The sequence below is a fragment of the Rana temporaria genome, chromosome 5 (genome assembly GCF_905171775.1).
Source record: "Rana temporaria chromosome 5, aRanTem1.1, whole genome shotgun sequence".
Taxonomy (NCBI): Eukaryota; Metazoa; Chordata; class Amphibia; order Anura; family Ranidae; genus Rana; species Rana temporaria.
Window position 1 is genome coordinate 395,727,385 of NC_053493.1, and position 144,179 is coordinate 395,871,563.

Below are 144,179 nucleotides of genomic sequence, written 5' to 3' on the forward strand. Positions count from 1 at the left end.
TATAGACCTAGCATCGGATATATCGTATAGACCTAGCATCGAATATATCGTGTAGACCTAGCATCAGATATATCGTATAGACCTAGCATCAGATATATCGTATAGACCTAGCATCAGATATATCATATAGACCTAGCATCGGATATATCGTATAGACCTACCATCAGATATATCATATAGACCTAGCATCAGATATATCGTATAGACCTACCATCAGATATATCGTATAGACCTACCATCAGATATATCATATAGACCTAGCATCGGATATATCGTATAGACCTAGCATCGGATATATCGTGTAGACCTAGCATCGGATATATCGTATAGACCTAGCATCGGATATATCGTATAGACCTAGCATCGGATATATCGTATAGACCTAGCATCGGATATATCGTATAGACCTAGCATCGGATATATCGTATAGACCTAGCATCGGATATATCGTATAGACCTAGCATCAGATATATCGTATAGACCTAGCATCGAATATATCGTGTAGACCTAGCATCAGATATATCGTATAGACCTAGCATCAGATATATCGTATAGACCTAGCATCGCATATATCGTATAGACATAGCATTGGATATATTGTATAGACCTAGCATCGGATATATCGTATAGACCTAGCATTGGATATATTGTATAGACCTAGCATCAGATATATCGTATAGACCTAGCATCAGATATCTCATATAGACCTAGCATCGGATATATCGTATAGACCTAGCATCGGATATATCATATAGACCTAGCATCAGATATATCGTATAGACCTAGCATCAGATATCTCGTATAGACCTAGCATCGGATATATCGTATAGACCTAGTATCGGATATATCGTATAGACCTAGCATCGGATATATCGTATAGACCTAGTATCGGATATATCGTATAGACCTAGCATCGGATATATCATATAGACCTAGCATCGGATATATCGTATAGACCTAGATGGCATGGCACAGTGGCAACAATTGATGGGCACAGTGGCTGCGTTTGATGGCATGGTACAGTGGCGACAATTGATGGGCACAGTGGCTGCATTTGATGGCATGGTACAGTGGCGACAATTGATGGCATGGCACAGTGGCGACAATTGATGGGCACAGTGGCTGCATTTAATGGCATGGTACAGTGGCGACAATTGATGGCATGGCACAGTGGCGACAATTGATGGCATGGTACAGTGGCGACAATTGATGGCATGGCACAGTGGCGACAATTGGTGGTATGGCACAGTGGCGACAATTGATGGCACAGTGGCGACAATTGATGGCATGGCACAGTGGCGACAATTGATGGCACAGTGGTGACAATTGATGGCACAGTGGCTGCGTTTGATGGCATGGCACGGTGGCGACAATTGATGGGCACAGTGGTGACAATTGATGGCATAGTGGCTACGTTTGATGGCACAGTGGCTGCATTTGATGGCATGGCACAGTGGCGACAATGGATGGCACAGTGGCAACAATTGATAGCTAGATATGGAGGAGAACTCTGATGGACACTCCTAGATGTAGAGGAGAACTCTGCTGGATACTCCTAGATGTAGAGGAGAACTCTGCTGGACCCTCCTAGATGTAGAGGAGAACTCTGCTGGACACTCCTAGATGTAGAGGAGAACTCTGCTGGACACTCCTAGATGTAGAGGAGGACGCTGCTGGACACGCCTAGATGTAGATGAGAACGCTGCTGGACACTCCTAGATGTAGAGGAGGACTCTGCTGGACACTCCTAGATGTAGATGAGAACTCTGCTGGACACTCCTAGATGTAGAGGAGGACTCTGCTGGACACTCCTAGATGTAGATGAGAACTCTGCTGGACACTCCTAGATGTAGAGGAGGACTCTGCTGGACACTCCTAGATGTAGATGAGAACTCTGCTGGACACTCCTAGATGTAGAGGAGGACTCTGCTGGACACTCCTAGATGTAGAGGAGGACTCTGCTGGACACTCCTAGATGTAGATGAGAACGCTGCTGGACACTCCTAGATGTAGAGGAGGACTCTGCTGGACACTCCTAGATGTAGATGAGAACTCTGCTGGACACTCCTAGATGTAGAGGAGGACTCTGCTGGACACTCCTAGATGTAGATGAGAACTCTGCTGGACACTCCTAGATGTAGATGAGAACTCTGCTGGACACTCCTAGATGTAGAGGAGGACTCTGCTGGACACTCCTAGATGTAGATGAGAACTCTGCTGGACACTCCTAGATGTAGAGGAGGACTCTGCTGGACACTCCTAGATGTAGATGAGAACTCTGCTGGACACTCCTAGATGTAGAGGAGGACTCTGCTGGACACTCCTAGATGTAGAGGAGGACTCTGCTGGACACTCCTAGATGTAGAGGAGGACTCTGCTGGACACTCCTAGATGTAGAGGAGAACTCTGCTGGACACTCCTAGATGTAGAGGAGGACTCTGCTGGACACTCCTAGATGTAGAGGAGGACTCTGCTGGACACTCCTAGATGTAGAGGAGGACTCTGCTGGACACTCCTAGATGTAGAGGAGAACTCTGCTGGACACTCCTAGATGTAGAGGAGAACTGTGATGGACACTCCTAGATGTAGAGGAGAACTCTGCTGGACACTCCTAGAGATAAATTGGGAGATGTTTATGGTAATCTGCTGAAAATTTTGAGATTTCAGCAGAATTTCCCAGAGGATTGATTTAGACTGATGCTGCATTGCTCTCTTGCATGCTGCTGAAAAGAGGCTGGACTGGGGCCGCTTCTGTTGGGCCCGGTCTCTCCTGCTGGCCCTATCAGGCCTGGACATGGTGCAGAAGTACTACCCGTACTCCCCTATGGTAGCCCCAATTCAGTAAGTTATCAGCACACTTTTTGCAGAATCAGCAGGTATTATATTCTGTACTTGTAGAAAAAGTTCTTAGCATTAAAAAAGGAAACGAATGCAGTCGTCACATCTAAGGCCCGGTAATCTGCAACATATGACACATTTGTACTTGTGTTTAGAAATACTTACATGGCCGCTTTTTAAATATTATTCGTAACACTAATAGACCAATCATATTCCTACTTTCGTCATTTTCCATGATCTGATTGGTTACCGTGAGAGACATCACTTTCCTCCAATAAAGGAAGGCTCACACGCCGCTTTCCGCCCATCGCTTCTAAACATTAGTCACAACCCGTGTTCTCCCATCCTATAATTACATATAACATGTTGTGACATTACACTGAGCCGCGCTCGCTGCCTATTGTACGGCAATCAGCGGCAGTACATCACCCTGACATATAATTATAGAGTCGGCTGTGGGAAGAGATTCTCATTTCCTCGCCTCTCCGAGTCACTTCGGGGGCTGCAGCTTCGCAGACGGCCAGACTCAGCAGCGGAGAGGCCTCCATAATAATTACGTTGTGACCGGGCGCGGAGCGCGGCTTTTCATTTTACAAGCTCAGCCCAGTGCACATGCAAATGGCAGAAAGGCTTTGCGGTTTATGTTGCATAAAAATAAAAGGTCAGAGAGTTTATCTTAAAGGAGGACTCCACCCGGAAATAAAACTACTACAGACTACCTACCCAGTGCTGATCCTGACCTCCCTGGGGCCCTAAGCAAAATGACATGTCACATTAAAGTTGAGAAGCGGGGGGGCGCTGCCGACAGTGACATGTCACATTAACCACTTAACGCCCGCCGCACGCCTATTTACGTCCACAGAATGGCACGTACAGGCAGATGGGCGTATATATACGTCCCTGCCTTCTAGCGGGTCGGGCCCCCCCCCCCCCCGCTGCGTGCGGCGGGCGGCTTACCTCGGGGAGCGATCCGGGACGACGGCGCGGCTATTCGTTTATAGCCGCTCCGTCGCGATCGCTCCCCGAGGTAAGCCGCCCGCCGCACGCAGCGGGGGGGGGGGGGGCCCGACCCGCTAGAAAGCTGAAGAACGGGGAGAGCCGTATGTAAACACGGCTTCCCCGTGCTTCCCCGTGGCGGCGCATCGATCGAGTGATCCCTTTTATAGGGAGACTCGATCGATGATGTCAGTCCTACAGCCACACCCCCCTACAGTTGTAAACACATACTAGGTGCACCCTAACTCCTACAGCGCCCCCTGTGGTTAACTCCCAAACTGCAACTGTCATTTTCACAATAAATAATGCATTTTAAATGCATTTTTTGCTGTGAAAATGACAATGGTCCCAAAAATGTGTCAAAAGTGTCCGAAGTGTCCGCCATAAGGTCGCAGTACCGAAAAAAAAATCGCTGATCGCCGCCATTACTAGTAAAAAATATTAATAGAAATGCCATAAAAATACCCCCTATTTTGTAAACGCTATAACTTTTGCGCAAAGCAATCAATAAACACTTATTGTGATTTTTTTTACCAAAAATAGGTAGAAGAATACGTATCGGCCTAAACTGAAGAAAAAAACGTTTTTTTATATATTTTTGGGGGATATTTATTATAGCAAAAAGTAAAAAATATAATTTTTTTTCAAAATTGTCGCTGCATTTTTGTTTATAGCGCAAAAACTAAAAAACGCAGAGGTGATCAAATACCACCAAAAGAAAGCTCTATTTGGGGGGAAAAAAGGACGCCAATTTTGTTTGGGAGCCACGTCGCACGACCGCGCAATTGTCAGTTAAAGCGACGCAGTGCTGAATCGCAAAAAATGCTCTGGTCTTTGACCAGCAATATGGTCCGGGGGTTAAGTGGTTAAAGATTAAAGTTGAGAAGCGGGAGGAGGGGGTGTTCTGCTGTCGGAAATCACACATTAAAGTGAGACGCAGGGGGTGCTGACTTTACCACTTCTCCCATGCAGCCAGCGAGTTGTTGAGAAGCGGGGTGAGGGAGGCCGAAAATGACTTATCACCAGGTGGGGCCTCTAGTAATTTGGGGGGGCCTTCACAGCTTTTCGGGGCCCTAAGCGGCTTGCATAGCGAGCCTATAGGGCGGATCGGCCCTGTACCTACCTATGGTGGAGCCAGTGGCGCCTTGCGTTATTTTTTTCTGGGGGGCGTGGGTGGCAAACAATAAACCAGCCGACACCACCTCCCTCTCACGGACTGCAAAGACCAACCCCCTACCTACCCGTTCACTTGGTTGGCCGGGTGACAGGGGTCTAGGGTGACCACGTGTCCCAGATTGCCCAAGACAGTCCCGGCAATTTACAGGTCTGTCCAAGGCACCTTCATTCCAGCACAATACAGTGTCCCGGAATGGAACTGGCACAGCCGCCCCCCCCCCCCCCCCCGGCCAATCTGATGCCCCCAAAAAAGGCCGCCACATCACCGCTTTACTCACTGACAGTACTTGTCCTGGCCAGGAATGCCTGGAGGAGCACAGTCCCCGCCCCCTGTTTGTGATTGGAGAAATCATAAATCCCGCCTCTTATGTTCATTCCCTGTGCTGTGATTCGTTACAGCCCAAGCTGATTTTTGGGAAGGGGGGTGTCCCTGAATTGTAGTTTAGAAATGTGGTCACCCTACGGGGGTCACGGGTGGCACCCTAACCAGGTCAGTCAGTAGTCGGGGCCCCGCACTTACCCCATCTCAGGGGGCGGGCGGCGTCGGCTTCTCCATGGGCTGTTCTCTCCGGCTGCTTCCTCGCTTCCCCTACGTCTCCTCCCTCCTTCTCCTGGCAGCCAATCAGATCAGATCTCCTTTTGGATAATCAGGTGACAGGTCTCACCACCCGCTTTCTGATTGGCCAGGAGGAGAATCAGTGTTACAATAGCGAATATTCATTCGCTATTGTCACACAACTATGTGGACCTTGGGTACAGTGCTCTGCGAACCGAGCCCACCCTTTTTTGAAGCCTATTAGTGCCAGAGGCTATAATCATGTGCTTAAAAAAAAAATGTAATCCATGCATAGGGCACCCTGCATGTAGATCAGGGGGCAGGGCGCATGGATGGGGGGCAGCGCCGTGCATTCCTAATGGACGGACCGCAACTGGGTTGAGCCAAAAGTTCCATTCGCATGGCTGTGGTGTGATTAAACACAGCATATAACGATCAGCGGGTGCCGGCCAATAGATCACCACTGCCCCCCACCGATCGTCCAAAAAAACACACAGGACAGGGCTCTTCTTATGTAAACAAGGCAGGAGCCCTGTCCTGTCAGCAAGGGAAGTCTTGGATTTATTTTTCCGCTCAAAGCAGGGAATGAAATGCAATCACTTCCCCTAGTAAAAGCACAACATACAATACACATAAACAATGCGCAAACCGATCAATATACACTTCTTGGAGCAGAGTACATATCGGCCTAAATGGATGAAGAAATTCGATTTTTTACATTTATTCATTGGATATGTTTAATAGCAGAAAGTGGCTATTAAAAAATAGATATACAGTATATACTCGAGTATAAGCCGAGGCACCTAATTTTACCACAAAAAAATGGGAAAACGTATTGACTCGAGTATAAGCCTAGGATGTCCATCTGCATGCCTCACTGTGCCCCACTGTGTCCATGCCTCACTATGCCCATGCCTCACTGTGTCCATGCCTCACTGTGCCCATGCCTCACTGTGTCCATGCCTCACTGTGCCCATGCCTCACTGTGCCCATGCCTCACTGTGTCCATGCCTTACTGTGCCCATGCCTCACTGTGTCCATGCCTCACTGTGTCCATGCCTCACTGTGTCCATACCTCACTGTGTCCATACCTCACTGTGTCCATACCTCACTGTGTCCATGCCTCACTATGCCCATGCCTCACTGTGTCCATACCTCACTGTGTCCATGCCTCACTATGCCCATGCCTCACTGTGTCCATACCTCACTGTGTCCATGCCTCACTGTGCCCATGCCTCACTGTGTCCATGCCTCACTATGCCCATGCCTCACTGTGCCCATGCCTCACTGTGCCCATGCCTCACTGTGCCCATGCCTCACCGTGTCCATAACTAGACTATAGAAGGGGTGCCCGGCTTTGAAAAATCGGTGCTCCCCGGCCGTAGGTCCCCCTAGACAACAAACTTTGCACACTTTTAAAGGAAGAGTGGGGCTACATGTGTGCCAAGTTCAGGGGACCTACGACCGGCCGGTACCGGGTCCCCAAAATTCGGGAGATCAGGCGCAAAAAGGTGACTTGAGTATAAGACGAGGGGGGCATTTTCAGCACAAAAAAATGTGCTGAAAAACTCGAGTATATACAGTATATATATTTTTTTAATTGTCTTTTTTTGTTTATAGCGCAAAAAATAAAAACCGCAGAGGTGATCAAATACCACCAAAAGAAATCTCTATTTGTGGGGGGGACATACTTTTGTATTGGGTACAGTGTCGCACAGCCACGCAATTTTCAGTTAAAGTAATGCAGTGCACATGGAAGCACATTCAATCAGCACCCCCATCATTGTGACCGCACAGTCGGTCATCTAGCTGTGATCGGAAGTAGACATGTGCAGTTTGTTTGTTTTTTAACAAATTTGTTAATTTCGGAAACATCCAAATTAACGAAAACCCGTTTACCTAATTTTTTTCAAATATTCGTAGATTTGAATACTCGAAAATTCGGAAATTCGAAAAAAAATCCAAAAACAAGAAAATCTTAAAAAATAACTACTAAATTAGAGATATTGAAATTTCCTTTTAAATTTGACTGTTAGTGAACGTAACGAATCCCAATTTATCTGAAGTTGCGAATTATCCGAAATAACGAATGCCGTATCTAAACGGATGGAACGGAACACATTATTAATAATATATAACAATAATAAAACATTTTATTATTATTATTTGTTATTAATTTGTTCCGTTCCAGTTGTTTAAATGCGTCATTCGTTATTTCGGATAATTCGTAACTTCGGATAAATTTGTATTCGTTACGTTCACAAAAATTTTTAATCTGAAAATATATAGCTGGATTCAGGTAGGGCGGCTCACTTTTGAGGCGGCGTAGCGCATATACGCTACGCCGCCGTAAGTAAGTGAGGCAAGTGCTGTATTCACAAAGCACTTGCCTCCTAAGTTACTGTGGCGTATCGTCAATGGGCCGGCGTAAGCGTGCCTAATTCAAATGAGGATGAGGGGGGCGTGTTTTATGTAAATTACTCGTGACCCGACGTGATTAATGTTTTTTACGAACGGCGCATGCGCCGTCCGTGGACATATCCCAGTGTGCATTGCTCCAAAGTACGCCGCAAGGACGTATTGGTTTCGACGTGAACGTAAATGACGTCCAGCCCCATTCACGGACGACTTACGCAAACAACGTAAAAAAATTTACATTTCGACGCGGGAACGACGGCCATACTTAACATTGACTAGGCCAGCTATTTGTTCGACTAACTTTACGCCGGAAAACGCCTTACGTAAACGGCGTATCTTTACTGCGACGGGCAAGCGTACGTTCGTGAATCGGCGTATCTCGCTGATTTACGCATTCTAGGCGTAAATCAGCGTTCACACCCCTAGCGGCCGGCGGAACTAGACAGCTAAGATACGACGCCACAGGCCGTCGTATCTTAGCTACAGTAGGTTTAAGCGTATCTCAGTTTGAGAATACACTTAAACATACGACGGCTTAGATTCCGAGTTACGACGGCGTATTTACTGATACGCCGGCGTAACTCTTTGTGAATCCAGCTAATAATCTGAAAATAAGAAAGGAAAATACGAAAATATGAAATAATAACTAACTATTAAATTAGAGGTATTGGAATTTCCTATCAAATTTGGCTGTTAGTGAACGTAACAAATTATCCGTAATAACGAATGCCGCATCTAAACGAATGGAACGGAACAAAATAATAATAAATAATAATAATACGTTTTTATTATTATTATTATTGTTATTTATTATTATTAATTTGTTACGTTCCATTCGTTGTTTTTGGATAATTCGAAACTTCGGATAAATTCGTATTCCTTACTAACAGCCAAATTTGAAAGGAAATTCCAATACCTTTAATTTAATAGTTAGTAGTGTTGCTCACGAATATTCGTATTGCGAATATTCGGCTCGAATATGGCATATTCGAGTATTCACGAATATATCGAATTTCGCGGCCAATATTCGCTATTCCGAATATTCGCATTTTTTCAATTTTATTTTTAAAACGGATCACATCCTAGAGATCTCCATCGACGTCTAAAAGCATTGCTGGTATGATTAGAGACACTGGGCCGAGTAGCTGAAGCGATCATTTTATATTGCCGAATATTCGCAATGCGAATATTCGGCAATAGGAATATTGCGCGATTATTTTCTCCGCCCTTCTTTTGCATCAGAGTTCTCCTACCACAGTTGTTAAAATTTTGCTATCATTTTCGCATCCGCATTAGCGCAATTTCGCAATATTGTTTTTTGGATAAAATGTCACGAATATTCGATTTCAGAATATTAGCGAATACTTTCTCCGCCCTTCTTTTGCATCGGAGCCAATCAGAGTTCTCCTACCACAGTTGTCGAAATTCCGCAATCAATTTCGCATTCGCATTTGCGAAATTTCGATAATATATCACGAATATTCGATTTCAGCATGAGCCAATCAGAGTTCTCCTACCGCACTTGTCGAAATTTCGCAATTATTTTCGCATTCGCAATAGCAAAAATTTCATTCGGATAAAATATCACGAATATTCGATTTTAGCGAATATTTCTCGAATATTCGGCTATATATTCGTGATATATCGCGAAATCGAATATGGCGTATTCCACTCAACACTAATAGTTAGTTATTATTTAGAATTTTCGGATTTCGTTCTTTCGAATTTTCGCATTTTCTTTCTTATTTTCGGATTTTCAGATCTACAAATTTTTGAATTTTCCGGACTTTCGAATTTACCAACTTTCGAATTGATGGGTTTTTCGATTTTACAAATTTTACAATTTACGAATTTACAAATTTTACAATTCAAAGGGTTTTTCGAATTTACGAATTCTCAGATTTACGAATTGCAAATGACCTGAAAAAAAAAAAATGAATAAAACGAAAACAAACACATTTTTCGGCAGTGCACGTGTCTAATTTGAAGCCACAGTGATCACATGATCTCTTAAAGGGCCGGCGGCAGGAATCCGTTTAGCCTATTTTACATGCCCCCTGGTTGTGTCAGTGGTAGGGGCGTCCCAGCTGTCAGGTTGTGGTCTTCAGTGGAAGGAGATATTACAACACGCTCCAGACACTTGAGAAGGACTCTGCAGGTCAGGAAACACCCGGCTTCCTCGCTCCGGCGCTGGACTCACCGACGCTCTGCGAACCTCCAATGTTTACATGATTAGAAAGTTCCTCCCGGCTGCTGGATTTCTCAACACCGGCTTCCTGGACTCGGCCTGCTTAGCTCTTATTATTTCTCAGATTACTCGCATTTTTATATGATGCGGGAGACGAGAAGCAGATGTTGCCGTTACGCAGTGCGAAGTCCGAGCGAACGCGCCATTCGTCTTCCCGAAAAGCCTTATCTGGTGATCGGACTATATTTATACGTCTTGTGCCCAGAAAAAAAAAAAGAAAAGGAATCTTTTTGGCAGAGCTTTGTTGTTCGAGAACGTCAACAACAACGCACAATGCGGTCCGCACCTGGATCCATTAATTAATCACGTCCTCGTTCCCACAATATACGCGCCATATATGGAGTCTGTACACCAGAGAACCAAGCGTTCAAAAACTAGAACCCAACTCCAGATACACAGATAATATTCATGGAAGAGAGGCAGTCTTTATGTCCATCCACTCTTGAGATTTGCACAGCTCTGCCACACAGCAGCATAGCCCTGCCTGGGCACTAATTGCCACTGACAGATGGCACTGATGATGAGGTACTGACAGGTGTTACTGCTGGGCACTGATTGGCACTGTGGTGGGATCTGATGGCACTGTGTTGGGCACTGATTGGCACTGTGGTGGGATCTGATTGGCACTGTGGTGCGATCTGATTGGCACTGTGGTGGGGTGCTGATTGGCACTGTGGTGGGGCACTGATTGTCACTGTGGTGGGATCTGATGGCACTGTGTTGGGATCTGATTGGCACTGTGGTGCGATCTGATTGGCACTGTGGTGGGGCGCTGATTGGCACTGTGGTGGGGCACTGATTGTCACTGTGGTGGGATCTGATGGCACTGTGTTGGGCGCTGATTGGCACTGTGGTGGGGCGCTGATTGGCACTGTGGTGGGGCGCTGATTGGCACTGTAGTGGGGCAATGATTGACACTGTGGTGGGCACTGATTGGCACTGTGGTGGGATCTGATGGCACTGTGTTTGGCACTGTGGTGGGATCTGATGGCACTGTGTTGGGCACTGTGGTGGGATCTGATTGGCACTGTGGTGGGCACTAATTGGCACTGTGGTGGGGCACTGATTGGCACTGTGGTGGGGCGCTGATTGGCACTGTAGTGGGGCACTGTGGTGGGCACTGATTGACACTGTGGTGGGCACTGATTGGCACTGTGGTGGGGCACTGATTGGCACTGTGGCGGGGCACTAATTGGCACTGTGGTGGGCTCTGATTGGCACTGTGGTGGGGCACTGATTGGCACTGTGGTGGGGCGCTGATTGGCACTGTAGTGGGGCACTGTGGTGGGCACTGATTGACACTGTGGTGGGCACTGATTGGCACTGTGGTGGGGCACTGATTGGCACTGTGGTGGGCACTGATTGGCACTGTTGCGGGGCACTGTGGTGGGCACTGATTGGCACTGTGGTGGGCTCTGATTGGCACTGTGGCGGGGTACTGATTGGCACTGTGGCGGGGCACTAATTGGCACTGTGGTGGGCTCTGATTGGCACTGTGGTGGGGCACTGATTGGCACTGTGGTGGGGCTCTGATTAGCACTGTGGTGGTCACTGAGATTTTTTTGACAGGTGATGGGCACATCTGATGGGGGCTGTGCTGATAAGCAACGTGCTGATTATCAGCGCAGACACCCCCAGTGACAGGGTGAGCCGCCGATCTCAACAAGTCTGTTGTTTTTCAAAAGCTCAAGCTCTCTTCCAGGTGTATGAGTTACAGGGATGAGACAAACCACCCAACACTGACAGGGATGCCTACAATGATCAGCTTTTATTTATGTAAAACCCTCATTTGCTGTAACTGATAATAAAGTGCGAGCTTGAGCTTGGCTTCAGTTTGGTAGTGTATCTAAATCTGCTAATACTTTTAACACTTATTTCCCCCTCCAGACAGACAATGATGCTGTTTGCTGTGCCTCCTGTGGCGATAACTCCAGAGTCGTGTCTCACTAATACTGGAGGTGTGTTACTGACTAGATCACCAGGTGAAAACAGAGGGGGGAAAAAGACAAAAAAAAAAGAAGAAGAAAATGAATGCGGCCACCACATCTAATATTCCTGAAAAACATCCCTTCTGTTGCTCTCAGCCTCTTCCAAACCTCCAAATTCATTTTTGTTTTCTGTGCTGCAGTGATCTAAATTAGAGGGTGGCTACGTTCCTTCTCCATGGTCCCACTCTATGCAGGACTGTAGTCACCCTCTCTTGCTCGCTTGCGTGATGGACTAGTAGGCGGCGATCTGCGATTTTTGTCAGGACTGCGACATTATGGCGGACACATCGGACACTTTTGACAGAACAGAGAAGAGGTGTCTGGATCATAAGACTGACAGAACAGAATTTGGAAAAGGGGTGCCTGGATCATAAGGCTGGCTGAACAGAGAAGGGATGCCTGGATCCATGGGCGTCCGCTCCATAGGGCAAGGGGGGGCAATTGACCCGCCCCCCTGGAAAATCGAGAAGGTGATGAGTATTGTGGCCACGGGCTGTCTGAGCGGTCCCGGGCCGAATGTCACACAGGCACAGCGAACAGAGGGAATTTGCCTCCCCCTCCAGGGAACCTGCTGTGCCTGTTCAGCGCTGATGGCTGATCTGAGGTACTGAATGGGATGGGGGAGGGGGGTCTGTCTGTGCTGAAGGGGGGTTTGTGCTGAATGGGGGTCCATCTGTGCTGAAATTGGGGTCTGTATTGAAGGGGGGTATGTGCTGAAGGGGGGTTCATCTGTGCTGAAGGGGGGGGGGTCTGTGCTTAAAGGGGGTCCATCTGTGCTGAAGGGGGGTCTGTGATGAATGGAGGGATCTGTGCGGATTGGGGGGGTCTGTGCTGAAGGGGGGGTCCATCTGTGCTGAAAGGAGGGGTGTGTGCAGAATGGGGGTCTGTGCTGAAGGGGGGTCCATCTGTGCTGAATGGAGGGGTCTGTGCTGAAGGGGGGGTCTGTGCTGAAGGGGGGTCTGTACATTCTCTAGGCTATATTTATATGGGCATGGAGTGAAGCTGAATTATCTCAAGAGCTATTTCACACTGCCAACTGGCCGTATTATCGGTAAAGCGGCGCTAAAAATCTGCGCTTTACTATCGTTTTAGCTGCGCTATTCGGTCGCTAGCGTGGTGCTTTTAACCCCCGCTAGCGTTTGAATAAAGGGTTAAATTCGACTGTGTATCGCTGCTGCCGAAGCGCCCCTCCCTGAAAAAATTTCAGCGGACGCCCATACCTGGATCATAAGACTGGCAGAACAGAGAAGGGGTGCCTGGATCATAAGACTGGCAGAACAGAGAAGAGGTGACTGGATCATAAGACTGGCAGAACAGAGAAGGAGTGCCTGGATCATAAGACTGGCAGAACAGAGAAGGGGTGCCTGGATCATAAGACTGGCAGAACAGAGAAGAGGTGCCTGGATCATAAGACTGGCAGAACAGAGAAGAGGTGACTGGATCATAAGACTGGCAGAACAGAGAAGGAGTGCCTGGATCATAAGACTGGCAGAACAGAGAAGGGGTGCCTGGATCATAAGACTGGCAGAACAGAGAAGAGGTGCCTGGATCATAAGACTGGCAGAACAGAGAAGAGGTGACTGGATCATAAGACTGGCAGAACAGAGAAGAGGTGCCTGGATCATAAGACTGGCAGAACAGAGAAGAGGTGCCTGGATCATAAGACTGGCAGAACAGAGAAGAGGTGACTGGATCATAAGACTGGCAGAACAGAGAAGAGGTGCCTGGATCATAAGACTGGCAGAACAGAATCAGGCATCCTCTGGCATTGGAAGCAGTGCCCATGAACCTGTATTTAGCTGTGGGTCCGGAGTCCTCCTTTATCTGACATCAGATGAATGTTTATAAATCTCCTCCATGGCGGAGTTGAGCGGCGGGCGCTCGGCTCTCACACACTATTGCCGGATCATGAGTCAGCCTGGAATGAGTCGCTATTCTGAGTCACGCTGTAACCGGGTCACTTATAACAAACGTTATTATATCAGAAGAATGAGGAGGAGAGAAGAGCCGGGGATGTCACCTCCCCCGACACACCGCTCAGTCCTTCCAGTAAGAACTACATACAGGGCCTGGAAAAAGTATTCATACCCCTGGAAATTGTCCACATTTTGTCATCTTACATCCAAAAACTTACATGTATTTTATTGGGATTTTATGTGATAGACCAACACAAAGTGGCACATAATTGTGAAGTGGAAGGAAAATGATAAATGGTTTTCCAAATATTTTACAAATAAATATGTGAAAAGTGTGTGTGTGGGGGGGGGGGGTTGGTATTCAGCCCCCTTTAACTAAAATCTAGTGGAACCAATTGCCTTCAGAAGTTACCTAATTAATAAATAGAGTCCACCTGTGTGTAATTTAATCTCAGTATTAATACAGATGTTCTGTGAAGCCCTCAGAGGTTTGTTAGAGAACCTTAGTGAAAAAACAGCATCATGAAAGCCAAGGAACACACCAGACAGGTCAGGGATAAAGTTGTGGAGAAGTATAAAGCAGGGTTAGGTTATAAAAAAAATTCCCAAGCTTTGAACATCTCACGGAGCTCTGTTCAGTCATCCAAAAATGGAAAGAGTATGGCACAACTGCAAACCTATCAAGACATGGCCGTCCACCTAAACTGACCAGGCCGGGCAAGGAGAGCATTCATCAGAGAAGAAGCCAAGAGTCCCATGGTAACTCTGGAGGAGCTGCAGAGATCCACAGCTCAGGAGGGAGAAACTATTAGTGGTCTCTCCACAAATCTGGGGCTGGATTCAGGTAGCCCTGCGTAATATTGTGCGTATCTCCGATACGTTACGCCGCCGTAAATTAGGGCGCAAGTTCCGTATTCAGAAAGAACTTGCGCCCTAAGTTACGGCGGCGTAGCGTATGAGGTTCGGCGTAAGCCCGCCTAATTCAAATTTGGATGCTGTGGGCGTGTTTTATTTAAATTTAGTGTGACCCCGCGTATTTGACGTTTTCCCAGTGCGCATGCTCAAAATTCCGCCGCAAATCGTCAATGCTTTAGACGTGAACGTAACTTACGTACTGCCCTATTCGCGAACGACTTACGCAAACGACGTCAAAATTTCAAAATTCAACGCGGGAACGACGTCCATACTTAACATTGCATACGCCTCATAAGAGCAAGAGCAACCTAATAAAAACAATTAAAAAAAAAAAAAAAAAGAGCAAGAGCAACCTTACGCCGAAAAAGCCTAACGTAAACGACGTAACAAAATAGCGCCGGCCGGACGTACGTTTGTGAATCAGCGTATCTACCTAATTAGCATATTCCTTGCGTAAATCGACGGAAGCGACACCTAGCGGCCAGCGTAAATATGCAGCCTAAGATACGACGGTGTAAGACATTTCTGCCAGTCGGATCTTAGGGAAATCTATGCGTAACTGATTCTATGAATCAGGCGCATAGATACGACGTCGCAACTCAGATACGACGGCGTATCTGGAGATACGCCGTCGTATCTCCTACCTGAATCCAGCCCCTGGTCTTTATGGAAGAGTGACAAGAAGAAAGACATTGTTGAAAGAAAGTCATGTTTGCAGTTTGTGAGGAGCCTTGTGGGGGAGGGGACACAGCAAACATGTGGAAGAAGGTGCTCTGGTCAGGTGAGACCAAAATAGAACTTTTTGGCCTAAAAGCAAAACACGTTGGGCCAGATTCACAGACAGCGGCGTATCTCTGTGCGGGCGTAGCGCATCTCATATGCGCTACGCCGACGTAACATAGAGAGGCAAGACCAGTATTCACAAAGCACTTGCTCCCTAAGTTACGGCGGCGTAGCGTAAATGGGCCGGCGTAAGCCCACCTAATTCAAATTTGGAAGGTAGTGGGCGTGTTGTATTATAATTAACCGTGACCCCATGTAAATGAATGACCGAACGAACGGCGCATGCGTGCGCATGCTTAGAATCACGTCGCATATACTCCCTAAGATACGACGGCTCAATGCCTACGACGTGAACGTAACCTACGCCCAGCACCATTCACGTACGACTTACGTAAACGGCGTAAAATACGACGCTGTTGCCGCGCCCATACCTTAACATGACTTACCCCTGCTTTATGAGGGATAACTATACGCCGGACGGACGCCTTACGTAAACGGCGTCGCTTACTGCGACGGGCGCAAGTACGTTCGTGAATCGGCGTGTCTAGGACATTTACATACTCGACGCGTAAATCAACGGAAGCGCCCCTAGTTGTAAAGGTAAAAAAAAAAAACACTCTAAATATCTTCCTTTACCTTAGTGCAGTCCTCCTTCACTTACCTCATCCTTCCATTTTGCTTTTAAACGTCCTTATTTCTTCTGAGAAATCCTCACTTCCTGTTCTTCTGTCTGTAACTACACACGGTAATGCGAGGCTTTCTCCCTGGTGTGGAGCGTCGTGCTCGCCCCCTCCCTTGGACTACAGGAGAGTCAGGACGCTCTCTACGTTGCAGATAGAGAAAGGAGCTGTGTGTTAGTGGGCGTCCTGACTCTCCTGTAGTCCAAGGGAGGGGGCACTCCACACCAGGGAGAAAGCCTCGCATTACTGTGTGGAGTTACAGACAGAAGAACAGGAAGTGAGGATTTCTCAGAAGAAATAAGGACATTTAAAAGCAAAATGGAAGGATGAGGTAAGTGAAGGAGGACTACACTGAGGTAAAGGAAGATATTTAGGAAAAGAAAATTGTACCTTTAGGCCCCTTTCACACAGGGCAGTGGAGGTGCGGTGACGGTATAGCGGCGCGATTCTTAGCGCCGATATACCATCGTATTTGCCGCAATATTCGGTCGCTAGTGGTGCGGTTTTAACCCCCGCTAGCGGCTGAAAAAGGGTTAATACCGCCGGCAATGCGTCTCTGCCAGGACCGCGGTTTCTCATTGATTTCAATGGTAAGGAGCGGTAAACACCCCGCTCCTATACCGCTCCAAAAATGCGGCTAGCAGGACGTTTGGAGCGGTCCTGCTAGCGCACCGCTTCAGTGTGAAAACCTTCGGGCTTTCACATTGAAGCCTGCAGGGCACGATTTTCTCAGGTGGTATAGCAGCGCTATTTTCAGCGCTAAACCACCTAAAAAGCGCATCAGTGTGAAAGGGGTCTTACAACCCCTTTGAGGGTGGTGATCAGGAGTCAGTAATAACGTGGCTCAGTAGCCTATTTTCACTGCCCCCCCCCCCCCAACTGAAAGTATAAATGAGGTCAATGCCGCGCTCAGCCGCGCGCTCTGGCTATTAGCTGGGGGTGAATGACCAGCGATCAATTGAGCGGAGTGCCGAGAAAAGAAAAGCCCAGCTCCAGGAACATGCAGGTCACTGTGCCCTCCTCTGTGGACATGACCCGGCCTTTCATCTCTATTTATACAGCAGCGTTACCTTGAGGTGCCCGGCGGGCTCTTTATTTTCCATATTTAGACAACCTTGGCGGTTGCGCACGCAGGGAGACGTCGGAGATAAGAGCAGATGCTGAACATATTCCATTATGTATGTGATCTCTGCAGGAGGCAATATGATAATTAGACATACCCCCCCTTCCCTTCCCAACCCCCCTTTCTCCCCCCCTTCCCACTCCCACTTGCCCCCCCTTTCCCACTCCCCCTTGCCCCCCCTTTCCCACCCCCCTTCCTCCCACCCCTTCCACCTCCACGTTATTAATAATGACCATGTATAGACTTTACTATTATTTTATATATCTTAAGGGAGCAGCTTGATATAAATAATCTTATCAATTTGTATTAATATATATATAAAAAAAGATTTTTATCCTGGAGGGGTGAGCAGGGGACTGCTGGGAGGGGGAGCAGGGGAAGCTAAGCTTTTGAGTCGCTGCTGGGAGAGGAAGCAGGGAGAGCTGAGCAACACAGTTACTGCTGGGAGAGAAAGCAGGGAGAGCTGAGCAACACAGTTACTGCTGGGAGAGGAAGCAGGGAGAGCTGAGCGACACAGTTACTGCTGGGAGAGGAAGCAGGGAGAGCTGAGCAACACAGTTACTGCTGGGAGAGGAAGCAGGGAGAGCTGAGCAACACAGTTACTTCTGGGAGAGGAAGCAAGGGGAGCTGAGCAACACAGTTACTGCTGGGAGAGGAAGCAAGGGGAGCTGAGCAACACAGTTACTGCTGGGAGAGGAAGCAAGGGGAGCTGAGCAACACAGTTACTGCTGGGAGAGGAAACAGGGAGAGCTGAGCAACACAGTTACTGCTGGGAGAGGAAGCAAGGGGAACTGAGCAACACAGTTACTGCTGGGAGGGGGAGCAGAAAAGCTAAGCTTCAGAGTCACTGCTGGGAGAGGAAGCAGGGGGAGCTGAGCAACATAGTTATTGCTGGGAGGGGGAGCAGGGAAAGCTAAGCTTTCGAGTCATTGCTGGGAGAGGAAGCAGGGAGAGCTGAGCAACACAGTTACTGCTGGAAGAGGAAACAGGGAGAGCTGAGCAACACAGTTACTGCTGGGAGAGGAAGCAGGGAGAGCTGAGCAACACAGTTACTGCTGAGAGAGGAAGCAGGGAGAGCTGAGCAACACAGTTACTGCTGGGAGAGGAAGCAGGGAGAGCTGAGCAACACAGTTACTGCTGGGAGAGGAAGCAGGGAGAGCTGAGCAACACAGTTACTGCTGGGAGAGGAAGCAAGGGGAGCTGAGCAACACAGTTACTGCTGGGAGAGGAAGCAAGGGGAGCTGAGCAACACAGTTACTGCTGGGAGAGGAAACAGGGAGAGCTGAGCAACACAGTTACTGCTGGGAGAGGAAGCAAGGGGAACTGAGCAACACAGTTACTGCTGGGAGGGGGAGCAGAAAAGCTAAGCTTCAGAGTCACTGCTGGGAGAGGAAGCAGGGGGAGCTGAGCAACATAGTTATTGCTGGGAGGGGGAGCAGGGAAAGCTAAGCTTTCGAGTCATTGCTGGGAGAGGAAGCAGGGAGAGCTGAGCAACACAGTTACTGCTGGAAGAGGAAACAGGGAGAGCTGAGCAACACAGTTACTGCTGGGAGAGGAAGCAGGGAGAGCTGAGCAACACAGTTACTGCTGGGAGAGGAAGCAGGGAGAGCTGAGCAACACAGTTACTGCTGAGAGAGGAAGCAGGGAGAGCTGAGCAACACAGTTACTGCTGGGAGAGGAAACAGGGAGAGCTGAGCAACACAGTTACTGCTGGGAGAGGAAGCAGGGAGAGCTGAGCAACACAGTTACTGCTGGGAGAGGAAGCAAGGGGAACTGAGCAACAGTTACTGCTGCGAGGGGGAGCAGGAAAAGCTAAGCTTCCGAGTCACTGCTGGGAGAGTAAGCAGGGGGAGCTGAGCAACACAGTTACTGCTGGGAGGGTGAGCAGGGAAAGCTAAGCTTCCGAGTCATTGCTGGGGGAGAAAACAGGGGGAGCTAAGCAACATGGTTACTACTGGGAAGGGGAGCAGGGAAAGCTAAGCTTCCAGGGCACTGCTGGGAGAGGAAGCAGGAGGAGCTGAGCAACACAGTTACTGCTTTGAGGGGGAGCAGGGAAACTAAGCTTCTGAGTCATTGCTGGGGGAGGAAACAGGGGGAGCTGAGCAACACAGTTACTGCTGGGAGGGTGAGCAGGGAAAGCTAAGCTTCTGAGTCGCTGCTGGGGGAGGAAACAGGGGGAGCTGAGCAACATAGTTACTGCTGGGAAGGGGAGCAGGGAAAGCTAAGCTTCCAGGTCACTGCTGGGAGAGGAAACAGGGGGAGCTGAGCTGCTTAGTTACTGCTGGGAGAAAGAAAAGCTGAGCTGCCAAGTCCCGGCTGAGAGGGGGAGCAGGGCGAGCTGAGCAACCTTCTTATTCAGCCCGCAGGCTAAAAAAAAAAAAAAGATCTAACAGTGTATGGCAATATTAAAGTGTTACTAAACCCAGGAGCCTGCATTCACTGTATCTGGTCTCCCACAGTACACAGAACATGGAAAAGCAATTATTTTAGTGAATATAAAACTGCTAAATACTTTTTCTCATCAGCAGTCTTGCGACTTCTATCAGTGTCTGGTTAAAGCTTGTAGGAGGAGTTTTCATTCTCCTCTGACTCTCCTATGAGGCTGTATGACCCCTGACCCTTTGGCTGATTGGCCCTGTGCTGATAACATGCACTCTCCAAAAAAAAAATCGTTTAGCAATACATACCAAACTGAGCATGTGCAGAGTGCCTCATATGGCTCTGTTCTATCAGCAGATGTATTGGGGACAGTGGAAGAAGGGGAGGATCAGAGAAGACAGGGTCAAACAGACTTTTTACACAATGCAGAGGATTAACCTCTTAGGTTCCACAGTGAGTATAACAAGCATGCTTTACGCCATATACAGACTGATTTTACTGTGGTGGGTTTAATAACGCTTTAACTTCTGGGAGGATTGCTGAGCTGCTGAGTCCCTTTTTTTGAGGGGGAGCCATGGGAGCTGAGCAGCTCAGTTACTGTATAGGGGAGGGAGCTGCTGAGTCAGTGTTGGAAGGGCGGAGCCTTGTGCCTGAGTCACTGCAGGTAGAGAGAAGTGGGGAGGAGTCTGAACTGCAAAGAGAACATCTTGAATGACTTCAGTGCTTCTGCTGTGAATGTTGAGGATGAATCGCTCCACAGTGCATACAGCGACAGAGGTCAGTAGAGCAGGATTTCATGGGCAATTACGTCTCTTGTTCAGTCTCATTCATACTACCTGCATTGTGGTGTTGGGTCGTCATTTAATTAGGAATGGCATCCCCGTGCATCCAGAATGCACGTGTAGCGGGTGCTGCAGCCAAAGACTTACATTAACAAAGAAAAGCTGACAGGGAAAAGTTCAGAGTGTCTGCAGCTATGAGGAGTTTCTTTCCCCTCCTCCCTTTTTCTCTTCACTGACTGCATTTTAACACAGGCATCTGCTCACTCTAACCCCTCCCCATGTGTCCCTATTGGCAGGAGGAGGAGAGACAATTGTTAGGAGCAATTACAGGAGCCAATGAGAGGGACTGTACTGAGCTGCAGGAAGTAGATGCAAAGGACTCTGGAATATGAAGTTCCAGCACAGAGTGGGCCCATAGCCTTGTATAGTGACAGGAACTACCAAGACCAGCATTCTCTGTGGGCAGGAAAGGAGAGACTCCATTTTGACTTCTTGAGGAGATTCCCAGTCAGCACAAGGCGGAGGAAGAGCTCAGACCTGAAGGAGAGATGCTGTCTCTCAGATGATCTCCCTGCGCCATTCAGGCCTCCACCGCCAGTCGGGACATCCAGCCAGAGAGAGGGGGATCCCAAGTGCACATCCAGGCGTATCTGCATTGGTGGTGAATCGTTCCAGTGTGGGGTGACCAGTCGGGCCTTGATCGCAGGATTGGGTGAGGGGCCTTTTTTGCACATTTGCAGGAAACAGTGACACTGCACCACAGAAGAAATTAAATGAACACTGTATACAGACATCATTGCTGGTAGTCATCTTGCTGACACCTGTAGTGCCACAGGGATAAAGGATAAGGCCATCCATTTCTGGGGACACTGTATACAGACATCATTGCTGGTAGTCGTCTTGCTGACACCTGTAGTGCCACAGGGATAAAGGGTAAAGCCATCCATTTCTGGGGACACTGTATACAGACATCATTGCTGGTAGTCATCTTGCTGACACTTGTAGTGCCACAGGGATAATGGAGAAGGCCATCCATTTCTTGGGACACTGTATACAGACATCATTGCTAGTAGTCGTCTTGCTGACACCAGTAGTGCCACAGGGATAAAGGGTAAAGCCATCCATTTCTGGGGACACTGTATACAGACATCAATTTCCTCTCACCTTGCCGAGGAAGATCCTACCTGTTTCACTTGATAATCTGGGCCAGTTGTGTTGTTTGGCCCTGCTATTCAGGAGTTTAAGCACACCAATGAAAGTGGCTAGCTGAAGGGGCAGATCCACAAAGGAAGTACGCCGGCGTATCTACTGATACGCCGGCGTACTTTAAAATTTCCCGCGTCGTATCTTTGGTTTGAATCCTCAAACCAAGATACGACGGCATCTGGGTTAGATCCGACAGGCGTACGGCTATGTACGCCTTCGGATCTTAGATGCAATACTTTGGCGTCCGCTGGGTGGCATTCACGTCGTTTTCCGTGTCGGGTATGCAAATTAGCTATTTCTGCCGATCCACAAACGTACGCGAGGCCGTTGCATTCTCTTACGTCGGCTTTTTCCGGCGTATAGTTAAAGCTGGTATTTCGTCGCGTATAGTTAGACTTGCCATGTTAAGTATGGCTGTCGTTCCCGCGTTTATTTTGAATTTTTTTTTTTTTTTCGTAAGTCGTCCGTGAATCGGGATGGACGTAATTCACGTCTATGTTAAAAAAAATGACGTCCTTGCGGCGTCATTTAGCGCAATGCACGGCGGGAAATTTAGGGACGGTGCATGCGCAGTTCATTCGGCGCGGGGACGCGCTTCATTTAAATGAAACACGCCCCCTAATCGCCGATTTGAATTACGCGCCGTTACGCCGCCAGAGATAGACTATGCCACCGTGACTTACGGCGCAAATTCTTTCAGGATTCGAACTGAGGACAAGTAAGTCACGGCGGCGTAGCGTATCTCAGATACGCTGCGCCGGGGCAGATCTTTGTGGATCTGCGCCAAAGTTTTATTTTTTCTTTTAAAAGGACTGAAGCTACTAGTGCAATACGGACCCACACACACATATTTAGGGCTCTGTATATGCAGTGGGATGGGGGACAGTTTATTTAGAAAGTTAAGCCATTACATGTTGATTTGAATAAAGTTTTTGTTGTTGGGCCTGTGGTGTCGGGGGACATTAGAGAGAGGTTTGACATAAGAGAAGGTAATTCCTCCCCTGTTTCCTGGACTCAGACAGCCAATCTGAGTAAAGGTAACCAACAGTGGCGCCGCTAGTGGGTGTCTTCTGGGGCTATACCCCTGAATCTGGGGCCATACCCCCGAGCCTCTTACCGGGTGCAGTGGTGCCGTACGCCGGTGGCAGTCCCGGTTCCTGCTCACCACTGACTGACATTCCAGCAGTGGTTGGTTGCTAGGACCGCCCAGTGTCTAGCAACCAACCACGTGACTCCACCCCCCCAGCATTTATCAGAACTTTCCTGGCTTGCAGTCCTGTCCTGGACTGGCTGCTGCCACACCTCCCAGCTCACTGTCTCCTCAGTGATTGGTTGCTATCGACCAGCCAACCACAGTTTGTCTAACTCTGCTCCCTCCCAGTGTGGAACTTTCTCATTTTGACCCCGCCTCCCCCTTCACACTAAGGAAGGTAAGACATTTTAGGAGGCTTATATTTAATGCTAGAGGAGGAGCGGCTCTGGGGACCCTGATGTAAAGGGGGGCTCTCTGGGGACCCTGATGTAAAGGGGGGCTCTCTGGGGACCCTGATGTAAAGGGGCGCTCCCTGGGGACCCTGATGTAAAGGGGCGCTCCCTGGGGACCCTGATGTAAAGGGGGGCTCCCTAGGGACCCTGATGTAAAGGGGGGCTCCCTAGGGACCCTGATGTAAAGGGGGGCTCCCTAGAGACCCTGATGTAAAGGGGGCTCCCTGGGGACCCTAACATAAGGGGGTTCTCTGGGGACCCTGATGTAAAGGGGGGCTCTCTGGGGACCCTGATGTAAAGGGGGGCTCCCTAGGAACCCTGATGTAAAGGGGGGCTCCGTAGGGACCGCGATGTAAAGGGGGGCTCTCTGGGGACCCTGATGTAAAGGAGGGCTCCCTAGAGACTTAACTTGATTGCGGCGGCGTACAATTGTGTGCAATATAACTTTGGCCGCTAGGGGCGCTTCCGTTGTTGTCGGCGTAGAATATGCTAATTTCCTAGATACGCCGATTCACAAACATACGTGCGCCCGGCGTTCGTTTTTTACGTCGTTTGCGTTAAGGCTTTTTCGGCGTAAGGCTGCTCCTGCTATTAGGAGGCGCAGCCAATGTTAAGTATGGACGTCGTTCCCACGTCGTTTGCGTAAGTTGTCCGTGAATGGCGCTGGACGCCATTTACGTTCACGTCGAAACCATTGACGTCCTTGCGACGTCATTTACCGCAACGCACGTCGGGAAATTTTAGGGACGGCGCATGCGCAGGAACGCGCCTAATTTAAATGATCCATGCCCCCTACCGGATCATTTGAATTACGCACGCTTACGCCGGCCCCTTTTACGATACCCTGCCGCAAATTACAGAGCAAGTGCTTCGTGAATACAGCGATTGCTCCTGTAATTTACGGCGGCGTAGCGTAAAGACGATACGCTGCGCCACCGTATCAGTGCGCGCCCCTACCTGAATCTACCCCACTGTCTCCATTGTAGGGGCCCCAGAGCATTACTTTGCCCAGGGGCCCATAATGCTATTAAGACGGCCCTGTGCTCACCTGGGCTTTTTTTGTTTTGGATAGAGAGAGGAAGTATTAGGATTTCTGCATACGTCCCAGTTGGGAAGATTTCCCTTCACATCCTGTAAGGAAGGAAGTAATAGGAAACATTTTCAATGTAAAGTGGAACGGGGGAAGGGTTAGAACCTGTGACAATATTTTTGTTGCTGTCCATGCTTTCCTGTCTCGGTGATTACCACAACCCTCATTGTTTGCACAGGTGTCACAAGACAGGAAGTGATGGAAATATTTAAGATAGGGGTCACAGACAGAAATGTCATCTCTTTGCAGCTTATGTTGATTAAGCTTCACTGCAATTCTGTCTGCTACACTTGTGGGTAGGCCTAGGCCCTGTATATATTTTATTAAAATCTTTTAACGGTAATACACTAGGCTGGTGCACCTTTGTTTTCTTCGTTTTGCCACTAGGATATCCCCATCCATGAAGGGCAGCAAGGCCTGTGGCTAGGGTGACCACGTGTCCCGGATTGCCCGGGACAGTCCCGCATTTTGCAGGTCTGTCCCGGGAATCTTTATTGCAGGACAATACAGTGTCCCGGAATTAAACTGACACAGCCACCCCCCCCCCGGGCCAATCTGATGCCCCCAAAAAAGACTGCCACACATAGGTGTGCGCAGCCTATTGCATTAGGGTGTGCACCCCAAAGCTCAAACATATTTGCATGTGTATATACAGTATACTGATGGTGTCCGCAGAGCAGTGGACAGTGTCAGAAGTTTTTATTTTTATTATATTTTATTATTTTAGGAGCCACATTAGGGACTTTGGTGAAATATCAGGGGTCTATTTCTGTGCTGCACGTTTAACGTGGTATATTTCTGTGCATTACTGCATGTTTAATATTGTATATTTCAGTGTGTTATGTGCCATTTAATGCTGTATTTTTCTGCGCATTAGTGCACATATGACGCCGTATATTTTGGTGCAATCTGCGCCACACAGGATGATTAGTAGACATGTGCACAGAATTTTTTTTCGTTTTTTTTTTGTTCTGTTTCGTATCGTTCCGTAGGTTCGTTCCCGTTTGTTTTTCGTAAGACGCCCGTTTTCCTGTTCGTTCCCGTTCGTTTTTCGTACGACGAGATTTTTTCGTATTCCGATCGTTTCGTATTTTGGTTACCGTTTTATTTTCGTACATGCGGGATGATTCGTTATTCTGTTTAATTCATGTTCGTTACTTGTTAGACAATAATTTTCGTGAATTTTCATCATTTTGTACTTTCGTAAATATATTGCGGGATTCGCGGCACTTTCAACACGTGGCTCATCCATATTAACTATTGTTAAGCCCCATACACTTGGTCAGACTTTTTTAACAACAAACATAAAAACGATCGTTTTACCGAACGTTCGTTCGTTTTTAAACTCCATCAGAAAACCATTTTTGGGTTCCAGGTTCAAAAGTCTGGCCAACTGATCTCTCCCTTCAGACGAAAATCCACAGAAAAGTTTATTTGGCTTTACTGTACTCAGCAAAAAAGAGAAGCTGCTTCACTAACTAACTACACTCACTGCCCATTCAAAAAAACAAAAATTACATCTTATAACAAAAGATTTGTATTCTGTATTTTGAAACCAAATTACGAACAGAAAAAAGGAATTCAGAATACAGAATGCAAATCTTTTGTTATAAGATGTCATATGAACATACAAACAGAAAAAGGATTCAAACAAAATACAGAATGAAAATCTTTTGTTAGATGTCATATGAGCATACGACTGAAAATCAAAATACGAACAGAACAAGGATTCAAACAAAATAAAGTCTTTTGTTATAGATGTCATATTCGTTTTTTTTGCCGTTTTCGTTTTGTCGTATTTTCGTCGGATCGTTCGTTCGTATTTGCGGTTGTTCGTTATGTGACTCATTCGTAATCCCGTCGTTTTCGTATTTTGGTGCTTAAATTTTTTCGTATGTACACATTATTCTGTGGGTACGAAAATTAACATTTTCGTACGAAAATAACATTCGTACGAACGGGAATGCACATATCTAATGATTAGGGTGTGCCCAGGCACACTGGCACACCCTGTGCGCACACCTATGCCGCCACATCACCACTTTACTCACTGACAGTACTTGTCCTGGCCGGGAATGTCTGGAGGAGCACAATCCCCGCCCTCTGCTTGTGATTGGAGAAATCATAAATCCCGCCTCTTGTATCCAATCACTGTGCTGTGATTCGTTACAGCACAAGCTGATTTTTGGGAAGGGGGGTGTCCCTGAATGGTAGTTTGGAAATGTAGTCACCCTACCTGTGGCACCGTTGTTGGTATCATCCTTATGGGCAATTGATTCTTGGATTATCCTCTCGTGCGCAGGGGAATTTGTTCTCTTTTTTTTAAAATGCCTCAAAGAGCAAGTTGTATCTGTAAGGCTGCATTGACACCTGAGCGTTTTGTCGCCTGAAGCGCGACGCTCAAAAACGCTAGAGGGGGAAAAAATACATTATTCCCTATGGAGATGGTTCACATCTCCACTCCAAAACGCCTGACGCCGAACGCCTGAAGCCCAAACAAGTTCCGGACCCTTTTTTGTCGCGCGTATCGGGCGGTTTGGACGTTTTTGAGCGTTTCCATTTCCCATAGAAAGTAATGGAAACGCTTGAGTCAAGCGACTAGCGCCACAACGAGCGTTTGCTACGGGCGTTTCATCGCTTTAATCAATAGAACATTTCACCCAGGCAGAAGATAAAAAAAAATCTACCAACATAGCAACAAGTGATGTAAAGATGATCATTTTTCCTATTGGCTAAAATAAAAAACGTTGAAGTACAAAAACGTCGGACGACGCTGTATGCAAACGCGCAAATAAGCATGAATACGCGCGACAAAACGCCGGAAAAAAACGCCCGAAAAAACGACCGAACGACCTACGCTCAGGTGTGAATGCAGCCTAAGGCTCCATTCACATCTATGCGACAATGGCGTACGGCGTACGCGGCGTATTTTGCCGCGAGTGTGAAACTTTTTTTTTTTTTTTGACAAAGCATTCCCATTGCTGTCAATGGGCGAACGCCAATGTCGCCTGAAAAAAAGGGTCCGGGACTTTTTTTCAGGCGACAGGCGTTCGGCGTATAGGAGAGGCGTCATAGGAGAGGCGTCCATAGACAGCAATGGGAATTCTCCCCTCTAGCGGCAGAAGCGTCCGGCGTCGGGCGTTTTGTCGCATAGATGTGAATGGAGCCTAAGACTAGGGCCCAGATTCTCAAAGGAGATACGACGGCGTATCTCCAGATACGCGGTCGTAACTCTGAGTCTGAGCGGTCGTATCTATGCGCCTGATTCTTAGAATCAGTTACGCATAGATTTGTATTAGATCCGACCGGCGTAAGTCTCTTACGCCGTCGGATCTTAACTGCATATTTACGCTGGCCGCTAGGGGCGTGTACGCTGATTGACTCCTAGAAATATGTAAATCAGCTAGATACGTGAATTCACGAACGTACGCCCGGCCGACGCAGTACAGATACGCCATTTACGTTAGGCTTTTCCCGGCGTAAAGTTACCCCTGCTATATGAGGCGTACATGCAGCGTACCAATGTTAAGTATGGACGTCGTTCCCGCGTCGAATTTTGAAAATTTTACGTTGTTTGCGTAAGTCGTTCGCGAATACGGCTGGGCGTCATTTACGTTCACGTCGAAAGCATTGGCTTCTTGCGGGTTAATTCGGAGCAATGCGCACTGGGATACTTTCACGGACGGCGCATGCGCCGTTCGTAAAAAGCGTCATTTACGTGGGGTCACATAAAATTAACATAACACACGCCCACATCTTCCACATTTGAATTAGGCGGGCTTACGCCGGCCTATTTACGCTACGCCGCCGCAACTTTCGTTTGAGAATACGGCACTTGCCTGTAAAAGTTGTGGAGGCGTAACGTAAATAGGATACGTTACGCCCGCACAAAGATACGCCGATCTACGTGAATCTTAGGGGTGCACGCTATACGCCAGAGCCCGCAATACCCCGATAAATACGGTATATGCAAACCTAATCACTAAAATATCATATAAGCATTATTAGAATTCCAAAATTAATTTCCAATTCTTTTAAGGAAGCAAGATTGCAACCTTGGCTTGGAGCACCTTAGGAGGCTTTGTGGGATCAGTCGCACTGCTGGAGAAACCCTACTGGAGCCTGGTATAAGAACAGCCCTTCCTTGGAGTATGCAGAGCAGAGGATCCGGTAAGTAAAAATGCTTTTACTGTCCCCCCAAACTAAACGCACACTTTAAATTTTGCAATGCAGGCACAGTCCGCGGCGAGGGAGAATTTTTAGGTTTCCTGGAGCTGGGCATTAACAGACCCATGTTACGTCTATGGGCAGCCTCACATGAATATCTGAAAAACTGACTGACAGGTGGATCTGACCAGAAGTTTGGTGTGAAAGGGTCCTTATGCCCCATACACACAAGCAGTTTTCCCGTTGGAAAAAACGATGTTTTTCTCGACGGAAATTCCTCTCGAGCCTGCCTTGCATACACACGGTCACACAAAAGTTTGGTGAAATTTTGACTGCAAAGAACGTAGTAAAAGACTACGACTAGCCAAGAAAATTAAGTTCAATGCTTCTGCGTCGACTTGATTCTGAGCATGCGTGTTGAAATTGCATACAGGCGAACGGTTTTCCCGCTAGGATTTTTTCCTAACTGGAAAAAAGAGATCCTGCTTTCTTTTTTTTCCCCGGGCAGTTTACCTGTGTGAAAAAGTCTGATGGAGCATACACACGGCCGGGATTCCCGACGAAAAGCTCTCATCTGTCTTTTTCCGACGGGAAAACCGGTCGCATGTACGGGGCATAACAGTTTATCTTTTTGGACAAGCTTCCTGGTGGGCTCGCTCAGATGGGTTTGGATGGGGATCCAAATCCCATCATAGCTCATCACTAGTCAATGGTAAAGTAGATCCCTTAACTACTTGCCGACCTGCGGCCGCAGTTCTACGTCGGCAGGTCGGCTCCCCTGCGCGAGAGCCCGTAGCTCTACGTCGCCTTGCAAAGCGGTCACTAGCGCCCCCTGCTCGTCCCTGATCCCGACGCACGTGCCCGGCAGGTGCGATCACCGCCGGGCACCCGCGATCGCTCGTTACAGAGCGAGAACCGGGAGCTGTGTGTGTAAACGCACAGCTCCCGGTCCTGTCAGGGGGAGAAATGCCTGATGTCTGTTAATACAATGTATGAACAGCGATCAGTCATTTACCCTAGTGAGGCCCCCCCCCCTACAGTTAGAACACACCCAGGGAACATACTTAACCCCTTCCCCGCCCCCTAGTGTTAACCCCTTCCCTCCCAGAGGCATTTTTATAGTAATCCAATGCATTTTTATAGCACTGATCGCTATAAAAATCCCAATGGTCCCAAAAATGTGGCAAAAGTGTCCGCCATAATGTCGCAGTCCCGAAAAAAAATCGCTGATCGCTGCCAATTACTAGTAAAAAAAAAATATTAATACAAATGCCATAAAACTATCCCCTATTTTGTAGACGGTATAACTTTTGCGCAAACCAATCAATAGACGCTTATTGCGTTTTTTTTAATGAAAAATATGTAGAAGAATACGTATCGGCCTAAACTGAGGAAAAAATAGTTTTTTTATATATTTTTGGGGGATATTTATTACAGCAAAAAGTAAAAAATATTAATTTCCGTGATCAAATACCACCAAAAGAAAGCTCTATTTGTGGGGAAAAAAGGACGCCAATTTTGTTTGGGAGCCACGTCGCACGACCGCGCAATTGTCAGTTAAAGCGACGCAGTGCCGAATCGCAAAAAGTGCTCTGGTCTTTGACCAGCAATATGGTCCGGGGCTTAAGTGGTTAAAGGCTTGTCAATTGACAACTGTGGCTAATGAAAACAAAGTATCACATACAGCCTTTCTATTGTTACAAGTGCACCAATACAACTACGATGATCTTGTTCATGGGTTGCAGGACTTTCGGAATTTCAGAACTTTGGATCCATCTGAGCTCACCACCATTCAGTCTAGTAGCGTAGATCTCTTGAAAGCATGTCAATCTATCAACTGTTGCTGAATGTGATACTTTATTTTTTATTTGCAACAGTTAAAATTGTGAAGCTTTCAAGACATCTACTCCACCGTTGACTAGTCATGAGCTCTGACAGGTTTGGATCCAAAGCTCTGATTCCAACAGTTCTGCAACCCATACGCAATATCGCCGTAGTTGTATTAGTGCAATTGTAACAAAAAGTTGCTGTATGTGATACTTCATTTTTATTTGCAACAGTTGATGATTGACAAGCCTTCAAGAGATCTACTCAAGACATCTACTCTACCATTTACTTGTGATGAGCTCAGACATGTTTGGATCCAAAAGCTCCAATTCTGACAGTACTGTAACTCTTTTGCACAAGGTCATCGTAGTTGTATTTGTGCACTTGTAATAAAAATGTTGCTGTATATGATACTCTGTATTTAATTTTCAACTTTTTACAAGTCCACTAATACAACTACGGCGACCTTGCGCAGGAGTTGCAGAACTGTCGGAATTTTAGAACCCTGGATCCAAACCCATTTGAGCTCCTCACTAGTCAATGGTAAAGAAAGTCTCTTGAAAGCTTGTCAATCATCAACTGTTGCAAATGAAAACAAAGAGCTAGATTCACGTAGGAGCGTGCATCTTTCTTCCGGCGTAGCGTATCCTATTTACGCTACGCCTCCGCAACTTAGACGGGCAAGTGCAGTATTCACAAAGCACTTGCTCTGTAAGTTGCGGCGGTGTAGCGTAAATCAGCCGGCGTAAGCGCGCCGAATTCAAATTGAGAAGAGGCGGGCGTGTTTTATGTAAATAAAACATGACCCCACGTGAATGACGTCTCTAACGAACGGCGCATGAAAGAATCCCAGTGCGAATGCTCGCAATTACGCCGCAAATCGTCAATGCTTTAGACGTGAACGCAAAGCCATATTCGCGAACGACTTACGCAAACGACGTACATTTTTAAAAATTCGACGCGGGAACGACGTCCATACTTAACATTGCGTACACCTCATATAGCAGGAGTAACCTTACGGCAGAAAAAGCCTAATGTAAACGTCGTAAAAAAATGCGCCGGGCGTACGTACGTACGTTTGTGAATCGGCGTATCTACCTAATTAGCATATTCCTCGCGTAAATCAACGGAAGCGCCACCTAGCGGCCAGCGTAAATATGTAACTAAGATACGACGGCGTAAGAGACTTACGCCAGTCGGATCTTAGGCAAATTTTGGCGTATCTTGCTTTCTGAATACAGAAAGAAGATACGCCGGCGCAGATTTGAATTTACGCGGCGTATCAGTAGATACGCCGGCATAAATTCTTTCTGAATCTAGCCCCCAGTATCACACTGCAGTGCACTAATACAATTATGGTGTCCTTATTGAAGAGTTTGAGAATTATGGGAATATTAGAACCTTGGGTCCAAACCTGTCTGAGGTTATCACTAATTGATGGTAGAGTAGATCTCTCGAAAGCTTGTCAAGCATCAACTGTTGCTGTATTTAATACTGTACTTTATTTTTTATTTGCAACAGTTAAAATTGACAAGCTTTCAAGACATCTACTTTACCATTGACTAGTGATGAGCTCAGACAGGTTTGAATCCAAAGTTCTGATTCTGACAGTTCTGCACCTAATGCAAAAGATCACCGTAGTTGTATTTGGGCACTTGTAACAAAAAAGTTTCTGTATGTGATACTTCATTTTTATTTGCAACAGTTGATGATTGACAAGCTTTGAAGAGATCTACGCAAGACATCTACTCTACCATTCACTTGTGATGAGCTCAGACAAGTTTGGATCCAAAAGCTACAATTCTGAAGCCTCGTACACACGACCGAGTTTCTCGGCAAAAACCAGCATAAAACTTGCTAGGAGATATTTTTTTGCCGAGGAAACCGGTCGTGTGTACATTTTCGTCTAGGAAACTGTCGAGAAACTCGACGAGCCAAAAAGAGAGCAAGTTCTCTATTTCCTCAACAGGAATGGAGAAACTTGCCTTGTCGAGTTCCTCGACAGCCTAACAAGGAACTCGACGATGTGTTTCGCCCGTCGAGTTCCTCGGTCGTGTGTACGAGGCTTCACAGTACTGCAACTCTTGCAAAAGGTCATCGTAGTTGTATTTGTGCACTTGTAACAAAAAAGTTGCTGTATGTGATACTTTATCTTTATTTGCAACTTTTTTTTTTTTTTTAAAGTGTATTTTGTGCGTGTACTCGAGAGAGGAGCCGGACTGCAGGAGTTGGGAGTAGGCAGGCCTGAGGCCTCCCCCAGAGGCAATCTGCCACCTTTCTTCATGCCCCGGGTGGCAATGGCGGGTGCGTGAGGGGGTCCTCCCATACAGCCCACCCTACCTGCTCCGCTTTGAAGCCCAACGGGGCAGAGGGACTCCCTATAAGGGAGTGAGAGGATCTAGCCCGCTCAACCAGCCCCGTTAGTCCTTCGCCTCTCTTTTTAGAGACGGCGTGGTCAAAGTGCGTGCATGTTAACCCAATTTCAAGTGCGTGTAAGTGTGGTGGTTTTTGTGGGAGGGGGGTGGGCGTACTAAGCGCAGGCTTACCTCGCATAGCACACCCACCGGGAGACGGGCTGAGACCACCAAACTCAATTCACATGTAGCCGAGACCGGGATCCGAACCCCTAGCTGCAGAGGTGAATGGCTTGTCAGCGCAGTGCCAATCGCGTTGAGCCACCGCAGCTCCCAAATTTGCAACTTTTTTGTTAAACAATTGCACAAATACAACTACGTTGACCTAGCACATGAGCTTCAGAACTTTCAGAATTTCGGAACCTAGGATCCAAGCCCATCGAAGCTAAGTTAACGGTAGAGCAGATCTCTTGAAAGTTTGTCAATCGTCAACTGTTGCAAAATAAAAACAAAATGATCACATACAGCAACTTTTTTGTTACAATAACAACTACGATGACTTTGCGCATGGGTTGCAGAACTGTCGAAAAATTGAGAACTTTGGTCTGTAAAGTAAATAAATGTCTCTCAATATACTCTCTGTAAGGTCCATAGCTGGAGTCCTTCAAGGCTCTTTCGTCTTCGAACTCCTCCGAAAAGTCTTAAAGGATCTAACGTCTTCCTTAAAAAAAAAAATCCATCTGCAGCTGTGCACAAACCTTGTGCTTCCCAAAACCAGCCACCCTCCCCATCAGCCAGTGCTAGGCTCTGTAATGTTTGTGCTGCAGCATCACCAGAGCTTGTCTTCCTAGTGAGCGGTGTATGGCTGTAGGCAGTCAGGGGGGTGTGTGTGTTTGCCTGTCTGTGTGCATGTGACGTCAGTCCTGACCGACAGTAGATTGTTCAACTGAGCAGAGCGCGTGCTACTTTGAGCACATGGAAGCTGCTGGGCAAACCTTCTCATCTGGGGACTTATTATTTCGGTTTACTCCCCCCCCCCCCATGGATTATACGATGCTGTACGACCCACCGGAACGAAGAGCGCCCCGACTCGTAAGTATCGATCTTTTAAGCTTATTTCTTCTTTAATCAAAATCGCTGACTTTCTAGGTAGTGATTGCACTAGGAACCGCATAAATCGTTCTTTTTGCAGACGCGATCCGCGTTGCGTTTCGACGCAAAAGTCAAAAACTCGGTCGCTCTGTTACCGTAAAATCTGCTTTTTGTAGGGTTTTTATAGCAAGATTCTGAGGCATGTGTGCTCACCCTCCCCTCTAAGTCGTGGCCTAGTTTACGTTTGTTATTTTTATATGGATTTGTGTTTATTTTTAACCCTTGCAGAGAACGTGCCTCTTTCAACATCCCCCTCGAGGCTGCCATTTTTGTGTGCCTTTCACTGTCGACAGATCAGTGATGATCGATAATGAAACAAAAAGAAGCAGCATGTTTGTTTACACGGGGAAGGTATGATTTCGGTTGGATATCGTAGGGTTTTGGAGGAGTTTGGGGGTTATTAGGGTGTCTAGGCTGCAAACGTTATTGCCAAAGCACATGGCAATGAAAAATCGAGCTTGGTACTTTGTGCTGTACTTGTGCTGTACGCTTCATCCACCGGTTCACCTTATAATGTGACGCGATAAACAAAAAATGCTTTACCATGTTCTAAAATCTTATATCTGTGTTTATATTTAAGTTATTTTACCAGGAATTTGGATTTGGCCCATATTCAGGCCTGTAATCGAGTCGTGGTCGTACGACCATTCCAGGGCTGCAAGGGTTTTCAATGCATCGTGTCATATAAAATATACTTTAATATGATCCTGATCTATCAAAACTCAGAAAAAGACACATTTTGTTGCCAGTTGTTTGCCTACAGAATTCAAAGGCGTCTTTTATTACTTGGACGAAGAGTGGGCACAGATGAGGTGGCATGGCTGGCATTGAATCGTTTCTTTTTCGATAGTCTGGGGGGGGGGGGGGGTGACATTCCGTCTGAAAAAGCGCAAGGCCTGGCTGCATCTATTTTCAGCCTTGGGAAGCACATGGCTGGCCTAGAGAGCTGGAAAGAAAAAGGATTGTGCATTGGTAGGAATCATCGTCTTGCAGGAGGCAAGCTGGCATCGGGTCAAGTCTGAGAATGTGGCGTGATAAAAGCTAAAAAAAAAAAATCTTTAGGAACACCGACCGATCTGCAGCAGCAGTCGAAGAACTACAAGTCCCAGTTTGTGTTGGCAGACATCTTGGAACTTGTAGTTCCTTGGCCAGTGTAGGCCGCAGGCTGCCAGGGCTGAAGAATTCTGGCATTTGGACGACTGTTGGCACCTCGTGGCTTTGGCATGCTTTCTTTGGCAGCCATTTTCTCTTGACCGGTCTCTTTACTGATGCGGCTGTTATAGCGTTTTTTGGAAAGAGCTGTACAGTACAAGAAAGCCAGCACTGGCATGCTGGGAATTGTAGTTCCTTGCATGTCAGACTTAAGCATATACATATACTTTACTTACTGGTAATGCCTTGTGGTTTTGTCAGGGACACAAGGAGTGGGTCATGATTCCGTTCTGTAGTTTAAACAGAGCTAAATCTCTGTACATAGCTGGCCTTTAAAAGCACAAGAGGAACTAAAAGTTCCAGCATCGTCTTTTTTTTTTAGGTTTTGGTTGCACCGTAAGCACGCAAAGGCGGTGTAAACGAGCTCGAGGCTCAAATCTACTCCAATTCAGAATCTGTAGGACACAATACAATGTGGGCCGCATACCAAGTATACCGACATTTATGGTTTCTCTGTACATAACATAGCCAGCCTGTAGCAGTAGCGAGGAACTAAAAGTTCCAGCATAGCCTTTTCAAGTTTTGGTTGCATCGCCTAAAGGCTGCCACGGCAGTGGGAACAAGTTAGAGGTGCAAAGTTTGCTCAGGGATTGACCTGTCAGCAGTGCCGGTGACTTGTCCTCAATGTTCCCCTATGGGGGAAGTTCCTTCACTGACTGCGCAGGCGCAAACTTCCCGACGGAAATCTCTGAACCTCGCCCGGCATCCAGGCTCATTCTTTAACATCCCCGTGGATTGGAGGATGTTAAAAAAAGAGCCAGGAGGCCGAGCGAGCGGAGCGAGCCGTCCGAGCGCAGCGAGGACGTGAGGCCGACTGGCCACTTACCTCAAAATCCACGTCGCCCTAGATGCCGGCTGCCGTTCGGGGATTTCCGTCAGCAAGTTTGCACCTGCGCAGTGCTTGAAGGAACTTTCCCGATAGCTGGAACCATCTCAGCGCATCAGTTCGCGCATGCGCTGGAACTTCCATGATACCTGGAACCAGCACGGCAGATCACCGGCCCAAGACATTGTGCTGCCTAGGACCAAGAATTAAATGCTGACCCCCCCCCCCCCCCCGAAAAAAATAAATCACGCACACCAAAAGGCCCCCACATTCATTATTTTATATCATGATAACTAAAGGGGACCCGTCATGGCTCTATACATGTATAGGAGTATAAAGAGGACCTGTCATGGCTCTATACATGTATAAAGGAGTATAAAGAGGACCTGTCATAGCTCTATACATGTATAAAGAGGACCTGTCATGGCTCTATACATGTATAAAGAGGACCTGTCATGGCTCTATACATGTATAAAGCAGTATAAAGAGGACCTGTCATGGCTCTATACATGTATAAAGAGGACCTGTCATGGCTCTATACATGTATAAAGAGGACCTGTCATGGCTCTATACATGTATAAAGCAGTATAAAGAGGACCTGTCATGGCTCTATACATGTATAAAAGGACCTGTCAGGGCTCTATACATGTGTATAGGAGTGTAACAGGACGTGTCATGGCTCTATACATGTATATAGAAATGTTCTGCCCGCCCGCTCCTGTCACCACTAACAGCAGCGGCGCCGGGCTCCTCACAGGCAGTGGCGCCTGCCCGCTCACTCGCTGACTGCTTCCCCCCCCCCCCTCTGCGAGTGTCCTCACAGGCAGCCCGGCGCAGCGCTCCTCACATGCAGCGGAGCAGGCGGAACAGGCTGGCTGGCGGGCGTCAGTATGCCGCCCCCCTAAAAGTGCTGCCTGGTACCCATGGTACCACCCGGTCCCATCATAGGGCCGGCCCTGCCTGTTAGGATTCTGTAGGACACAATACAATGTAGGCCACACACCACATATACCGACATTAGTTTCTTTGTACACAACATAGCCAGCCTATAGCAGCACCTGAGGAACTAAAAGTTTCAGCATAGCCTTTTCAGGTTTTGGTTGCATCCCCTTAACTCTGCCTCGGCTGTGTGAACAATTTATGGGTGCAAAGCTGATTCTGGGGCTCGCTCCATCCACAATCGGTGGGCCACAGTGCAAACATAGGCCACACACCATAGGGTGACCAGACATCCCCGGTTTCCGGGGACAGTCCCCAGATTGAGGACACTGTCACCGGGCCAAGTCTGTCCCCGGGTCTTGTCCCCGGATTGGATTTGAACAGGGGCTGGAGCAATTTCAAAAACCATCACTGCAGAATTAATAAAAAAACATCTGAATTACACCCCTCCACTCCACCACTCCTACTAGCTTAGGAGGGAGTATTTTTTCCCCGTTATCTGTACCCCTTTCTGATCATCATATGCTGGTCGGAGTGGAGGGAATATTTCTTCAGTTTCGGGTGCATGCCCATCCAGCTCCACTCGCATGTTCTTCTGCCTTGGCTCAAGTCCCGGCCAGCCGCCCGCCTGCCTATCTCCTTGCCTTCCCTGGCGGAGTGATCTTCCTCCGCTCCCCACCCGGTAGTAGCCGGAGCCCAAAGAGTAAGACTTGAAAGGCTCGTTTTGCACAGAGTGGCCCCGAATTCTGTCTTCTGGGGTCCCTCGGCGGCTGTCTCGGCTCTTCCTCGCAAAAGCTTTCCACCTTCATGCAAGCTCGCATGGTGGAAAGCTTTTGTGGGCGCGCTTCCGTGATACAGCAGCGGGCATAACCGCCGACTGTATCACTCGGCCCCGCCCCCGGCATGCCGTGTCATCGGATGTGATTGACAGCAGCGCCAGCCAATGGCTGCGCTGCTATCAATCCGTCCAGCCTAGCCAATCAAGGGCCAGGATGGGAACCGAAGAGGATTACGAGGACGCGTGCGGGACTTTCGAGGGGTGAGGTAAGTAAAACGGGGGTTCGGGGGGGTCGGTACCGTTGGATGTTTTTTCACCTTAATGCATAGGATGCATTAAGGTGAAAAAACATTTACCTTTACAACCCATTTAAGTAAAACTAAAGCCCCGTACACACGATCGGATTTTCCGATGGAAAAAGTCAGACAGACTTTTTCCATCGGAAATTCCGACCGTGTGTATGCCCCGTCGGAGAAATTCCATTGGAAATTCCGATGAATTTCATTGGAGTTTAAATATAGAACATGTTCTATTTTACTCCGATGGAATTCCGTCGGAATTCCGAGGTGCTTTTGGCCGGGCAAAAGCCTGATTGTGTGTTCGTGGCATAAGTCTCCATTCACACCTAGGCCTTTTGGGATCGTGCCCGCGATCTCAAAGCGCACTACAAAAGGCAGGTTCAGGTGGCGTTATTTTCAATGGCACATAAAACACGATGCGTATTCACGCATGAATCGTGCCAAATGATCATTGCGTGAAGCTTGTCGGCCAAAATGGAAAAGGAACTTTTTTGGGGCGTTAGGGAGCTTCATCCTCCCTGTTTACCATTATCGTTGAAAGTGAAAGTAAAAAGAAAATCCATAATTTTGGGTTGTCCCCCAGAAGAGTAATCCTCCAACGGAGACACAAGTTCTGGTAACCTGGGGGGTCCCCAGGGGATTCCCTTAATTTGAAGGGATTTCCTCTCACTTCCTGTTTGACACAGGAAGTGAATTAAAAGCTCCCCAAATGAGACACAAATGGCAAAAAATAAACTGACAGGAGTTATAACCGTCCCTTAAGCCACGTACACACGCATGGTTTACGAGGTATATAAATGCCTACATCTATAGCAAGGGTATTATTTAACTTTAGTCAGAGCTGCACAGGTTTTTTTTTTTTTGTCTACAAACACCCCTTATCTGCATAGGTAGCTTTTTGGTAAAGGTGAACTAACCCTTTATTACATTGCGAAAAAAGTGTACAGGGCCAGATTCACGTAGCGCAGCGGATCTATAGATCCGCTCGTTCTACGTGAATTAAGATCCGCTCCCGCAAGTTTAGGAGGCAAGTGGCTAATTCACAAACCACTTACCTCCAAACTTGCGACGGCGGATCCTAAATCCCCCGGCGGAATTCAAATTCCGCGGCTAGGGGAGTGTACTATTTAAATCAGGCGCGTTCCCGCGCCGATTTAAATGCGCATGCGCCGTCCGGGGAATTTCCCGGCGTGCATTGCTCCCAGTGACGTCGCTAGGATGTCAGTGGTTTCGACACTTACTTAAACAACGTCCATCCGTATTCTAGAAGGACTTACGCAAACGACGTTAAAAAATTTAAATTTGACGCGGGAACGTCGGCTATACTTAACATTGGCTGCGCCTGATGAAAGCAGGGGTAAGTATACGACGGGTACGCCGCTACGGAAACGTCGTAAGAAGACTGCGTCGGGTCCGCGTACGTTCGTGAATTTGCGTATCTCGCTGATTTACATATTATTTATCGTAAATCAGCGGGAACGCCCCCGGCGCCATTTTTAAATTGAAAAAAAGATCCGACAGTGTAACACAGTTACACCTGTCAGATCTTAGCCCTATCTATGCGTATCTGATTCTATGAATCAGAGGCAAAGATAGGACCAGTTTACGTCAGAGATACGATGGTGTATCTGTAGATACACCGTCGTATCTCTTTGTGAATCTGGCCCACAGACTGTAATGTACACTCCGCTAGAGACTCCTCATCTTACCACAGGTGGGGAGTGTGGCGGCCCGGTGAGGTGTACACACCACATGGACAAATAAAGTTTATTACATACTGGTATACAGGAAGTGTGGCCTGCGTATGCGTCTTCCAGCATATCCCACCTCATCTAAAGTAGGGTTGCACCGATACCAATACCATGACTAGTGTAGCTAAGATAGCCCAACCTTCCCTTATCTCTTTTACCCCCCACATTATTTAACCCCCTTCCATTTTACCCATTAACGAGAGAGACACAGAAGTTGGAGTAAAAATGGCCACAACAGCCGTTTTTATTTAAAAAACACACATTAAATATTTAAATAAATTTAAATAACCAAAACTTTATTCATTAACAATTTTAACCAAACAACTTTATTAACACCTGTCTAATTGGTCTTTGACAGCAACCCCCACATTAACCTTTCTTTCCACCACCACACTGTGGTACCATTACCATACCCGGCCTCCAGCCGACTCCAGCTCGGAGACACCCCTTTTTACCCCGCAGTGCACCATAACCGTATTCCAGCGGACACCGTTCCACTGCAATAACCCCGGAAGGGGCCCATCCCACCGATGAGCCCCCCCACCATTTCCATTCCATCTGTTAACTGTCACCATCAAAGACCAAGGACACTGCCACAGCTGTCATGACAACCCTTCTCACCAAACCTGAAAGAAAAGAAAACAAATGCACAAACACACAACAAAATGGGGAGGGTGGGTGGGAAAACCTGCCTCCCTGTGCGTCCTCCTTCCCGCAATGCGGCCACGTGCGCCCCCTATATATAGGGTTCCTCCTCTCTCCTTACATTGACCTACGGCCACTCCCCTAAAGCGCCTCCCTCCCCCATTAACTCCTAGTTGCCCATCCTACCACCCCAGTCATGCCCGGCCCTACATTATCTTCTTTGCTGTCCTGTCACTCCGGGCCTCACTGTATTGGTGCCGATACTAAACATTTGCACGAGTACTCTTGCAAGTGCTCCGATACCTTAAAACCGATACCTTTGCAATGCGATTGGAGCCGATACAAAGTGAATGGGCTCAAATTGCACTGCAAAGAATTGCATGCGTTTTGAACAGAAATGAGGTGCGATTCCTGTCCAAATGTCTTGGTATTTCCCCCACCGCTCCTGTGTGAAGCCAGACTTGGCATAGTGACTTCAACCTGTGTTCACACAAGACCGGTGTGGGAAACTGCATCGCACCGCATTTCTGTTCAAATCGCATGCAATGCTTTGTAGTGAGATTTGAGCCCATTCATTTTGTATGGGCTCAAATCGCACCACAAAAGGTATCAGTACTCGGTATTGGCGATTACTTGAGCACAAGTTTCGGTCCTCGTATTCGCCAATAAAAAAACAAAAAAAAACGTTATCAGCGCATTCCTGATCTGAAGGTTTTTGGTACCACTGATATTTTGTCATCCATTGTTGTTCTGGTGTGCGTACTTATTAGCCATTTTGTTTCGACTGGTGGATTTACTATAAAGTAATATTTATCTGTATGAAGGTTAGGCACATCGCATGATCCTGGCATGCTGGTGGTAGATAGGTGTTTTGGAATGATATACCTTTGCCAATAAGCACCTCGCCCCCCTTACATGGCATGTAATTTTTTTTGGGGGGGTACCTAGTTTTGCAGTACTCAGCTGCCACTTCCGCCTAGGCGACTCCTCCTCTCCCCTCCTTCCCTGCAATCCTCTGGGACTTGCCCGGCCACTGAGAAGGTGCAGCATGACTCACTTGAGCGGCATCATCGTGGCTCCGGCCAATCACAGCGCCGGAGCCCGCAATACCCGAAAGAAGCCGAACGGCGAGTCGGCGCTATACGGCGCCTGCGCTCCGACGTTCGGCTTCTTTCGGCAACTCGTGACGCTCCTTATGCGACGGGGGGAGGTCGTTTTTTTCATCACGTCAATCACCTGCTGGATAGGAAAGCCCACTCCCGCGGGAGTCCCGACCCGGAAGCCGGGGAAGAAAATAGCTGTACGAGGTATGTACAGCAAAAACAAAAAAACAAACGGCATACTGTGAAGTGAATGTAGAGAGTGAGCTGGATGTAATGTTAGAAAGTCATTTTTAGGGTGAACCCCCGCTTTAAGGCCTTGGGCCCTTGTGGCCGACATGTTGTTTTCCATTGTACCTAATGATAACGCTGTGAACCTTTTTTATAGAATAAATCCAGTCCTTCCCTTCAGTCTTCTGCTGTGATTAGTCAAAGCAGAAGCCGATCAGCAGGTGCCGGCCAATGGATGTCTGCTGGTACCTGCTGCTCGCCGAGGAGACGCACTGGACGGGAGCTCTGCATATGTAAACAATGCAGAGCTCTGTCCTGTCATTGGGGATATGCTGGATATTGTTTCCCTGCAAAGAAGCATATCCCTTAGGCCGGGTACACACGAGAGGATTTATCCGCTGAAACTGTCCGGGGAACCGTTTCCACTGATAAATCTTCTAGGGGATTTTGATCTCATTGTTGTACTAACCATGAGATCAAAATCCCAGCCGAATTCCGTCCGCGGTGACGTGTCGTGCCGGCGCCGCGATGATGACGCGGCGACGTGCGCGACGCTGTCATATAAGGAAATCCACGCATGCGTCGAATCATTACGGACGCATGCGGGGGATGGATTCGGACGGATTGATCCGGTGAGTCTGTACAGGACCAGCGGATCAATCCGTTGGACTGGATTCCAGCGGATAGATTTCTTAGCATGTAAAGAAATTTTGATCCGCTGGAAATCCATCCCCGGGGACAAAAATCTGCGGAAACAGATCCGCTGGATCGTACACACCAGGGGATCTATCCGCTGGAGCCGTTCCGCGGATCAATTCCAGCGGATCGATCCTCTCGTGTGTACGGGGCCTTAGGCTTTGTGGTGCCAAAACGCGTAAGCCGTTTTTTAACCTTTCCTTTTGGACATTTATCATAATGGATGTGGATTCTTTGAGCTTGGGAGACTCCACTCCGGATTTTTTAGGAGTCTCCCCTGCTGAGGGTGCTGCCCCTGTGTTTCTTTACACTTCTTCAAGGGTCTACTGAGTAATTGGCGGCTCTAAAAACTGAACTACAATCACTTCTGAACAAACAGGTGAAATTCAGATGTGTACAGTATCTCACAAAAGTAAGTACACCCCTCACATTTTTGTAAATATTTTCTTCTATCTTTTCATGTGACAACACTGAAGAAATGACACTTTGCTACAATGTTGTGTAGTGAGTGTACAGCTTGTATAACAGTGTAAATGTGCTGTCCCCTCAAAATAACTCAACACACAGCCATTAATGTCCAAACCGCTGGCAACAAAAGTGAGTACACCCCTTAAGTGAAAATGTCCAAATTGGGCCCAAATTGTCAATATTTTGTGTGACTACCATTATTTTCCAGCACTGCCTTAACCCTCTTGGGCATGGAGTTCACCAGAGCTTCACAGGTTGCCACTGGAGTCCTCTTCCACTCCTCCATTATGACATCACGGAGCTGGTGGATGTTAGAGACCTAGCGCTTCTCCACCTTCCGTTTGAGGAGTCCCACAGATGCTCAATAGGGTTTAGGTCTGGAGACATGCTTGGCCAGTCCATCACCTTTACCCTCAGCTTCTTTAGGAGGTGTGTTTGGGGTCGTTATCCAGTCTCTGAATGGAGGGGATCATGCTCTGCCTCAGTATGTCACAGTACATGTTGGCATTCATGGTTCCCTCAATGAACTGTAGCTCCCCAGTGTCGGCAGCACTCATGCAGCCCCAGACCATGACACTCCCCCACCACACTTGTCTTTGTACTCCTCACCTGGTTGCCGCCACACACGCTTGACACCATCTGAACCAAATAAGTTTATCTTGGTCTCATCACACCACAGGACATGGTTCCAGTAATCCATGTCCTTAGTCTGCTTGTCTTCAGCAAACTGTTTGTGGGCTTTCTTGCGCATCATCTTTAGAAGAGGCTTCCTTCTGGGATGACATCCTCGCATACTGATTTGATGCAGTGTGCAGCGTATGGTCTGAGCACTGACAGGCTGACCCCTCACCCCTTCAATCTCTGCAGCAATGCTGGCAGCACTCATACGTCTATTTCCCAAAGACAACCTCTGGATATGACGCTGAGCACGTGCACTCAACTTCTTTGGTCATCCATGGCGAGGCCTGTTCTGAGTGGAACCTGTCCTGTCAAACAGCTGTATGGTCTTGGCCACGTGCTGCAGCTCAGTTTCAGGGTCTTGGCAATCTTCTTATAGCCTAGACCAGGGATATGCAATTAGCGGACCTTCAGCTGTTGCAAAACTAAAAGTCCCATCATGCCTCTGCCTCTGGGTGTCATGCTTGTGGCTGTCAGTCTTGCTATGCCTTATGGGACTTGTAGTTCTGCAACAGCTGGAGGTCCGCTAATTGCATATCCCCGGCCTAGACCAAGCAACAAATCTTTTTTTCAGATCCTCAGAGAGTTCTTTGCCATGAGGTGCCTTGTTGAACTTACGGTGACCAGTATGAGAGAGTGAGAGCGATAACACCAAATATAACACACCTGCTCCCCATTCACATCTGAGACCTTGTAACACTAACGAGTCACATGACATCGGGGAGGGGAAATGGCTAATTGGACCCAATTTGAAGATTTTCTCTTAGGGGTGTACTCACTTTTGTTTGCAGGGGTTTAGACATTAATGGCTGTGTGTTGAGTTATTTTGAGGGGGACAGCACATTTACACCATTATACAAGCTGTACACTCACTACTTTACATTATTAGCAAAGTGTTATTTCTTCAGTGTTGTCACATGAAAAGATAGAATAAAATATTCACAAAAATGTGAGGGGTGTACTTACTTTTGTGAGATACTGTATATTGTCTTGCCTGCCAAACGACCTGTAGCTTAGTCCTGCCAGTCATGTGATCCAGACACCCCAGCGCACCTTTCTTTCCGTTATTGGAATAACATTGATGATCTGTGGTGTGCTGGCAAATATAACGTTGATCTTCCACACATCACAGCCAGGTCCTGGACCTTTCACTATAGTGATTAGACAGTGAAGAACAATTAGTACATGATTTAGGCCTGTGATGGCCATAGGGGGGGAAGCTGGAGGAGGTTGTCGATTTTTGGGGGAGGAATGGCCTGACAGAGGGGGTGTGATTGAATGTGCACAGACAATAATTCATATGGAGATGCCAGCAACAAGTCCTTTGGATTGTTCATTTGGGTCTAGCTCTGTGACACTCAGATACAGTGAGGAAAATAAGTATTTGAACACCCTGCTATTTTGCAAGTTCTCCCACTTGGAAATCATGGAGGGGTCTGAAATTGTCATCGTAGGTGCATGTCCACTGTGAGAGACATAATCAAAAAAAAAAATTCCAGAAATCACAATTTATGATTTTTTAACTATTTATTTGTATGATACAGCTGCAAATAAGTATTTGAACACCTGTCTATCAGCTAGAATTCTGACCCTCAAAGACCTGTTAGTCTGCCTTTAAAATGTCCACCTCCACTCCATTTATTATCCTAAATTAGATGCACCTGTTTGAGGTCATTAGCTGCATAAAGACACCTGTCCACCCCATACAATCAGTAAGAATCCAACTACTAACATGACCAAGACCAAAGAGCTGTCCAAAGACACTAGAGACAAAATTGTACACCTCCACAAGGCTGGAAAGGGCTACAGGGAAATTGCCAAGCAGCTTGGGGAAAAAAGGTCCACTGTTGGAGCAATCATTAGAAAATGGAAGCTAAACATGACTGTCAATCTCCCTCGGACTGGGGCTCCATGCAAAATCTCACCTCGTGGGGTCTCAATGATCCTAAGAAAGGTGAGAAATCAGCCCAGGACTACACGGGAGGAGCTGGTCAATGACCTGAAAAGAGCTGGGACCACCGTTTCCAAGGTTACTGTTGGTAATACACTAAGACGTCATGGTTTGAAATCATGCATGGCACGGAAGGTTCCCCTGCTTAAACCAGCACATGTCAAGGCCCGTCTTAAGTTTGCCAATGACCATTTGGATGATCCAGAGGAGTCATGGGAGAAAGTCATGTGGTCAGATGAGACCAAAATATAACTTTTTGGTCATAATTCCACTAACCGTGTTTGGAGGAAGAAGAATGATGAGTACCATCCCAAGAACACCATCCCTACTGTGAAGCATGGGGGTGGTAGCATCATGCTTTGGGGGTGTTTTTCTGCACATGGGACAGGGTGACTGCACTGTATTAAGGAGAGGATGACCGGGGCCATGTATTGTGAGATTTTGGGCAACAACCTCCTTCCCTCAGTTAGAGCTTTGAAGATGGGTCAAGGCTGGGTCTTCCAACATGACAATGACCCGAAGCACACAGCCAGGATAACCAAGGAGTGGCTCTGTAAGAAGCATATCAAGGTTCTGGCGTGGCCTAGCCAGTCTCCAGACCTAAACCCAATAGAGAATCTTTGGAGGGAGCTCAAACTCCGTGTTTCTCAGCGACAGCCCAGAAACCTGACTGATGTAGAGAAGATCTGTGTGGAGGAGTGGGCCAAAATCCCTCCTCCAGTGTGTGCAAACCTGGTGAAAAACTACAAGAAACGTTTGACCTCTGTAATTGCAAACAAAGGCTACTGTACCAAATATTAACATTGATTTTCTCAGGTGTTCAAATACTTATTTGCAGCTGTATCATACAAATAAATAGTTAAAAAAATCATACATTGTGATTTCTGGATTTTTTTTTTTATTATGTCTCTCACAGTGGACATGCACCTACGATAACAATTTCAGACCCCTCCATGATTTCCAAGTGGGAGAACTTGCAAAATAGCAGGGTGTTCAAATACTTATTTTCATCACTGTATATCATACATCACAGGTGTCAAACACAAGGCCTGCAGGCCGAGTCCGGCCCTCCAGGCCATGTCATGTGGCCCTCGCACCTCTCCTGCAACTGCAGGAGAGCTCCAGCCCTCCTCTGGTCCTCCTCCAGACCCCTACTTTCTGCTTTCAAGCAATGCATCCAGCTTCTTCCCAGCATCATCATAAGGAAAGGGGGGGTGCACTGTGATGTAAGGGAGAGTAAGGGACTCAACTTCTGATGGTGGGGTGAAGGGGAGGGGATGCGCTGGACATCTAATCTTACAGATACAACCGGCTCTTTTGAGGGAAATCATAATGCTAATACGGCCCACAATGAAATTGAGTTTGACACCCCTGCCCTACATCATAAGCTTAACTCATTATGGATAGAGTAAGGTAGGGTTATAACTGTTGGGGAGATTTCCCTTCACTTCCTGTCCCATATACAAAACAGGAAGTGCGAGGAAATCCCTTCAAATAAAAGGAATTCCTTGGGGTCCCCCAGGTCACCAGAACTAGTATACCATTACATAGGCATCCGCTGAAATTTTTTCAGAGGGGGGCGCTTTGGCAGCGGCGATACACAGTCACATTTTACCCTTTCTTAGACCGCTAGCGGGGGGTTAAAAGCCCCCCCCCCCACGTTAAAATGTAAAAACACCCCACTGTGTCCCCTGCATCTTTCAACATCTCTTTGTCACTACTGTGTACCCCCTCTCCACAACTAAACCTCGGGACCCCTTTACATTACACAGCACCCTGCATTACTGGCCCCCTTTACATTACACAGCACCCTGCATCACTGGCCCCCTTTACATTACACAGCCCCCCACAGCTCTGACCCCCTTTACATTACACAGCACCCTGCATCACTGGCCCCCTTTACATTACATTACAAAGCACCCTGCATCACTGGCCCCCTTTACATTACAAAGCACCCCGCATCACTGGCCCCCTTTACATTACACAGCACCCCACAGCTCTGACCCCCTTTACATTACACAACACCCTGCATCACTGGCCCCCTTTACATTACACAGCACCCCGCATCACTGGCCCCCTTTACATTACACAGCACCCCACAGCTCTGACCCCCTTTACATTACACAGCACCCTGCATCACTGGCCCCCTTTACATTACACAGCACCCTGCATCACTGGCCCCCTTTACATTACACAGCACCCCACAGCTCTGGCCCCCTTTACATTACACAGTACCCTGCATCACTGGCCCCCTTTACATTACACAGCACCCTGCATCACTGGCCCCCTTTACATTACACAGCACCCCACAGCTCTGACCCCCTTTACATTACACAGTACCCTGCATCACTGGCCCCCTTTACATTACACAGCACCCTGCATCACTGGCCCCCTTTACATTACACAGCACCCCACAGCTCTGACCCCCTTTACATTACACAGCACCCTGCATCACTGGCCCCCTTTACATTACACAGCACCCCACAGCTCTGGCCCCCTTTACATTACACAGTACCCTGCATCACTGGCCCCCTTTACATTACACAGCACCCTGCATCACTGGCCCCCTTTACATTACACAGCACCCCACAGCTCGGACCCCCTTTTACATTACACAGCACCCTGCATCACTGGTCCCCTTTACATTACACAGCACCCTGCATCACTGGTCCCCTTTACATTACACAGCACCCCACAGCTCTGGCCCCCTTTACATTACACAGTACCCTGCATCACTGGACCCCTTTACATTACACAGCACCCTGCATCACTGGACCCCTTTACATTACACAGCACCTCTTTCCCTTGACTGAAACACTACACTATATTGACAGTATATTTATTTCAGGTCCAAAAGAGGAACCTTTCGGAATGAGAGACAAATGGATTTGATTCCAGAAAAGGGACAGGCACTCTTAATAAGGGACAACTAGAGGGGAGGGGAGCGCTGCAGTCACCGCTTAAATTGTCCCCAGGGCCAGTTCGGCCCTGCTCCTGGCTCACCCTGGCAATTTCAGGGGGGGGGGGCAAACGACCCCCCTTGCCCTATGGGGCGGACGCCCATGTCCCATTAGAAGATTTCCCCTCTAATACTTTTCTGGGAAAAAAACAAAATTTGGGAATTTCTTTTACTTTCACTTTCAATGATATTGGTAAACAGGACAACTAGATAGGTGGTATCTCCTTTATGGGGGCACAGACTTCAATAAAAAAACTGACAGGTGTTCTAATCCTTCTCTATTCTATCCACAACTTCAAAAAAAGTGTTGCCTTTAGTTATACTTTAAGGCCATTCTATTCATAAAGTGAAACCTCTCTAAGCTTTCGAGGGTACTTGGACAGTACGGTTCCCTGGGGGTGGCTCCTCCTGATTGGCACCCCAGGGTCCGACTGTTAGGACCTGGATCGGAACCTGCAACCTCTGCTGTGTCTGGCAATATCTCTTCTTACTGAGCCAACTGATATACTGAATAGCTCCCTGCCTGATTCCTTAGACAACCTTGTCTTGTCTTGTGTTTCTGGTGAACCTTGAACCCTTTGCTCCTTCTATGAACTGCCCATTTAAACCATACATTTACACGTTCTGTTTGCCAGATTAATGTGTTCTGTCCAGCTAATATCTTGCTCTTGTCACTCCTGCTGCCATCCATATCTTCACTACCGCTTGTTACCGACCTTTGGCTTGTTCATTGACTACGCTTCCACTTGATCCCAAATTGCAACTACTCGTTATTGATTTTTGACCTGTTTACAGACTACACTTCTGCTTGATACCTACCTGCTATATCTGATACTGGACCCCAGCTTGCTCACCTCCTGGTAGGGCGATTCTGAGGACCGTGACCTGGTACTAACACACAGCATAACCCAGCTCCATCATCAGGATCTCTGGTGAACATCGGTTAGTGCTTAGACCCCCGCCCCCCGGGCAAACCCACATTATCTGCCAGGATGACCTGCTTGTATTCCTATCTTACTGGTCTTCGAGCCTGACCCCTGACCATGATACCCAAAAACAAACCTTGTGGCAATGCACAATTTTTGGATTTTGATGTTTTTTTTAACAGTTTTGAGCTGATTCAAGTATGTTTGGCTGGTAAATATTTATAAATTATTATTATTATTATTATACAGGATTTATATAGCGCCAACAGTTTGCGCAGCGCTTTACAACATCAGGGAAGACAGTACAGTTACAATACAATTCAATACAGGAGGAATCAGAGGGCCCTGCTCGTTAGAGCTTACAGTCTAGAAGGGAGGGTCAAGTGGAACAAAGGGTAGTAGATGTGGGGGGTGATCAGATGGACAAAATTAAAGTACAGTTGTTAAATGTGGGTAGGATAGGCTTCTCTCTCTGAAGAGGAGGGTTTTCAGGGATCCTCTAAAAGCCAATAGAGAAGGAGATAGACGGACAGATTGGGGTAAGGAGTTCCATAGCCTTGGAGAGGCTCTGGAAAAGTCCTGGAGACGAGCATGAGAGGAGGTGATGAGAGAGCTAGAGAGCAGGAGGTCTTGAGAAGAATGAAGAATGTACTAATCCTTGCATGTTTTCCTGAAGAAGTAGACTTTGGTTGATAAAACATGTTGAAAAGTATCGGTACTTATCCCTTTAGTAAAGGATAACAACAAATATATGTATATAGGTATATGTATATAAGAGTTTGGATGACTTTACTGTAAAATATGTGAAACTCAATCAGGAGGTGTAGAATATTTTTCAGCTCCTTTAGCCGTGCTTGTTCTTATGATATTGGTTTTATGTTCAAATAGGATTACATTTTAATCTATAAATGTTATGGTAACATGCACCTAAAAAGTCCCAATAATGTTGTCTTTACGAGGTGTGTCTAAAAAGTTTGGTGAATGGTATCAGAAAACAAACAAAGCAGCAGATACAAAGAAATTACCTTTATTGGCCCAAAATAATCACCATCCTTCTGGAAAATGGCAGCAAAGGCCTCTTTAGGAATCGATCGCAGAACCGCTGTCACATTCTTGGATTGCCGCCACATCCTTTTCATGATGCTCTTCAGACGGGGAAAGAGAATTCCCGCAGGGAAGTATGGTAGATGATTGAGAACAGATATGTCGCTCTAAACCAAAATTGTGTGCACAGGTCTTATCCCCTGTGACAATGGTTCATAAAAAAGATGGATCCTGGTGGCGACCTGTCCATTGTGGGCGCAAGTGCGCCACCCCCCTATCCCTGCCGCCGCCTCCCTATCCATGCACCTAGCCCAGGATGCCGGGTGCATGGAGTCCTATGGTGGGGTTTTTGGGTGGGGGAAGGGGGAGATGGGAAGTGCTGTCAGTCCTCTATACCCTATCTGTAATGCTGATCTATGTACCCTATATGTGATGCTGATCTATATACCCTATCTCTAATGCTGATCTATATACCCTATCTGTGATGCTGAGCTGTATACTCTGTCCTGTGATGCTGAGCTGTATACTCTGTCCTGTGATGCTGGGGCTGTATACTCTGTCCTGTGATGCTGAGCTGTATACTCTGTCCTGTGTTGCTGGGGCTGTATACTCTGTCCTGTGATGCTGGGGCTGTATACTTTGTCCTGTGATGCTGGGGCTGTATACTTTGTCCTGTGATGCTGGGGCTGTATACTCTGTCCTGTGTTGCTGGGGCTGTATACTCTGTCCTGTGATGCTGGGGCTGTATACTTTGTCCTGTGATACTGAGCTGTATACTCTGTCCTGTGATGCTGGGGCTGTATACTCTCTCCTGTGATGCTGGGGCTGTATACTCTGTCCTGTGATGCTGGGGCTGTATACTCTGTCCTGTGATACTGAGCTGTATACTCTCTCCTGTGATGCTGGGGCTGTATACTCTGTCCTGTGATGCTGGGGCTGTATACTCTGTCCTGTGATGCTGGGGCTGTATACCATGTCCTGTGATGCTGGGGCTGTATACCATGTCCTGTGATGCTGGGGCTGTATACCCTGTCCTGTGATGCTGGGGCTGTATACTCTGTCCTGTGATGCTGGTGTGTATACTCTGCCCTGTGATGCTGGGGCTGTATACTCCTGTCCTGTCATGCCGGGGCTATATACTCCTGTCCTGTGATGCTGGGGCTGTGTACTCTGTCCTGTGATTCTGGGGCTGTATACTCTGTCCTGTGATGCTGAGCTGTATACTCCTGACACTATAGGTAGAAGCAAGTGCAATACAGGGGGTGGAGTGGGTGGATTCTATAGGAGGTGGGGCTTGTGAGAAATGGGAGGGGTCAAAAAGGAAGGGCAGGGTCTGGCGCCCCCATCCTTAAACTTCACCAGCCGCCGGTGTCCTGGTCACTCATGGTAAGGCTTCCATCTGTTTTACTTTCTGTTCATTTGTCAGCTCAAACCGGTAACAGATCTTCCACTTACCCAAATCTTCACGGACGATGGTTCGCACCATTTGCTAATGCCCAATTCCTCCGCCATCAATCATAGAGTGACTATAACTGTTGGGGAGCCAACCTCGTGCCAGCATTTGTCACACTTGCTTGATCATGTCTGGGGTTCTGCTGGTCGACAGCCGACTCGAATGTGGCTCATCCTCAATCGTTTCCTTCCCGTCGCAAAAGCATTTAAACCGTAAACACATTTTCTGCTCGCGGCTTCCGTCCCATACACTTGCACTAACATTTCATGCGTCTCTGTCGCCGTTTTTTCTCCAATTTTTAGCAAAACTTGATGTTCACTTGTTGCTCCATTGCACGGTGACCCTACCTCTCACATTGACTACGTTTGACTGCCTGCAGCGGACTTACCTTGATGGTCACGTGTACTCCACGCTTCTCAACGTGTCGCTGGATAGCCATGTGCGTGCACCTGGCCCATGTTGAGTTATCGGACTATTCACCAAACTTTTTAGACACACTTCGTATGTCTTGAAGAACAAGTCAACATGACTATGGTATTAAGAATGACTTGTTACCTGCTGAACCAACAATCCCATCCCTCCCTCTAAGGACCACACAACACCGAATTGGAGTAAAATGGCCATAACAGCCATTTTATTAACCAAAATATAAATATTGAATAATTAACATGATAACCTTTTTAAACATAACATCCAGTTATTCCCTAAAATGGAGCATAAGGTCCCATAGGCCTAAAACCAGAACTGTACCTGCTAGTCGCTTCTCAGACCTCCAGTTGCGAAACCACCCCACTCTAATGCCGTGTACACACGGTCGTTTTTCGGCATGAAAAAAAATGACGTTTTTCAGCATGTCCAAAAAACAACGTTTTTCCAACTTCATCATTAAAAACGATGTTGCCCACACACCATCGTTTTTGAAAAATGATGAACAAAGCGCGGTGACGTAGAACACGTACGACGGGACTCTAAAGAGAAAGTTCTATTCGTCTTTGGGCTGCTTTTAGCTGATTCCGTGTTAGTAAAAGACGATTTGCGCTTTTCTGTCTGTTACAGCGTGAAGAATTTGCTTACTCTGAATGGTAGTTTTACCTGAACGAGCGCTCCCGTCTCATAACTCGCTTCTGGGCATGCGCGGGTTTAAAACGTCGTTTTAGCCCACACACGATCATTTTTTACAACCCGAAAAATGATGTGAAGCCCACACACGATCATTTTAAATGACGTTTTTAAAAACGTCGTTTTTTTTCATGCCGAAAAACGACCGTGTGTACGCCGCATGACTCCCACTGACAGACCTGCCTCCTGGCCTTCCCCCTATGCTTGACTACCTGTGCCAAGCCCCGTTAACCCCGTCATGCCGGCCCTCCGCTCATACCTCCGTTAATCTCCGTGCCTCTCTTTCTGCTCTCCCCTCTTGTATGCAATGACCGCACGGTAGGGTGACCACATTTCCAAACTACCATTCAGGGACACCCCCCCTTCCCAAAAATCAGCTTGTGCTGTAACGAATCACAGCACAGTGATTGGACACAAGAGGCGGGATTTCTCCAATCACAAGCAGGGGGCGGGGATTGTGCTCCTCCAGGCACAAGTACTGTCAGTGAGTAAAGCGGTGATGTGGCGGTCTTTTTTTGGGCCACCAGATTGGCCCCGGGGGGTGGTTGTGTCAGTTTCATTCCGGGACACTGTATTGTCCTGGCATGAAGGCACCCGGGACAGACCTGCAAAATGCGGGACTGTCCCGGGCAATCCGGGACATGTGGTCACCCTACCACACGGACAATGCTATATTGACTTAAGTGTTTGATATCACAGGAGGTTGACATGAGGATACATTTCAATAATTATGAACCAAATACATTTTTCATCTTCTAATGAAGACTTAACTGGATTAAAGCGGTAGTTCACCCTCTCGTACTTGATGTTACCATCGAGACAGGCATTGTAGCGCGAGCTACAGTATGCCTGTCCCGATTTTTTTAACCCCGTACTCACCTCGTAGTCGTCCATCGTAGATTTCGGCTCCCGCGGGGAATGGGCGTGCCTATGGAGAGGGAGGATGATTGACGGCCGGCCCTGGCACGTCACTCTCCCCGAAGACAGCCGGAGTAGGTCTCGGCTCTTCACGTCGCGTGCGCACAGGCTATGCGCACGCGTCGTGAAGACCAAGCCTATTTCGGCTATTTCCGGAGAAGCGTGACGCGCCAGAGCCGGCCGTCAATCATCCTCCGTCTCCAGAGGCACGCCCATTCCCCGGTATCTTCGATGGACGACTACAAGGTGAGTATGGGGGGAAAAAATTCGGGACAGGCATACTGTAGCTCGCGCTACAATGCCTGATTTAAAGGTAAAAGAAAAAAAAAAATTTTTTTTCCCGTCGATAGGGTGAACCCCCGCTTTAAATAGAGATTTGCTGTGTCTACTTGGACGTCAGCTGTGAATATATTGCAGGATTTGCAGATCTCCTCATATACTGGATCTGAGTCTGATATTTCGATGTTGGGTCTTCCTAATTACTAATCTGCTTTTCCACTTTTACTTTAGCAGTCAGTCGAATATTTGGTCATAAAATCTAGAACGTATTGCCGGTGTTCTTCTTTTTCCAACGACATCTAGTGACCTCTCTTTCCTGTTTTTCACAGTTCTGACCTCACCCGCTTTTTTCCACATATTTGTGGGTTGCCATGAAGCCGTACTTGCCAACATTTCCAACTAATGAGGGACTTAGACAGGTTTGGGAGAAATGGCCAGACGTGTGGGAGCTTGGATTCATAGCTTGTAGAGTCACACATTTCATTGCAATGTCCTCCTCCCCCACAAGGGCTATTTAACACGGATGGCCAGGGGGACAGTAAAAACAGGCAGCTAAACCATGGTTTTACTGCCAAACACCCAACCCCCCTATACCAAAATACAACACTGCCTATAGATAGCAGCAGTCAGGGGTATGCAGCGGCGGTCCGTCCATAGAGGGCGCTGGAGCGCCGCCCCCTCTGGCTCCGCACCGCCACTGAAAATAACATACATTCATGCATTGCATGAATGTATGTTATTATTGCCAGCTGCCGCTGGTCTATTCAAGGTGGCCGGACATTGAGCGCTGACCACCTGAATAACGGCAGTTGGTTGGCTGTGCGGAAGTGCCTATCAGAGCCAGCGGCTCTGATAGGCTTTCTGTGTACAGCCCTCCTCTTCCCGGATGTCTTATCCAGGGAACGTACGGGGTGCATTCCTTGGATAAGACTGACGGCCGTCTCAGTCAATCAGGTTCGCCGATTCTGGTTATCGGTAACCTGATTGGCTGAAGCGTCACCAAGACAGGAGAAGAAGACATCGAGGGACATCGAAGGATTAAGGTAAGTGCATTTCACAGGGCACAGCGGCAACAATGGGCACAGTAGTGACTATGGGCACAGTGGCAACAATTAAAGGGCACAGTGACATGCACAGTGGCATCAATGGGCACAGTAGTGACAATGGGCACAGTGGCAACAATTAAAGGGCACAGTGACATGCACAGTGGCATCAATGGGCACAGTAGTGACAATGGGCACAGTGGCAACAATTAAAGGGCACAGTGACATGCACAGTGGCATCAATGGGCACAGTGGCATCAATGGGCACAGTAGTGACAATGGGCACAGTGGCAACAATTAAAGGGCACAGTGACATGCACAGTGGCATCAATGGGCACAGTGGCATCAATGGGCACAGTAGTGACAATGGGCACAGTGGCGACAATTAAAGGGCACAGTGGTGACAATTGGCACAGTGGCGACAATTGAGGGGCATAGTAATGACAATTGGCACAGTGGCAACAATTGAGGGGCACAGTGGCGACAATTGAGGGGCACCGTGGCTGCGTTTGATGGCATGGCACAGTGGTGACAATTGATGGCACAGTGGCTGCGTTTGATGGCATGGCACAGTGACTGCATTTGATGGCATGGCACAGTGACTGCGTTTGGCATGGCACAGTGACTGCGTTTGGCATGGCACAGTGACTGTGTTTGATGGCATGGCACAGTGACTGTGTTTGATGGCATGGCACAGTGACTGCGTTTGGCATGGCACAGTGACTGCGTTTGGCATGGCACAGTGACTGCGTTTGGCATGGCACAGTGACTGTGTTTGATGGCATGGCACAGTGACTGTGTTTGATGGCATGGCACAGTGACTGTGTTTGATGGCATGGCACAGTGACTGTGTTTGATGGCATGGCACAGTGACTTTGTTTGATGGCATGGCACAGTGACTGCGTTCGATGGCATGTCACAGTGACTTTGTTTGATGGCATGGCACAGTGACTGCGTTTGATGGCATGGCACAGCGGCTGCGTTTGATGGCATGGCACAGCGGCTGCGTTTGATGGCATGGCACAGCGGCTGCGTTTAATGGCATGGCACAGTGACTGCATTTGATGGCATGGCACAGTGGTGACAATTGATGCCACAGTGGCTGCATTTGATGGGCACAGTGAGGCTGCAATATTTTTATTTATTTTTTACGTTTGCGCCCCCCCAAAAATTTTGAGCACCAGCCGCCACTGGTGGTATGTACACCCCTCACATTTTTGTAAATATTTTATTATATCTTTTCATGTGACAACACTGAAGAAATAACACTTTGCTACAATGTTGTGTAGTGAGTGTACAGCTTGTATAACAGTGTAAATTTCCTGTCCCCTCAAAGTAACTCAACACACAGCCATTAATGTCTAAACTGCTGGCAACAAAAGTGAGTACACCCCTAAGTGGAAATGTCCAAATTGGGTCCAAAGTCTCAATATTTTGTGTGGTCACCATTATTTTCCAGCACTGCCTTAACCCTCTTGGGCATGGAGTCCTCTTCCCCTCCTCCATGACGACATCACAGAGCTGGTGGATGTTAGAGACCTTGCGCTCCTCCACCTTCCGTCTGAGGATGCCCCACAGATGCTCAATATGTTTTAAGTCTGGAGACATGCTTGGCCAGTCCATCACCTTTACCCTCAGCTTCTTTAGCAAGGCAGCGGTCATCTTGGAGGTGTGTTTGGGGTCGTTATCATTTTAGAATACTGCCCTGCGGCCCAGTCTCTAAAGGGAGGGGATCATGCTCTGCTTCAGTATGTCACAGTACATGTTGGCATTCATGGTTCCCTCAATGATCTGTAGCTCCCCAGTGCCGGAAGCACTCATGCAGCCCCAGATTATGACACTCCCACCACCATGCTTGACTGTAGGCAAGACACACATGTCTTTGTTCTCCTCACCTGGTTGCCGCCACACACGCCTGACACCATCTGAACCAAAAAAGTTTATCTTGGTCTCATCAGACCACAGGACATGGTTCCTGTAATCCATGTCCTTAGTCAGCTTGTCTTCAGCAAACTGTTTGCAGGCTTTCTTACGCATCATCTTTAGAAGAGGCTTCCTTCTGGGACGACAGCCATGCAGACCAATTTGATGCAGTGTGCGGTGTATGGTCTGAGCACTGACAGGCTGACCCTCCACCCCTTCAACCACTGCAGCAATGCTGGCAGCACTCATACGTCTATTTCCCAAAGACAACCTCTGGTCCCCCCCCAAAGCACCTTGTCCCCATGTTGATGGGGACAAGGGCCTCATCCCCACAACCCTGGCCAGTGGTTGTGGGGTCTGCGGGCGGGGGCCTTTACGGAATCTGGAAGACCCCCAGATCCCAGCCCCCCCTGTGTGAAATGGTAATGGGGTACATTGTACCTCTACCATTTCACCAAAAAAAAGTGTCAAAAATGTAAAAAAAGATATTAGCCAGTTTTTGACAATTCCTTTATTAATGTCTTCTTTCCGTGCTTCTTCTTCTTCCATCTTTTCTGCTTTTATTCGGGTTTCTTCCTCCATCTTCTTCCTCTGCTTCTTTCTTGGGTCTTCTCGTCCGCATCTTGCACCGGCTTCTTCCTCTATCTTCTTCTGCTTCCGTCGGCCTTCTCATCCGCATCTTGCCCGGACGATCCGCTTGCAATTGAAGTTCCCGCTGTGTGATGCTCCTGTGACCCCGCCCCCTCTGACGCCACGGGGAAAGTCATAAGAAAGTCCTCGTGGGGTACATGTGCATCAGAGGGGGGCGGAGTCACAGGAGCGTCACACAGCGGGAACTTCAATTGCAAGCCGATCATCTGGGGAAGAAGAAGCCGTGCAAGATGCGGACAATCCGCTTCCAATTGAAGTTCCCCCCTCTGACGCACATGTACCACACGGGGACTTTCTTATGACTTTCCCCGTGTCGTCAGAGGGGGCGGGTTCACAGGAGCGTCGCACAGCGGGAACTTCAATTGCAAGCGGATCGTCCGGGCAAGAAGAAGCCGTGCAAGATGCGTACGAGAAGGCCGACGGAAGGAGAAGAAGATGGAGGAAGAAGCCGGTGCAAGATGCGGACGAGAAGACCCAAGAAAGAAGCAGAGGAAGAAGAAGCAGATGGAGGAAGAAACCCGAATGAAAGCAGAAAAGAAGAAGATGGAAGAAGAAGAAGCGCGGAAAGAAGACAATAATAAAGGAATTGTCAAAACCCGGCTATTGTGTTTTTTTTTTTTTTTTTTACACTTTTTTTGGTGAAATGGTAGAGGTACAATGTACCCCATTACCATTTCACACAGGGGGGGGCAGGATCTGGGGGTCTCCTTTGTTAAAGGGGTCTTCCAGATTTCGATAAGCCCCCCGCCTACAGACCCCCAAAACCACCGGCCAGGGTTGTGGGGATGAGGCCCTTGTCCCCATCAACATGGGGACAAGGTGCTTTGGGGGGGACCCCAAAGCACCCTCCCCATGTTGAAGGCATGTGGCCTGGTACGGTTCAGGAGAGGGGGGGGGCGCACTCTGTCCCCCCTGTTTTCTGCGGCCGGCCAGGTTACGTGTTTGGATAAGGGGTCTGGTGTGGATTTTTGGAGGAACTCCACGCCATTTTTTTTTTACATTAGGGGGGGAGTTCCCCTTAAAATCCATACCAGATCTGAAGGGCCTAGTATGGATATTTGGGGGGAACCCCCACGTCATTTTTTTTTTTTTTTTACGGCGGGGTTCCCTTTAATATCCATACCAGACCTGAAGGGCCTGGTAATGGAATTTGGGGGGACCCCACGCTTTTTTTTTTTATGAGTGACTATGCTCAGAATTGGCAGGAGCCGACAATTCATTATAGCCGCGAGTGATTTTTTAAATGACTTTTTTTCCTTCAGAATTTCATTTTGCGCAGGGACAGTTCTAAGTACGGGAAACATGCGTTTTTTTACATGCTTACTTTACACACCCCCCCAGGTACGAAATTTAAAGGAATATTTCACTTTTATTGTTGCACTTTAACCACTATTAAATTCACTGCTCCCGAAAAAACGGCCGTTTTAAAAAATTAAAGCATTGATACATGTCCCCTGGGGCAGGACTCAGGTCCCCAAACACTTTTTAGGACAAAAACTAGCATATTAACCACTTAAGCCCCGGACCAATATGCTGCTAAATGCCCAAAGGCGTTTTTACAATTCGGCACTGCGTCGCTTTAACAGACAATTGCGCGCTTGTGCGACGTGGCTCCCAAACAAAATTGGCGTCCTTTTTCCCCCACAAATGGAGCTTTCTTTTGGTGGTATTTGATCACCTCTGCGGTTTTTATTTTTTTGCGCTATAAACAAAAATAGAGCGACAATTTTGAAAAAAATTCAATATTTTTTACTTTTTGCTGTAATAAATATCCCCAAAAAACATATATACATTTTTTTTTTCCTCAGTTTAGGCCGATACGTATTCTTCTACCTATTTTTGGTAAAAAAAATCGCAATAAGCGTTTATCGGTTGGTTTGCGCAAAATTTATAGCGTTTACAAAATAGGGGATAGTATTATTGCATTTTTATAAAAAAAAATTTTTTTACTACTATTGGCGGCGATCGGCGATTTTTTTCGTGACTGCACCATTATGGCGGACACTTCGGACAATTTTGACACATTTTTGGGACCATTGTCATTTTCACAGCAAAAAATGCATTTGAATTGCATTGTTTATTGTGAAAATGACAGTTGCAGTTTGGGAGTTAACCACAGGGGGCGCTGTAGGAGTTAGGGTTCACCTAGTGTGTGTTTACAACTGTAGGGAGGTGTGGCTGTAGGACTGACGTCATCGATCGTGTCTCCCTATAAAAGGGATCACTCGATCGATGCAGCCGCCACAGTGAAGCACGGGGAAGCCGTGTTTACATACGGCTCTCCCCGTTCTTCAGCTCCGGGGAGCGATCGCGACGGAGCGGCTATAAACGAATAGCCGCGCCGTCGTCCCGAAAGGCAAGGATGTACCTGTACGCCCATTTGCCTGTACGTGCCATTCTGTGGACGTACATATACATTCGGCGGTCGGGAAGTGGTTAACCTTTAAAATTAACACTTTTGATTTCTCCCATAGACTTCTAAAGGGAGTTCGGCGGCGGCTTTACATATTAATTGCATTGCGCTGGCTGCTGCGCCAGTTAATGCGCCTAATTAAGGATTCATCCGGCCTGCCAATTAAGCCATGAATCGGCGCAGCGCATTGCTTTTAGTAAATCAGCCCCTGTGTATGCATAACAGCGGTCTGGAGTATGTAACATCTAACACTGTGTATAGATAGCAGCAGTCTGGATTATGTAACATACAACACAGTGTAAAGGTCAGGGGTCAGGGGTCAGGACTCAGGAGGATGTAACAATGAACTGACACTGCTGGTCAGTTGCCGGAAAAAACAACCCAATCAGACAAGTAGACTTTGAATAAAGGGCCAGCAACGGCACAACCCGTACTTTTCTCATGGTAGACTCACTTTAAACCGCCATCTACACTTATCCTGAAATTCCTGATCCTGTTGTGCTAAGTTTACTTTTACAGAAGCAACTGGAATCTGTAGAGGACTGCTGGGATTAGAGAGAGGCCCTGGGGCAAGACAACTAATTAAAGAGACGGTGTCACGTTAGGGAGATAATTATAGTCATTTTGCAACTGAAATCACAACATTCAGTCTTCACAGTGATTGTCACTCAGATACAGCCCAACCGATCTTTTCTCCAGGATGAATCAAGCCTCGTACACACGGCCGGGTTTCCCGACGGGAAAACTGCGAGGAGAGCTTTTGGCCGGGAATCCCAGTGATCTGCCGTGCTTGTTCCAGCTATCTTGGAAGTTCCAGCGCATGCGCAATCTGATGTGCTGAGACGGTTCCAGCTAACGGGAAAGTTCCCACAAGGACTGCGCAGGCGCAAACTTGCTCCAGGGCGACGTGGATTTCGAGGTAAGTGGCCAGTCGCTCGGCCTCCTGGCTCTTTTTTTAACATCCTCCAATCCACGGGAATGTTAAAGAATGAGCCTGGGCGAGGTTCGGAGATTTCCGTCGGGAAGTTTGCGCCTGCGCAGTCAGTGAAGGAACTTCCCCGTTAGGGGAACATTAAGGACAAGTCACCGGCCGTGTGTATGCTCCTCGCTGTTTTTCTGACGGACAAAAAAAAAGATCAAATACCACCAAAAGAAAGCTCTATTTGTGGGGAAAAAATGATAAAAATATAATTTGGGTACAGTGTTGTATGACCGCGTAATTGTCATTCAAAATGCGTCGGCGCTGAAAGCTGAAAATTGGTCTGGGCACAAAGGGGGTTTAAGTGGCCAGTAATGAAGTGGTTAAAGTGGAGGTTCACCCGAAAAGTTAATTTTTAACCTTAGATTGATGCTCATTTTGTCAAGGGGAATCGGGTAGTTTTTTTAAAATCAAAGCCGTACTTACCGTTTTAGAGAGCGATCTTCTCCGCCGCTTCCGGGTATGGGCTGCGGGACTGGGCGTTCCTACTTGATTGACAGGCTTCCGACGGTTGCATCTATCGCGTCACGATTTTCCGAAAGTAGCCGAACGTCGGTGCGCAGGCGCCGTATAGAGCCGCACCGACTTTCGGCTACTCGTGACGCGATGTATGCGACCGTTGGAAGCCTGTCGGAAGCCAGTCAATCAAATAGGAACGCCCAGTCCCGAAGACCATACCCGGAAGCGGCGGAGAAGATCGCTCTCTAAAACGGTAAGTACGGCTTCGATTTAAAAAAAAATACCCGATTCCCCTTGGCAAAATGAGCATCAATCTAAGGTTAAAAACATTTTTTTGGGTGAACTCCCGCTTTAAGTTTAGCATTAATCTGCATTTATGTATGCAGCCAGTTTAAAGCGGTTCTCCACCCTAAAGTGGAGTCCCGCTGATCGGAACCCTCCCCCCCTCCGGTGTCACATTTGACACCTTTCAGGGGGGAGGGGGGTGCAGATACCTGTCTAAAGACAGGTATTTGCACCCACTTCCGGCCACATGCTACGGGCAAAAGACGGGTTTTTCTGACTTCCCGTCTGTCGCCCGTTGTGTGCTGGGAACACTCGGCTCCCAGCACACAGCGTGTGAGCCAATCGGCGGGCGCAGCGTGACTCGCGCATGCGCCGTAGGGAACCGGGCAGTGAAGCCGCAGCGCTTCACTTTCTGGTTCCCTCAGCGAGGATGGCGGGGGGAGCAGCAGAGAGACGATCGCTCGTGCTCTGCTGCGGACGGCGCTGGACTCCAGGACAGGTAAGTGTCCTAATATTAAAAGTCAGCAGCTGCAGTATTTGTAGCTGCTGGCTTTTAATATTTTTTCCCCATGGCACATCCGCTTTAAGGAAGCGATGCGTTTGCAGATGGATGCATGTCACTTGGTTCTGTGCATTGCAGCTTTCTTTACTCACTGGCCACTATGACATATTCATTGGACAGAGGAATGTCAGTTGTTGGGGCTCAGCCATGAAGTCAAGGAAAGTCAGTAACAAAGTGAAACTAAATCAGAGAGGGGCACGGAGGAGGCTTTTCTGTCTAGAAATGATAAAAGCAAGGATCCTGGGGTGGCGGCTCCCAGGCAGAAGGTTACAATGCAGTACGGGTTCACTTTAACTTGTTGGACAAAGGAATCGCCCCATGCCCCATCATCAACAATGATCTATTTACACAGCTAATATCAGATTATCATAATGGGTGTTCTAATGTGTTTGACTTCCTCAGGCAAACATCGTCGCCTTTATTGTTCAGTAAATATAGGACAAGAGGATATTTACCTGTCCGGGCGTATTGGCCCCTGTCCCTCCAGTTTGGTCAGTTCTTATCAGGACCTGTCTGAAGCCATTGTGTGACTGTGCCAGCAGAGTCTCAGATAACCAATCCCACTCCCATCACCTATAGACTAAAGGTCCATATACGTGTAGGTAATCTGTAGGTGTAGGTCAACCTGTGGCCCTCCAGTTGTTGCAAAACTACAAGTCCCATGAGGCATTGCAAGGTGTTGACAGTTACAAGCATGACTCTCAAAAGGCAGAGGCATGATGGGAGTTGTAGTTCTGTAACAGCTGGAGGGCCACAGGTTGAGAACATTATCTCCAGAAAGGGGGGGGGGGGCTTAAAGTCGACCATGCATGGATCGAAATTCGGCTAGCTCAGCAGGGACTGGCCGAGATTTGATCCATGAATGGGCAGGCTGATTGTACCCAAGTCAGTCTATCATTCAACTTGGGTACAACCAGCCTGTTGGATTTTTTTACATTCGATTACTGCCAGTGGCTATTGTTGCTAGCAGTAATCATTGAGTTCCCCGGGGGGCGGAACGAAATGCGTTAGGGCATGGCCTGTTTGGAGTCCAGGCTGAGGTTGCCACTCCACTAATTTCTGTAGGACACCATGGATATACGCCATCCAGGGGTCGCCCTTTTTCCCTCTAATCATTTTGGTAGATTCAGAAAGAGTTAGGCCGGCGTAGATTATGTAAATGAGGGGATACGCCGATTCACGAACGAACGTCAGGCCGACGCAGTAATTTTACGCCGTTTACGTAAGAGATAGGCCGCCTAAAGTTAGAGCTATGCTATGCTCTAGTCTAGTGGAATAGTAATGTTAAGTATGGCCGCCGTTCCCGCCGCGAAATTCGAAATTTTTACATCGTTTGCGTAAGTCGTCCGCGAATCGGGATTTACATCGTTTACGTCCATGTCGAAATCAATAGGCCCGTACGGCGTACTTAGCCGCAATGCGCACTGGGAAATGTAGTCGCCCGGCGCACGCGCAGTGACAAAAAACGTCAAAAACGTGAGGTCAAGCCTCATTATCATGATACACGCCCCCCTCCAACCAATTTGAATTTGGCGCCCTTACGCCCGCTCGTTTGAGGCTACGCCGCCGTAGATTAGCAGGTAAGTAGATTGAAAATCACTACTAGCCTAGCTAATTTACGGCAGTGTAGCCTAAACAGGCTAGGCTACGCCGCCCTAAAGATAATCCAATCTACCTGAATCTACCTAACAGTGTTTTGCCAGCCGGGAATCCTCCCCATGCCCACTGGGAGCTGCAAAAGAACGGTGGTGGACTTCCACGCATGTGCAAAAATTCTGCTGGGCCCTGGTGGATGGGCGATGTAGTGCCCGGCGGCATTTGTACACATGGACGGAAATCCTCCCCGCAAACTCAAATGCGCCGTGAAGTTGCAGTTTAGTAACCCACTGCCTACTGGGATAGCCAAGCCGTTTTTGTCCATTGTGGAATTTGATTTGCTTTTACAATCCACTTGTTCTTGAGTATGTTTCCTTCTTTTTGATTTTAACCACTTCAGCCCCGGACCATTTCGCTGGCCAAAGACCAGAGCATTTTTTTTGCGATTCGGCACTGCGTCGCTTTAACTGACAATTGTGCGGTCGTGCGATGTGTAGAGATGGGAAGCACAATGTGTAGGGATGGGAAGCACAATGTGTAGGGATGGGAAGCACAATGTATAGGGATGGGAAGCACAATGTGTAGGGATGGGAAGTACAATGTATAGAGATGGGAAGTACAATGTGTAGGGATGGGAAGTACAATGTATAGAGATGGGAAGTACAATGTATAGGGATGGGAAGCACAATGTATAGAGATGGGAAGTACAATGTGTGAGGTTGGGAAGTACAATGTATAGGAATGGGAAGTACAATGTGTAGAGATGGGAAGTACAATCTATAGGGATGGGAAGTACAATGTATACAGATGGGAAGTACAATTTATAGAGATGGGAAGTACAATGTATACAGATGGGAAGTACAATGTGTAGAGATGGGAAGCACACTGTGTAGAGATGGGAAGTACAATGTGTAGGGATGGGAAGTACAATGTGTAGGGATGGGAAGTACAATGTGTAGAGATGGGAAGCACAATGTGTAGGGATGGGAAGTACAATGTGTAGATATGGGAAGTACAATGTATAGAGATGGGAAGTACAATGTGTAGTGATGGGAAGTACAATGTGTAGGGATGGGAAGTACAATGTGTAGGGATGGGAAGTACAATGTGTAGGGATGGGAAGTACAATGTGTAGGGATGGGAAGTACAATGTGTAGGGATGGGAAGTACAATGTGTAGGGATGGGAAGTACAGTGTGTAGAGATGGGAAGTACAATGTGTAGGGATGGGAAGTACAATGTGTCGGGATGGGAAGTACAATGTGTCGGGATGGGAAGTACAATGTGTAGGGATGGGAAGTACAATGTGTAGGGATGGGAAGTACAATGTGTAGAGATGGGAAGTACAATGTGTAGGGATGGGAAGCACAATGTGTAGAGATGGGAAGTACAATGTATAGGAATGGGAAGTACAATGTGTACGGATGGGAAGTACAATGTGTACGGATGGGAAGTACAATGTATACAGATGGGAAGTACAATGTATACAGATGGGAAGTACAATGTATACAGATGGGAAGTACAATGTATAGAGATGGGAAGTACAATTTATAGAGATGGGAAGTACAATGTGTAGAGATGGGAAGCACAATGTATAGAGATGGGAAGTACAATGTATAGGAATGGGAAGTACAATGTGTAGAGATGGGAAGTACAATCTATAGGGATGGGAAGTACAATGTATACAGATGGGAAGTACAATGTATACAGATGGGAAGTACAATTTATAGAGATGGGAAGTACAATGTGTAGAGATGGGAAGTACAATGTGTAGGGATGGGAAGTACAATGTGTAGGGATGGGAAGTACAATGTGTAGGGATGGGAAGTACAATGTGTAGGGATGGGAAGTACAATGTATAGAGATGGGAAGTACAATGTGTAGGAATGGGAAGTACAATGTGTAGGGATGGGAAGTACAATGTGTAGGGATGGGAAGTACAATGTGTAGAGATGGGAAGTACAGTGTGTAGGGATGGGAAGTACAATGTGTAGGGATGGGAAGCACAATGTGTAGGGATGGGAAGCACAATGTGTAGGGATGGGAAGTACAGTGTGTAGGGATGGGAAGTACAATGTATAGAGATGGGAAGTACAATGTGTAGGGATGGGAAGTACAATGTGTAGAGATGGGAAGTACAATGTGTCGGGATGGGAAGTACAATGTGTAGGGATGGGAAGTACAATGTGTAGAGATGGGAAGTACAGTGTATAGAGATGGGAAGTACAATGTGTAGTGATGGGAAGTACCATCGGAAAGTCCATCATGGAGGTACAGTATACATAACTAACACATTATAAGTACAACTCCTGTAGTCGTTTCTTATGATACTTCTTGGAGTTCTCCTTTAATATAAACATAGGGTGGGGCCAGGAATTCAGACACTGGCCGGTCTGACATTCCATTACCTGAATTATTCCTGACTCCTCCAAGCAGAGTTACCGGGTGAAGCTCCTTATCACAGCGCGGTGCTGTGTTGGTGCCGCAGGAATCCTCCATCCCCGGCCTGATATTCTTGGCATTCCCCCCACCCCCCCACCCCCGCTGTGTGTGTTTTATGGGTTGCTTTCAGGGCTGGAAAATATTCTAGGCTTGCTGTTTGAGGAGAAGTTTCTCCCAAGTGTGTTTTATCCAAACAGAGGAAAGTAACGCGGCCGTGTTACGTTTTTATATTTACGCTTTACAAAGAAAACGTCTTCAGATTAAAGGGACCGGGGGAGGATTGAGAGCGGAGACGGCAACTCTGGTCTGCTTTAAAAGACCAACTCCAGATTAAATGTAAAGAGTAAAGAATTTGCTTCACATATTATCCTTCTAGAATGTTGCAATGAAATGATCCAGGAAAATCTACACGTGTTTCCAACACGTTTCAGGGGTCATGGGTCCCCCTTCATCAGGGGGTTGAGGTGGATGCAAAGTATCAGTGGAGTTTCAGAATTGACATAAGCAGAAACAGGGATGCCTACTGCATTGGTTTTATTTCATGTCTTGGTGTCACCCAGACAGGATATTAGAGAGAATTTCTCTGATTGGGACACGGACAACACCCCCCAGCACTCTGACCCCTCTACACCCCAGATATATCCCCAATACTCTGACCCCTCTATGCCCCAGATTTCCCCCAGCACTCTGACCCCTTTACACCACAGAAATCCCCCCAGCACTCTGACCCCTCTACACCCCAGATCAGGGGTTGACAAATTTGCTTGGAATCTAGGAGCCAGGTAAAAAAGTTAGGAGCCAGAAAACGCGCCCCGTCCCGACAAGCTTGCGCGCAGAAAGCGAACACATACGTGACCAGCGCCCCCATATGTAAACGGTGTTCAAACCACACATGTGAGGTATCGCCGCGATTGGTAGAGCGAGAGCAATAATTCTAGCCCTAGACCTCCTCTGTAACTCAAAACATGCAACCTGTAGATTTTTTTTAAACGTCGCCTATGAAGATTTTAAAGGGTAAAAGTTTGTCTGCATTCCACGAGCGGACGCAATTTTGAAGCGTGACATGTTGGGTATGAATTTACTCGGCGTAACATTATCTTTCATAATATTAAAAAAAAAAAATGGGGATAACTTTACTATTGTCTTATTTTTTAATTCAAAAAAGTGTAATTTTTTCACCAAAAAACTGCGCTTGTAAGACCGCTGCGCAAATACGGCATGACAGAAAGTATTGCAACGTTTGCCATTTTATTCTCTAGGGTGTTAGGATAAAAAATATATAAAATGTTTGGGGGTTCTAATTAGAGGGAAGAAGATGGCAGTGAAAATAGTGAAAAATGACATTAGAATGGCTGTTTAACTTGTAATGCTTAACTTGTAATACCAACGGCCACCACCAGATGGCGCCAGCTCACATCTGGTGGTAATAACTTGTAATACCAACGGCTCACCACCAGATGGCCCCAGCTCAAAAAAAAAACAAAAAAAACAAAAAAAAAATTATTTTTTTTTTTTTTTTTTTTGCCCCCCCTTCCAAGCCAAGTCGCCAGAGCCCCATTTCTAGTCGCCATGGCGACCTGGCGCCCGGGATTTGTCGAGCCCTGCCCCAGATATATCCCCAATACTCTGAACCCTTTACACCCCAAATATCCCCCCAGCACTCTGACCCCTCTACACCCCAGATATCCCCCCAGCACTCTGAACCCTCTACACCCCAAATATCCCCCCAGCACTCTGACCCCTCTACACCCCAGATATCCCCCCAGCACTCTGACCCCTCTACACCCCATATATATCCCCAATACTCTGACCCCTTTACACCCCAGATATCCCCCCAGCACTCTGACCTTTTTACACCCCAGATATCCCCCCAGCACTCTGACCCCTTTACACCCCAGATATCCCCCCCAGCAGTCTGACCCCTTTACACCCCAGATATCCCCCCCGCACTCTGACCCCTCTACACCCCAGATATCCCCCCAGCACTCTGACCCCTCTACACCCCAGATATCCCCCCAGCACTCTGACCCCTCTGCACCCCAGATATATCCCCAATACTCTGACCCCTCTATGCCCCAGATATCCCCCAGGACTCTGACCCCTCTATGCCCCAGATATCCCCCCAGCACTCTGACCCCTCTTCACCTCAAAGATCCCCCTATCACTGTAACCATATACCACAAGATACCCCTTGTATTGTGACCCCACTACATCCCTGATACCCCCTACTCTGTGGCCGCTCTACATCCCTGATACATCTAGCACTATAGCCACCCAAGCTACCCCAAGCATTGCTACCCCCTATACACCCCAGATCCCGCCTCAGCATTGTTTTCCCCCATACACCGTTGATTTCCCAAGCACCATTATTCCATCCATGTAGTACCCCTTTTCCAGTGGAGATACAGTGCATGTGAACTTTTGGCTCTGTGCCCACCTCCAGCACTGCACTCACCTATAACAATCAAGCGGGCAGAAGGAGGGGCGGAGGAGGGAGCAACCCTCCGGGCATTCCAAGCCTTTCGGTGCAAACAGTGCTGGACAGCTGGGCTCACCATGACACCATCCACAATGCTACTTTAGCAGGTGGGCTCTCAGAGCTCCCACTCCAGCTCCTACCCCGCAGCCTTCGAGCCCCAAGCATTCAAGCTGCATGGGGTGGGGTCAGAGCGCCACTGGCACTGCGGCCCTGCCCCTCCCTGCTGGCTGTGAAATAATAGGTATTGTTCTGCACAGCACAACGCACCTCTGCCAGCCTGCCTCCCCTGTGTATCCATCACTCTCAGTGCCATCATGGGGCCCCCAATTTCAGGGCAGTGCAGGCTCAAGGACCAGCTGCTTTGGGAAAAGAACAGGGCCCCCCATGCAGCTGGGGCTCCTGGGCAGTGCCCAGGTGTGCCCTCTCATTAAGACAGCCCTGGCCTATGGGTGACGTCACCACTGCAGGCTTTACTAGCTGTTGTTGCTCTCCTCTCCCCTGCGCCTGCACTGGCTGACAAAGGGGGGTCACGTGATCGAAGTGGCCTGAAAATAGGTAAGTATATACATCTTTCTTAAACAGGTTAGTAAGCATAACCCGCTCCAGTCCAGTCACGTGATCCCCAGTGTCAGCCAGCGGCAGCTGCATGGGAGAAGAGAGATCACTCAGATAGTGGCTAGTAAAGCTTGCAGTGTTGCCATCCCCCATAGACTTCAATGGGACATCCATTGTCTGCACTCCCTCCTCTCCCCTGCAGCGGCTTGGGCTGACCGTTTTAACAGTAGTTAGGATTATCCTGGAATTCCACTTTAATGATGATATTAGTAGATGGCACACAACAATGTAACATTTCTTCTCTTTTGCTCCTTTGCTCAGACGCTCACACGCTCGATAACATTCGACCTCATGACCTGCATACATTGACTTTTATATATAGTTCTATCCACATTCCAGGCCGACTCAGAGATACATATCTGTGTGAACACATCTCCACGCCCAGGAACATATAAGCTCCCCAGCCTCTCCCTCCAGCAATGTATGCATAGCACCGCACTCCATTCTTCTCCTTCCATCCCACCGTGGGAGAAATTCTCATGTTTTATTACTGGGATCTCCAACATTGAAGTGCAGGATATAGATATCTACAGTAACATGAATAATTGTGTGATATGGGCTGTATATACAGGAGGAGAGCAAACATCAGAAATACTGCATGCAATACATTTACCTGCCAAAGGATTTGTAAGTCTGCCCATCCAGTTATACAATTTACACAGCTCTGCTCTGTCCAGGTATGACAGGATACCTGATCTTTCTCTGCTGCAGTCACATAACACTTAAAGGTTTTGTCCCTCAGCCTGTGATTGGACTGGGAAGGGAGAAGAGGCAGACTGATCAGCTCATCTCTCTGTGTAGAGATGGGAAGTACAATGTGTAGGGATGGGAAGTACAATGTATAGAGATGGGAAGTACAATGTGTAGGGATGGGAAGTACAATGTGTAGAGATGGGAAGTACAATGTGTAGAGATGGGAAGTACAATGTGTAGAGATGGGAAGTACAATGTGCAGGGATGGGAAGTACAATGTGTAGAGATGGGAAGTACAATGTGTAGAGATGGGAAGTACAATGTGTAGGGATGGGAAGTACAATGTGCAGGGATGGGAAGTACAATGTGTAGAGATGGGAAGTACAATGTGTAGAGATGGGAAGTACAATGTATAGGGATGGGAAGTACAATGTATAGGGATGGGAAGTACAATGTGTAGAGATGGGAAGTACAATGTGTAGAGATGGGAAGTACAATGTGTAGAGATGGGAAGTACAATGTGTAGAGATGGGAAGTACAATGTGTAGAGATGGGAAGTACAATGTGTAGAGATGGGAAGCACAATGTGTAGGGATGGGAAGTACAGTGTGTAGAGATGGGAAGTACAATGTATAGAGATGGGAAGTACAATGTGTAGAGATGGGAAGTACAATGTGTAGAGATGGGAAGTACAATGTGTAGAGATGGGAAGTACAATGTGTAGGGATGGGAAGTACAATGCATAGAGATGGGAAGTACAATGCATAGAGATGGGAAGTACAATGCATAGAGATGGGAAGTACAATGCGTAGAGATGGGAAGCACAATATGTAGAGATGGGAAGCACAATGTGTAGAGATGGGAAGTAAAAAAATAATAAATCTGCGCTATCAAAGTGGTTGAGCAGCTGCATACAGTCCAGTGAAAAAAAGGAAAGCAATACAAACAAAAAACAAAAAATGCAGCGCTGGGAGAATGAGAAAAGGATAAACAATAATGTCTATGTAAAACGCTTATATGTGTGAACATAAGGTGTATAAGTCCATAAATTGGTGGAAATAATCTTAAACTGGAAAAGGTCAATCAGTATATATGAAACACCTTAGACGTGTGTTCCAATTCCATAAAAAGACAAGTCCACAAAAATAAACGTAAAAAATAAAGGTGAGATGATCAGTCAAATAATAGTGACACGACACCCGCGGTGATCCAAAATAAACTGTGATGAGAGTGATATCGCCCGCCACCGATAACAATGGAGGCTTACCGGATGCGATGGACCCAAATGAGCTTATGCCCAAAGGATCAGTAAAGCTTATAACTCAATGGAGTATGGAAGTGGACCGAACCACACCAAACGATCAATCAGCAGACAACGGTGAAATCCTCACTTAGTGACAGGTGAGCAGGATGACTCCAGTTGAAAGATGACTCATAGAAGTGGAAATACTTGCACAGAGTATGAGGAGGAAAATAAAAGGCACATAGCGTAACTTTTTTTTTTAGAGATGGGAAGTACAATGTGTAGGGATGGGAAGTACAATGTGTAGAGATGGGAAGTACAATGTGTAGGGATGGGAAGTACAATGTGTAGGGATGGGAAGTACAATGTGTAGGGATGGGAAGTACAATGTGTAGGGATGGGAAGTACAATGTGTAGGGATGGGAAGTACAATGTGTAGGGATGGGAAGTACAATGTGTAGGGATGGGAAGTACAATGTGTAGGGATGGGAAGTACAATGTATAGAGATGGGAAGTACAATGTGTAGGAATAGGGAACTAAAATAGGGCTGAATTTTGTCACTTGCGGATTCAGGGGTGTCATTCCCTGGCATGGCTCACTGGGGAAGAAACTGATCAAGCACGATTTTCTTGCAAACGCTGAAATGTCGCAATGGATCCCACAGTGACCTGTAGTGTTCCTGTGTATGGGTGAGGTCTGAATACATTATTCTCACCTAGGCAAGAATGACGGACCTAAACTTTTGCAATTTTGTTATAGCGAGAGGGGAGGATTTTGTTATAGTGAGAGGGGAGGAAGCACAACATAAAAAAAAGGGTAAGGGCCCCCTTTAAAACTCCAACTGAAGTCAACATTTAAAATTTCAAGTTCGTAGGGAAGAGTTACGGTAACACATTTCTGTTTTTATTTCTTGACCCACTGGGTAGATCTTTTTCTTCACTTCCTGTGTGTGGCAGAGCTGTGTAAATCGGAGGACTGGATGGACATAATACAAATCCTTTGGCATAAACACCCCCCCCCCCATACAAAGTTTTTAGTCTACAATGTGAAAGGTGTGGATGGAGAACAATTGCGGCAGACAAGAAACAATTCCAGCTTCTGATCTTCCATTGTCTGAGCGGGTGAACACCTCCATGAGGGGCATAATCCTTATTTAGCACGTCGCTAAAGCCTGTGACATTCCATAAGTCCCTGTGTGTGAATATCCAAGGTGCGGGGAGGAGAGGGGTCTCGCTGTAAGCGGATTGCGGCGCAGTTTTACATTACTGATCGGCTTTGTGCATTCCCTGCATTGTTCTGCTGAGTATTTAGCAGTCAGGAGCCAGAGAACAAAACCCAAGAGCCAAAAGCCAACTCCGGGGGCCATTTATCTTAGCAGTCAATGTTAAACCCTCTAGAGTCCCAGACAGAGCCTACACCATATATACAGTTGCAATAAAAAAGTATGTGAACCCTTTTGGAATGATATGGATTTCTGCACAAATTGGTCATAAAATGTGATCTGATCTTCATCTAAGTCACGTCAATAGACAATCATAGTCTGCTTAAACTAATAACACACAAAGAATTAAATGTTACCATGTTTTTATTGAACACACCATGTAAACATTCACAGTGCAGGTGGAAAAAGTATGTGAACCCCTAGACCATGGGTCTTCAAACTATGGCCCTCCAGTTGTTCAGGAACTACAATTCCCATCATGCCTAGTCATGTCTGTGAATGTCAGTGTGTTACAATGGCTCATGGGATGTGTAGTTCTGCAACAGCTGGAGGGCCGTAGTTTGAGGATCCCTGCCCTAGACTAATGACATCTCTAAGAGCTAACTGTCAGCCAACTGGAGTCCAATCAATGAGATGAGATTGGAGGTGTTGGTTACAGCTACCCTGCCCTATACAAAACACACACCAGTTCTGGGTTTGCTTTTCACAAGAAGCATTGCCTGATGTGAATGATGCCTCGCACAAAAGAGCTCTCAGAAGACCTACGATTAAGAATTGTTGATTTGCATAAAGCTGGAAAGGGTTATAAATGTATCTCCAAAAGCCTTGCTGGAGAAAGTTCAGCACTGCTGCTACTCTCTCTAGGAGTGGCCATCCTGTAAAGATGACTGCAATTGGATTTAATAACTGGTTGAACCTCCTTTGGCAGCAATAACTTCAACCAAACGTTTCCTGTAGTTGCAGATCAGACGTGCACAACGGTCAGGAGTAATTCTTGACCATTCCTCTTTACAGAACTGTTTCAGTTCAGCAATATTCTTGGGATGTCTGGTGTGAATCGCTTTCTTGAGGTCGTGCCACAGCATCTCAATTGGGTTGAGGTCAGGACTCTGACTGGGCCACTCCAGAAGGCGTATTTTCTTCTGTTTAAGCCATTCTGTTGTTGATTTACTTGTATGCTTTGGGTCGTTGTCCTGTTGCAACTACCATCTTCTGTTGAGCTTCAGCTGGTGGACAGATGGCCTTCAGTTCTCCTGCAAAATGTCTTGATGAACTTGGGAATTCATTTTCCCTTCGATGATAGCAATCCGTCCAGGCCCTGACGCAGTAAAGCAGCCCCAATACATGATGCCCCCACCACCATACTTCACAGTTGGGATGAGGTTTTGATGTTGGTGTGCTGTGCCTCTTTTTCTCCACACATAGTGTTGTGTGTTTTCTTCCAAACAACTCAACTTTGGTTTCATCTGTCCACAGGATATTTTGCCAGTACTGCTGTGGAACATCCAGGTGCTCTTGTGCAAACTGTAAACGTGCAGCATTGTTTTTTTTGGACAGCAGTGGCTTCCTCTGTGGTATCCTCCCGTGAAATCCATTCTTGTTTAGTGTTTTACATATCGTAGATTCACTAACAGGGATGTTAGCATATGCCAGAGACTTTTGTAAGTCTTTAGCTGACACTCTAGGATTCTTTTCACCTCATTGAGCAGTCTGCGCTGTGCTCTTGCAGTCATCTTTACAGGACGGCCACTCCTAGGGACAGTAGCAGCAGTGCTGAACTTTCTCCATTTATAGACAATTTGGCTTACTGTGGACTGATGAACAGCAAGGCTTTTGGAGATACATTTATAACCCTTTCCAGCTTCATGCAAGTCAACAATTCTTAATAGTAGGTCTTCTGAGAGCTCTTTTGTGCAAGGCATCATTCACATCAGGCAATGCTTCTTGTGAAAAGCAAACCCAGAACTGGTGAGTGTTTTTTTATGGGGCAGGATAGCTGTAACCAACACCTCCAATCTCATCTCATTGATTGGACTCCAGTTGGCTGACACCTCGCTCCAATTAGCTCTTAGAGATATCATTAGTCTAGGGGTTCACATACTTTTTCCACCTGCACTGTGAATGTTTACATGGTGTGTTCAATAAAAACATGGTAACATTTAATTCTTTGTGTGTTATTAGTTTAAGCAGACTGCGATTGTCTATTGTTGTGACTTAGATGAAGATCAGATCACATTTTATGACCAATTTGTGCAGAAATCCATAACATTCCAAAAGGGTTCACATACTTTTTGTTGCAACTGTAGGTACGGCTTAATTCACATGTGCGACCGGGGGGACAGTAATACCAGGCAGATGAGCTGTGTTTTTAACGCACCCTGAACAGTAACATACTAACATACAGCCACTCATGGCTATACTTGTGCCATGGCAACAATGCTGTCATTCACACCTGTGGCAAAAAATAAAAAGCATGTTTCTTTAGGCGTGCAATGCTGCAGCCAAATGTGACTAATGCAATTCTATTGGGCTGCGCCACAACCGCGTACAATGCATGTGATTGGGCCATGGTAGTATGGACATTATTGGATTAAATTAGGTATGGGGAGGCAACATATCACCTCCTCACCACCTGTCAAACACCTTCTGCAGGGCAAATTGGCAGACCTCTGCAAAGCAACCCGAGTGTTGATTACTTTTCAGAGGAGCGACAGTCCCTGCTGCACATGAGAGCCCTAAGCCCTAAGTGATTCAGGGCCCTATTACATTGCTGGGGTGAATTCACACTCCGTGCTTTGGAAACAATGGGCTGCCAATGCACCAGAATGTCCCCAAAATCAGACGTGCCAGAAAGTTTTTTCATGGTGCCCTCTGGTGCATTGCAGCTCACTGCAGTACATGCAAGTTGCCTTAGTGCAGCGGCCTGCAAACTGCAGCCCTTTTCTTACCCTTATCTGGCCCTCCCACTGACACCAATGATGGGACACTATTCCTCCCACTGACACCAATGATGGGACACTATTCCTCCCACTGACACCAATGATGGGACACTATTCCTCCCACTGACACCAATGAGGGGACACTATTCCTCCCACTGACACCAATGATGGGACACTATTCCTCCCACTGACACCAATGATGGGACACTATTCCTCCCACTGACACCAATGATGGGACACTATTCCTCCCACTGACACCAATGGTGGGATACTATTCCTCCCACTGATACCAATGATGGGACACTATTCCTCCCACTGACACCAATGATGGGACACTATTCCTCCCACTGACACCAATGGTGGGATACTATTCCTCCCACTGACACCAATGGTGGGATACTATTCCTCCCACTGATACCAATGATGGGACACTATTCTTCCCACTGAATCCAATGATGGGACACTATTCCTCCCACTGACACCAATGATGGGACACTATTCCTCCCACTTCTATGAGGAACTACCCCTCCCACTGACACCAGTTTTTTCATGGTGCCCTCTGGTGCATTGCAGCTCACTGCAGTACATGCGAGTTGCCTTAGTGCAGCGGCCTGCAAACTGCAGCCCTTTTCTTACCCTTATCTGGCCCTCCCACTGACACCAATGATGGGACACTATTCCTCCCACTGACACCAATGAGGGGACACTATTCCTCCCACTGACACCAATGATGGGACACTATTCCTCCCACTGACACCAATGGTGGGATACTATTCCTCCCACTGATACCAATGATGGGACACTATTCTTCCCACTGAATCCAATGATGGGACACTATTCCTCCCACTGACACCAATGATGGGACACTATTCCTCCCACTTCTATGAGGAACTACCCCTCCCACTGACACCAATGTTGGGGCACTATTCCTCCCACTGACATCAATGCACTATTCCTCCCAATGACACCAATGTCGGGACACTATACCTCCCACTGATACCAATGATGGGGCACTATTCCTCCCACTGATACCAATGATGGGGCACTATTCCTCCCACTGATACCAATGATGGGACACTATTCCTCCCACTGATACCAATGATGGGGCACTATTCCTCCCACTGACACCACTGTTTGGACACTATTCCTCCACTGATACCAATGATGGGGCACTATTCCTTTTACTGATACCAATGTTGGGGCACTATTCCTCACACTGATATCAGTGAAGGGACACTATTCCTCCCGCTGACACCAATGATAGGGCATTATTCCTCCCCTCACCCCCAAAGCTTAGTCCTTTTGTCCAGTGACAGGTTCTCTTTCAACCAATAGTAAGGTGACTATGGAAATGCACGGATCCATAATTATCATGATGGAAATGTTAATTAAATAGTAATGTTAATGAGGGTAAACCCTTCTGCAGAACTCAGGGGAAATGTACTAATGGTGGTCAGTAGGTTTAAGGAAGCAGAAGAGATGATTCACACTCAAAGCACGGAAGTGGTATAGAGGAGGACCGCCCGAGACAAAAAAAGAACTGAATTCTCAGAAAAATAATAAAGAACAAACTAAAATATATTAACTCATGTCACACATTTCTTCTAATGTCACAAAACCATGTACTGAGTGGTCACACTACACCAGCTGAAAATACAAATCAGACTTGCAGTGGAAGTGCCTAGTTAATGGATGGGAGTGCACAATGTGGGTTTACATCCATAGAACATGCTATAAAGGAAGTGGACCTTCCATAAAAATTGGAGGGTTTGCTTATCTGCCAGACCCCCTGGAGACACATGTGACGTCACCACGCTTACCGCTGCCTCCTGGGATAGCTGATCGGTCAGCATGGTTTCCGATGCCCTGCACAGGTTGGATCTGGCAGGAGCATGAACAGGCAAATATAAGGCCCCGTACACACGAGGAGACATGTCCGATGAAAACGGTCCGCGGACCGGATTCATCGGACACGTCTCCTGGGAGCTTTTGGTCTGATGTGTGTACACACCATCAGACCAAAATCCCTGCGGACGGAGAACGCGGTGACGTAGAAGACACCTACGTTCTCAAACACGGAAGTGCAATGCTTCCACGCATGCGTCGAATCAATTCGACGCATGCGCGGGATTTCGGGACGCTGGTTACACGTCATAACCAGCGGACATGTCCGATTAGGTGTGCTAACCATCGGACATGTTTCCAGCGGACAAGTTTCTTAGCTTGCTAAGAAACTTTTGTCCGCTGGAAACCTGTCCGCTAGGCTCTACACACGGTCGGACATGTCCGCGGAAACTGGTCCGCGGACCAGTTTCAGCGGACATGTTCGACCGTGTGTACGCGGCCTAAGACTTTATGAGGGCGGGATGAATAGAAGATAAAGTGGACTTCCAAAAAAAATAGAGGGTCTGCTCTCCTGCCAGCTCCCTGGAAGGCTCGCGTGACGTCACTGTGCTTACTGCTGCGTCCTGGGATAGCTGATCGCTCTGTGTGGCTCTCTGTGGCCTGCACGGGTTGGATCTGGCAGGAGCATGGACAGGTGAGTATAAGACTTTACGAGGATGGAATGGACAAAAGGTAAAATTAACCTTCCATAAAAATTGGAGGGTCCACTTCTCTGCCAGACCCCCAGGAGGCACATGTGACGTCGTCATGCTTACTACTGCCTCCTGGGATAGCTGATTGGTCAGTGTGGTTTGTTTCCCATGGCCTGCACAGGTTGGATCTGGCAGGAGCATGAACAGAAGAAGTTAAAGAGGACCTTCCAAAAAAGAATAGAGGGTCTGCCAGCTCACTGCTGCCTCCTGGGATAGTTGATGACTCTAAATGCCACAAGAAGTCATCCTATTCCCACCCCAGCCCATTACAACAGTGCATTCTCATGGGATTTCAAGTGGTTTGGAGGCAGCAGTGAGGAGCAGTGATGTCACCCCCACCTCCCGGAAGTAGCACAGAGCTGAGTATTTTTAAAGCTATTTCTTGTAATGTTGGGATGTTGTTTTGGCCCCCCGAAAATGTGTTGGCCTGGTGACCATTCCTCTTTTTTTTTGGGGGGGGTTTGAAAAATACCGCCTTATCTGGACGTGTTAGTATTGGTGTTGGTGTGGAGCTCCATTCTGAATTATCTTTATCTGGAATTGAATTTATTGTGAGCATTCTGAATTTAGCGCAGTTGTCGAATTTCCTGGGCACTGGCGTCACCTGTTTTGAAATGTTTTCTACTGTTTTATGTCCCTGAGTAGAAAGGCCAAAGAAGTGCTGGGGTGACAGACTCTTTCATCAGCACAATAATTGGAGTTTTATGACCGATGTTAAGAGAATAAGCAGGAAGGTGTCGTGGCAAATGATGAAGAGTGTCCGTGTCGGATGGACAGGTCTTTGCAATTGATGTGCCCCATTCAAGATTGCCAACACTCTTAATTGGGTCTTTCAAGGGTTTGATGATCAATGCCTGTCTATAGCCAGCCTCAAGTCTCTCAGTGCATTAGGTATCTGTTAATTGTGCACATGTGACCGTTCTTCAACACTGCACTACAGGCAGAAAGAGACAAAACACGTGTCCCTAAGAACTATTGGCACAGAGAAGACTGCACTGTGTCCTCTCTAAATGAAGCATTCAAAAGTGGGCCAATTAACTATCTGTAAGGGGTGTTCCCCCCACTGACCATCAATGTAGGTGCATTCTTCCCTCTAATCACCAATGTAAGTAGCATTCTTCCCTCTGACCACCAATGTAAGGAGCATTCTTCCCTCTGACTACCAATGTAAGGAGCATTCTTCCCTCTGACTACCAATGTAGGAAGCATTTCTCCCCCTGACTACCAACTTAAGGAGCAATCTTTGCTCTAAACACCAATGTAAGAGGCATTCCTCCCTCTGACCACCAATGTAAGGAAGCATTATTCCCTCTGACTACCAATGTAAGAGGCATTCCTCCCTCTGACCACCAATGTAAGGAGCCTTCTTCCCTCTGACTACCAATGTAAGGAGCAATCTTTGCTCTGAGCACCAATGTAAGAGGCATCTCTTTTTTTCCCCAGCAGATTTCCTGTCGGGAAAACTGCGATGGAGCATACACAGGTTTTCCCGGCCAAAAGCTCTCATGGCAGTTTTCCCGATGGGAAAACCGGTCGTGTGTACGAGGCTTAAGAGGCATTCTTCCCTCTGGCCACCAATCCAAGGAGCATTTTTCCCTTTGACCCTCAATGTAAGGGACAATCTTCCTTATAACCAACCTGTAAGGAGCATTCTTCCCCCTGACCCCTATATTATATTGGAGGGTTACGTAAGGAGCATTCTTCCCCCTGACCCCTATATTATATTGGAGGGTTACGTAAGGAGCATTCTTCCCCCTGACCCCTATATTATATTGGAGGGTTACGTGAGGAGAATTCTTCCCCCTGACCCCTATATTATATTGGAGGGTTTCGTAAGGAGCATTCTTGCCCCTCACCCCTATATTATATTGGAGGGTTACGTGAGGAGCATTCTTCCCCCTGACCCCTATATTATATTGGAGGGTTACATAAGGAGCATTCTTCCCCCGACCCCTATATTATATTGGAGGGTTACATAAGGAGCATTCTTCCCCCTGACCCCTATATTATATTGGAGGGTTACATAAGGAGCATTCTTCCCCCTGACCCCTATATTATATTGGAGGGTTACATAAGGAGCATTCTTCCCCCTGACCCCTATATTATATTGGAGGGTTACATAAGGAGCATTCTTCCCCCTGACCCCTATATTATATTGGAGGGTTACATAAGGAGCATTCTTCCCCCGACCACTATATTATATTGGAGGGTTACGTGAGGAGCATTCTTCCCCCTGACCCCTATATTATATTGGAGGGTTACATAAGGAGCATTCTTCCCCCGACCACTATATTATATTGGAGGGTTACATAAGGGGCATTCTTCCCCCGACCACTATATTATATTGGAGGGTTACATAAGGGGCATTCTTCCCACTGACCCCTAAATTATATTGGAGGGTTATGTAAGGAGCATTCTTCCACCGACCACTAAATTATATTGGAGGGATATGTAAGGGGCATTCTTCCCCCTGACCCCTATATTATATTGGAGGGTTACATAAGGAGCATTCTTCCCCCTGACCCCTATATTATATTGGAGGGTTACATAAGGAGCATTCTTCCCCCGACCACTATATTATATTGGAGGGTTACGTAAGGAGCATTCTTCCCCTTGACCCCTATATTATATTGTAGGGTTACGTAAGGAGCATTCTTCCCCCTGACCCGTATATATTATATTGGATGGTTACATAAGGAGCATTCTTCCCCCTGACCCCTATATTATATTGGAGGGTTTACGTAAGGAGCATTTTCCCCCTGACCCCTATATTATATTGGAGGGTTACATAAGGAGCATTTTTCCCCCTCATCCCTATATTATGTTGGAGGGTTACGTAAGGAGCATTCTTCCCCCGACCCCTATATTATATTGGAGGGTTACGTAAGGAGCATTTTCCCCCCTCACCCCTATATTATATTGGAGGATTACATAAGGAGTATTCTTCCCCCTCACCCCTATATTATATTGGAGGGTTACATAAGGAGCATTCTTCCCCCCCGACCCCTATATTATATCGGAGGGTTACATAAGGAGCATTCTTCCCCCCCCGACCCCTATATTATATTGGAGGGTTATGTAAGGAGCATTCTTCCCCCGACCCCTATATTATATTGGAGGGTTACGTAAGGGGCATTCTTCCCCCTGACCCCTATATTATATTGGAGGGTTACGTAGGGAGCATTCTTCCCCCGACCCCTATATTATATTGGAGGGTTACATAAGGAGCATTCTTCCCCCGACCCCTATATTATATTGGAGGGTTACATAAGGAGCATTCTTCCCCCGACCCCTATATTATATTGGAGGGTTACGTAAGGAGCATTCTTCCCCCCAACCCCTATATTATATTGGAGGGTTACGTAGGGAGCATTCTTCCCCCTCACCCCTATATTATATTGGAGGGTTACGTAAGGGGCATTCTTCCCCCGACCCCTATATTATATTAGAGGGTTACGTAAGGGGCATTCTTCCCCCGACCCCTATATTATATTGGAGGATTACATAAGGAGCATTCTTCCTCCGACCCCTATATTATATTGGAGGGTTACGTAAGGAGCATTCTTCCCCCGACCCCTATATTATATTGGAGGATTACATAAGGAGCATTCTTCCCCCGACCACTATATTATATTGGAGGGTTACATAAGGAGCATTTTCCCCCTGACCCCTATATTATATTGGAGGGTTACGTAAGGAGCATTCTTCCCCCGACCCCTATATTATATTGGAGGATTACATAAGGAGCATTCTTCCTCCGACCCCTATATTATATTGGAGGGTTACGTAAGGAGCATTCTTCCCCCGACCCCTATATTATATTGGAGGATTACATAAGGAGCATTCTTCCCCCGACCACTATATTATATTGGAGGGTTACGTAAGGAGCATTCTTCCCCTTGACCCCTATATTATATTGTAGGGTTACGTAAGGAGCATTCTTCCCCCTGACCCGTATATATTATATTGGATGGTTACATAAGGAGCATTCTTCCCCCTGACCCCTATATTATATTGGAGGGTTTACGTAAGGAGCATTTTCCCCCTGACCCCTATATTATATTGGAGGGTTACATAAGGAGCATTTTTCCCCCTCATCCCTATATTATGTTGGAGGGTTACGTAAGGAGCATTCTTCCCCCGACCCCTATATTATATTGGAGGGTTACGTAAGGGGCATTCTTCCCCCTGACCCCTATATTATATTGGAGGGTTACGTAAGGAGCATTTTCCCCCCTCACCCCTATATTATATTGGAGGATTACATAAGGAGTATTCTTCCCCCTCACCCCTATATTATATTGGAGGGTTATGTAAGGAGCATTCTCCCCCCGACCCCTATATTATATTGGAGGGTTACATAAGGAGCATTCTTCCCCCGACCCCTATATTATATTGGAGGGTTACGTAAGGAGCATTCTTCCCCCCAACCCCTATATTATATTGGAGGGTTACGTAGGGAGCATTCTTCCCCCTCACCCCTATATTATATTGGAGGGTTACGCAAGGAGCATTCTTCCCCCCACCCCTATATTATATTGGAGGGTTACGTAAGGGGCATTCTTCCCCCGACCCCTATATTATATTAGAGGGTTACGTAAGGAGCATTTTCCCCCTGACCCCTATATTATATTGGAGGGTTACGTAAGGAGCATTCTTCCCCCGACCCCTATATTATATTGGAGGATTACATAAGGAGCATTCTTCCCCCTGACCTCTATATTATATTGGAGGGTTACGTAAGGAGCATTCTTCCCCCTGACCCCTATATTATATTGGAGGGTTACATAAGGAGCATTCTTCCCCCCGACCCTATATTATATTGGAGGGTTACATAAGGAGCATTTTTCCCCCGACCCCTATATTATATTGGAGGGTTTACGTAAGGAGCATTATTCCCCCTGACCCCTATATTATATTGGAGGGTTACGTAAGGAGCATTCTTCCCCCTGACCCCTATATTATATTGGAGGGTTTACGTAAGGAGCATTATTCCCCCTGACCCCTATATTATATTGGAGGGTTACGTAAGGGGCATTCTTCCCACTGACCCCTATATTATATTGGAGGGTTATGAAAGGAGCATTCTTCCCCCTGACCCCTATATTATATTGGAGGGTTACGTAAGGAGCATTCTTCCCCCTGACCCCTATATTATATTGGAGGGTTACGTAAGGAGCATTCTTCCCCCTGACCCCTATATTATATTGGAGGGTTACGTAAGGGGCATTCTTCCCCCTGACCCCTATATTATATTGGAGGGTTACGTAAGGAGCATTCTTCCCCCCGACCCCTATATTATATTGGAGGGTTACGTAAGGAGCATTCTTCCCCCCGACCCCTATATTATATTGGAGGGTTACGTAAGGAGAATTTTTCCCCCTGACCCCTATATTATATTGGAGGGTTACATAAGGGGCATTCTTCCCCCGACCCCTATATTATATTGGAGGGTTACGTAAGGGGCATTCTTCCCCCTGACCCCTATATTATATTGGAGGGTTACATAAGGAGCATTCTTCCCCCTGACCCCTATATTATATTGGAGGGTTATGTAAGGAACATTCTTCCCCCTGACCCCTATATTATATTGGAGGGTTACATAAGGAGCATTCTTCCCCCTGACCCCTATATTATATTGGAGGGTTATGTAAGGAACATTCTTCCCCCTGACCCCTATATTATATTGGAGGGTTACGTAAGGGGCATTCTTCCCCCTGACCCTATATTATATTGGAGGGTTACGTAAGGAGCATTCTTCCCCCTGACCCCTATATTATATTGGAGGGTTACGTAAGGGGCATTCTTCCCACTGACCACCAATGTACTAAGGCCCTGAGTACTCCACATTCCTTTTTCTTTTATTTATTCTCTTCTATCTGCAACTTGCTCTTCACACGAATGTCTTGTAAGCTTTGGATACATTTACTCAGGGGTTCCCTGAGACCTGAAAGTGATGATAAAGGTCCCTCTGTGTTGGAAGGTTAGGGGAGTCTGCTCTCTGACATGTCTCCATGTGTATGGCCATAGTGCATTGTCCTCATTCCTTTCCTCCGGCCCTTACACTGATTTTTATGATGAAGCAAGAATGCCGGCAGCAAAGACTTGCCCTCAGCAAGTATATTACATAGCTCAGCCCTGAAAGGAGGAATTCACTGGATTTTCCAGTACCGTGGCTCCAGGCCGTCATAAATTGCAGACTTGTTGCTGTCATCATACCGGCATTATACAGCTGCTCTTTACATTACACAAGGCGGCCTGCGGGGACACGTGGGTTGCTAGTTAAAGGGAAAGTATCACCTGCCCACATAATTGTCTGTCATTTGTCAAATGGCGGGTATAATATTATACACTCCTATGAAGCAGATAGTGTCTGCCCTCTGGGCTATGGAAGAACAATTAGACCAGAACAAGGTAGATGGATGCCGGGTGCCGCCATCTTGGATGTGATGTCAGCAGCCCCAGCAGACTCAGAGCTGTCACTCAGGGGACAATCTATAGCAGGGATATGCAATTAGCGGACCTCCAGCTGTTGCAGAACTACAACTCCCATGAGGCATAGCAAGATTCTGACAGCCACAAGCATGACACCCAGAGGCAGAGGCATGATGGGACTTGTAGTTTTGCAACAGCTGGAGGTCCGCTCATTGCATATCCCTGATCTATAGTATTCCCCTTCACTTGTTCCTAAGCAACTACATAAAGGTAAAATAGAGAAGGGAGGGGCAAAGGATCTGGGCCAGCACAGACACTTTCTGGAGAGAATGGCTATTGTGTGTCAGGAGGTGAAACCGCCATTGCAGTGATGAATTTCATTCTTAAACTTCATTCTTAAAAGGGTAGTAAAGCCTAAACCTTTCTAAAATGTCGAGGCATCGGCATCTTCCTTTTTACTTGCCTGAGCCGCGCATGTCTGCAGCTCTTCTCTCCTCTCACTTCCGGGTCTCACAGGCCATGCTGGGGCACCCGGAGCCATTGGCTCCCAGTGTCTTCAATTACAGCCAGTGACGAGCGGGGGGGGCGGGGCTAAGTCCCACTGTCTGTGTCAATGGACACAGCAGCAGGGTTCAGGTGCGAGCACGCATGAGTGCCCCCTTGGGAAGTGGCTTCCCATGGGGGCACGGGACAGAGGGGAGAGGCCAGGAGCACTGACAGGGGACCCAAAAAAGAGGAGGTTTGCGGCCACTGTGCAATTTTATTGTATAAGTATATACATACTAGCTCATTATAAATTACTTACCTCACATCGACACCCCCACTGCGGTCCTTGTACCCCCCTCTGGCCGGTGACATCTCTCCCAGGGGTTACTTCTGGGTATCGTGGCTCCGGCGCTGCGATGACGTCACTCAGGGCTGGGACAAGGGGTGGGCAGGAGGAACGGCTGCCCCTGGCGCAATGGTTTATTGCAGGGGACTGGGACAGAAATTTTGCCCTGGACTTCATCCAGACTGGCCCACTTTGACAGGTCTCTCCCATTTCAGCCGGACAACTCCCGCACCCCCCTCCCCCCAGCCACCAAAGCCCCCTCTCCTCCTTCACTAGCCACTAGCCATTCTACTTTATTAGAGTAGAACGGCTGGTACTGGTAATTTTATAGGCAGTACAAGTGGGGAAGCTAGACATTATTTCACCCGGGGCAAGGAATCAGTTTGGTGCCCCCCCCCCTTATGGGACAAGATTAGGCAGAAGTGAGAAACTCCCAGGCCATAGCTGTTGAGTCAGCTGTCTGTCCCCTCCCCCTGCTCCTCTGTCGTCCCCCCCTGCTCCTCTGGTCCTCGCCCTGCTTCCTTGTTCCCCCCAGGTGAGCGCTGCGGGGAGGGAGAGACAGAGGAGCGGAGGGGGCAGCAGTCCGCTGTCACTGAAGCCGGCCCACCGGGAAACTCCCTGCGGTCCCAATGGCCAGTCCATCCCTGGATGGGGGGCACCCTGACCCTAACCCTCAGGGAAAAAGGGGCGCAGTTTGGCATCTTAGCCCTGTGCGCTGGATGACCTTGTCCCGGCACTGACGTCACTCCTGCTCATGCGCGTGGGAGTCGCCGATAATGGCACACTGACTGAAGCAACGGCACGTGCTGATGACATCGCATACTAAGCTCACCTATCCCTGACACCACGCACCACAAAGTCCTATATCACTGGTGTGGCTTCAACACCCATTAAGTTTGTCTTTGCTCTAATATCGCATACTAGCTCATTATGAATTACTTACTCGCATCGAAGCCCCCGCAGTAGTCTTCGTACCCCCCTCCGGCCAGCGACATCTCTCCTGTGGGTTACTTCCGGGTATTGCGACTCTGGCGCTGTGATTGGTCGGAGCCACATGCGCGTGGGAGTCGCCGGTAATGGCACACTGACTGAAGTAACGGCATACGTGCCATCGCTTCAGTGCGTATGTGCCGATGACATTGGCAGGGGACAGGGGATATCTCCTAATCTGTGCAGGTTCAGGAGATATCCTGGTTAGCTATAGGCTTATCTGTAGCATAAAGTGGTTGTAAAGGGTTTACAACCACTTTAAAGTCAGTTTATAAAGTTTATTCATAAAGTCCATTCATAAAATGTATTTACAAAGTCCATTCATAAAGTTTATTTATAAAGTCCATTCATAAAAAACAAGGGCCACAAGCAGAATGCACACAGACCAAAGGCATTTAGCGGTTGGCACCACTTCACTGCGGTCGGTTATTTCAATAAAGTTGGATTTTGAAGAGGACAGCTGGAGATAAGACATTCCGATGTCATTTGAATTGCCGCCTTTCACACAAAGCTGAAATACTAGTTCAGGGTGGAATTGGCCTTCACCAGCCTGAAAGACAAGTCACCTTTGTGCAATGAAATCACTTGTAAAAAAACGTCTCGTATCTGTGCAAAACCTCACACTGTACAACTCGTGTGAACCTTATGCCACGCACACGCGATCATTTTTTGGCATGTTGTAACTACATGCCGACCAGCCGCCGCAGTTCTACGGCGGCAGGTCGGCTCTCCTGCGCGAGAGCCCGTAGCTCTACGTCGCCTCGCGAAGCGGCCACTAGGGGCAGGTGCGCGCCCCCCGCTCACTCCTGACTCCCGTGCACATGCCATAGCCGCCGACTGTATCACTCGGCCCCGCCCCCGCCGCGCGCTGCATCATCCGCTGTGATTGACAGCAGCGCCAGCCAATGGCTGCGCTGCTATCAATCCGCCCAGCCTAGCCAATCAACAGCCAGGCTGGGAACTGAACAGGATGACAAGCACGCGCCCGGGACTTTCGAACGATGAGGTAAGTAAAACGGGGGTTCGGGTTGCTATCAGATGTTTTTTTACCTTAATGCATAGGATGCATTAAGGTAATTTTTTTTTACCTTTACAACCCCTTTAATGTCTAAACCACTGGCAACAAAAGTGAGTACACCCTTAAGTGAAAATGTCCAAATTGGGCCCAAAGTGTCAATATTTTCTGTGGCCACCATTATTTTCCAGCACTGCCTTAACCCTCTTGGGTATGGAGGTCACCAGAGCTTCACAGGTTGCCACTGGAGTCCTCTTCCACTCCTCCATGATGACATCACAGATCTGGTGGATGTTGGAGACCTTGCGCTCCTCCACCTTCCGTTTGATGATGCCCCACAGATGCTCAATAGGGTTTAGGTCTGGAGACATGCTTGGCCAGTCCGTCACCTTTACCCTCAGCTTCTTTAGCAAGGCAGTGGTTGTCTTGGAGGTGTGTTTGGGTCGTTATCATGTTGGAATACTGCCCTGCGGCCCAGTCTCTGAAGGGAGGGGATCATGCTCTGGTTCAGTATGTCACAGTACATGTTGGCATTCATGGTTCCCTCAATGATCTATAGCTCCCCAGTGCCGGCAGCACTCATGGAGCCCCAGACCATGACACTCCCACCCCAATGCTTGACTGTAGGGAAGACACACTTGTCTTTGTTCTCCTCACCTGGTTGCCGCCACACACGCCTGACACCATCTGAACCAAATACGTTTATCTTGGTCTCATCAGACCACAGGACATGGTTCCAGTAATCCATGTCCTTAGTCTGCTTGTCTTCAGCAAACTGTTTGCAGGTTTTCTTGTGCATCATCTTTAGAAGAGGCTTCCTTCTGGGATGACAGCCATGCAGACCAATTTGATGCAGTGTGCGGCGTATAGTCTGAGCACTGACAGGCTGACCCCCCACCCCTTCAACCTCTGCAGCAGAATGACATGAAATCCTATACTGTACAAGGTGCAAGCCTTAATTAAGGCAGGTTGACAATGACTTTAAGGTTACTTTCAGGTTACTATAGCGCTTTCAGGTTACTATAGCGCTAAAAATAGCGCCTGCAAAGCGCCCTGAAAGCCGCTTCTTTCACTCCAATGTGGAAGCCCGAGGGCTTTCACGCTGGAGCGGTGCGCTGGCAGAACGATAAAAAAAGTCCTGCTAGCCGCATCTTTGAGGCACTGTAGGAGTGGTGTATACACCGCTCCTACACCGCCTTTGCCCATTGAAATCAATGAGCAGCACCGCCGGCAAAGCACCGCTGCAACAGCGATTTGCCGGCTGTTTTAACCCTTTTTCGTTATAAGCGCCCTGCCAGCGGCCGAATAGCTCTACAAAAATGACTGTAAAGCACCGCTAAAAATATTGTCGCTTTACCGCCGACACCACCAATGCCTCAGTGTAAAAGCGGCCTTACGTGTAGCAGCACTCAACTCGGAGAAAAAAGGGCTGTACTAGAAACCAATCAGGATTCTCCTGCTTACAGGGGACATGCTTACAGGAGTAGGGAACTTGGTGTGACTTAATCAGCACACTGCCCCCTCAGTGTGTAATGATAGGCTGCTGCAGGTCCTGTTGGGTGAGCTGGGAGGTCCAGGACTGGGCTATACTGTCACGTAGGGGTGTGTATTATTATAAGACTCTTAATAATTTCCTGGTTTCCTCCAGTAGTGCAAGGTTTAAGATCTGAAGCATTTTCAGTTTTTTTTTTCCTCTTACCTGCGGCGGAGTGTAGATGGATGTCATAAAGCTTCTCATCTCAGCCGTCTTGCTGTTCAGCACATCCTGTCCCTTGTAATTGCTGACTTATCAGTTCCCATCCATAAGTAGAATTCCAGAGATTGGTCTCCTCTTATCTGTGTTACCACCTGTTCCCTGTTCCCAGGTAATCTACTACTACTATTCCGACTAACATTTTCCTTATATTGGATTTAGATCCTGAAATTTAAAGCAGAACTCCGGGATATTCAAATATTGTCCAAATCCATTCATCACGTGTGTTCTTCCTTGAATCTTGGTGTGCTTTGTGTATTTCTGCCAGTAGTTTACAGTAATCCAGTGTGAGACTTTCCTTCCTGTAATAAAGACCGCTCACTGCTGCTCTCTCTCCTTGTGCAGGGTGGCTGGTCTTGTCTCCGCCCCCTCCTGTAGTTTTCCTGCAGGCAACCTGTAGCGGTGGAGCTTTCTGGGCCCCTCCCACGGTTCTGTTCTCTCTCCTTGTGCAGGGTTACTGGTCTTGTCTCCGCCCCCTCCTGTAGATTTCTGCAGGCAGCTTGTAGTGGGTGGAGACTTCTGGGCCCCTCCCACAGCTCTGTTCTCTCTCCCTGTGCAGGGTGGCTGGTCTTGTCTCCGCCCCCTCCTTTAGTTTTCTGCAGGCAGCTTGTAGTGGGTTGAGACGTCTGTGCCCCTCCCACAGTTTTGTTCTCTTTCCTTGGGCAGGGTGACTGGTCTTGTCTCCACCCCCTCCTGTATTTTTCTGCAGGCAACCTGTAGTGGGTGGAGCTTTCTGGGCCCCTCCCACAGCTCTGTTCTCTCTTCTTGTGCAGGGTGGCTGGTCTTGTCTCTGCCCCCTCCTGTAGTCTTCCACAGGCAGCTTGTAGCTGGTGGAGCTTTCTGGGTCCCTCCCATAGCTCTGTTCTCTCTCCTTGTGCAGGATGACTTGTTATCCGGGATATTCAAATATTGTCCAAATCCATTCATCACGTGCGTTCTTCCTTGAATCTTGGTGTGCTTTGTGTATTTCTGCCAGTAGTTTACAGTAATCCAGTGTGAGACTTTCCTTCCTGTAATAAAGACCGCTCACTGCTGCTCTCTCTCCCTGTGCAGGGTGGCTGGTCTTGTCTCCGCCCCCTCCTGTAGTCTTCCGCAGGCAGCTTGTAGTGGGTGGAGATTTCTGGGTCCCTCCCATGGTTCTGATCTCTCTCCTTGTGCAGGGTGGCTGGTCTTGTCTCCGCCCCCTCCCATAGCTCTGTTCTCTCTCCTCGTGCAGGATGACTTGTCTTGTCTCCACCCCCTCCTGTTTTCCGCAGGCAGCTTGTAGTGGGTAGGTCCTTTTGGGCCCCTCCCACAGCTCTGTTCTCTCTCCTTGTGCAGGGTGACTGGTCTTGCCCCTGTCCCCTCCTGTAGTTTTCTGCAGGCAGCTTGTAGTGGGTGGAGCCTTCAGGGCCCCTCCCACAGCTCTGCTCTCTCTTCTTGTGCAGGATGGCTGGTCTTGTCTCTGCCCCCTCCTGTAGGTTTCTGCAGGTAGCCTGTACTGGGTGGAGCATACTGGGCCCCTCCCACGGAGCTCTGCTCTATGGACAGCAAACAGCTATATTAAAAGATGAAATACATAGATGAGAGCTAGGGATGCACTGATACCAGTTTTTTAAGACTGAGAACAAGTTCCGATACTTTTTCTCACCAATACCAACTAGGCCCCTTTCATACTTGTGCGACTTGTCCTGCAAATTGGCATGACAAGTCATTTTCATTTTCATTTGGGTACAGTGTAGCATGACCGCGCAATTGTCATTCAAATTGCGACAGCTCTGAAAGCTGAAAATTGGCTTGGGCAGGAAGGTGCGTAAGTGCCTGGTATGGAAGTGGTTAATGTGACATGTCACTGTCGGCAGCACCCCCCCCCCTCCCCCCCGCTTCTCAACTTTAATGCGACATGTCATTTTGCTTAGGGCCCCAGGGAGGTCAGGATCGGCGCTGACCACACCCACTATTTGATGTGATTTGGAGGGTGTGTGTGGTTGGAGGGGTTTTTGGGGGGTCGTGGTTGATTTCCAGCACCTATTGTTTGAGAAAAAAGGCCCTGGATGGATCTAATCTTGGCCAGTTCAGCAGGGACAAACCAAGATTCCATCCATCTCTGGGCAGGCTGGTTGTGCTGAAGTCGATCCATCGATCGACTTGAGTACAACCAGCCTGTCTGATTATTGTTTTTACTAGGGTTGTCCCGATACCACTTTTTTAGGACCGAGTTAAAGTACCGATTACTTTTTTTTTATGTACTCGCCGATACCGAATACCGATACTTTTTTTAAATGTGTCCCCAAATGCAGCCATGTTTCCCCACAAATGCAGCCATGCCCCCCCCCATATGCAGCCATGTCCCCCCACATATGCAGCCATGTCCCCCCACATATGCAGCCATGTCCCCCCACATATGCAGCCATGTCCCCCCACATATGCAGCCATGTCCCCCCCATATGCAGCCATGTCCCCCACAAATGCAGCCATGTCCCCCACATATGCAGCCATGTCCCCCACATATGCAGCCATGTCCCCCACATATGCAGCCATGTCCCCCCCATATGCAGCCATGTCCCCCACATATGTAGCCATGTCCCCCACATATGCAGCCATGTCCCCCCCCATATGCAGCCATGTCCCCCCCATATGCAGCCATGTCCCCCCCATATGCAGCCATGTCCCCCCCATATGCAGCCATGTCCCCCACATATGCAGCCATGTCCCCCACATATGCAGCCATGTCCCCCCACATATGCAGCCATGTCCCCCCCATATGCAGCCATGTCCCCCCCATATGCAGCCATGTCCCCCCCATATGCAGCCATGTCCCCCACATATGCAGCCATGTCCCCCACATATGCAGCCATGTCCCTCACATATGCAGCCATGTCCCCCACATATGCAGCCATGTCCCCCCACATATATCCAGCCATGTCCCCAAACATATGCAGCCATGTCCCCCATACATAATGATGATGCCGCCACGTTAATCACCGTGCGGCGACAATTACAGGCAGTTTTCGTTTGAATAGCTGTTTTCCCTGCCACGCCGTGTAAAGGACACTCCCCCTTGCTCGGGATTGGACAGATCCGTCCAAGGGGGAGTGTCTATACACGGCGCGGTGGGCAAAACAGCTATTCAAACTAAAGGTGCCTGTAATGTTCGCCGCACGGTGATTAACGCGGCAGCAGCGGATTTGCGATATACGGCGGCGGTGACGGCGGCGGCAAGTATTCTATTTAGGCATCGGGGGTATTTGCGGGAGTACAAGTACTCCCGCAAATACTCGGTATCGGTCCCGATACCGATACTGGTATCGGTATCGGGACAACCCTAGTTTTTACATACAATTTCTGCTGGCGGCCATAGACAGCAGCAGTGATCATTGTGTTCTGGTGGCAGGAAAGGCTCTGTGAAATCGCACACAATTAGTGCAGGAAACTTTTTAAAAGTCTCAAGTCGCAGCCTGTGACCGGTTCCGTTCCCGCAAATGGAGTGCGACCTGCAGTGCGACTTTGAACTGTCAATTCGCATGACGAGTCGCACTGGTGTGAACCAGGGCAATAGAGTTCTTGCATTATTAGAGTTCATGCGAGTTGACAGTTCAAAGTCGCACTCCATTTGCGGCAACGGAAATGGTCACATTGCTGCGGTTTGGTTTGCCAATATACAATCAAAGCAAACTCATCATTTCAGCCATAAAACAAATAGGAGGTTACATCACCTGCAGGAGAAAGTCGCTCGTTATGGGTAATAAATACATTGTGAGGAAGACCCCGAGCGTTTCGCCTCTCACAGCTCTCCCCTTCCTACTCTCTACCTTGTAATTAGCCCATAAAAACGTCACTGCCAGGACAGATCGGCCTCTCACATGTGTTTTGCTCACATAGTTTAGATTTTTATCTTTCTCTTACAAGGAAAGAAGTTGTGTTCTGTTTATGCAATATAGTTTATATATAGCTTGTACAGCATAGAGAACATTTTATACTGTAGTTTAAAAAAAAACAGTTCAATACATTCCATTTTTTTTTTCATTCGTTTTTAAAGTGAGCAGTAAATATGATTTAACCTTGTAAAAGTACGTCCACAGTGGCCGAAACGCGTTAGTTTTGTTTTACTGGATGTACTTGTGTAGCCAATAAAGATTTTCAACTTTTGAGTTGCCGGCTTATATCTATCAACAATGGGCTAGATTCAGAGAGAGTTACGCTGGCGTATCAGTAGATACGCCATTGTAACTCTGAATCTACGCCGTCGTAACTCTGAATCTATGCCGTCGTATATTTAAGCGTATTCTGGAAACCATATACGCTTAAATTTGGCTAAGATATGAGCGGCCTAAGTCTCCTACGCCGTCGTATCTTAGGGTGCATATTTACGCTGGCCGCTAGGTGGCGCTTCCGTTGATTTCCGCGCCGAATATGCAAATGAGCAAGATACGCTGATTCACGAACGTACACACGCCCGTCGCAATTAGTTACGCCGTTTACGTAAGACATACGCCGGCGTAAAGATAAAGCAGGTCTCTAGGTGGCGTAGCCCATGCAAAGTATGGACGTCGGAACAAGCGTATATTTTTATGTCGTTTGCGTAAGTCGTACGCGAATAGGGCTGTGCGTAAGTTACATTCACGTCGTAGGCAGTGTTCGACGTATCTTATGCATTCTATCCGACGCATGCGCACTGGGATACGTCCACGGACGGACGTCATTTACGTACGGTCATGCTTTATTTGCATAAAACACGCCCAACTCTTCCCAATTTAAATTAGGCACGCTTACGCCGGCACATTTACGCTACGCCGCCATAACTTAGGACGCAAGTGCTTTGTGAATACAGCACTTGCCTCTCTAAGTTGCGGCGGCGTAGCGTAAATACGATATGCTACGCCCGCCCACACTTACGCCGGGGTAAGTGAATCCGGGCCATTAAGATGTCCCTCCTTTCGCTACTGGGGTTTTATATTCTGCAGCACAGCCATCAGTGAGTAGGTTTGGTCCACAGGGAGAAATTTCATTTTGGTGATTGTCTGTGAAGTGTTGACTCCAGGGCCCAAATCACCAGTTTGACATGTCGATAAGTTTTTACTATGTTCCAAGTCATCATTTAAAATGACGATTTGTCTTCATTATCGCTCTTGTTAGCCCTAATGATAAATGGCTTATTGGGCTCGGAGGTAGACTTTGATTCCTATCTGACTACTCCACAAATGTCTTGAATGATTGACAAATGATCCATTCTTCAAAGCTGAACTCTTGCACGCCTGTTTCTTGCAACATACGAATTTGCCGGCGTGCCGAGTCAGCACATTATGCTAGCGCTGTTCCCTTTTCACTAAGGAAGGTCAAACTTTTTTCCTTCTACATAGTTGCGATATCGTGGTCGTTTAACAGTTGCTTCCAAAGGTCATGACCCCCATTCGGGTTTGAACTTGCCTTTTGGCTACCTCTGTGATATCTGACACTGCAGCTTTGTCAGGTGTAGATTTTTTTTGGGGATCTTTGAATAGTACCTGTCAGCTGTGAGTTATTATTCGGGACTTCTAAAGGGGCACAGTGCTATGTGGGAACGTACATTTAGGGTCTATGCACACTAGGCAGCTGGCAGAAAAAAGCAGCACAATAAAATGTTTATAATGGCTCATGTTGCCCACGCTTGTATGCACATATATGTGCGTTAAACAAATAACTTTTGCATTGACATTACCTTATTAAAGCTTGTTTGATTAGGTTAACAAATACCGTATTTATCGGCGTATACGGCGCGCCGGCGTATAACGCGCACCCCAAGCTTAGAAGGGAAGTTTAAGGAAAAAAAATCTTACATTTTTAATGCTCGTCGTTGCAGCCTTGTCGGTGTCCGCCTGCTGTCTTGCCCGGCGTCCATCGGCGGCCTTGTCCGGCGTCCGTCTGCGGCCTTGCGCAGAGTCCATCCAGCCTTGCGGGTGTCCATCTGCGGCTTTGGAGGTGTCCATCTTGCCCAAGGTTGCAGCATTGTATTTTTTGAGTTTGGCGCCTCAGTCGAGCTGTACAGAGCCGGATTTTCTGTGTGTTCGGCTCCTCTCGGCTTCTCTCGCGGTCCTGCGGGCGGAGTCGAGTGTGGCCGAGCTTAGCCGAGTGCGCAGTACACTTGACTTGGCTCGGTCTATGTCGGCGGCGCTCAGAGACAGCGGGGATCGGCGTATAACGCGCACAGGGCCAGCCTTAGGTGTTCAGGCGCCCTGTGCAAGCTAATCCTGTGGCACCCCCCCCCATCTTCACCCCTCGCCCCCTGGTCACCTAAACATACACAAAGAGGACCCCTTTACATTACACAGCACCCTGCATCACTGGACCCCTTTACATTACACAGCACTCTGCACCTATGGAACCCTTTACATTACACAGCACCCTGCATCACTGGACCCCTTTACATTACACAGCACTCTGCACCTATGGAACCCTTTACATTACACAGCACCCTGCATCACTGGACCCCTTTACATTACACAGCACCCTGCATCACTGGACCCCTTTACATTACACAGCACTCTGGACTCCTTTACATTACACAGCACCCTGCATCACTGGATCCCTTTACATTACACAGAACCCTGCAGCTATGGACCCCCTGCATGTTACACAGACCCCCCTTCAGTGCAGACCCCCCTTCAGTGTATCCACCCCTTCAATGCAGATCCCCCCCGTTCAGAGTAGCCCCCCCTTGTTGCCAGTCTGACACCCCCCAGTGTGTGGTATGCCCCCAAACCCCCCTTGTACGCCTCTGGATGGCCGCACGGCGCCCCTGTTGCCCATGGCGCCCTGTGCGGCCGCACAGCTCGCACACCCCAAAGGCCGGCCCTGAACGCGCACCCACGATTTTCCCCTGATTTTAAGGGGGAAAAAATGCGTGTTATACGCCGATAAATACGGTACTTTTAAGTGTGTGGCTGTTGTGTGGATTGACCCCTCAAAGGCTGAAGGTAACTCATGCAAAATCCCTGAAATAAAATAATGGGGACATAAAGAACTGTATAAAACAGTAGTGTATTCATACTTCATTTATTACTGAAACATAAAAAATCACACGGAGGCAAAGTTGAAATAATTTTCTTTTTCATGAATCCCCCTAAGACCTGGATTTAGAGATGTGAGGAATGAGGCATTGCAAAGGTCTAATGTCCCCTTAGGACATAGGCTAATAAAAAAATGACCTCTGTCCTTATAATTGGTGGAATTCCATCGCATGGAGAGCATTCCCTTGGTATCAAATCCTGCCCTGTGTGTGTTTCTTGTACACAAGTTACAGAGTTCAGTAATCCTTTGGATTCCATGAAGAAGCTCTCCTCTATTATGTGGAGTGAATGGCTGTGTCAATAGATTTCCTGCAGGGAGTTTGATGATGGCTCTTCACAAAGGTCTGGGATCAGCTTATCTCCTCGTCATCCTTGTGGATTTCTGTTCTGTGGAAAAGGGCTTCAGACACTTCAGCCAATACACATTATCTGAGAAGGGGACCATGGAAGATAAGGGGAAGAACATATTAAGAAGAACAATTAGAAAAAAAAGGTATTGTGGAAATAAATCCAGGGGGCATTGTCTATCTATTAATGGATAAAATCCCGGCGATGCTTGATCACACGTGTCTGGCCAAGAACAAAACCTTTGGTTGCTGGTAATATAATATCCTAAACACTCCTAATTTTTAGACATGTGCACACTGAAATGTTTCATTTTGGAATTTCGTTTTCGTCCAAAAAATACATTTATTTAGTTACTCCCAAAATTTGTTTTTATTTATTTTGTTTCGTTAGAAAAAATGCATTTATCCGAAAATCCGAATTAATTAAAGGAGTTGTAAATTATTTTTTTTTTCACCTTAAAGCGGATGTGCCATGGGAAAAACATATTAAAAGCCAGCAGCTACAAATACTGCAGCTGCTGACTTTTAATATGAGGACACTTACCTGTCCTGGAGTCCAGCCCTGATCGCAGCAGAGCACGAGCGATCGCTCGTCTCTCTGCTGCTCCACGCACGCTCCACGCTGAGGGAACCAGGAAGTGAAGCGCTGCGGCTTCACTGCCCGGTTCCCTACGGCGCATGCGCGAGTCGCGCCGCGCCCGCCGATTGGCTCCTGCTGTGTGCTGGGAGCCGAGTGTTCCCAGCACACAACGGGGGGGGGGGGGGGGTGACGGGAAGTGACGGAATGCCCGTCTTTTGCCCGTAAATGCCGGGCCGGAAGTGGGTGCAAATACCTGTCTTTAGACAGGTATCTGCACCCCCCTCCCCCCTGAAAGGTGTCAAATGTGACACCGGAGGGGGGGAGGGTTCAGCGGGACCACTTTAGGGTGGAGAACCGCTTTAATGCAATCTATGCATTAAGGTGAAAAAACATCTGGTGTTGCCAGCCCCCCCCCCGAGCCCCCGTTTTACTTACCTGACCCATCGAAAGTCCCGCGCGCGCTCCCGATATCCTCTTCGCGCTCAGCCTGGCCGCTGATTGGCTAAAGCGGATGGATTGAGAGCAGCGCAGCCATTGACTGGCGCTGCTGTCAATCATATCCAGTGACAAGGGGCGCCGCTATGGCCGCTCGCTGTATCACGGGGGCGCTCCCGCAATTACTGACCACCATGCGAGCTCTCGCATGACTGTGGTCAGTACTTGCGGGGAGGACCAGAGACAGCCGCCGAGGGACCCCAGAAGACGAGGATCGGGCCGACTCTGTGCAAAACGAACTGCACAGTGGAGGTAAGTATCGCATGTTTGTTATTTTAAAGGAAAAAAAAAATTTCTTTACAAACGCTTTAAGATCTGTCAATTGTCTGTGGAATGTTTTAAGAAGATTCGACGATGCCGCTAAACTGTACGACGCCGTGATCGTACATTTCCGGTCGAATGCTCCGCCCACAAGCTATAGTAGAATTCTAATGTTGTATGAATAGTAATAATTATATTTATTAATTATTAATACTAGTCAACCAACATTAGAATTCGTCTATAGCCTATGGGCGGAGCATTTGACCATAAACGTATTTTTTTCGCTGCTTCGTCAAATCTTCATGTCTCTATAATGTCGAATCTTTTCTCTCTGTCGAATAATCTTGGAATAATAGAGTTATGTTAGACACATTCGACTGCAGGTTTGATAGACACAGATCGCTATTGTCACCGTCGTGTCGAATCTTCTATCTATAGCGAAAATATATATATTTTTTTATGTTTTTATGTGATCTTTCAGATTTAGGATTCTGCGCGTTCGTTATTGTTTGTTAAAATGAACACGTAAACCCCCAAAATACGGATGAAAATGAATGCACATGTCTACTCCTAATTCATCAACATCAACATCTGGTGTGCCAAGGTTCACTATCACTGTCCTAGACTCTCCTAATTCCAAAAACAAGAAACAGAGGGCACACCAACCTAGTTTATTACCTTTGAGATAACTTTATTAATATAAACAAGTTCAGATGTACAGTATACTCACAAATGGCAACATCAAATAATAGGCACATCAAAGTAAAAAAAATACTCCAAAACAGCCTGGTCCACTGGGTAAGTCCCAGCCATGAGAAGATGTTCCAAAAGACTCAGGCCCCGTACACACGTCCGAGGAACTCGACGTGCCAAACACATCGAGTTCCTCGTCGAGTTCTGTGTTGAAGCCGCCGAGGTTTTCGGCGGGCCAACTGTCCTCATTGAACAACGAGGAAATAGAGAACATGTTCTCTATTTGGCCCGATGAGTTTCTCGTCGGCTTCCTCGGTGAAAAGTGTACACACGACCGAGTTTCTCGGCAGAATCCAGCTCCGATCAAGTTTCTGGCTGAATTCTGCCGAGAAACTCGGTCGTGTGTACGGGGTGTTAGCCTTCTGGAACATCTTCTCATGGTGGGGACTTGCCCAGTGAACCAGGCTGTTGGTGTGCCATCTGTTTCTTGTTTTTTTGGAGTTAGGAGTGTCTAGGACAGTGATGGTGAACCAAGCTTTGAACATCTCACAGAGCTCTGTTCAATCCATCATCCAAAAATGGAAAGAGTATGACACAACTGCAAACCTACCAAGTCATGGCCGTCCACCTAAACTGACCGGCCGGGCAAGGAAAGCATTCATCAGAGAAGCAGCCAAGAGGCCCATGGTAACTCTGGAGGAGCTGCAGAGATCCACAGCTCAGGGGGGAGAATCTGTCCACAGGACAACTATTTGTCGTGCTCTCCATAAATCTGACCTTTATGGAAGAATGGCAAGGAGAAAGTCATTGTTGAAAGAAAGCCATAAGAAGTCCTGATCGCAGTTTGGGAGAAGCCATGTGGGGGATACAACAAACATGTGGAAGAAGGTGCTCTGGTCAGATGAGACCAAAATGTTACCTAAAAACCTTTAGGCCTTCCATCACACTATGTGTGATGGAAAACTAACACTGAACATCACCCTGAACACACCATCCCCACTGTGAAACATGGTGGTGGCAGCATCATGTGGTGGGGATGCTTTTGTTCAGCAGGGACATGGAAGCTGGCCAGAGTTGATGTGAAGTTGGATGTAGCCAAATACAGGACAATCTTAGAAGAAAACCTGTTAAAGTCTGCAAAAGACTTGAGACTGAAGTGGAGGTTCACCTTCCATCAGGACAACAACCCTAAACATACAGCCAGAGCTACAATGGAATGGTTTAGATCAAAGCATATTCATGTGTTAGAATGGACCAGTCAAAGTCCAGACCAGTGATGGTGAACCTTGGCACCCCAGATGTTTTGGAACTACATTTCCCATGATGCTCATGCACTCTGCAGTGTAGTTGAGAATCATGGGAAATGTAGTTCCGAAACATCTGGGGTGCCAAGGTTCGCCATCACTGGTCCAGACCTAAATCCAATTGATAATCTGTGGCAAGACTTGAAAAATGCTGTTCAGACGCTCTCCATCCAATCTGACAGCTTGAGATATTTTGCAAAAATGTCCCTCTCTAGATGTGCAAAGCTGGTAAAGACATCCCCAAAAAGACTTTCAGAGAAAAGTGGTTCTACAAAATATTGACTGAATTCAAATGTACGCCATACATTTCACCAGGGGCGTTGCTAGGTCTACAAAAGATCCAGGGCTAGAGCCCATAGCAGCAAAGCAAAGAAGGTCATATGCTTGGGCGGGCATATACATGTATATGTATATGGCCTCTGTCCCCTGCACCCCACCGTAGTGCCCTCTGTCCCCTGCACCACACCGTAGTGCCCTCTGTCCCCTGCACCCCACCGTAGTGCCCTCTGTCCCCTGCACCCCACCGTAGTGCCCTCTGTCCCCTGCACCCCACCGTAGTGCCCTCTGTCCCCTGCACTCGACCACACAAACACACACTCTAGGTAGAACTCTCCTACCTTACACAGGTGTACAGCAATCAGAGCATATGAGATCAGCATCTGGGAGCAAGAACTACTGAAATTAACTTTTCACATTAACAGGCCGCTGTTTAATGAAAAAAGTTAACTTCTGCGGTTCCCGCCCCCATCCAGCCCTGTGATACCGGCTGCTCGCCGCTGTCCAATGAAGAGGACAGCAGTGAAAATGTCAGCGGGCCGGGTGCCTACATTCAGCAGTGGCAGGCCAGGTCCCGACCCCTTCCCTAGAGACTCAGGGCTATGGCCCCCAGATTTGGGGCTATAGCCTCAATAGCCACCCCCTAGCGACGCCTCTGCTTTTCACAAATCTTTAAAAAACATTTATATTCCACTTCACAATTACAGTATTTGCCGGCGTATAAGACGACTGGGTGTATAAGACAACCCCCTAATTTTCCAGCCAAAATGTTGGTTTTGGGTTCTACTCGCCGTATAAGACTACCCCCTTCCTACTAGTCATGCCTCGCCTCACGGTGCCACCATTACATGCCAGACTGTGTCACTACATGCCAGACTGTGCCCTATTACATGCCAGACTGTGCCCCATTACATGCCAGACTGTGTCACTACATGCCAGACTGTGCCCCACTACATGCCAGACTGTGCCCCATTACATGCCAGACTATGCCCCATTACATGCCAGACTGTGCCCCATTACATGCCAGACTGTGCCCCATTACATGCCAGACTGTGCCCCAGTACATGCCAGACTGTGCCCCATTACATGCCAGACTGTGCCCTTACCTTATCCCAAGACATGCAGAATCGCGGCCGTACGATTTTTCAAAAGCCGCGCCTTCTACGTCTTCTGTTCCGTGATAGGCGTAAACACTCAGCTTCCCAGGAGGCACTGTGTTCAGTGTTCGCCTATCACGGAGGCCCTCTCGTGCGAGGACGAGAGGGCCTCCGCGATAGGTGGACACTAAACACAGGACGAGAGGGCCTCCATGATAGGCGGACACTGAACACAGTGCCTCCTGGGAAGCTGAGTGTTTCCGCCTATCACGGAACAGAAGACGTAGGAGGCTCGGCTTTTGAAAAATCGTACGGCCGCGATTCTGGGATAAGGTAAGGTTAGGTTACCGGCGTATAAGACGACCCCGCGACTTTTTAGAAGATTTTAAGGGGTTAGAAAGTCGTCTTATACGCCGGAAAATACGGTATGTGCCTCTTTGTGTTGGTCTATCACATAAAATCCCAACAAAATACAATTATGTTTTTGGTTGTAACATGACAAAATGTGGAAAATTTCAAGGAGTATGAATACTTTTATAAGGCACTGTGAATATAAACCCAGCCTGACTGTGTGAATGAAAAATGGGCCTTCTATGGCCGGCTCTAATGGTAGTGTGATGTGGTCTTAGCAGCTTCTCATTTAAGACTATAATATCCCTCTCATATGATCAAGTCAGAGATCTTGAAATGTTTTTTTAGTGCAAGACTTTTCCAAAATGAGACTTTTCCAAGAAGGACGAGAATTCTCAGAAAAAAAAAAAGGAACGTTGGCTTGCTGTAAAGGGGCGTTTAAAGGGCTCTGCGCGGTCTGTCATTTCAGATCAGACGGGTCCTCCCAGCTTGTGAATCCAGTTAGAGTCCTTTTTGGACCGCGCGTTTTTCCAGGAAATTTCTGCGGCTACTTTCCCCCGTCATCTGCTGAACATCTTCCAAGTGTCTGTAAACTGGCAGCTCTGTTCAGAATGTTTGGCACGCCGGCAGTCAGAGGAGTCTCTGAGGTCGATTAAGTTTATAGCAGACTTTGTGCTTCTCCAGTGATGTCAAGTCCTGGGAAGGCACTGTGAGGGGAGAAGGAACACTGAGATCAATGCTATTTATTTAGCATGTCCTTTAAGTGCCAGTATTTAAATGCTACATTTTTTTTTTATCCTATCAAATAAAAATAACCTTTTGTCCATATATGTACATCTTCTTCGAGTCTACGGTCAAAAAAGTATAGGCCCAGATTCTCAAAGGACTTACGACGGCGTAGCGCCATGTACGCCGTCGTAAGTCCGAATAACAGCCGTCGTATCTATGCGGCTAATTCTTAGAATCAAGTTACGCATAAATTCGGCTAAGATACGAGCTGCGTAAGTCTCTTACACCGTCGTATCTTAGGGTGCATATTTACGCTGGCCGCTAGGTGGCGCTTCCGTAGATTTCCGCGTCGAATATACTAATGAGCTAGATACGCCGATTCACAAACGTACGTGCGCCCGGCGTAGCAAGATACGTCGTTTACGTAAGACATACGCCGGCGTAAAGTTACCCCTCATCAAGCAGGGGTGAGGCCCCATACACACGAGAGGATTTATCCGCGAATACGTTCCAGCGGAACGTTTCCGCGGATAAATCCTCTCGAGGATTTCAGCAGATTTCTCTGCGATGGAGTGTACTCACCATCGCATTGAAATCCGCGCCGAAATCCTCTGGCGATGACATGTCGCGCCGTCGCCGCGATTATGACGCGGCGACATGCGCGACGCTGTCATATAAGGAATTCCACGCATGCGTCGATTCATTACGACGCATGCAGGGGATCCCTTCGGACGGATGGATCCGGTGAGTCTATACAGACCAGCGGATCCATCCGTTGGGATGGATTCCAGCAGATAGATTTGTTTAGCATGTCAGCGAATATTCGATCTGCTGGAATCCATCCCAGGGGAGAAATATCCGCGGAAACAGATCCGCTGGCGTGTACACACCATAGGATCTATCCGCTGAAACCCATTCGCTGGGATTTTTCAGCGGATGGATTCTATCGTGTGTATGGGGCCTAAGTCATGTTAGGTATGGACGTCGGAACAGCGTTGTGTTTTACGTCGTTTGCGTAAGTCGTCCGTGAATGGGGCTGGACGCAAGTTACGTTCACGTCGACTAGGCATTGAGCGGGCCTAATTTAATTTGAAAATTCGACGTGATACTGAGCATGCACGCGCATGCGCCGTTCAAAAAAAGCGCCATTTACGTGGGGTCATGATTAGTTTACATAAAACACGCCCCCCTGTTCCTCATTTGATTTAGGCGCGCTTACGCCGGCAAAATTACGCTACGCCGCCGTAACTTTAGACGCAAGTGCTTTGTGAATACAGCACTTGCCTCTCTTAAGTTGCGGCGGCGTAGCGTAACTACGATACGCTACGCCCGCCTACATTTACGCCGCTGACTGTGAATCTGGCCCAAACAAGTATAGTGTTCATATTTTCAGTACTGTAAAAGTGAAAATAGCCCCCATATCTAATGGCTCTTCCTCTTCACTCTATAATGAATGTAAAAAGTATCATGCCGCGTACACACCACCGTTTTTCATGACGTGAAAAATGCAATTTTTTTTTAATTGTCATTAACCACTTGCTTACTGGGCACATATACCCCCTTCCTGCCCAGGTGAAATTTCAGCTTCCGGCACTGCGTCACTTTAACTGACAATTGCGCGGACACCTAAATAGGGGCTGGATGTGGCGACCATAGATAGATTTGAATCTATCTATGGTGATAGAACGATGCAGGAGAAAGGGGGCGGCGCCCATGCGTCCCTTATGGAAGCACCGCCACTATATATAATGCAACTTGCCACTTCTTAAAGTAGAACTTCACTCTCTTAACCACCTCCATACCGCGCCATAGGGAAATGATGGCGGCAGGAACCCCTCGCCAATCCGGGTGGACATCATATGATGTCCTGTGTTCCCGGCGATCTAGGGCGCGCGCACCCACGGCAGCGCTCGTGACCCGGCGGCCGCGATCGCCGCCGGGTGCCCGCGATTGCCGGTAATCGCAGCAGGAGTGTGGATCTGCGTGTTTAAACACACAGATCCACCTCCTGTCAGCGGTGAGGAGACCAATGTGTGTTCCCAGTACAGAGGAACACACATCGGTCTCCTCCCCTTGAGAGTCCCCTCCCCCTACAGTTAGAACACACCTTAGGGAACATATTAACCCCTTCAACACCCCCTAGTGGTTAACCCCTTCCCTGCCAGTCACATTTACACAGTAATCAATGCATATTTATAGCATTAATCGCTGTATAAATGTGAATGGTCCCAAAAACGTGTCAAAAGTGTCCGATGTGTTCGCCGCAATGTCACGGTCACAGTAAAAAATCCCAAATCACCGCCAATACTAGTTAAAAAAAATTAATAAAATAAAAATGCCATAAATCTATCACCTATTTTGTTGACGCTATAACTTTTGCGCAAACAAATCAATATACGATTATTGTGATTTTTTTTTACCAAAAATATGTAGAAGAATACGTATCGGCCTAAACTGAGGAACGCCATGGTGAGTGTACATATTTCACATTGTATTTTAGGTTCAATCAGCAGAATGGTAATTCACATCCTATCGGACATCCTTTTTAAAACCAGAAGTGGAATCATAAGAATTGTATTTAACTTCATTGGTTAGTGGTCTGCATGAACAGAGCATGATCAGCGAATGAATGTGCAGTACATAGTTTAACCTCTGAGTCTCAGTTCCTTAAGAAATCTCAGCCAGTTCCGATGACTTATTTCAACATTTTATTCATGCGTTCCTGATGGAAAGCAGAACTATGTTTCAATATATAAAATGTAAAAGATAGATGTGATCTCAGCTGAAGGAGCTTGAGTTCTAATGTTTGAACACTGATGCCGTGTACACACGATCGTTTTTCGGGTTCTAAAAAATCAGCGTCCCCATCAGAGCCCCCCCTTAAGTCAGCGTCCCCATCAGAGCCCCCCTTACATCAGCGTCCCCATCAGAGCCCCCCTTACATCAGCGTCCCCATCAGAGCCCCCCCTTACATCAGCGTCCCCATCAGAGTTTCCCCTTACATCAGCGTTCCCATCAGAGCCCCCCCTTACATCAGCGTCCCCATCAGAGCCCCCCCTTACATCAGCGTCCCCATCAGAGCCCCCCCTTACATCAGCGTCCCCATCAGAGCCCCCCCTTACATCAGCATCCCCATCAGAGCCCCCCCTTACATCAGCGTCCCCATCAGAGCCCCCCCTTACATCAGCGTCCCCATCAGAGTTTCCCCTTACATCAGTGTTCCCATCAGAGCCCCCCCTTACATCAGCGTCCCCATCAGAGTTCCCCCTTACATCAGCGTCCCCATCAGAGCCCCCCTTACATCAGCGTCCCCATCAGAGCCCCCCCTTTACATCAGCGTCCCCATCAGAGCCCCCCCTTACATTAGCGTCCCCATCAGAGCCCCCCTTACATCAGCGTCCCCATCAGAGCCCCCCCCTTACATCAGCGTCCCCATCAGAGTTCCCCCTTACATCAGCGTCCCCATCAGAGCCCCCCTTACATCAGCGTCCCCATCAGAGCCCCCCTTACATCAGCGTCCCCATCAGAGTTCCCCCTTACATCAGCGTTCCCATCAGCGTTCCCCCTTACATCAGCGTCCCTATCAGAGCCCCCTTACATCAGCGTCCCCATCAGAGCCCCCCTTACATAAGCGTCCCCATCAGAGCCCCCCTTACATCAGCGTCCCCATCAGAGCCCCCCTTACATCAGCGTCCCCATCAGAGCCCCCCCTTACATCAGCGTCCCCATCAGAGTTCCCCTTACATCAGCGTTCCCATCAGCGTTCCCCCTTACATCAGCGTCCCCATCAGAGCCCCCCTTACATCAGCGTCCCCATCAGAGTTCCCCTTACATCAGCGTCCCCATCAGAGTTCCCCTTACATCAGCGTCCCCATCAGAGTTCCCCTTACATTAATGTCCCCTTTGCCTCTGTAATTAGGCTAGCAGAGGGCAGAGGAAATTCTATCCTCCTCTGAACGCTGGTGTAAGCTCGCCATTGCTTGCTAGGACGCAGACAGGGGCCTGTATTCTTGCGCTGGAGACTGATAGGAGGCGGGGAAGGGAAGCAGAGACTGTGCGCATCAGCTGCGGGCTGGATAAAAAAATTGTAGTGGCCCACGGGCCATAGAAGACATTAGCTGCACATCATTGCCCTGGACTGGTTGCCTGATATCAATAATGATGGACCACGCTTGCCCAATGTGTGCTGGCATGGCTACTTCCAGTCTCCACCAGGTGTGCATGTGACTGGGTGGCACAGGAACAAAACTGGGTGGGAGGTTCCCCCCCCATAACATTTAAATAAACCACGTTTTGAAAATATTAGATAGAGTGGCGCTTTTATGTATGAAATAGAAACAAAAAGGAGGCGGCTATGTCACTGCCATCTGACCGCCATTACCGTCCATGAGCAGCTTTAGGTGTAGGAATTCTGCTTGAACGACCATCAAATCCCTAAACGTCTCACACGGCCAGACAATTAATTAGGACGGAGTGCTGACCTTGACATTTCAAATCCTTCCCGGACTCAGCCACACTACAGACAACAGTAGCCCAAGAACATTAGCTAAATCGAATTAAAGTGATGCTTCCTGCAGCTGGGATCTACTAAGAGGGGGGCTGCCGTGTTTCCCTGGCTCCATCAGTCATTACGTCAGTAAGAAACCATCGTCTTCCATACACACAAGTAAAATTAATGAGTATGGAGGAGTGCAAAAAAACACACGTCATTTAAAGTGTATGTTCTTTCACAGATAGATACACTGTATTACCAAAAGTATTGGGACGCCTGCCTTTACACGCACATGAACTTTAATGGCATCCCAGTCTTAGTCCATAGGGTTCAATATTGAGTTGGCCCCGCCCTTATAACACCTTCAACTCTTCTGGGAAGGCCGTCCACAAGGTTTAGGAGTGTGTCTATGGGAATGTTTGACCATTCTTCCAGAAGTGCATTTGTTAGGCACTGATGTTGGATGGGAAGGCCTGGCTCCGCTCTAGTTCAACACAAAGGTTTTCTATTGGTTTAGGGTCAGGACAGTCAAGGTTTCTCCACCCCAAACTCGCTCATCCATGTCTTTATGGACCTTGCTTTGTGCACTGGTGTGCAGTCATGTTGGAACAGGAAGGGCCCAGTGTTGCCAACCTACCAGATTGAAATTTACTGGCACGACACCCGAAATTTACTGGCGCTGCCACGTTTTTACTGGCATTTCACAAAAGTTACTAAATTACATTTTTAGGTGCAAATTTCAGTATTTAGGCTACAAACAAGTACGCTAGGCGAATAGCAATGTGATTTAAGGTAGATATTAAAGTAAAAAAACATATTTTTGTTATTTTCGATATAATAAGGGGAAATTATTTAGTCACATCACCCCCTGCCTCCATCCCCCTCTGCCACCAACACCCCCTGTCTTCACCCCCCTCTGCAGTGCCACAATCTCCCCCTGCCTCCAATCTCCCCCTGCCTCCAATCTCCCTCTGCCTCCAATCTCCCTCTGCCTCCAATCTCCCTCTGCCTCCAATCTCCCCCAGGCCCCCTGCCTCCAATCACCCCCTGCCTCCATCCCCCTCTGCGGTGCCACCATCCCCCTCTGCGGTGCCACCAACACCCCCTGCCTCCAATCACCCCCTGCCACTAACACCCCCTGCCTCCAGTCTCCCCCTGCCTCCATCCCCCTCTGCGGTGCCACCATCACCCCCTGCCTCCAATCTCCATGCGCAGTTCCAAGCCGAACCGATCTTGGTTATTTTTACTGGCACATTCCCACAACCACAGACATTTACGAACAGGGGAAAAAGGAGCCCGTTTTTACGAACTGTCCGTAAAAATACGGACGGTTGGCAACACTGGAAGGGTCCATCCCCAAACTGTTCCCACAAAGTTGGGAGCATGAAATTGTCCAAAATGTCTTGGTATGCTGACGCCTTAAAGGGGTTGTAAAGGTAAATGTTTTTTCACCTTAATACATCCTATGCATTAGGGTGAAAAAACATCCGACGGTACCGCCCCCGAACCCCTGTTTTACTTACCTGACCCCTCGAAAGTCCCACGCGCGTCCACGTGATCCTCTTCGGTTCCCAGCCTGGCCGTTGATTGGCTAGGCTGGATGGATTGATAGCAGCGCAGCCATTGGCTGGCGCTGCTGTCAATCACAGCGGATGACGCGGGGGGGCGGGCCCGAGTGATACATTTGGGGCTTTGGCCTCCGCTGTATCACGGGAGCGCGCTCGCAAAAGCTTTCCACCATGCGAGGGAGCTCGCATGAAGGTGGAAAGCTTTTGCGGGGAGGAGCCGAGACAGCCGCCGAGGGACCCCAGAAGACCGGATTCGGAGACACTCTGTGCAAAACGAGCTGCACAGTGGAGGTAAGTATAACATGCTTTTTATTTATTTATTTATTTTATTCTGCCTTAGTGTTCCTTTAAGTGTTCCCTTCACTGAAACTAAGGGGCCAAGCCTAACCCCTGAAAAACATCCCCACACCATAATTCCCCTCCACCAAATGATTTGGACCAGTGCACAAAGCAAGGTCCATAAAGACATAGATGAGCGAGTTTGGGGTGGAGGAATTTGACTGACCTGCACAGAGTCCTGACCTCAACCCGATAGAACACCTTTTGGATTAATTAGGGCGGAGATTGCGATCCGGGCAAAGGGTGGGCCAACTCAACATTGAATCCCGTGGACTAAGACTGGGATGCTATTAAAGTTCATGTGCGTGTAAAGGCAGGTGTCCCAATACTTTTGGTAATATAGTGTAGAAAGATAGATAGATAGATAGATCAGCAGCAGTTGCTTTTTTTGCTCGCTTTTGGAAGGTCAGCATTCAATTTGGATTGGCCTCCCTGCGCTCCAAAAACGCGGCAAAGAAGTAGCACATTTTGAAACTGAGCCAGGCGCCTTTTGGCATTGCATGTTTTGCCGAAATTTTCATGCATTTTGCCACATGACAATCACAGCAAAAATGCACCACGTTTGGGGCGTCATAAAGAAATAATGGCACCGTAAGTGCGTTGCATGTGGGTCTTTTATTCATTTTGGCAACCTAAAACACTAGGGCTAATTTTCGGGGGGTGTCTTATTTAACTATGGTATGTACAATGATCCTAAAGTGGTTGTTATCCTAAAGAAAATAAATAGTCAGATAGAGAGTCAAATAGAGTCAGTATTTTGATGTAAAAAGCATCTTAAAATATGTTACCTTTCTTGCAGCTTCCCTGGCTGCGCATGGTCTGCCTGGGCTCTTCTCTGCTCCAGGATCCCCGCTGGCATCGGCCTGCTCCGTGCACTGGGAAGGGGGCCGCGGGCGTCGGGCGGGAGGAGAGCAGAGGAGGGGGGAGCCGGTGTCCTGCTGGCGTCTGCCCGCTCTGTGCGCTGAGGAGGTAGGGGCTGTGGGCATCGGGCGGGAGGAGGGGGGAGCCAGTGTCCCACTGGCGTCTGCCCGCTCCGTGTGCTGAGGAGGTAGGGGCTGAGTGAGTGAGTGAGAAACTTGTAAAGCGCAACACATGCGAACTGAATCGCCTCTGGGCGCTGTTTCCATTTTCATGGGCAAGGAAAACCCCTTGACCTCAGAAGAGATGGATTTTAATCTTTCCTCTGAAGGCCAAGTGGTCCGACTCCAGCCGGATGCGGGCATCGGGCAGGAGGAGAGCGGAGGAGGGGGGAGCCAGTGTCCCACTGGTGTCTGCCCGCTCCATGTGCTGAGGAGGGAGGGGCTGTGGGCATCGGGAGAGAGGAGAGGGGGAGCCGCTGCAATCATTATGCAAAGTGGATTAAAGAAAATGTTAAACTAATTTGACTAGGGCTTATTTTCGGGGTAGTGTTTATTTTGCAGCCCTCCCCAAGAATCATGCTAGGTCTTATTATCGGGGTAGGTCTTATTTTCGGGGAAACACGGTAGCAAAGGGTGACCACGTGTCCCGGATTGCCCACGACAGTCCCACATTTTGCAGATCTGTCCCGGGCACCTTCATTCCAGGACAATACAGTGTCCCAGAATGAAACTGACACAGCCACCCCCCGGGAATATCTGATGCCCCCAAAATGGCCGCCACATCACTGCTTTACTCACTGACAGTACTTGCCCTGGCCGGGAATGCCTGGAGGAGCACAACCCCCGCCCCCTGCTTGTGATTGGAAAAATCATAAATCCCGCCTCTTGTGTCTAATCACTGTGCTGTGATTGGTTACACCACAAGCTGATTTTTGGGAAGGGGGAGGGTGTCCCTGGAATGGTAGTTTGGAAATGTGGTCACCCTAACCTAGCGTGAATAGGGCCTCGGATAGAATAGAATTCTACAACAGCGCACACCTAGCCAGTTTTGGCCACACGTTCCTCCAGACATTGTTGTTCAAAGGAAATAGTTAAGAAGCTTGAGCATAACCTTTTCTAAAAAAAAAAAAAGAATTCACACAACAAAAGGGTCGGCCTTACGGGGCGTTCGCCTCCCTGTGCCAGTAACTGCCAGGAATAAGGCTGGGCGAGGGCAAGAGGTCTTACCGCCGGGGTCTGAGCACCATTGTTTCCAGCTTCTCCCCCTTTCCCTTTGGAATGGTGTCAGCGGCTGCTCCACCGAGGATCTATTTTAAGCGTCTGTTTGTTAGGAGAAAAAAAAAGATGATTTAATGGCTCTGGGGTGTCACTGGAGATAAAATAAGATGCCGGGGAAGGATATGAGTGAGCTGCAGCTTGGCCGTGTAGTAGCTCCGTCTGCTACGTTTTATAGGGAAGCGTCTGTGAACCTGTTCAATGTGAATATTTATAACCCCCAGGATGTCATTTATAAGAGAAGAAATATTCAGAGATAAAACAGCGTTATATATTCCTGGTTTAGGGGTTGAGATCCAGCCAGATAATGATATAAAATATAAGGTATATACAGTGGGGTGGGGGGGCACTTTTTTCACCCAAATATATGGGGGAAAAAGTCTCTGCGTCTTATAGTCCGAATATGGAATGTACAGCCCCCCCGGCACCGCCGTTCAACATACCGGATAGCAGACAAGCAGGCAGGCAAGCAGCCGAACCATCAGCGGACTCACGGCGACACGGCGGATTGCGGCGGCATAGACGGACTGTGTAATGGCGGCATGGGAAGCGGGCTACGAAGAGGAAGCCCCATGAAGCATTGCGCCCAGGGCTGCTGATAGGGGGGGACCACCAGTCCTCTTGTAGGTGGCCCGGGCTCACAGGGGGGCCCAAATAGCAGAGGGAATCAGTGCGGTCAGATGTCCAAAGTCCAGCCCGCGGGCCAATTGCGGCCCTCGTTCCAGTTTAATGCGGCCCGACTGGTAATTTGGATATATATATATCTTTTGTGGCCCCCAACTGAGCGCCGCTGGGGCTATACTGTATTTATCATTCTGGAAGCCTCGGAGGGGACAGGGAGGGGGCGGGACGAGTCCTGTCAGATTACATACAGGAGAATCTCCTGTTTACTCGGCGGCATTTGTAATAGGAAGTCCCGTCTCTTGGGCTGCCATTGGACGACTGTTCTGTCTATAATAGGAGGCGGGACTTTGTATTAAAGAGGCCGCCGAGCGAACAGGAGATTCTCCTGTATAATCTGTTTGTGCTTGTACCGCCCGCCCTCCCTGTCCCTTCCGAGGCTGCAGATGGACTTGGATCAGGCTGCACTGATGGCAATGTTGAGGCTGCACTCATGGCACTGGTGAGGCTGCACTGATGGCAATGTTGAGGCTGCAGTCATGGCACTGGTGAGGCTGCACTGAGGGCAATGTTGAGGCTGCACTCATGGCACTGGTGAGGCTGCACTCATGGCACTGGTGAGGCTGCACTCATGTCACTGATGAGGCTGCACTCATGTCACTGGTGAGGCTGCACTGAGGGCAATGTTGAGGCTGCACTCATGGCACTGGTGAGGCTGCACTGATGGCAATGTTGAGGCTGTACTGATGGCAATGAACAGGTAAGGAAGCTGCCGCTCCAGGTGAGCACACCTAAGGTAATCACTGTCCACTCATAAAACCAACGGGTGCCGGCAATGCATAGGATATAGTAGCTAGAGTAGCATAGTAGCTATGACTAAGCATTGAGGTTCAATGTGAAATGCGTCAGCTGTTTTTTCCCCACTGTATGCTGGTTCTTGTAGTGCATTTTCTTTTTACCCAATAAAGGGCACGTCTTTTTAAGACTTTGGAGTGCGGCTGTCCATATATCTCTTTCTCTGCATGCACTGATGGCAATGTTGAGGCTGCACTAATGGCAATGTTGAGGCTGCACTGATGGCAATATTGAGGCTGCACTAATGGCACTGGTGAGGCTGCACTGATGGCAATGTTGAGGCTGCACTGATGGCAATGTTGAGGCTGCACTGATGGCAATGTTGAGGCTGCACTAATAGCAATGTTGAGGCTGCACTGATGGCAATTTTGAGGCTGCACTAATGGCAATGTTGAGGCTGCACTGATGACAATGTTGAGGCTGCACTGATGACAATGTTGAGGCTGCACTGATGACAATGTTGAGGCTGCACTGATGACAATGTTGAGGCTGCACTGATGACAATGTTGAGGCTGCACTGATGACAATGTTGAGGCTGCACTGATGGCAATGTTGAGGCTGCACTGATGGTAATGTTGAGGCTGCACTCATGGCACTGGTGAGGCTGCACTCATGGGCAGTGACCCTTATTTGGCTTCACAGTTTATCTTATTTTACCACACAGCCACAAAGGCAAGAGAATTCTTGTTGGGCAGCGTATTTGTTAATGTGCATTTAATTTTAACGGTCGGCCCTCACACATGTTCACTTCATCAAATCTGGCCCTCTTTGAAAGAAGTTTGGACACCCCTGGCATAGATGAAGGTAAAAGAAGCAAATGAAAGTTGAGCTTTAACTTTATCTTTATGTCTTTGTTTTAGGTGTGGCAGACCCGGCAAATCAGTGGATATATCGTAGACCCCGTTGGTTTTACCCCAAATAACAATACAAAAAAAAAGAAAATGGAAGAAAAGAATTACAAAGGATCTTCAGTGAAATAATGTGGACTCGGCAGAAGGAGGACGGCACTACACACCGCGGGGACTGTCCGGCTATCACCAGGACTACCAGGACTATGGGTAAGTGTCGGTGTCGTCATATTATGTTCTGATAATAATTCTCATTGTAAGAACACATCCACCATCCCTCCAACCTTTGCCTGTCGCCGTTCTAGAAAGCTTTGGGCTAGATTTAGGTAGCCCTGCGTAATTTAGTGCGGGCGTAACGTATCTCCGATTAGGGCGCAAGTTCCGTATTCATAAAGAACTTGCGCCCTAAGTTTACGGCGGCGTAACGTATGTGTTGGCCGGCGTAAGCCCGCCTAATTCAAATGGGGATGATGTGGGTGTGTTTTATTTAAATTATTGTTGACCTCGCGTATTTTAAGTTTTTTACGAAATGCTCGAAATTCCACCGCAAATCGTCATTGCTTTCGACGTGAACGTAAATTAGGTCCAGCCCTATTCGCGAACGACTTACGCAAACGACGTAAAAAAATTCAAAATTCGATGCGGGAACGACGTCCATACTTAACCACTTACCCCCCGGACCATATTGCTGCCCAAAGACCAGAGTACTTTTTGCGATTCGGGACTGCGTCGCTTTAACAGACAATTGCGCGGTCGTGCGACGTGGCTCCCAAACAAAATTGGCGTCCTTTTTTTCCCACAAATAGAGCTTTCTTTTGGTGGTATTTGATCACCTCTGCGGTTTTTATTTTTTGCGCTATAAACAAAAATAGAACGACAATTTTGAAAAAAATGAATATTTTTTACTTTTTGCTGTAATAAATATCCCCCAAAAATATATAAAAAAACATTTTTTTTCCTCAGTTTAGGCCGATACGTATTCTTCTACATATTTTTCGTAAAAAAAAATCGCAATAAGCGTTTATTGATTGGTTTGCGCAAAAGTTATAGCGTTTGCAAAATAGGGGGTATTTTTATGGCATTTTTATTAATATTTTTTTTACTAGTAATGGCGGCGATCAGCGATTTTTTTTTTTGGTATTGCGACATTATGGCGGACACTTCGGACATTTTTGACACATTTTTGGGACCATTGGCATTTTTATAGCGATCAGTGCTATAAAAATGCATTAGATTACTATAAAAATGCCACTGGCAGTGAAGGGGTTAACACTAGGGGGCGGGGAAGGGGTTAAGTATGCCTGGGTGTGTTCTTACTGTGGGGGGGGGGGGGGGTGGCCTCACTAGGGGAAACACTGATCCTCGGTTCATACAGTGTATGAACCGAAGAAAAGCATTTCCCCTGCTGACAGGAACGAGAGCTGTGTGTTTACACACACAGCTCCCGTTCCCCGCTCTGTACCGAGCGATCGCGTGTGCCCGGCGGCGATCGCGCCCGCCGGGCACACGCACGGGAGTCGGGGGCGAGCGGGGGGCGCGTGCGCGCGCCTCCGGCGGCGCGCGTGCGCCCCTAGTGGCGGCTAAAGGGTAGGACGTCATAATACGTGATCTCGCCTAGGAGAGCCACCTTGTGGACGTATTATGACGGTGCGGCGACGGCAAGTAGTTAACATTGCGTACGCCTCATAGAAGCAGGAGCAACGTTACTCCGGAAAAGCCTTACGCAAACGACGTTAAAAAATTCCGCCGGGCGCACTTACGTTTTTGTAAATTGGCGTACGCAATGTTAAGTATGGACGTCGTTCCCGCGTCGAATTTAGAATTTTTTACGTCATTTGCGTAAGTCGTTCGCGAATAGGGCTGGACGTAATTTACGTTCACGTCGAAAGCAATGACGATTTGCGGCGGAATTTTTGAGCATTTCGTAAAAAACGTAAAATACGCGGGGTCAACAATGACTTAAATAAAACACGCCCACATCATCCCCATTTGAATTAGGCGGGCTTACGCCGGCCCACATACGTTACGCCGCCGTAACTTTGGGGCGTATCAAGATCATTTGCATATTCTACGCCGAAAACGACGGAAATGCCACCTAGCGGCCAGCGTAAATATGCATCCTAAGATACAACGGCGTAAGAGACTTGCGCCAGTCGGATCTTAGCCTAATTTCGCCGTATCTTGCTTTCTGAATACGGAAAGAAGATACGCCGGCGCAGCTTTTAATTTACACGGCGTATATATAGATACGCCAGCGTAAATCCTTGCAATCCTTTGTTTTTGTTTTTGTCTTTTTACTCTCTTGGCGTTCTCTACGGTCGGACGCATTTCTTACAATGTGTATGGTGGGCGGTTCCATTGTATCTCTGATCTCCACATTAACTCATTAGGGAGAAGTAAGTATCTTGATGGCTACAAGGGATTGTAAATTGTTTCTTTTTTTCTTTCAGTTGTGATCAATGTTGATGGCGGCTCGTTAGTGAAAACATTCATGTAGGTTGATTTGTCTTATTGTATGCATTGCGTTTTCATTAGGTCAGCGTAATCTCATTTATGAAAGAGAGGCTCCCGGGGGGGGGGGGCTAATGAATAATCGCTCGCTGGCTCTATTGCTCTGGGTCAGCCTTTTGTGTTCCGATTCATTGATTTGCTGTTATTGTATCAATTGCTTGGCATGGGATGGCGAAGGGGCTGACAAAGCAGAGGACGGAGGAATTACAGGGAACCAATAGTCTCTGCAATCATTTATTTAGACCTACAATGCAGGGAGTGTAGAGAAACTTAAACCACATCTTATTGTTATTTCAAAAGCAATTTAATATTTTTATTTTTTTAATCTGCGGTTTTCATTAAAGTCGTAGGGGTGGGGCAGAGGCAGGGCCGTCCTAATAGCATCATGAGCCCCTGGGCAAAGTAATGCTCTGGGGCCCCTACAATGATGACAGTGAAGGTAAACAGACATCAGGTAGGTAGGAGGCAGACTGCCTACCCTGTGTATCTATCACTCTCAGTGCCACCATGGGGCCCCCAATTTCGAGCAGCGTGGGCTCAAGGACCAGCTGCTTTGGGGAAAGTGCAGGGGGCCCCCATGTGCCCAGGTGTGCCCTCTCATTAAGACAGCCCTGGCCAGGGTGGAGAGTGGGGTCCCCCAATTTTCAGCTTTCAGCGTTGTCGCAAGTTGAATGACAATTGCGCGGTCATGCTACACTGTACCCAAACAAATGTTTTATTGTTTTGTTCCCACAAATAGAGCTTTCTTTTGGTGGTATTTGATCACCTCTGTTATTTTTATTTTTTGTGCAACAAATAAAAAAAGAGCAAAAATTTTGATTCTGTTAATTTATTTTGTAAATAAGTACCTTTTCTTCTTCAATGACGGGCACTGATATGGCTGCACTGACGGGCACTGATAAGGTGGCACTGGTGGGCACCAATAAGGCGGCACTGATGATGGGCACTGATGGGTGGCACTGGTATGCGGCACTGATGGGCACTCATAGCTGGCACTGATGGGCACTCATAGCTGGCACTGATGGGCACGTGGAAAAAAGAAATGTTCCTGGACTGCCGCACTCTGATAGGCGATTTATTGAAACAAAATAAACAAAGGATAAAATCCAAAGCTGTATAACCTCCAAAAAATCACGCAACACTGCAATCAATGGTAAAAAGTGGACATAGGGGAACAAAAAAGCTAACATGTTTCACATCATGGATAGATGCTTACTCATAGCTCTGATGGGCACTCATAGCTGGCACTGATGGGTACTTATGGGTGGCACTGATAGGTGGCATGGACGGGCACTGATAGGTGGCACTGATGGACACTGGTGGGTGGCACTGATTACACTGGTGGGTGGCATTGCTGGGCATCACAAATTTTGTTTGTGCCATGATGGTTCCAGTCATTGCCCATTTGTGGGCACTGATTGGCATATGTTATGCATATATTTGTACATGTGAATGGCCATGGGGACTTACCTGGCCATCCACATGTTAGGTGCTTCCCTGGTGGTCCTGGGCGGCATTCTGGTGGTCCAGTGTGGGCATCTGATCAGCGCAGACCCCCCCTGTCAAGAGAGCCGTCGATCAGCTCTCCTCTACTCCCGTCTGTCAGACGCGAGTGAGGAAGAGCCAATCAAGGGCCAAGCTTTCCCAGCAGAACATTGCTCAAAGCATCACACTGCTTCCGTGGCTGGGCTCTGAAACTGGGGAGGAAGTCATGAGTAACATTGTTCCTCTCTAGTTTCCTGGGTTACTGGTGGAAGCAATCTTGTTGGATGCTGTTTCCTCATGTGACTTTGGTGGCCATCTTGAGCCAGACAGAGCCTATTTAAGAACCTGGCTCCTGGGTTTGGTGCACTTTTATGTGAGTGAGTAGTGTAGGGAAAGGTACTCTGTCTGATAGCAACAGTACTGGCGGTAGGGAAAGGTTCCTGATGAGAAGGGAAAGCGTAGGTGTCATGGACCTTGGAATGCTGAAGGGTATCTCTTTGAAATCTGTTACACAGTGGGGGGGTCTTCTACTCTGTCTTAAGGCCAGACGGCTCCATTGTTCTGTGTCTGGCTTTTGTGTACATTGATTGCCCCCTGGGGCTTCTGTCTCAATACACATAACAGTCCCTCCATTCAAGCTATCGAACCAATCCCTGCTGACTCATGTTCAAGTCCTCATTTGCATGGTTATGAGGACCTGAAGGAGGACTACATGTACTTTACAATTGACCAATAGGAAAGCGATTGTTGGGGGTGGGATGTTCCAAATTCTGTTTAAAAGTGTGTTGTATACTTCCAATAAAGGTCTTCCTGTTTGAACTTACATACAGCCTGCCTGGTGTTTTGTTCTAATGGATCCCGAACGGCACATAGCTGTAGTTCAGATCCCGGAGCCTTGGATGACCGAACCATCAGACGTTGTGATCTGCAAGCTGACTCAATAGTAGCAGAGGAGTGTCGGAAGAGCGGAAGCAAGTGAGCAAGGGTCTCGTTACAGTAGGGTTGCAACTCTTCTGGACACCTTCCCGATTGGGCACAGGCGGCCAAGCCACATTCTGCCACTCTCAACAGATGCTGACGGTCTGGCTGAAACCTGCTGCTTTCACACAGCAGGAATCTCGTCAGGAAAATCAAAGTTTTTTTCCTGACGGGGTTTTCCCGGCCGTGTGTACAGGGCTTAACTGGCATTTATTGGCAAAAGAAAAGTGCCCATTTTTTACTGGCTGCCAGTAAAAATACTGGCCCAGATTCAAGAAGCAATTGCGCCTGCGTAACCATAGTTACGCAGTGCAATGGCTTACTTGCCCCGGCGTAACGACTTCTCCTGATTCAGAGAGCTCGTTACGCCGACTGCAGCCTAAGATATGCGTGGCATAAGGCTCTTATGCCCTCATATCTTAGGCTGCATTCTTACATTGGCCGCTAGGTGGCGTTCCCGTTGTGGTCAGCATACTAACTAAATTGCATACTAACGCCGATTCACAATGTTACGCGAGCCCTGCGTACGCAGTTTACGTCATTTGCGTATGTCGTTTTTTTGCGTAAGGCTGCCCCTTCTATAGCAGAGGCAGCCAATGCTAAAGTATACCCGTCGTTCCCACGTCGCGAAATTTGAAATTTACGTAGTTTGCGTAAGTGATTCGTGAATGGCGCTGGACGCCATTCACATTCACTTTGAAGCAAATGACGTCCTTGCGACGTCATTTACCGCAATGCACGTCGGGAAAGCTTCCCGACGGAGCATGCGCACTACGCTCGGCGCGGGAACGCGCCTAATTTAAATGATTCCCGCCCCCTACGGGATCATTTAAATTGCGCGCGCTTACGCCGGGCATTTTGCCGGAGCGCCCACGCAATTTACGGAGCTACTGCTCCGTGAATCGAGGGTAGCGCAGAAAATTTGCGGGGGCGCAGGGCAAAAACGGTGCCCTGCGCCTACGTAAAAAAAAGCGCAAATGTTACTGAATCTACCCCACTGACGGTTGGCAACACTGCTTCAAGGTCGGGTGTGCTCCTTTAAGCCGGCTCCCCCGCAGCCAGTGCAAACATCGGTTCCCTTTCCGGCCGGATCTAAACCTGTTTTTATTGGTATGAATCCAATAAATAAATATGAAATGAATGTGAAGAATCAGAAGACGGGGCCGGCTGCCCCTCAGGTGTTTTCTCTTGGCCTGTCATACTGTCTCCATGTGACTTCCCTGTGACTGATATGTATCTGAATGTGCAGCCACTCGGAATCCGGAGGGCTCGGGGGCTCTGCAGCCGTTGCCCGGGGTGCTAGCGCTCGTCATTAATTAATTTCTGTCTCTGCTCATTGTGGCTACATCCTGCTCATTGACTGGAGAAGATGGGCTTGGCAGCCATAGATCATCTTATTACTCATTTTTGTTTTATTATTAGAAGTTTGAATTGCTGCTGCTGACATTTTTGTTATAGAACAGGTTTGCTGACAAGAAAATCAGAGCTTCTTTTTTTTTATTACTTGCGCCAACCTTCTCAGCCATGAGGAGCTCCTGAAATACGGTATTTATCAGCATATAACACGCACCTTTATTTTAAGATTGAAGTTTCAGGAACAAAACATGAATTTTAAATAAAGAAATAAGGGTCAGTGCCCATCAATGCAGCATGATCAATGCCCATCTGTAGCCTCACAATTGCCCATCAATGCAGCTTGATCAATGCCCATCTGTAGCCTCACAATTGCCCATCAATGCAGCATGATCAATGCCCATCTGCAGCCTCAAAATTGCCCATCAATGCAGCTTGATCAATGCCCATCTTTAGCCTCACAATTGCCCATCAATGCAGCTTGATCAATGCCCATCTGTAGCCTCACAATTGCCCATCAATGCAGCTTGATCAATGCCCATCTGTAGCCTCACAATTGCCCATCAATGCAGCTTGATCAATGCCCATCTGTAGCCTCACAATTGCCCATCAATGCAGCTTGATCAATGCCCATCCGCAGCATCACAATTGCCCAACAATGCAGCTTGAACAATGCCCATCCGCAGCCTCACCATTGCCCATCAATGCAGCTTGATCAATGCTCACCTGTAGCCTCACAATTGCCCATCTGCACCCTCACCATTGTCCATCAATGCAACTTAATTAATGCCCATCTGTAGTCTCACGTGTCCATCAATGCAGCTTGATCAATGCCCATCTGTAGCCTCAAAATTGCCCATCAATGCTGCTTGATCAATTCTCATCTGTAGCCTTACAATTGCCCATCAATGCAGCCTGATCAATGCCCATCTGTAGCCTCACAATTGCCCATCAATGCAGCTTGATCAATGCCCATCTGCAGCCTCACCATTGCCCATCAATGCAGCTTGATCAATTCCCATCTGTAGCCTCACAATTGCCCATCAATGCAGCTTGATTAATGCCCATATGCAGCCTCCCTATTGCCATGAATGCAGCCTGATCAATGCCCATCTCAGGGAGGAGGCGGGATGAGCGCCGTCAGATTGGGGTTTACATCCACTTTACCAGCATTATAGTTGATTTGGTGGGTAAAGCGGTTCCCACGGATGTATTTCAGGCTGTATGTAGGTGTTTGCTTGCCGTTCAGCTTTTAATTGAAGAATTTCTCCCATGCCGGTTTGCTGATATCTCATGGTCTTGTCGTGTTTACAGAGCGTTTTCTCCACAATTCGATTGGAAAAACATGTGTGCAGGTCATCGTATGTGAAGGCAACAAGGTGTCCGATTCCTTGAAAGTGCAGAGTGTCATGATAGTTTTTCTGGCAGGCCTTTCAGGATATCAGGGAGGTCGGGATTCTAAAAACTGATACGACTGAACATTCCCAGGAAGGCCAATAGGCCATTGACCCTGGAAATCCTTCATGACCTGAATGGTGTTGGGTCAAATCTGATCCCCTAGAAAGATAAAGTGCTACACCTACGCCTGGGACGGGTCCGGTCAGTGTGTTAGATGTTCTGTTCAGGCTTTTGTTTTTCTCACGGCACATTGCAATGACTTTTTGTACTGGGCCTTCACCCAGAAACAGTTCTGACTCTAATAATAGTATATGGTCGGAGGACTTCTTAATGTCCTATTGTTTAAACTCCGGTCTGACAAGCAGAATGTTCTTCTCAAGTTGGGGGCTCTAGTAATTAAACGAAGGCCCCATGCACACGAGAAGCAAATGCAAACACATCTAAACACACGTTTTCAGCAGCAAAAACCAGCGTTTTACCGCGTTTGCGTCTATCAGCGTTTACCTTTAAAAATGCTTATAAACGCGGCTAAACGCGGGTGCCGCATTTAGCGGCGTTTTGCGTCTGAAACATGAAAACTTTTGCGTCTGAACCCATTTTTTTGCTTCTGAAAAACGGAGCATAAACTAGCATAAACGCAACTGCCGAAAAACGCAGAAAAACGTGACTGTGTGCATGGACACATAGGATAACATTGAATGTGTTCAGGGGCAGTTGAAAAAGCTGTCCAAATGCCTCTGAACACGTGTTTAGCAGCGTCTCGTGTGCATGGGGCCTTAAGCTTATAGAGGAGGTAAACCCTCTCCAAAAAAAATAAAAAACCCTGCAAGAGAAAGGCATAATGAGCTAGTATGCATAGCATACTAGCTCATTATGAATTACTTACCTGAGAACGTAGCCCCCGCAGCGCCCCTTGTTCCCCTCCTCCGTCGCCGCCATCTCTTCCGGAGTGACTTCCTGGTGTCGCGGGAGCCGCCAGTGACGGCACGATCGCCTTTAGAAACGGCACGCTCGCCGTTTCTAAAGGTTTCCACAGTGTGCCTGCTCCGTTGTCTAATGCGCATGCGCCGCACACATCGGTGCCCGTCTTTTTTGCAAATATCTCCTAAACCGCGTAGGTTTAGGAGATATTTCTTGCACCTACAGGTAAGCTTTAATCTAGGTTTACCTGTAGGTAAAAGTTGTCTGTAAGGGTTTACAATCACTTTTACTCCAGAGGGTATTTTTTTTAGCTTTTAATAGTTGGGAAGAATTAGAGCCTCTGCTACTGTATGTGTGTCCTTACTGGGGAAATTACCCCTCATTTCCATCCTGGTGACACCAATTTAACACCCACAGCATTAAAAAACAGACCCAAGGAAATTTTTAAGAGCAATGATCCTTACATTGGTGGCCAATAGGAAGAATGCTCTTTACATTGGTGGCCAATAGGAAGAATGCTCCTTACATTGGTGGCCAATAGGAAGTTTGACCCTTATATTGATGGTCAGTGGGAAGAATGTCCCTTACATTGGTAGTCAGTGTGAAGAATGCCCCTTGCATTGGTGGTCAATAGAAAGAATGGGCCAGATTCACAAAAGAGATACGACGGCGTATTTCCTGATACGCCGTCGTATCTCTGTTTTAGGGCCTTCCTAACTATGCGACTGATTCATAGAATCAGTTACGCATAGATAGCCCTAAGATCCGACAGGTGTAATTGTTTTACACTGTCGGATCTTAGGATGCAGTACTGCGGCCGCCGCTGGGGGGAGTTTGCGTCGTAAACCAGCGTCGGGTATGCAAATTAGTACTTACGGTCGATCCACGACGGTTTTTCGCGTTCGCTACGTCGCTGCTAGTCTAATTTCCCATCGCAAAGTTAGTCGTCGTTTTAGCTGCCCTAACTTTACACAGCCCATGTTAAAGTATGGCTGTCGTTCCCGCGTCGAAATTCAAAAAATTTTTTCTTGCGTAAGACGTCCGGGAATACGGAAGTACGCTACGCACGTCGCCGTTCGGAAAAATTACGTCACTTCACGCAAAGCACGGCAGGAATTTCGAAACGGAGCATGCGCAGTAGGTCCGGCGCGGGAGCGCGCCTAATTTAAATGGCACACGCCCCTTTGAATTACGCGGGCTTACGCCGGAGGCCGCCGGCGTAGGTTTTCATTGCAAGTGCTTTGTGAATCAGGCACTTGCGATGAAAACTTGCGGCGGTGTAACGTATCTACGATACGTTACGCCGCCGCACTTCTACGTGAATCTGGCCCAATGCTCCTTACATTGATAGTCAGTGGGAAGAATGCTCCTTACATTGATGGTGAGTTGGAAGAATGCTCCTTATATTGACGGTCATTAGGAAGAATGCACCTGGCATTGGTGGTCCATAGGAGGAATGCACCTTACATTGGTGGTCAATAGGAAGAATGCTCCTTACATTGGTGGTCAATAGGAAGAATGCTCCTTACATTGGTGGTCAATAGGAAGAATGTTCCTTACATTGGTGGTCAATAGGAAGAATGCCTCTTTTTAGATATCGTATCTAGAAATATCATCAGTATAAGTGGTTACTTTGCTGAGAGGCATTAATTGCTCATTTCCTAAGGACCTTCTAGCAACCTCTGGAGGAACCCTGGTTGAGCAAGGCTGAATTAGAGGTCCAGCACATGTGCTTTAAGAACGAATGCCAACTCCCTGCAATACACACATACCATAGTTGCCAACATTTGAAAAAAAATTCCAGGGACACTTTGCAGCACAGCTATTAAGCTCCCGAACCAAGTCGCGAACATGCCGCCGCGCTCGCGACCAATGGCTCCGCATCTTAAAGGGGACATACCTGGACGCCCATGACTGTGCCCATCAATTGTCACCACTGTGCCATGCCAAACGCAGCCACTGTGCCCATCAATTGTCGCCACTGTGCCCATCAATTGTCGCCACTGTGCCCATCAATTGCCGCCAGTTTGCCCTGTAAAATGCTGCCAGATTGCCCCCTCCCCCCCTCCCCACCCGGCACTTACCTTTCTCGGGTCAGCCATCCTCCCTCCACTGTCCCTCGATGTCTTCTCCTGCCCTTGATAACGCTTCAGCCAATCAGGTTACCGGTAACCAGACCCCGTGAACCTGATTGGCTGAGATGTGTGTCAGTGTTAACCAGGGAACGCACACCCCCTGCGTCCCCTGGTTAACTATTTGGAAGCCAATTACAGCCCACAGGCTGTAATCGGGAAGCCTATCAGAGCCGCTGGCTCTGATAGACACTTCCAAAAACCAACCAACTGCTGCTATTCAGATGGCCAGCGCTCACCAGGGGGCAGGCCATCTGAACAGTGGGCGGCAGCGGCGACAATACATAGATTCATGCAATGCATGAATCTATGTATTGTTTCAGTGGTGGTGCAGGAGAGAGGGGGCGGCGCTTCTGCACCCACTATCGATGCACTACCACTGATGCCTACCCTGGCTTCAAGGTCAGAACCCAGTGACTGATTGGAGCACAAGCAATATCTTGGCATGGTCCAATCAGTGTGTACAAACCTGCATACTGTGTTCTATCCAGATTGCTGCCTGCCAAGTGGAACAGATTTCCTTGTTTTAGGGACTCCTTGGATGTACCTTTCTAAAGTGTTGGGTGACACCTTCCCAGTTATGACTATTCCATTTATCTTTCATCTGGTGCTAGACCATCTTCAAAAAAACTTTTGACACTGTTTTAGTCAGATGCCAATGAACCTGTGCCTGCTGCACAGCCAGTCTCAGCTCAGCCTGTGCCCAATGCCTCAGTTCAGCCTACCTATATCAGCAGCTCCAGTCCAATCTGACCCTGTATTAGCAGTTCGAACCCAGCCTTGCTCAGTGCGGCAATCATGCCATTTTCTGTGCCAGCTGCTCCAGCTCCTGCCTGTCTCTGCACCTCAGTTTGGTCAATCACAGTTTCAGTTTTGGTCTGTCTGCTCCTGACTCGAGTCGCAGCTTGAGATGATGGGATTCAAAGCCGGCGGGGTGGGTGGAGTGGTGGGTGGAGGACGATCATATTGTATGTTCAGTGGAGAGTGGGGAGGGGCTGCCAAAAGAGAGAAGCGATTGGCTGCCCCTCTCCTCTGCACTGACCACAAGAGTAAAAGAGGACACAACACTTGTGGCGGCGGTGGCCACTTTGGTGTAGCCGCTGCCGTTTTTGCCTAAAGCATTCCAGAATTTCCCGGGACAAACACAATCCGGGACGAGGGTCCCAAATACGGGATTGTCCCAGGAAATTAGTGACTGTTGGCAACTATGCATTCCTGTGAACCCTACAGGTTGAAAGGAAATCCTTCCAAAATGACTAAATCCCCTTCTTAGCTGTCATCAGAGCAAGTGCTACCATTCAAAAAAAATACTTCTATTTCTGTTCTAGTGATAACTTATGCTTTTGGATTTCCCTAATTTTCAGTTACAATGACAATGGTCACCAGGACAAGTAGTAAAAGGTCATTTTTCCAGGAGGTTCAAATCGTCGCCAACTCTATCTAAAACAAAAAAAGTTATCTTTAGAAGCACTTTAACAGCAAATGATTTACTTACAATTCTGAGCATCACTGAGCTTCTACTTTTAAAAAAAATCACTTGCTATTTGCTTATTTGGGCAGAACACGAGCAATCAGACTGACTTCCTCACCCACAGTGCCACTGCACTAGACTACAATTCAGTTTAGGCGCTGGCTCACCTCCTGGCAGTGCACACCAGTGCCTGTGCTGCTGAGGCCGCCGTACTTGGGCTGACTGGACCGCGGGGGAGATGTCGGCGGGCGGCTGACTGCGTCTAGTCGTCTCTCGGCTGAGCTCGTCACAACGTCACGTGACCCGGCTGAGGAGGGGGGAGACTCCAGGCGCGTGCATGCGTCAGCGCCACCCGCGGCTGCCATCCGAATTAGCCAATCGGACGACAGACAGGCCAGCTCTGCCTCTGACTGTTTTACAACTCTGGAAGCCGCACCTGCTTTCCCCACTAGCCGGGACAAGTCCCGGCAGGCTAAATTAGCCGGGACTAGGTCCCAAATGACGGGACTGTCCCTTTAAAAATGGGACAGTTGGCAACTATGACATACATACGGGCACATAAACAGCAAGTTGCCATAACATGCATTAAAATGCAGATATTAATGTGAGCTGCTGCCTGCGCCGTGGCGTGAAAGAGCCCTGACATCCACATGTTGGTGAATGTTTTTGGAACTGGTGAACGTACCAGTGGACCACGTTGGCGAATGTTTGCTATAGATCAGCTGAATGTCCCGCTCATGAATGTATGGTGAATCTACGGTAAATGTGACCCTTTAAAAAGCTGTCACTCAGTATTCTTTCCAACGCTTAGTAGAATGGGTGGAAGTCGCGGCGTGTGCAGTCAGTTAGCAGAGGAGCGGGAGAAATCCATTTTTCAGCGGTAAGCAGCAGTGTGTATTACTCATGGAACTGCTGACCCGCTAAATTAGACATGATGCACTGTGCTTATTGCTGCAACCTCGCCTGTTAGCGGCGCGTCTCTCTGTAATCATGCTGGGAGTGAATTGAGATAGATGTCTGGATAGATCAGGTTCGGAATCGCGCTGTGCTCCACTGCTTTGTATTGTTATCATCACCGATATTACCGAGGACTCCAATGTTTCTTCTCACTAGTAATAGACAGAACAGGCATGAAGTGACGGCGGATGTGAAGGGAAAGATGACGGTCTTACTGTGTATGTGAGATCAAATAAGGGGATCGAAATTGGACGTACTGTGAAGCCAATTAAAAAATATTTTGATTAATGATTACTTTGGTAATAAAAAAGTGAACATGTAGCTAGATTCACGTAGGGTTACGCCGGCGTATCGGTAGATACGCCGTCGTAACTCTAAATCTACGCCGTCGTAAATTTAAGCGTATTCTGGAAACCAGATACGCTTAAATTAGGCTAAGATACGAGCGGCGTAAGTCTCCTACGCCGTCGTATCTTAGGGTGCATATTTACGATGGTCGCTAGGTGGCGCTTCCGTTGAGTTCGGCGTAGAATATGCAAATGACTAGATACGCTGATTCATGAACGTACATGCGCCCGTCGCAGTAAAGATACGCCGTTTCCGTAAGAGGTACGCCGGCATAAAGATAAAGCTGCCCCCTAGGTGGCCTAGCCAATGTTAAGTATGGTCGTCGTTCCCGCGTCGAAATTTTAAAATTTTACGTCGTTTGCGTAAGTCGTCCGTGAATAGGGCTGGACGTAATTTACGTTCACGTCGAAACCAATACGTCCTTGCGGCGTACTTTAGAGCAATGCACACTGGGATATGTACACGGACGGCGCATGCGCCGTTCGTAAAAAACGTCAATCACGTTGGGTCACCAATCATTTACATAAAACACGCCCCCCTCATCCTCATTTGAATTAGGCGCGCTTACGCCGGCCCCATTTACGCTACGCTGCCGTAACTTAGGAGGCAAGTGCTTTGTGAATACAGCACTTGCCTCTCTGACTTACGGCGGCGTAGCGTAAATACGATACGCTACGCCGCCTGAAAGATGCGCCCATCTACCTGAATCCAAATAATGGTATTTTGCCCTGCATGGTTCCCTTTAACCCCTTTTGCTGTCAGCGCCGTTTTTGCATTTTTTTTTTGCACACATTTAAAAAAAAATTTAGGCCTCAAGATTAGTTTGCCCCATACAGTATAATTTAATTAAAGCAGAGACCTTGTAGAATAAAATGGTGGTTAAAATAGAATTTTAAAGTGGGAGTAAACTCCCATGTATGATTTTTACCTATAGGTAAGCTTATAATAACGCTTACCGATAGGCACTGTAAATATAAACGTGCCCTGTGTAGGTGAGATTTACTTTAGATGCAGCCGGTGATGTCACTGACACATGCGCTCTGAAGGAACGACATACCCGCGCCGTTCCTTCAGAGCCGTACGTGACGCAGGGGTGACTCCCATGTGTCAGTGGGAGAAATAGGGCTTCATCATTGGTGTCAGTGGGAGGAATAGGGCTTCATCATTGGTGTCAGTGGGAGGAATAGGGCTTCATCATTGGTGTAAGTGAGAGGAATAGTGTCCCATCATTGGTATCAATGGAAGGAATAGTGTCCCATCATTGGTATCAATGGAAGGAATAGTGTCCCATCATTGGTATCAATGGAAGGAATAATGCCCCATCATTGGTATCAATGCACACCTCCCAACTTTCTGAGATGGGAATGAGGGACACCTATCAGCAAAAGGATGCAGGCATAAGACACACCCCTTGCCACGCCCCCTTAAAGGAGAATTGTACAAAAAAATAAGATTGGTTAAACCCACAAGTGCTTTTTTTTACCACTACTATTTCTTTATATTGGCTTTTGGAATTTACAAATGCAGACATTTAGAAATCAGATGAAAGGTTTAGCACTGGAAAACACTTTTTGATAGATAAAAAGTGCATTTTATATACATCTATATAGAACAGACCAAAATGAGGGACAAATGAGGAGAATGAGGGACGGAGGGACATTGCTCCAAATCAGGGACAGTCCCTCGAAATCAGGGACAGTTGGGAGGTATGTCAATGGGAGGAATAGTGCCCCATCATTGGTATCAGTGGGAGGAATAGTGCCCCATCATTGGTATCAGTAGAAGGAATTGTGCCCCATCATTGGTATCAGTGGGAGGAATAGTGCCCCATCATTAGTATCAGTGGCAGGAATAGTGCCCCATCATTGGTGTCAGTGAGAGGAATATTGCCCCGTCATTGGTATCAATGGAAGGAATAGTGCCCCATTATTGGTATCAGTGGCAGGAATAGTGCCCCATCATTGGTATCAATGGAAGGAATAGTGCCCCGTCATTGGTATCAGTGGCAGGAATAGTGTCCCCATCATTGGTATCAATGGGAGGAATAGTGCTCCATCATAGGTATCAGTGGGAGGAATAATGCTGCATCATTGGTATCAATGGGAGGAATAGTACCCCAGCATTGGTGTCAGTGGGAGGAATAATGCCCCATTGTTGGTGTCAATGGGAGGAATAGTGCCCCAGCATTTGTGTCAGTGGGAGGAATAGTGCCCCATCATTGGTGTCAATGGGAGGAATAGTGCCCCAGCATTTGTGTCAGTGGGAGGAATAGTGCCCCATCATTTGTGTCAGTGGGAGGAATAATGCCCCATCATTGGTGTCAGTGGGAGGAATAGTGCCCCATTGTTGGTGCAGGAAGAATAATGCCCTGTTGATTGAGTCAGTGGCTGGAATGGTGCCCAGAGGGCCAGATAAAGGCAAGAAAAGGGCCACATCTGCCCCCCCCCCAGACCACAGTTTGGAGACCACTAGGCTAGAGGATGCTGGACATGGAGTGGGCTCTATCTGACTATCTGCAGCTTCTAATGCACAAGGTGAGAAGCTCCCAGTGTGCAGTGAAATCAGAGTGAGCCATTTCAGTACAGGAGAGGAGCCGGTACCACTGTGCCAGACTGAAGGGTGCAGGCCGCTGAGGCCGGAGTTGGGCTTCGCCTTTGACGAATGCTCAGCTGAAAAGAATCTGCAATCGCCCAACCTTGTAGAAGGAGTGAGGAGCATATAATGGAAGATAATAAATACTGCCTTCCCACCTAGAATGAAAGATGAAGCTCTTTAGTCATCCCAGCAAAACAGGTTCCATCCTCTGGTTGGGTTTAATGATCCTTAGCGGGGCTGAGAGTGAGTTTCCTTTATTCTGCTGCAGTGACTAATGTAAACAGACAGGGGATATTGGAGTGGGGCATTTCACTTTCCCGAGGGTGCCCATGCATGGAGCGAGGGCTGAGAAGGTGATGGGATATTATATGGTGGGGCGAGCAGGAAGAAGCTACCCCCTGATTGCCCTTTACACCTCATTGGAGAGACGGAGACCCGGGTCTTCAGGTCACTGAGAAGATGAGGCTAGAGAAAACATGGGGGGTCATCTGTCAAGGTCCCGGCACCAAGCTGTAAATACACACAACAGGTGGCCGAAAGGGCCTTTTGTTTCCCCTTTTAAGGTCCTTTTCTTGTCATCAATCGCCATTTTTCTGTTGCAGAATTGCGTTTCGTTACACGGTGGTGAAGAAAAGCTCATAGGGGCGAGACTAGCCGCACGAAACCCGCCCAGATTCCACGCTCTGACCGTAGCTAATTCTCCACCTGGTGAAAAAATGACATTTCTGTAATTACTGGGTGTTTTTTTTTCGGCATAGCAAAGTGTAACGAGGGTAATGAGCTGGAAAAAGCGCTGAGAAGATTTGCAGTTTAAGAAATTTGAGGCCAGCACTCAGAGATGATTTAAAGGATAACTTGACTTGTAGTGAAGTTATCCTTTAAATACAACACCAGACCCCCTAGTCTAGACTGCACACTAAAATACTTACCTTCATCCTTGTTTCCGAATCATTCACTAGGCTGACCTGCCCTGGTGCTGCATGGCCTTTGCTAAAAAAAAAAACATCCTGGCTGGGTCCTGTGCCTAGTGCACACGTGGCCCCATTATTCGTCTGCATAGTCTATCGGAGTCCATTAGGCTGATCCACCAGCAGTTTAGGCCATGCGTAAAACTTTATAGGGTTGTGGAATTTTTATTTATTTATTTATTTTTTTTTTTAGGTAAGACTTACCAAGTTTTGTCAGATGTTAAAAAAATAAAATAAAATAACACATCCCCGCTGTGTCATGTGCCTAGTACACACGTGGCCCCATTATTCGTCTGGATAGTCTATCGGCATAGACATAGACTTTATAGGGTTGTGGAACTTTTTTTTTTTAGGTAAGACTTACCAAGTTTTGTCAGATGTTGAAAAAATAAAATAAAATAACACATCCCCGCTGTGTCATGTGCCTAGTACACACATTTGGCACCACTAAGGCCCCATGCACACGAGACGCTGGTAAACTCGAGTTCAGAGGCATTTGGGCATTTTTTTCAACTGCCCCTGAACACATTTAACCACTTAAGGACTGGACCAATATGCTGCTACATGACCCAAGGGGTTTTTACTGCGTCGCTTTAACAGACAATTGCGCGGTCGTGCGACGTGGCTCCCAAACAAAATTGGCGTCCTTTTTTCCCCACAAATAGAGCTTTCTTTTGGTGGTATTTGATCACCTCTGCGGTTTTTTTTTTTTGCGCTATAAACAAAAATAGAGCGACAATTTTGAAAAAAATTCAATATGTTTTACTTTTTGCTATAATAAATATCCCCCAAAAACATATATAAAAAACATATTTTTCCTCAGTTTAGGCCGATACGTATTCTTCTACCTATTTTTGGTAAAAAAAAAATCGCAATAATCGTTTATCGATTGGTTTGCGCAAAATTTATAGCGTTTACAAAATAGGGGATAGTTTTATTGCATTTTTATTAATTTTTTTTTTTTTTTACTACTAATGGCGGCGATCATCGATTTTTTTTTTGTGACTGCGACATTATGGCGGACACTTCGGACAATGTTGACACATTTTTGGGACCATTGTCATTTTCACAGCAAAAAATGCATTTAAATTGCATTGTTTATTTTGAAAATGACAGTTGCAGTTTGGGAGTTAACCACAGGGGGCGCTGTAGGATTTAGTGTTCACCTAGTGTGTGTTTACAACTGTAGGAGGGTGTGGCTGTAGGACTGACGTCATCGATCGAGTCTCCCTATAAAAGGGATCACTCGATCGATGCAGCGCCACAGTGGAGCACGGGGAAGCCGTGTTTACATACGGCTCTCCCCGTTCTTCAGCTCCGGGGAGCGATCGCGACGGAGCGGCTATAAACGAATAGCCGCGCCGTCGTCCCGGATCGCTCCCCGAGGGAATCCGACCGCCGCATGTAGCGGGGGGGGGGTCCCGATCGGACCCCCGACCCGCGGAAAGGCAGGGACGTACAGGTACGCCAATGTGCCGACGTATATCTACATGGGGCGGTCGGGAAGTGGTTAATGTTATCCTACGTGTCCATGCACACATTCACGCTTTTTTGTGTTTTAAAGCAGTTGGGTTTAGGCTAGTTTTTTCAGACGCAAAATTTTGGGTTCAGACGCAAACGTTTTTGCGTTTCAAAGCTTTGGGAGGGTCTACAATGTCTTTGTTATGAACGCTGATAGCCGCAAACGCGGTAAAACGCTGCTAAACGCGGCAAAACGCTGCAAAATTCGAGGCAAAAACTGGCTTTTTAAACGCCGGTTTTTGCCTTTGAAAACTTGAGTTTACATGTGTTTGCATTTGCTTCTTGTGTGCATGGGGCCTAATTCCTTTGGATAGTCCACCGGAGTCTTCCAAGATGGTCCAACAGGAGTACAAAATGATCCACCAGGAGTACAAACCATCCATAGAAATTTATAGGATTGTGGCTCGTTTTTTTATTTGCGTCAGATGTTTAAAAAAAAAAGCAAAACATCCTGGCTGGGTCCTGTGCCTAGTACACACGTGGCCCATTTATTCCTCTGGATAGTCTATCGGAGTCCATTAGGCTGATCCACCAGCAGTTTAGGCCATGCATAAAACTTTATAGGGTTGTGGAACCTTTTTTTTATTTTTATTTTTTTTATTTTTTTAGGTAAGACTTACCAAGTTTTGTCAGATGTTAAAAAAAATAAAAAATAACACATCCTGCTGTGTCCTGTGCCTAGTACACACATTCGGCACCACTAATTCCTTTGGATAGTCCACCCGATTCTTCCAAGATGGTCCAACAGGAGTACAAGATGATCCACCAGGAGTACAAACGATCCATAGAAATGTATAGGATTGTGACTCATTTTTTTATTTGTGTCAGATGTTTAAAAAACAAAAAACATCCTGGCTGGGTCCTGCGCCTAGTACACACACGTGGCCCCATTATTCCTCTGGATAGTCTATCGGAGTCCACCAGGCTGATCCACCAGCAGTATAGCTCATGCATAATAATTGATAGGGTTGTGGCATTTTTTTTTTCTTTTTTAGGTAAGACTTACCAAGGTTTGTCAGATGTTAAAAAAAAAAAAAAAAACATCCCCGCTGGGTCCTGGGCCTAGTACACACATGTAGCACCACTAATTCCTTTGGATAGTCCACCGGAGTCTTCCAAGATGGTCCAACAGGAGTACAAGATGATCCACCAGGAGTACGAACCATCCATAGAAATTTATAGGGTTGTGGCTCGTTTTTTTATTTTTTTTATTTTAGGGAAAGCTTACCACGGTGTGTCAGATGTTTACAAAACAAAACAAAAAAAAAAAACATCCTGACTGGGTCCTGTGCCCAGTACACACACGTGGCCAAATTAATTCCTCTGGATAGTCCATCTGAGTCCTCCAGGGTGATTCACCAGGATTATGAACCATGCATAGAAATTTAAAGGGTTGTGGCTCGTTGTTTTTAGGTAAGCTTACCAAGGTGTGTCAAATGTTTAAAAAAAAAAAAGGCGTATCTTTACTGCGACAGCCGGGCGTACATTCGTGAATAGGCGTATCTCGCTGATTTACATATTCTACGCGTAAATCAGCGTACACGCCCCTAGCGGCCAGCCTAAATATGCAGTTAAGATATGACGGCGTAGGAGACTTATGCCAGTCGTATCTTGGCAACATTTAAGCGTATCTCAGTTTGAGCATACGCTTAAATTTACGACGGCGCAGATTCAGAGTTACGACGGCGTATCTACTGATACGCCGGCGTAACTCTCTCTGAATCTGCCTATAAGGGTCCAAGCCCAACCCCTGAAAAACAGCCCTGCACCAAATGCTTTGGACCAGTGCACAAAGCAAGGTCCATAAAGACATGGGCCCAGATTCAGGTACATTTGCGCGATATTTGCGTAGGAGCAGGGCAACGATTTTGCCCTGCGCCCCCGCAAATATTTTGCGCTGCCCTCAATTCACGGAGCAGTAGCTCCGTAAATTGCGAGGGCGTGCCGGCAAAATTGCCCGGCGTAAGCGCGCGCAATGTAAATGATCCCGCCGGGGGCGGGAATCATTTAAATTAGGCGAGCTCCCGCGCCGAGCGTACAGCGCATGCTCCGTCGGGAAACTTTCCCGACGTGCATTGCGGCAAATGACGTCGCAAGGACGTCATTTGCTTCAAAGTGAACGTGAATGGCGTCCAGCGCCATTCACGAATCACTTACGCAAACGACGTGAAATTCAAATTTCACGTCGCGGGAGCGGCGGCTATACTTTAGCATTGGCTGCCCCTACTATTAGAAGGGGCAGCCTTGCGCTAAAGTTGCCGTACGGAAACTCCGTACCTGGCTTGCGCAGGGCCCGCGCAAGTTTGTGAATCAGTGGTAGTATGCAATTTGCATACTACACGCTGATCACAATGGGAGCGCCCCCTAGCGGCCCACACAAGAATGCAGCCTAAAATCTGCGTGGCATAAGAGCCTTATGCCGTGCAGATTTTAGGCTGCAGTCGGTGTAACGAGGTTCCCGAATCAGGAGCACTCGTTACACCGGAGCAAGTAAGCAATTGCGCCGTGTAACCTATGGTTACACGGGTGCAATTGCTTCTTGAATCTGGGCCATGGATGAACGAGTTTGAAGTGGAGGAACTTGGCCTGCAGAGTCTTGACCTCAACCCAAATTGGGATGAATTTGATCATGCTGATCCAATGGCTTCAAACCCATGAACCCCCCACCAGAACAAACAGTCTGACCAGGATATTCCAATTCTTAATCTGTAAATTAGTTTGAGGTCACCAGCTCAAAGCATTGAAGCATCAATGGTGGCCTCCATGTCTTTCTAAGGTCAGTTGCACAGCTGCTTCCTGGAAAAGCGATCCTCTCTCCGATCACTTATACACGTTGCCTGGAAATTCTCTTTAAATTGAAGCTGCTAGTGTGAGCGCACCTCTAGGAATATCAAGTCATGTCTTTCTATGAAAACGTTCCCTTCCTTTTTTAACCTGGCCTCTTCTATCCAGAGGCACTACAAGCCTGGAATAAGGCCAAGGAATTTCTGTCACATCTCAGTGCCGGCATGTCTGGTGCATTGCTGAAATTCAATCGGATGATGACCTTAAAGGCCTTGCAGATCTAAATGCATTTTTTTTTTAATGAGCCAAAAGATCATTTTATAACATTTGGAGAAGTGAATGTTGAGGTTTTAGGTGTTTATAAGAACTGATGAACTTTTAAAAACTTTTTAGATGGGGAATTATTTTTAGTGGCAAATTCCACATCCTGCTAACAGTTTCTATCATATTTGCATTATACCGTATATATAAAAAAAAAACGAATCGGCATTAAAAAAACTCGACATTTTAGGACTCATCAAGGGACATGTTTAAATGGCTGGCAGCTGGCACCCCACTGCACATGGGCAAGATCTGCTGGTTGGGTTGATATTTTCTGATGGCTTCCTAAGAGTTGTGATGTGAGAAGAAGGTTGTGGACGTGGCGGGGGGCCAAGCGCCTGCAAACAGTAGTGTGTGTTTTGTGTCTGAAAATGTACCCCCTTCATGACCAGGCCATTGTTTGCGATTCTTTTGGTGGTATTTGATCTGCGTTTTTTTGCCTTATAAGCTGGGATTTGTGACGTGATCCTAGGAGGAAGTGGCGGAGTCCAAGCAGAGCGAGTGCTGCATCATCCTCGCCTAAGCAAGGAGTAAGGAAGTGCAAAGAAGCTCCTGCTGAGAAAGGGGTTTGCTACCAAAAATAAATAAATCCAAATGTGTAACAAGGAGGGGGGATGGATAGAAGGAGGCTATCCCTCTCCCCTTGTTGCTATCCCTCTCCCCTCCTTGTTATCCCTCTCCCCTCCTTGTTATCCCTCTCCCCTCCTTGTTACCCCTCTCTCCTTGTTGCTACCCCTCTCCCCTCCTTGTTACCCCTCTCCCCTCGTTGCTACCCCTCTCCCCTCCTTGTTAACCCTCTCCCCTTGTTGCTACCCCTCTCCCCTCCTTGTTACCCTTCCTTGTTACCCCTCTCCCCTCCTTGTTATCCCTCTCCCCTCCTTGTTACCCCTCTCCCCTCCTTGTTACCCCTCTCCCCTCCTTGTTATCCCTCTCCCCTCCTTGTTATCCCTCTCCACTCCTTGTTATTCCTCTCCCCTCCTTGTTATTCCTCTCCCCTCCTTGTTATCCCTCTCCCCTCCTTGTTACCCCTCCCCCTCCTTGTTACCCCTCCTTGTTATACACTCACCCCTCCTTGTTACCCCTCTCCCCTCATTGCTACCCCTCTCCCCTCCTTGTTGTCCCTCTCCCCTCCTTGTTATCCCTCTCCCCTCCTTGTTACCCCTCTCCCCTCCTTGTTACCCCTCTCCACTCCTTGTTACCCCTCTCCCCTCCTTGTTATCCCTCTCCCCTCCTTGTTATCCCTCTCCCCTCCTTGTTACCCCTCTCCACTCCTTGTTACCTCTCTCCCCTCCTTGTTATCCCTCTCCCCTCCTTGTTACCCCTCTCCCCTCCTTGTTATCCCTCTCCCCTCCTTGTTATCCCTCTCCCCTCCTTGTTACCCCTCTCCCCTCCTTGTTACCCCTCTCCCCTCCTTGTTACCCCTCTCCCCTCCTTGTTACCCCTCTCCCCTCCTCGTTATCCCTCTCTCCTCATTGCTACCCCTCTCCCCTCCTTGTTATCCCTCTCCCCTCCTTGTTATCCCTCTCCCCTCCTTGTTACCCCTCTCCCCTCCTTGTTACCCCTCTCCCCTCCTTGTTACCCCTCTCCCCTCCTTGTTATTCCTCTCTCCTCATTGCTACCCCTCTCCCCTCCTTGTTATCCCTCTCCCCTCCTTGTTATCCCTCTCCCCTCCTTGTTACCCCTCTCCCCTCCTTGTTATCCCTCTCCCCTCCTTGTTACCCCTCTCCCCTCCTTGTTATTCCTCTCCCCTCCTTGTTACCCCTCTCCACTCCTTGTTACCTCTCTCCCCTCCTTGTTATCCCTCTCCCCTCCTTGTTACCCCTCTCCCCTCCTTGTTATCCCTCTCCCCTCCTTGTTATCCCTCTCCCCTCCTTGTTACCCCTCTCCCCTCCTTGTTACCCCTCTCCCCTCCTCGTTATCCCTCTCTCCTCATTGCTACCCCTCTCCCCTCCTTGTTATCCCTCTCCCCTCCTTGTTATCCCTCTCCCCTCCTTGTTATCCCTCTCCCATCCTTGTTACCCCTCTCCCCTCCTTGTTATCCCTCTCCCCTCCTTGTTATCCCTCTCCCCTCCTTGTTATCCCTCTCCCCTCCTTGTTATCCCTCTCTCCTCATTGCTACCCCTCTCCCCTCATTGCTACCCCTCTCCCCTCATTGCTACCCCTCTCCCCTCCTTGTTATCCCTCTCGCCTCCTTGTTATCCCTCTCCCCTCCTTGTTATCCCTCTCCCCTCCTTGTTATCCCTCTCCCCTCCTTGTTACCCCTCTCCCCTCCTTGTTATCCCTTCTTGTTACCCCTCTCCCCTCTTTGTTACCCCTCTCCCCTCCTTGTTACCCCTCTCCCCTCCTTGTTACCCCTCTCCCCTCCTTGTTACCCCTCTCCCATCCTTGTTACCCCTCTCCCATCCTTGTTATCCCTCTCCCCTCCTTGTTATCCCTCTCCCCTCCTTGTTATCCCTCCTTGTTACCCCTCTCCCCTCTTTGTTACCCCTCTCCCCTCCTTGTTACCCCTCTCCCCTCCTTGTTACCCCTCTCCCATCCTTGTTACCCCTCTCCCATCCTTGTTATCCCTCTCCCCTCCTTGTTATCCCTCTCCCCTCCTTGTTATCCCTCTCCCCCTCATTGTTATCCCTAATGTTGCGCTTTTTCAATGTGAATGGGTGTAAATATATGTTGATATATATGTGTAAAAATATTCATTAACAAAGCAAACAAAATATAACAATTTAAATTGTTTATTGTTTATAAAATTGACGTGAAAAAAAAACAAAAAAAAAAAAACAGGAAAATAATAATTAAATGGAGGAGAATAGGGAGTTAATTAAGGCTGATTAGATTAAATTAGGTGTTAATAAGGGGTTAAACTGAGGAACATTTGTTCATCCCTTTGATCTACAGATGAAGAAACAGAAAGGTTAAAAAAAAAAAACAATGTTTCTTTTTATTTTAGTGTTTCAGAGGCTGAGCAATGTTGTTAATAAACATTTCCGGCTGCTTTTATGGACTTCTCTAACACTTCAGCTGTCAACAGGGGAGACCCACTGACAGCTCAACGAACCGAGCCTGAAAGTGCATTTGCACGAGTACCGATACTTGTGCAATCACTCGGTATCGCTACCGATACCGGTACCAGTATCGGTGCAACCCTACTTCAGATCTTTCTGAAAGAAATAGTTGTGACAAGTCATTTTTAAGGCTTTCACGCTCAGATTGCCCGAGCGTTAACGGGGCTGTGCGGGCGGTACTGGGGTGCTTTTAACCCCAAAGGAGGGGTTAACAAGGGGTTAAAAAAGCGCCCAAAAAACGTTGCAGGCGCTTCGGCAGCACTGCCCATTGATTTCAATGGTAGGGGCGGTTTAGGAGCGGTGTATACAGCGCTCCCGCACTGCCCCCAAAAATGCTGCTTGCAGGACTTTTTTTTTCCGTCCTGCAAGCGCACCTGCCCAGCGTGAAAACACTCAGGCTTTCACACTGGGGAGGCTTGAGAGGCGCTTTTCAGGCACTATTTTTTGCGCTAAAACGCCTGAAAAGCACCTTCAGTGTGAAAGGAGTCTAAGGAAAAGCACTGATTTGTAAGTCTGCTTTCACACTGATCTGTTTTACTTCTGCTTTTGCATTAAAAAAAAAGTGAAAGAAAAACCGTGTGACCGTGTAATCCTATGGAACTCTTCACACTGATCCCTTGTGGGTCCGCTTCGTTTAATGGGCCAGATTCTGATACATTCTGCGGTGGCATAGCGTAAGCCATTTACACTACGCCGCCGCAACTTACTGGAGCAAGTGCCGTATTCCTCAAGCACTTGCTCCGTAGTTTGCGGTGGCGTAGTGTAAATGGCCCAGCGTATCCCCGCGTAATTCAAAGGGGGCGGCTTGTATTTAAATTAAGCGCACCCCCGCGTCGATTGAACTGCGCATGCGCCGGGCTGAAAAATAGCCCAGTGCGCATGCTCCAGCTCACGACGGAAAACGTCAATGACGCCGACGTGTGCGTCATTGACGTAAAGTCGTATTCAAGAACGACTTAGGAAAACGACGTACCCGACGGGAAAAGACGACGCGGACCCGACGCCATACTTAACATGGCATACGGCGGACTGGCGTAAGGTTACCCCTCATATAGCAGGGGTAACCTTACGCCTACGGAAATGACGTAAGCGACGACTACGCGACGCAAATTTGTTCGGGAATCGGCGTATCAGGCTCATTTGCATAGTCAAATGAGACCTGAACGTAAACGCCACCTAGCGGCCAGCGGCGAATTACATTTAAGATCCGACAGTGTAAGTCACTTACACCTGCCAGGTCTTGGCCGTATCTATGCGAAAATGATTCTAGGAATCACTCGCATAGAGACCCGGGTCAAAAAACAGAGATACGACGGTGTTTCCTGAGATACACCGTCGTAACTCTGCTGAGAATCTGGCCCAATGTGTTTAATAAAAACTTGGAAAAAAGCATCAAAAAAATGCACCAGCGGCCGCAAACGCATCAAACTTCCAGGAAAAATAGCAGCAAAAACGCATATGCGTTTTTAGCACGTTTTTTCTATAGATCAATGTGAAAGTGCCCTAAATAATCTTTAGTAGCAGCTATCTCTAATAATAGTCTGTAATGTACCTCCCGTCTATTAAGAACATCTCATGAAGAATGTCCCAAGTCTCCATTCACTTCCATAGCATGCTTGCTGTCTGTTACCATCCTGTAGCATGCCGGGAGCCTTTAACCATCTCATGTTGCCAGTCTGCAGTCTGTAACAGCTTTCTATAGCATTACATTCACTGAATATTATGTGCGGTTCTTTGGTGATGTCAGGAGCCTGCACTTGAACCCCACTAGGTCAAGTAAGTTGACCACCGCTGTTCTAAATGTACCGGCCCTGTCAAAGCTGGAGTGCCGCTGGGTAAATTTAGAGATGCAGCCCTGAACTGTGTTCATTGGGTTCCCCTAAGCTAGAAACAGAGGGGTAGATTCAGGTACAGCTGCGCGCTCCTTACGGAGGCGCAGTGTACCCTTTTTACCCTGCGCCTACACAAATTATTTGCGTTCCGCTTCATTCATGAAGCAGTAGCCACGTAATTTGCGTGTGCGCTCCTCAAAAATGCCCTGCGTAAGGGCGCCTAATGTAAATGATCCCGTAGGGGGCGGGAATCATTTAAATTATGCGCGTTCCCGCGCCGAGCGTAGAGCGCATGCTCCGTCGGGGAAACTTTCCCGACGTGCATTGCGGTAAATTACGTCGCAAGGACGTCATTTGCTTCAAAGTGAACGTGAATGGCGTCCAGCGCCATTCACGATTCACTTACGCAAACGACGTAAAATTTAAACCTCGCGACGCGGGAACGACGGGTATCCTTAGCATTGGCTGCCCCTGCTTTTAGCATGTGCAGCCTTACGCGAAACCCGACGTACGCAAACGACGTAAACTGCGTACGCAGGGCTCGCGTAGGGTTGTGAATCGGCGTTAGTATGCAATTTGCATACTATACGCTGACCACAACGGGAACGCCCCCTAGCGGCCAACGTAAGAATGCAGCCTACGATATGACGGCATAAGGAGGCTTATGCCAGTCATTTCTTAGGCTGCCGTCGGCGTAACAAGCTTTCTGAATCAGGAGCATTCGTAACGCCGGCGCAAGTAAGCAATTGCGCTGCGTAACTATGGTTACGCAGACGCAATTGCTTCTTGAATCTAGGCCACTGTTTGCTTCTTCCTGTTGTTGGAGAGAAGGGATGAGATTTATGTTCGGGTCGAAGTTCGGGTTGCAGTGTCCTGGCACCACCACCACTGCCTAAGGCCCGATTTTTCTGCCATTGTTTTACAGGGGCATGTAATTACAATTTTTGCTGTAATATTTTGCAGCAGCGCTCGTTCCTGCGCTCAACTAGACTATCTGTGAGGGATTGCAGTGTTGTGGCACCAGCACCACTTCCTAAGGCCCCGTACACACGACCGAGTTTCTCGGCAGAATTCAGTCAGAAACTTGGTCGGAGCTGGATTCTACCGAGAAACTCGGTGGTGTGTACACTTTTCAGCGAGGAACCCGTCGAGGAACTCGTCGGGCCGAAAAGAGAACATGTTCTCTATTTTCTCGTTAGTCAATGGGAAAAGTGGGTTCGCCGAGTTCCTCGGCGGCTTCCACACTGAACTCGACGAGGAACTCGATGTGTTTGGCACGTCGAGTTCCTCAGACGTGTGTACGGGGCCTTAGACCCAATTTTTCTGCCTCTGTTTAACAGGTGGACGTAATTACAATTTTTGATCTAATGTTTCACAGCAGGGCCCGTTCCTGCGCTCAACAAGAGTATCTGTGAGGCCTTACAGTGTTGTGGCACCACCAACGCCACCAAAGGCTCAATTTTCTGTTGTGGCACCACTACCGCCTAAGGCCCAATTTTTCTGCCCCTGTTTAACAGGGGCGCGTAATTACAACTTTTGATCCAATATTTCACAGCAGTGCTTGTTCCTGCGCTCAACAACAGAATATGTGAGGGGTTGCAGTGTTGTGGCACCACCACCACTTCCTAAGACCCGATTTTTCTGCCCCTGTTTCACAGGGGCGTGTACAGTAATTACGATTTTTGATCTAATATTTCACAGCAGGGCCCGTTCCTGCGCCCACCAAGAGTAACTGTGAGGCCTTACAGTGTTGTGGCACCACCAACACCACCAAAGGCTCAGTTTTCTACCCAGACAGCAAAACAGATGTTTACAGGGGTGATAACCCTTCTCTATGTTTTCCAAAAAGCTTAAAAATAGATTTTTTGGGCTGGAGCTACACTTACAAAATGTACCTGTTCCAAATTACAAAGAGATTCTACTTAACAACAAACCTACAGTCCCTGTCTTGTTTGCGCCGCCTGTATACTGCTGTTCAGAGTACATAGGGCCTAGGGGCCCCACGCCTTTTTCTTTTTTTAATGTGGGTGCGGGGTTCCCCTTAATATACATACAAGATCCAAAGGGCTGGTAATGGGCTGGGGGGTTGCCGTTTTTCTCAATAATTTTCATCCATATTGCCGGGACCCAACATTACATTAAAGCTGCAAACAGTTTTAAAGACTTTTATTTCTTTAGAAATGTCATTTTGGGCAGGGACTGTTCTAAACACGGCAAACACGCGCCACTTTACAGGCATACTATAGACACCCCCCAGGCACGATATTTAAGTGACTTATTTTTAAGCAAGGGGACTATTTTTACGGGCATTCTGTAATCACCAACACTAATTTTTCTGGACTTTAAGCAAATAAACTCTTTAAGCAAGGATTTTAGGAGTGATGTCTTCTCTGGTGGGTCATTAATTGCTTTGGGGGAAAACAGTGAGTTAGTGCACTTCCAGTAAAGCTTGGGGGAAATAATCCATCAGCTCCCTAGGCATAGTTGCCAACATTCTCAAACAATGTATAGGGACACATTTTTGTCTGTAGGTGGAGTCTTATAATTAGGAGGCGGGCATTCATTTGTAGGCTGGTGTAGCAGGGGGTGGGAAAATGCGGCGTGTGTAGCGTGGCCCGGTGGAAAAAACACCTGTCACCACAGATGCAGCGCTCACTTGTCACCACCGATGCAGCGCTCACTTGTCAGCACAGATGCAGCGCTCACTTGTCAGCACAGATGCAGCGCTCACTTGTCACCACAGATGCAGCGCTCATTTGTCAGCACAGATGCAGCGTGTTACTTGTCACCACAGATGCAGCATTCTTGTCAGCACAGATGCAGCGCTCACTTGTCAGCACAGATGCAGCATTCTTGTCAGCACAGATGCAGCGCTCACTTGTCAGCACAGATGCAGCATTCTTGTCAGCACAGATGCAGCGCTCACTTGTCAGCACAGATGCAGCATTCTTGTCAGCACAGATGCAGCGCTCACTTGTCAGCACAGATGCAGCATTCTTGTCAGCACAGATGCAGCACTCACTTGTCAGCACAGATGCAGCGCTCATTTGTCAGCACAGATGCAGCGTGTCACTTGTCACCACAGATGCAGCATTCTTGTCAGCATAGATGCAGCGCTCACTTGTCAGCACAGATGCAGCATTCTTGTCAGCACAGATGCAGCGCTCACTTGTCAGCACAGATGCAGCATTCTTGTCAGCACAGATGCAGCGCTCACTTGTCAGCACAGATGCAGCATTCTTGTCAGCACAGATGCAGCACTCACTTGTCAGCACAGATGCAGCGTGTCACTTGTCACCACAGATACAGCATGTCACTTGTCACCGCAGATGCAGGGCTCACTTGTCAGCATAGATGCAGCGCTCACTTGTCAGCACAGATGCAGCATTCTTGTCAGCACAGATGCAGCGCTCACTTGTCAGCACAGATGCAGCATTCTTGTCAGCACAGATGCAGCGCTCACTTGTCAGCACAGATGCAGCATTCTTGTCAGCACAGATGCAGCGCTCACTTGTCAGCACAGATGCAGCGTGTCACTTGTCACCACAGATACAGCATGTCACTTGTCACCGCAGATGCAGGGCTCACTTGTCACCACAGATACAGCTTGTCACTTGTCACCACAGATGCAGCTCTCACTTGTCACCACAGATGCAGCTCTCACTTGTCACCACAGATGCAGCTCTCACTTGTCACCACAGATGCAGCTCTCACTTGTCACCACAGATGCAGCTCTCACTTGTCACCACAGATGCAGCGCTCACTTGTCACCACAGATACAGCGTGTCACTTGTCACCACAGATACAGCATGTCACTTGTCACTGCAGATGCAGCATTCTTGTCAGCACAGATGCAGCGCTCACTTGTCACCACAGATGCAGCGCTCACTTGTCACCACAGATACAGCGTGTCACTTGTCACCACAGATACAGCATGTCACTTGTCACCGCAAATGCAGCGCTCACTTGTCACCACAGATACAGCGTGTCACTTGTCACCACAGATACA

At 47.7% G+C, this 144,179-nt stretch overlaps 1 long non-coding RNA gene across 1 annotated transcript; it reads left to right on the forward strand.

Moving 5' to 3' along the window:
- The first annotated feature begins 33,735 nt into the window (after nt 1-33,735).
- Nucleotides 33,736-116,507, forward strand: LOC120941526. Its single transcript, XR_005749557.1, has 3 exons — nt 33,736-34,019; nt 113,546-113,743; nt 115,984-116,507. It is a non-coding gene; the product is annotated as an uncharacterized LOC120941526 (long non-coding RNA).
- Nucleotides 116,508-144,179: the final 27,672 nt, after the last annotated feature.